General features: G+C 39.8%; 3 protein-coding genes and 1 long non-coding RNA gene across 5 annotated transcripts; 1 reads left to right on the top strand and 3 right to left on the bottom strand.

Moving 5' to 3' along the window:
• Positions 1-5,106: 5,106 nt before the first annotated feature.
• On the bottom strand, positions 5,107-25,286 carry kctd5a (potassium channel tetramerization domain containing 5a). 2 transcript variants are annotated; one of them, XM_010874904.3, is made up of 6 exons: positions 24,933-25,283; positions 23,128-23,236; positions 22,362-22,453; positions 19,853-19,948; positions 18,428-18,553; positions 5,107-7,525 (listed from the first exon to the last, which is right to left on the bottom strand). In XM_010874904.3, the coding sequence occupies exons 1-6, from the start codon at positions 25,152-25,154 to the stop codon at positions 7,496-7,498; spliced, it is 675 nt and encodes a 224-aa protein (XP_010873206.1). In that variant the 5' UTR covers positions 25,155-25,283; the 3' UTR covers positions 5,107-7,495. The 2 variants fall into 2 exon arrangements, with proteins under 2 accessions (XP_010873206.1, XP_012991511.1); XM_013136057.3 differs by lacking the exon at positions 5,107-7,525 and adding an exon at positions 18,279-18,311 and having other exon boundaries at positions 24,933-25,286.
• A 19,707-nt stretch (positions 25,287-44,993) lies between these two features.
• LOC105013397 (interleukin-21 receptor) lies at positions 44,994-76,963 on the bottom strand. The gene is made up of 9 exons (XM_010874903.3): positions 76,804-76,963; positions 74,673-74,769; positions 74,469-74,577; positions 66,902-67,086; positions 66,442-66,584; positions 66,165-66,333; positions 65,985-66,048; positions 65,406-65,484; positions 44,994-46,624 (listed from the first exon to the last, which is right to left on the bottom strand). The coding sequence occupies exons 2-9, from the start codon at positions 74,728-74,730 to the stop codon at positions 45,947-45,949; spliced, it is 1,485 nt and encodes a 494-aa protein (XP_010873205.2). The 5' UTR covers positions 74,731-74,769; positions 76,804-76,963; the 3' UTR covers positions 44,994-45,946.
• Positions 76,964-89,519: 12,556 nt separating this feature from the next.
• usp31 (ubiquitin specific peptidase 31) lies at positions 89,520-118,903 on the top strand. Its single transcript, XM_010874905.4, has 16 exons — positions 89,520-90,899; positions 96,370-96,501; positions 98,943-99,037; positions 99,145-99,237; positions 103,339-103,474; positions 104,106-104,253; positions 104,454-104,634; positions 105,549-105,660; positions 105,926-106,020; positions 107,811-107,888; positions 109,145-109,274; positions 109,714-109,833; positions 111,970-112,195; positions 112,332-112,490; positions 112,703-112,858; positions 113,373-118,903. Exons 1-16 carry the CDS (start codon positions 90,360-90,362, stop codon positions 114,872-114,874), a joined length of 3,903 nt encoding a protein of 1,300 aa, XP_010873207.2. The 5' UTR covers positions 89,520-90,359; the 3' UTR covers positions 114,875-118,903.
• LOC105013400 lies at positions 91,245-93,541 on the bottom strand. The gene is made up of 3 exons (XR_828235.3): positions 93,424-93,541; positions 92,911-92,955; positions 91,245-91,418 (listed from the first exon to the last, which is right to left on the bottom strand). It is a non-coding gene; the product is annotated as an uncharacterized LOC105013400 (long non-coding RNA).
• Positions 118,904-133,298: the final 14,395 nt, after the last annotated feature.

Here is a 133,298-nt window from a genome sequence, read left to right as displayed (position 1 = left end):
CACCAGAGGCATAATCCTTGGACAAGGAGAGATTGTGTTGAGTTATTTGAATAGCCTACCCTAGTTATCTCTCCACAGAGAACAGTTAAATATTGAAACACTTGATGCAATTATGTATACATTTTTCCTGCCTCTCTTTCTTCCTGACAGTTATGTTGTTGAAGTTGGAAAACGAGGCTCATGAAATTCTACTGGTGTCTGTGATTGGTGATTTCTAACACTGAAACGTATTTATATTTAGGATATGTAAGATTCAAATAATGTATGTCTGGAGAGTACAATTTACTGAATAGTAAATTCAGAATTTATTGTAACATGGGCTATGCTTTAAAGCTGAGCAAGTACTTAACCTTAAAGCATTTGCTAACATTAAAGTAGCACAACTTTGTCAGAATCGGCTATTTGAATGAAGCTACTTTTGTATAATTTCAAAATTGAATAAAAGTTTTTTTTATTATTTGTAAAATGTTCATGTACAACAGCAATTTTCCGGTTGGTGCCACTTAATACCTCGGGAACATGGATGAAATATGGATCACCATCGGGTGAAATGCCGTGTTTTGAGGGAGAGGCGCAGTTAAGTAGCAATATTTACACGAGCATCAAAGCGCATATTCGGGTTAAGCTTAGACGAAATATCTTCTATGAAACTGATATAAAATCTCCTATTGGAGAAATAAATGGTGTAAAATGCAAAAAATAATGATAAATAAAATCAAAAAAGAAACCGTTAAGCTGAAAATAAATTCCCGTCAAGCTGCTAGGGTTTTTGGACATCGGGATTTTTACTATTTCAGTCAACATCGACATTTGTTAGACTAACAACGCATTCAAAACCATGTATATAGACCCTTGGATAGGCGGATATAATAGAAAATTGCGGTGTGCCAGTAGACCTGGGTCAGTCTTTCCTATCTCAATTCCCATGTTTCACATGCAATTAGTTTGTGACAAGGGTTCAGGGTCAGTATGAATTATATGTTGACGTATTCTTTTGGATTTAAGGAAGGGCACTTTAAATTTCTATGTTGTCCTGTTAATTAAATAATGTAGACCACAGCCCTTGATCCATTCCTTACGACTCCCAGCTGTCCCTGCGTAAAATCCACCTTTCTGTATTGCAGATGAAATTGCCTCATGCCTCCTGCTGTCACTGCCTACAGCTCACCTGATCTTCCTTGACCTTATCCACTGGCATGTGCGGCTGATCTGCATTCTGCCTAAAAACTCTGGACACAAGCCATCTATTTATTGACCCGCTGGTAACCTGAACATCAGAATCAGAAAGGGTTTTATTGCCAAGTAAATTTCAAAACAAACAAGGAATTTGTTCTGGCTGTTGGTGCAACAATTAGTACAAAAGGAATAAGGGAAGTAAAAACAAATAAGAACAGTGGATTGAGCATGAAAGTAGTAGATTGTGCATTAATAAATTACTAAATATAGATTTTGTCTAGTGGACGGTTGTTTGTGTATGTAGGGAGGGGTAATAGATTTGTCAAGTTGAGGGTTGTGTGTGTATGTGGGAGAGAGTGATAGATTTGTCCGTTCAGTTTTGTGTATGTGGGGAGGGGTAATAGATTTGTCTAACTGAGGGTTGTATGTGTATGTGAGAGAGGGTGATAGATTTGTCCGTTCAGTGTATGTCAGGAGTGGGCTATAGTCAATTTGGTTCCAGGGGCATGTTCATGAGGCCTAATGCTGTAGGAAAGAAACTGTTGTGGAAACGGGTTTTGGTCCTGATAGACCTCAGCCTTCTGCCAGACGGGAGACCACTGAAAATAGTCCATCTCCGGGGTGAGTGGGGTCAGCCCCAATCTTTGCTGCTCGCCTCCGCATCCTGGAAATGTGTAGGTCGTGTAGAGACGGCAGATTGCAGCCAATCACCCTCTCTGCAGAATGGAAGATGCGTTGCAGCCTGCCCTTGTCTCAGAAAGGGGCTGCAGTGTACCAGACAGTGGAGGAGGTCAGGATGGACTCCATGATGGCAGTGTAGAAATGCACCATCATAGTCGTTGGCAGGTTGAACTTTTTTAGCTGTTGCAGGAAGTTCATCCTCTGCTGTGCTTTTTTGTATGAGAGGTGATGTTCAGCTCCCACTTGAGGTCCTGGGCAATGGTGGTGCCCACAAAGCTAAAGGACTCCAGAGTTGACTGGGGCACCACCCAGGATGAACAAAATGTGAAAGGACTCCACAGAGTTGACCCAGGGCGAATATGCAAAAATATTGACGTGTCCGTAAAAGGTAATGTGCTCTTATAATATTCCCCCAACATTGTCAGAAGAGGAATGCCCACCCTCAGAGTCTCTTGGTTTTGTCTTAGGTTCCGAAAATATAATTTATGGCCTGTTATGTGCTCTTTCATCAAAACCAGTTGCTTTAGAACTTGGAACTGAATGCTTAACTGAGGTATTATAGTTTTTATAGATTCACATTAAACATCCAGCCATAAACGAGAGGTTTAAAATACCAATTTCCTTTTAGTCCCAGACTGGATTTATAATAATATTTTAGAGAACTTACAAATAGGTACAGTGCATTTGGAAAGCATTCCGACCCCTTCAGTTTTTCCACATTGTGTTACATGCCTTGTTCTAACATTTCTTAAATAGAATTTCCTCATCAATCTACACACAAAAACACAATGAGCAAGAAAAACAGGTATTTAGATATTTTTTGCAAATTTATTAAAAAATATAAGATATCACATTTTCATAAGTATTCAGACCTCTTCACGCAGCATATTATTGAAGCACTTAGCCACAATTATAGCATCAAGTCTTCTAGGATATGACACTAAAAGCTAGACACAATTGTATATACTGAGTTTCTCCCATTCTTATTTGTAGATCCTCTCAAGCTCTCTCTGGTTGGATGGGGACATCGCTGCACAGCCATTTTCACGTCTCTCCAGAGATAATTGACCAGGTTCCAGGCTCTGGCTGGGCCACTCAAGCATATTCACAGACTTGATCCTAAGCCACACCTGTGTTGTTTTGACTGTGCTTAGGGTTGTTTCTTGTTGAAAGGGGAACCTTCGCCCCAGTCTGAGGTCCATCTGTACTGTAAAGTATGGTGTTGGCAGCATAATGCTGAGCGCATGTCTATCAGCGACAGGGATGTGGAGACTAGACAGGATTAAGGGAAAGATGAATGGAGCAAAGCACAGACAGATCAAGTCTAGAGAATCTTGTTTCTCATCCTTTTTGGTAACTTTCGGCAAAACTTCAGATGGGCGGTCATGTGCCTTATACTAAGAAGTGGCTTTCATCTGGATGCTCTACCATAAAGGTCTGATTGGTGAAGTTCTATAGATATGGTTTGTCCTTTTGTAAGGTTTTCCACATCTCCACACATTAACTCTGGAGCTCTGTTAGATTGACCATCAGGTTCTTTGTCACCTACCAAACCAAGGCCCCACTTCCCCCCGATTGCTCAGTTTGGCCAAGCAGCTAGATCTAGGAAGCCAGTTGGTGGTTCCAAACCTCCATTTCAGAATGATTTTTGGGGACCTTACCACAACTCTGTAGGTGTATATGGACAATTCCTCTGACCTCATAGTTAGGCGTTTGCTCTGACATGCAATGTCAAATATTGGACCTTATACAGGCAGGTGAGTGCCTTTCCAAATCATCTCCAATCAATTACACTTACCACAGCTGGACTCTAGTTGTAGAAACAGCTACAGAATGATCAGTGGAAACAGGTTGCCAATGACCTCAATTTAAGTTATAGCAAAGGGTCTGAATATGTAGATGTGATACTTTAGTTTTTGCAATAAATTAGGGTGTATTGCTTGCAAATTGATATGGAAAACACAATGTAATACATTTTAGCAGAAAACTGTAATGTAACAAAATGGGGAAAAAGTGAAGGGGTCTAAATACTTTCCAACTGCATGTCTGTGAGTTGAACAGATATTTCTATACAATGAGCAATTTACATCATCAATGAAGGCCAACTTGGCAGTTCTATTGACATAACAAGGCATCCACCATCTTTCAAAGATTTGGTGGTGCGTCAGTTCCTATTTTTCGTCACAAATTGTTTTCCATCACTCTGTTAATCTTGGTCTAATTTGTACACAATGTATTTTTCCAGAACTCCACAGGCTGTTTTTAGTACTTACTAGGCCATCCTGTTTTTGAGACAAACTTTTTTTTTTGCACCTTGTAGTCCTGACTCTGTAGTTTGGCTGGGAGTCTTCTGAGCAGGCATGGTGCCAGGATACTTCTCTCTCCCTGTACTAAGGGGGAGCTTGACAAATATGTGGAGGGCTAAATAAAAAAGTAGATTTTCATGACTTTCTCGTTCTCGTTTAAAAAAAATAAAATGCTTGAGGGGGCTGAACTGGAGCTATGCAGATTTGTGACATGGCAATAGCGCCCCCCACCCACGGTGTGGCGCTGTGCCTGCTTATGAGAATGGTAGCGTGTGACGTTTTCCTACTTCCTTTTAATTCTCATCTTGGGGAGAGTAATTTTGATTTTGTTCATTACGATGGGCAGTTTTTGGTCATCCCCTGACTAGGTCTTCCTTTGTCTGCTAGATGATGCGCTGTTGCTGAGCTCATAAGTGCTTTCCTTCAACATAATCAACCTGTTTTTTTTATTTTAGAACACTCAATGTTTTCGGTCGGTCAGCATCACAGAGACACGGCCGGTATTCTATAGTGTTGCAACAGTTCAAATACAAAAGCTGAATTGATTACCATTTATTAAATTCACCAAATCTAGTGAACCTATCCCAATAGTCAAAACTTGCTATTATTTATATATATGTATATATAGAGTAAGCATAAAAAATACATATACAAAACACTTTAGAGTATATTAATATATAGAAACAGCAGTGATCAAGTGAAGCTAATAACCATTGCCTGTCTGCCTCTGTAAGCAGGATAATTTATTCATTAAGGATAACTGAAACTATAGTAATGTCCCATTAGAAACCTACAGCAGCCTTAGAGAAAGCATGTCTTAATGAAAAGAAAGGTTAAACATGAACTCAAGTATCACAGTGGAGTGGCTTTTTCTGAGCTACAGGCATGGGGGAAGGTGTTTCAGGCCATGCACGCATTGGCTGGTGTCTCCTGTGTTTTAGAATCTGGGGTTATGGTCATCAGTGCTATGCAAACTGCAAATGTTCTTTGAAGCCTCTGGGGCAAAAGAGGCACATTACCAAAAGACATCAACTCAAAGTTAAATGGTCCCTGGAAGGTCATTTTGAAAAACCATCTGGCTGCCTAGAGAAAACAACTACCGGGGTATTTGGGATATGTAAAAAAATCTAATATACAGAGGTTTAAATCAGCTCAATTAGGCGTTATTACAATGGCAAGGTAAGAAAGTAAACCTGATATCAGGATTATAACACACTAGACATGTAAACTTCACCTTGATCAGAGAAGAAGTGTCCAATTGGCCCCTAAGAATATTATAGCTTGAATTCCACTAGTAAAAGCCCTTTGTGTTAGGAAAAATTACCATGCACTGATAATGTCTAAATATTATTAAATATTAAGATATGCATGTACACTACCAAAGTAATTAGTCACCCCTGACCACCAATTCAAATAAAAGTAAAAATTCAGACATTGATTTGGTCCAAATTTTGTTTTACCAAAATTTGTTTTTTATATTAGAACATGTTAGTGTATTCAATATGAAGTCTGTAAGTTGAACGTTTAAATGGCAATGGTATTGTCTTCATATCATGTTATGCATTTTAATTTCTTCAGTGCCTAACCCTAATTCTATAATAACTGTGGATACTTTCATAAATACATAAGCAAAGCCTTGTAACTCAGAACTTGGATGATTGAAAACCGCTACAGTCTGGGGACAGTGTTTTGTTGTTGTTTTACAGCCCTCGACTTAGTTAAACTGCAGAAGCTTAAGGTGTTTGTATACACACAAAACAGACATGGACATAATCATGCAGAAAAAAAGATGGAACAAATATCTGAATTGGCAGCTTGTCTTAATGCAGCCAAAAAGGCTTTTCTTTCTCACATAAAATGGAAATCTTGTCATAGGCAACCAGTCTATAACAGTCACTATCATATTAAAGATATAACAAGTCTAGAAAACAAACTAAAATGCAATGCATCTGCTCATGCAAATAAGGCTTGCAGTGAATTTTTAGCAAACAAAAGGCTAATGTGTAAAACAAACACTGAAATAAAAAATAATAATATCACAAAAAAATATGTATAAATATGAAAAACTTTTTATCAAATGGCTCTAGGTCAGGGTTTCTTAGACCTCTCCTTGGGCCTCCTGAGACCTTCCACATTTTTTTGTTTTAACCGTAAACTGGTACACTCCATTCAATTAATCAAAGGCTTGATGATTAGTTAACTGATTGAATAAAGTGGGTCAGGATCAAATGTGAAAAGGATCTGGTAAAGCCAAAGAACCCTGCTCTAGGCAGAGTACATACTGTACTCTAAAATATAACAATGCATTCCAGTTTCCCAGCAGCAGCTGAACAGGCAACTCAGCTAAAATACATTATAGTCCAATGAATGGAAGACAAGATAGTAATTTAACGTCTGGCATTCTCTAGTATCACCTCAATGTAGTATAATCCTGGGTACAATATCCTCCTTCCACACAATAAAAACAGCTGATGTAAAATCCTCCACTGATGATTGGAGGGATATTTAGGAAAGGACATACACTCACTACCCAATTTATTAGGTACACCAATCCAGTATCACTCAAGACACTGTAGTATGTGAAAAATCCAAGGTCAGCTATTTAAAATACTGGAACCACTATGCATGGCTCCAACAATCAAACCTTGGTCAAAATCGCTTAGATCACGTGTCTTCCCCAGTCTAATGATTGGTCGAACAACTAAACCACTAAACCATTTCTGCATGCTTTATGTATATTAAGTTGCAGCCTCATTCACTGCATGGCTATTTGCATTAACAATCGGGTGTACCTAATAAAGTGAATGTAAGTTCTCTCTGGTAAACAATATGCAACAACCTAAACATAACAGTCAACATAGTCTATACCCCTATCACTATGAATCTGTACAACTCCATATAAAGAGTCAAATCTAAACTTAAAACATGCTATGACAAACTTCTCTAAGAGGTTTGATTGTGAATGTAATGGACTGGCATAATGCAGTATGGATATTTTAAATGACGTCAAACATTGCTGATGTAATGCATCTTACAAAAGACTATTAGAGACCCTGAGTGAATAATGGACCGAATATACATTTCCAGGCCCATTTTGCTCAAGTTTTTACAAATGACATGCATATACCCTGCCTAACGGAGTGATACAGTCCTTTTACCTGTGTGAGTATTAGGCAAAAAAAGTAGCCCTATCGTTTGGGCATGTATGGAACAGAATGGTGTGTAAAATGTTTGGGCTGAAGTTAGCTAGCTTGCCATAATGTTCCCCTCAGTGTGATGTGGATGGTGTCTTTTTATCTGGACATCATAAGACTAAAGAGTACTCAGTTTCTTCACATTCGAGAGCCTTGTTCTTGAAGAATCTGCAAAAGAAATGTTAAGAGCAAAATGAGAAAGAACCATTGTAATCTCTGAATTTGGGCCACCAAATGTGACAACACATACACATTAATGCCATAAATCTTTTTGAAACAATCACATTTTCAAATGTTCACACGATAGAAAGTATTGTATTAATGTGCACGTTTCCTTGGAGCTCACCACATTCTCTGTGCAGTGTTCCCACAATTTCTCTCGGCAGCTGCAGTAGTGCAATGTAGGGTTGTCAAGAATACCAATACTTCGATATTACCATAATACCAAATTTCAAAAACAGTTCTGAGCTTAAGCACTCAGTAATACCGAAACACTAGCAAATATTTGAGCACTCTGTACCTCTATAAAGAAAATAGCGTGTTTGCCTCTTATGTAAAATAGTCGATAACAAAAGGTTCTGGCAGGGACACCATACACTCCAGTTGGAAACAACAATGAGATAGCCAGGATTCAGACGTGTGGTTACGATGGATGGCACACAAACTCAGAGGCCCGCGTTCTTAGAAAAAAGAGAACTGCAGGAGTGCTCTGTGGAAATACTTTGGCTATGAAGCAATTGAGCAGGTCAATGCATACAATTGCACCGCTTTTCTATTTTACTTGCACTTTGATCTTTTTTGAGTGTGTGACTACCTCAGGCTTTTGAACAAGCGCAGTACCTAGTACCTCAGGGATAATATTGTTTTCATTAATATAAACATTTTCTAATTATTACAATTGTTTACTAGAGTAATTCATCTGTTCTCTGCTGCTAGACTAGATAAGAAAAGTTGCACCTCGTTGTCATGTTTTAGCCAAGGGCCAAACTCCGAAGCTGACAAATGAAGCCTACCCAGAAGTGCCAAAAACGGCAATTCAACGAATGGCCACTTGAGGCTGGCTGTAAAAGAGAGCAATCTCCATAGATCTCTATGCCAAAATGCTCAAAAACCGACTGACCGTTGTTAAATGGCATAGTGGTTAGAGAAGCGGACTTGTGACCTATAGGTCCTGAGTTCATATCTCCTCACAGACGAAGTGAAGTACGCAGTGTGAATTATTCTGTATTGACCAAAACTTTGCTGGCTGAAACTGTTTACGGTTATATTGTGACTGTTTCTGGCATGGAATAGCTCATCTTCAGTCTCGCTAGCAATTTCTCAATTCTTATGATTATTCCTAGAAAGTTAGTAGATACTAGTAAGCCTATTACTGGCTAATAAGCTGTTAAAACAGCCAGTGGCAAAAGCAATACAGTTAGACGGTAATAGGCTTACTAGTATCTACTATTGCTATTCATAAGAAACCTTAGTCAGTTTAACAACACTGTTAAAGACAGTGCCTCTTATGACAAACCGTTTTAACATTTATTCGCCAGACTGGATATTCCTAAAAGATATCTGCAACATAATTTCGCCTAGTCAAAACTCCAATTCAAGGTATCTATAATGTCATTCTGACTAGTCAAAACGACAGTTGGAAATATCTTTAATTCAGTTTAGATGAGTAAGTTTTAAACGACTACTGCCACTAATCTCTATGAGGTTTCTCATTACAGATATCTTTAAATCAGTTGCAGATATCCGCAATGTCTATTCTTGATATCTTTAACTGAATTATGACGACTAGTTGTAATTACAGTTCCGGATATCTATAATTTGATTCTAACTAGTCACGATTCCAGTTCAAGATATCTTAAATCCCCCTCAATTAAAGACATCTACATTATTCTTTTGCGATATATAAAATAAGGTTTTAACTAGTCATGAATCAGTTGTAGATATTGTGAACTGGAATTCTGACTAGTCTGAATTAAATTGAAGATATTTGAAACTGGAATTACATAATGTAATTGTAGATATCTATTATCAATTTATAGATATCTTTGAATTAATTTTGATTGGAGATATCTTTAACTTTCATTCTGCCTAGTCAAAATGTAATTACAAATATCTTGAATTGGGGTTTTAGTTAGCCAACATTACGTTGCGGGTATCTGTAGTTACATGTAGGAGCCAGGAGCGGGAGTGAGTGGCTTGCTTGTATTCAAACACGTTACTACTCTTTCACCATATGGAAAGCATTAACAGCCATGTCAGACCTGCGTGAGGCCGAAGTTCTAGTTTTTGACAGAATTTTTAAGGCTGCAGGCAGTGCACGACAGGCGCTTTTAGCACGAAATACAGAAGATTTACTTCCTTTCAAAAAAACTATTGTTCGCCACAAAATCCCTGATGATAAGCTCATTCTATTTCATGACATTTTGTAACTATTCTATCCACAACTTAAACCGCCATTCCTGCTAACACCGAAATGCGTTGCTGGGCCAATATGATCTGATGCCTTGCATGAGAAACGCCATGCAAAACAATTCGAAATAGTCATAATGACGTTTGAAATATCTGAAACTATTATTTTGACTAGTCAAAACTGAATTACAGATATCTTTAACTGTAGTTTTGACTAGTCAGAATGACGTTAAATATATCTTGAATAAAAATTCTGACTAGTCGCAATGTTACTACGACTAGTCAAAATAACGGTGTTGATTACTATCATGTTAATTCCGGATAGTCAAGTATAGCGAATAAATGTTAAAACAGCTTGCCATATCCTCTAATGTGGAAGACCTAAGTTAAAATCTATTGAGAGCAATTACATTTATTAATAATTGTGGGGAGAACAAGTATTTGATACACTGCCAATTTTGCAGGTTTTCCTACTTACAAAGCATATAGAGGTCTGTCATTTTTATCATACGTACACTTCAACTGTGATAGATGGAATCTAAAACAGAAAATCCAGAAGAGCCGGGCCTCTTCTGAACCAAAAATACCAATATAAGCTACATCAATTCCCAGAGCCACTATATATCAAAAAGTAAAGCTCAATTTAATATAATGGACATATTTGCTGCCTTGCTCCTGATAAAAGGTCCTGCATTAGTAAATACATTTTTCAATCTATTGAAATGTTTGACCGGGATATCTTCAGTAGAAGGTGCTGCTTAAAACATGGTTCAATATCAAGCATAAGACCACTTCTAGGTATGTGTCCTTGTTGATGACCAGCCATTGTGTTGTGACATGTCCCTTTTTTTTCCCTTTTTTAACCCTTTCTTAAACATTTTTTGTTTTGTGTTGTGTTTTAGGAAGATATTAAGTCATGTCTGGTATAGCCTTAAGTCGTCTTGCACAAGAAAGGAAGGCCTGGCGAAAGGACCATCCTTTTGTGAGTATGAAAGGACTTGTCCACTACTTGCAAGGTCTGCGTTATGTTATTCTGGTTTGTAGAAAGTGTTTGTTTTATGGGTAGTTGGCCCACCAATACTGTATGTTCATTTGATCATCCAGTTGGAAGAACTTCCTGACAGAAGGAAATGCCGTTGTGCAGTGCATCCAAAAATTATTCAGACCCTTTACCATTTCCACATTTTATGTTAAAGCTTATTCTAAAATGAAATATTTTTTTAATCGATCTACATACAATACCCCATAATGATCTAGCAAGATTTTAGAAATCTTTTTAGAAATCTTTGCAAAATAAATATCACATTTACATATGTATTCAGACTAGGGGTGTGGATAACGTGATATCTAAAAAATGAAATATTGATATCAAGTTAATAATACACATGATAATATCGTATTCACTGGGCGAAACTGAAGTTGTATTTTTCTAAAAACCGCTCTCGGTTTTTTGGTATCTTACTCAAGTCATTATAGACAAACAATGCATGTGCTTAAACAAGGAAGACTGGACCTATGCATTGGCGTTGAAATCAACTAGAACCCCACTAGAACCTCTAGGAGAGATCTGCGAAGATGCACCGTTTTTGTAGCCTATACACATGGAAAAAGGATGTTGTATTTTTCCAAAGATTCCTCTGTTTTTCCATAGCTTATTAATGGAGAAACGATGCATGCTCTTAAACTACGAGTCTTGACTTATACACTAGTGTTTGAATTAATGCCTTTTTGTAGCCTATTCACTAGGTGAAAATGTTTTATATTTTTCCAAAACCTTGTGTTAGGCCTTGTGGATCTTTTGTTTATCAGTTCATCCGGTTGCCTTTTCACTATCCATAAAGTGTAATTGCTCTTTTTGTAAATTTTTATTTGTACAGTTTGGTTAAAGACTGTCCATCTCCATACATTCTGTATTTTGAGTGTAATTCATTGGCCCAAAAAGAAGGGAAAAAAACACATTAAACAAAGTTGGAGATTAATTGGACTTTTTTTTATAGATTAAATCTTCTATAGAAACCGTGATAATATTGTTGCCTTGAATTATTTTGGCCACGATAATTGTGTAGTGAACATCTGATATCGTGACAGCCCTAATTCAGACCCATTCACTCAGTACTTTGTTGAAGCACATTTGGCTGTGATAACAGGCTTGTGTTTTCTTGGGTATGACACTCAAGGACATTCACAGGCTTATCCCCAAACTACTCATTCAGTGTCTTCACTCTATGCTTAGGGTTGTTGTCCTGTTGGAAGGTGAAATTTCTTCCCAGTCTTAGGCCCTGAGTGCTCTGGAGTTGGTTGTCATCCAGGAACTGTCTGTACTTTGCTCTGTTCAAATGTCCCTCAATCCTGACTAGTCTCCCTGTCCTTCCTGCTGAAAAGCATCCCCACAACTTTATGCAGCTGCCACAACCATGCTTCACTGTAGAGATGTGATTAGCCAGATGAGCGCTGCCTGGTTTTCACCAGACGTGACTCTTGGCATTCAGACCAAAGAGTTCAATCTTGCTTTCATAAGAAAAAAAAACAACTTGTTTCTCGTGATCTGAGAGTCCTTTAGCTGCCTTTTGGTAAATTCCAAGTGGGCTAATATATGCCTTTACTAAGTGGAAAATTCCTCATGACATAGATTGGACAGAGAAATCATCTGGTTAATGAGAACATTTTAGAATTGTAACATAATATGTGGAGAAAATGAAGGGGCATATTGACGGGACTTGCTATGGACGGGACAGGAGTTGCTCTTACAAATATGCAGGGGAGAAGAGTGTGCCTCAGTGAAAGCATCTTGCAAATGTTTCATCTTTAATTTTTCTTCATTTTCTCCCATGTCACAAAATGTTGGAAAACTAGAGATACCGCCCATGTTCTCGAGCTATAGTACATCATACCAAAATCAAAATAAGTCCTTGAACGACAGGGTGACGTTCAGGATGTGCACAATGCAGTTCAGCCTGGTGTATCCACACAGGGCAGCAATTATGTTGGCTCTGCGGTCAGTGACAAACACAACATGGCCAACTAGTGATGTGTCTATTTCCAAACACACAGAGGTTTTCTCAGCGCCCCAAAAAACACCCTCGAAACGAGGCCGAAGTCATTTTGTAATGGATTGTGCTAGATATGAATGATGTCTTATGGTAATCCTCAGTCCATATCTATTGTGATGGCACATCCATATGTTTCAATGATGGGCTTTATCATCTTGGCCACTGACGCCTACAGTGCCTGTGCTCTCCCCCCAACACGTCTGGATACAGTGGTTGGGCGAGGCAGAGCATCTTTTACATCAAATCTGACATATTTAGCGGCTACATTAACAAAGTGTTGAACTATGTCAACAAAGCCTTTCCCAGCAACAGTCGTACGGCCTAATGTCTTTACAGCAAAGTGTGACATCTTTTGGTAGTATCTTCTTTAATATGTACAGGAAGAAGTGCTTTTTCTTTGAAGGGGAGCTTACTTTGACCCGGGAGAACGGAACAGGTACAGGTTTTCCTACTTACAAAGCATGTAGAGGTCTGTAATTCTTATCATAGGTACACTTCAACTGTGAGAGATGGAACCTAAAACAAAAATCCAGAAAATCACATTGTATGATTAAATAATTAATTTGCATTTTATTGCATGGCATGACAAGTATTTGATCACCTACCAACCAGTAACAGGAAACGTATGATCTCTGTAATTGCAAACAAAGGTTTCTGTACCAAATATTAAGTTCTGCATTTCTGATGCATCAAATAATTATGTCACACAATAAAATGCAAATTAATTACTTAAAAAAATCATACAATGTGATTTTCTGGATTTTTGTTTTAGATCACTCACAGTTGAAGAGTACCTATGATAAAAAGTATAGACTTCTACATGCTTTATAATTGGGAAAACCTTCAAAATCAGCAGTGTATCAAATACTTGTTCTCCCCACTGTATTTCTGGTAGATTCTATGATTCTCTCATATTTTCACTTGATGAAAAAGTTAGTTATTTTCGCCTTTTTTGATAGTTACTGTATAAATGCCATTCACGAATGAAAAAAAAAAGTATGTTCACGCCATGAAATGAAATAGCTTTGGCAGACTTGCTAGCAATTGCTCAATTCTTATGACTATTCCAGTAAGTTAGTAGATATCGATAAAGCTTATTACTGGCTAATCCGCTGTTAAAACGGCCAGTGGCAAACGCCCTACATTCACGCTATTTGTGGTGGAGGTAAACTTAGTAAGAAACGTTAGTCAGTTTAACCAGGTGTCAGTATAGGTTTCTTGTTTTATAAGTCATCCATTTAAATAATATTGTCTTATAATTATGGGCATGGGCTATTGAGTGGCAGGTGTGGTGCTTGCGCTGTCACGCCCAGCAGTTTGTCCTTTCTGGTATCGCGTCAGCTAAATCCAGTCACTGGACAACTCGTAACCATACTGTCTGTGCTCAAAACTTAAGTGAAAATTTTATATCTAACCTGCAAGTTTTTTACTGTCTATCGTCTCGACAATACAGAGTTGCAAAATTACCACATTTATAAATAAAAAAAAATGCTGAAGCATTTAAGTTTTGTTGTACAGTTTCAGTTTAACTTGCCTCAAGTGTAAGCTGGTAATGTTACGGTGACAGGTTACCAACTGCCGGCTAGCAACCACTAGCACCTTAGAGTAGTATACTGGTAACATTTAGCCTAGCTTCTAAGCCTTTGCTAACTTGGTAATGTCACACTAGTTGGGCATTGTTTCAGCAACCAGGCAACTCAGCTGCACCAACGCCCCACCTCTTTGTCCATTTTTGGTCATCTGGGAGTTAGACAGTGACTCGCTGCCAGGATGGCGATGGCCATCTCCGCCAAAAATGATCTTCAAAACAGGTATTCAGACGGCTATGGGTGTTACTACGTCCATATCTTATTTATTAACAGTCTATGGTTTTAGCCTGTTTAACTTAAATAGAAATATATAAGATTATGGCCATGCCCTCAATGTTGTGTCAATTTTCCTCTGTGGTATCGAAAATCGATATTTTTAAAGTTTTTTTTTCCGTGATAACACTAGTGCAATGTCTGTCTTTATTGTGGTGATTAGACATTATGCGAACCTGTTTGCAATCCATTTAGCTTTACTTGCTAGTTTCTGATTACTTTAAAATTTGAATGGGGCTTTATCGTGGTCCGTTAGTATGTATAGTCATGTGAAATATTAAGCACAACCTCTGGAAAGTTGTCTTTTTTACATTTAAACCACATTCAATGACCGGTCACATAATTTAACAGATCATCCCACAAAAATAAAGAACAAGTCAGTGTCAAAATGCATGAGTCAATAGGATGAATATGGCCTATACAGGAGGTCGGGAAGGGAGATGCCTCTGCTCTCAAAAAGAATATGAAGACAACTGACATTAGCCAGAAAACATAACATGGATGCGGAGGCATTATGTCTGCTTCATGGCCAGGCCACCTCACAATCATCAAATCCACCTTTAATTCCATATCACACCAGATAATTCTTGAGGAGAATGTATGCAAGAAAACCATTGAACATGACACAGTTGAAGTACCGTAAAAACCATTGGACAAACATTCCCCCTTGTCGATGTAAGAGACTGATACAGTTACAGGAAATGAATTTAATGTGTCTGAAATGTTAAATGGGGTTCACTTTATCAATGAATGTGGTAGGAATTTACAACCCAGTCTCTAAAGGTTTTGACATTATAATGAAAAGAAAAAATGAATGCAGTGACGTGCAAATTATTTAAACCCTATAATAATGGAAACATAGTACAAAGAGAACATTACATTTTGAAACTGAGAAATGTTGTTTCACTTCGAATTTGATGACAGCCACACGATTCAAAAAGCTGGGACAGGGGCAACAAAAGACTGGAAAAAGTTGTGTATTGCAAATAAAAACCTGGTGGAACATGTCACAATTAGGTTAACTGACAACATATCAGTAACATTACTGGATATTAAACGATCATTCCAGACAGGATGGCCCTGTAAGAAGTGAGGATGGGGAGGGGTTCACAACTCTGTGAAAGACTGCGCAGACAAATTGTGCAACAATTTATTTACATTTATCAACGTAAAATTGCAAAGGGTTTGGTGATCTCATCATCTACAGTACATTATCATTAAAAGATTCAGAGAATCCGGAGCAATCTCTGTACACAAGGGACAAAGCCGCAAACCAATACCAGATGGCCGTGACCGTCAGGCCCTCAGGCAGCACAGCATTACAAACAATTCTGTAGTGGAAATCACTTCATGAGCTCAGGAAAACTTCCAAAAACTATTGTCTGTGAACACAGTTTGTCACTGCATCTACAAATGCAAGTTAAAACTCTACCATGCAAAGAAGAAACCATATATAAAAAAGATCCAGAAATGCTGCCGCCTTCTCAGGTCTCGAGCTCATTAAAGATGGACTCAGGTGAAGTGGAAAACTGTCCTGTGGTCTGACAAATCCAAATTTGAAATTATTTTTAGGAATCATGGACGGCATGTCCTCCAGGCTAAAGTGCGCAGTTCAAAAGCCAGCATCCGTGATGATATGGGGGTGCATTAGGGCACATTGCATGGTGACTTGCACATCTGTGAAAGCACCATTAATGCCGAACAACATACAGGTTTTGGACCAACATATGCTGCCCTTCAGATGACATCTATTTCAGCAAGAAAATGCCAAACTTCATGTATCACAAAAGCATGGCTCCGTAGTGGTGCTAAACTGCCTGCAGGTCACCCATTAAAAACATTGTGCATTATGAAATTAAAAATATGACAAAGCAGACCCGGAACTGTTGAGCAGCTGAAATCCTATATCAAGCAAGAATGGAAAAAAACTTTCACTTACAAAACTACAGCAATTGGTCTCAGTTCCCAAATGCTTACAGAGTACTGCTAAAAGAAGAGGCGATGCAACACAGTGGTAAACATACCCGTCACAACTTTTTTGAAAAGTTCTGCTGGCATCAAATACAAAATTGGCAAAAGTATTTTTCCAAAAACAATAAAATGCCATAGTTTCAACATGTTATGTTGTCTTTGTACCATTTTCAATTAAATACAAGGATAAATAATTTGCACATCATTGCATTTTATTTGCATTTTATGCAGTGACCCAATTTTTTTTGGAAACAGGGTTCAAATAATACAAAATACAATACAAAAAGTCTGAATATAAAAAAATTTACTTTCCAGGTGCATCATGCAGATGGACGAGTGCCACATGCTTGTCTGCTCGAGTGACAGGGAGTCTAAGGGAAGGGCTCAAGCCCTTGATCTGTTCATGTCTGTATTCATACATCCAACCATGTTTAAATATGAATGAATACATTCATGTTTTCTTTACACTTTTTCACATGATTGTATCATAATCATGGTCTCAGACACCACTGACCACATCACTAACCCTAAACCTGGACATTTAAAATATAGCCACCAGTTGGTTTTCAATAAAGTAAATAAAGTTTTTATAAATAACTTTTTGCAAAGCACTGAGTAAACATCTGCAAAACATTGAGATAACGGATTGGGATTTCACCTGGGCCCACCGGCTGGTCACTTCACTTAAAAGTTAACTGTTGGGAAATTGGCTTGCTAGTAGCTGAATTAATAAGGAAGAGGCATCATAGTGGTAGCTTTCCTCTGTTTCCGAGAAGTCAAAAGAGCTTTGGATAAGTTCTTTGTAAAGTGCACATCTCCTATTTCTCCCCTCTGCGTGAATGCAATCTTCTCACTCAGGCACACCCCCAGAAACCTACAGCAGGTAAAAACTGCTTCTAATATTAATTCACATAATAATTCTTGTAACATTTGTCAAATCTCTAAGTAGCTAGCAACAGTTGGTAAAGAGCTATTAGATACAGCTCCGGAAAATATTATGACACCACTGCACCTTTTCCTTTCATTTCCAAAAAAGTAAAACGCTTCTATTCCTCACTCAAAACTTTCCTTTTTAAATTTTTGGGAAGGAAAGAAAAAGGTGCAGTGGTTTTCCGGACCTGTATACTTCTATAACGATGAGCTGGACTGCCTGTCTTTGCAACAAAAAAAGTGTCTGAGAAATTGATAGTTTATGCTAATATTGTTAGCATTCTGATAATGGACACCCACATATACAATATATATTGCCCACTTTCCTTTTTTTTGTATGTGTTAGGGCTTGTAATAAAGTCAGGGATGGCAACCTGAAAACATCCAGCATGCTCCCCAGCTGTGGTAGAAGTTTGATCACTCATTTGCTAATTATGATAACCACATATCATCTGTAAAGCACAGACTCTGAACATTGGTTTTATGAATAACCTACATTTGAAATAGGAAAATATCCCAAACTAAGATAGAAAGAAATGAGTCAAGCAGATTTTATAGGATGAATATTTTACCAGGTATGGTGATAAAAAATAAAAGAAAATGCCATATTTCCTCCCATACAGTAAAGACCTAGGGAAAAGATACAGTGGAGAGAGGAGAATGTGCCAAAAAAAAAAAGTGTGTGTGTGTGGGGGGGGGGGGGGGGGGGGGGGCTCTTCCATATGCTCATCTCTGATGCAAAAAAAAAAAAAAGAGTAAAAAGATAAAATGCATGCAATTATTCAAGACCATGCCACTGACCGACATTAACAAAGTTAGCAGTTTCCATGCAGTCCTAGGACACTTACCTTGGCCTTTTCACTTGGTTCACTGCTTGTGCCATATGATTGGTTGTGTAACTCCTTAGAAACAACACACAGGAATTCTGCTTGGTCCTCATTTCCATAGTTATATGAGGAGCCAATACTGACCAACTGAGAAGAGAATGTAAAAAGGAAGAAACATTAAGCAAAATGTTTGAGAGACTGTAACTTTCAGTGGGATCGTAGACAGTAGAAGTATCCAGCTTTAAGGGGAAATAAGAAAGGAAGGCTAGGCCAAAAATGCTAACAGTTTGTCCACTCAGGCATAAAATAAATGCCTATGTTAGGGAAAGAGAGCAGAGGAAAAATGCGCAAATGTGAAATATTTCCAATAGCTTGTCAGGCATTTAAAAAACAAAAGTTGGACGGACACGGACACACCACTCTGTCAAAACCACAATTAGCAGTTAAAGTAACAGAAATTGGATTAATGCAAACGAACAGTTCAATGGCTTCACAGTTGACTTTAGAAAGCTGCTGTGATTTGTCTTATGATTCATCTTATGATGAACTTCGGGAAACAACTTACATTTTCAAATAAACCAATAATGAGACACTTAAAAGGGGACTGTATAAAATCCTGCATCAAAACAACAACATGACTGGTCTATTCGCATTCCCTAACCGAACGAGACCGGTATAGCACTAGCTAGCCCAGGGTGGTTTAGGGTTGGAAGGATAGTACTGACCGGTATAGCTAAAGCGAGTATAAGGGGATTAGTCATTGTAAACTGATAGATGGACAGGTGAGAAAGTTAAAATGAGGAATTTCAGTCACTGAATTTATTTTAGAAAAATGTTATTTGAAACATTACCGTAAAACATTAACTGCAGATGTCTACTGGTCATTTTTGCTTAGTTTTATGTAAAAATCTTACATATTACCCCTTTAATAACAGAGACCAAAGAAGAAAAAAACAGTACTGAAATGCCTAAGATTCTGTCACCTTGCTGGATCACAAAATCAAAGATTAGTCGCAGCCTTCTCTCACTTGAGATCCCTCTTGAGAAGATCCTTGACACCCTGCCAGGTCTTTGGCTGTTCTGGTTCTTTTTACTCTGCCCTTCAAGTCTAGACCGTAATCTTAACACGTTGGAAGGAAGACACTATGGTTTTCAACCTTCACTGAACTCTTGAGGCACCCCAGCTACCATTAGAAGTTGCTAGAATACAATGAGGCAAGGCAGACATTTGATTACTAACCCCCAAAACCTAGACAGTGCTGGCCAATTGCACCATTCGCCAATTAACTCATGGTTCAAAAGATGGTCAAACAGTAATGTAACTAACTGCAAGACAGCCTTTCTATATACATCTAAACTAGTGACTATGAAAATTAGTTTTTAATTCTACTGTATGTATGTATGTATGTATGAACTCCCCTGTATGTTCCCTTTTAGGATAAATACCTGCTCAAACTTCCACCCATCTGACATGGTGGAAACCATTTGTGTTAGCTCCTCTTCTTGGCACTGCAAAACTCTATAGACATGTTTTACAGGGAGCTGTGGAAAAAAATATAATTTGAATTCATAGATGGACAAGACAACCAAGCAAGGGCTCTTAATAGGTTTCATACAACAGAACCATTGACTCGAAGTATAACATACAATTGAAGTCAAATTAATGTTTTTTGACACATGTAAACAGATGTAATGGCTGGATATAACAAAATCCATTTTGTTCAATTTCCTAACAATGTAGTGTCATTAAATGAATAACAGAAAAAGCAAGGAAAGAATGTAAATAAAAAGTTAAGACAAAATCAACAGAATGGAAAGATGATATACACAGCAGTTAGTGATATAGTTATACTATATCCTAAAACAGCTAACAGCACAGAGCCTTTCCTTAATAAGATGGGAGAATACATGGGAAGGGTCCTAAGACCAATCTTCCATATAAAATCTTTGAAAAGTCTTGAAATTCCTTGGTATGTACTTGTGGACTACAACCAGGTTTTTGGCCAAAATGTTTTGGTATTTAAATGAGTTAATGATGCAGCTATCCCTCTGAAATGTATATAAGTTTAAAGGGTAGTCTGATATTAAAGGCTAAGCTGTAATATCTTAACAGCATCCTCACGTCTCCCCCTTGTCCATGAAGGAAAGTTTGTTGTGTATTGTTGTGTATTGCAGTGGCCATTGCATCAGTGTTTCCCTCTCAATTAAAATCAGAAAGGTGCCGCACAGCCTATAAATTGTGGCGCAGCCACAGAAAAACAGAATGTTGTGATATATGTTTTTTTACCTAGCTGCACGCAGTTTACCATCACACAAACATCAGAGACAAAAAACCACATACTGCACCAGACAAGCTAGCGAGTGCCGCCGGAGAAACTTTACTGGCTGTGTCTGTGCACGCGCACATACAGCTCCGGAAAAAATGTATAGACCACTCCTAATTGTTCTTAAATCAGCATCTATAGAGCCTCTATATATGTGTGGCAGCAATTCCATTCCAGTGTCTGTTAAATTCCAACACAGGCACACCTCTTTTTACTTAATACTGATTAGGTGATTACCTGAACCAAATCTAATTTAACGAGGGAAAGTATAAAAACCACTGCGGTGATCATCACAATCCTCTTGCCATAGGACCAGCTGGATGGCAAAAACAGTTCAAATAGTACCTCAAAGGTAAGTTGAATACAAAAATGACAAAATATTTGAAAAGAAAAGCTTTGAATGAGGAAGAGGGTTCAATTCTGGCTTTACTGGCAGAAGGATACAGTGAGCGTCAGGTTGCTTCTATCCTGAACATTTCAATTACGGCGGTTAATAAGAACAAGGTCAAGCAACAGACATTGGGGACCACAAAGCTACAGATTGGCAGAGAGCGAAAACCAATGTCCACTGACCGAGATGACCACATTTTAGAGTGGCCTTTTATTGTGGCCAGCCTAGGCACACCTGTGCAATAATCATGCTTTCTAATCAGCATCTTGATATGCCACACCTGTGAGGTGGATGGATTATCTCGGCAAAGGAGAAGTGCACACTAACACAGATTTAGACAGATTTGTGAACAATATTTCAGAGAAATAGGCCTTTTGTGTACATAGAGAAAGTATTAGATAACGGAGTTCAGCTCATGATAAATGGGAGCAAAAACACAAGTGTTGCATTCATAATTTTGTTCAGTGTAAATGACTATTTGGAAAGCCAGAGAAACTGACAGTAAGTTGCTGTCATAGATAAAATGAAGGTAGCTATCGTTAGAGAGACAAGGTAAGAAGCTAGCCGTCACAACTCAATAGCTGCAATTAGCGTCTTGCAGGCAACATTTACTTCCAGTATTACTTTACTTTTTTAGAGAATGGTTAATTGAGGGGCAGGACTTATGTTGGTATTAGGGAAGGATGTTAATGTATTAAAATGTTAATAAAAGAAATGTGACAAGCAACAGACTCTGGTGTACAGGAAGGATGTTTTTGCAATACAGTAAAATAAATTTCCCACTAGGGGGGAAAAATTATAATACAGGAAACACTGCTGTGGATCTGTTAGGGCCATGCACAAACTGTGGCTGGTCCAGAGTAAAATGGAGGTAAAGTGCTTGAATAGAATCTCAAAACACTTAAAGATGACAGAGCTGAGAGGTCAAAGTGCAATAGTCATTTACCTGAATTAAGTTAACTTTCAGAATCAGAATTATTGGTTAATGGATTGATGGTTAACTACATAAACCTTTAATTGGAGGTAGTGCCTAGCAAATGTAAGATTAGGTTATATAAACATAAGCAATCCTTGGAGGAGAGCTTGCTGAGGACATGCCACTGATACCCAGTTCTATGATGGCTCCATCCTCTACTTACAGGCCCTGAGATGTTAAGGCTGACATGACATGCCACTGTCCAACTTAATTTTAAGCTGTCTTTATGAATGATTACAACTGGACAGAAATAATTCCACTCACTTGGGCTGTTCTGCAGTCCCTCTCTCTTATTTTGTCTTTAATCAGTTTGATCAAGCAAGTGATATTGTAGAATTCAGCTTCTTCCAGTACACCTTGAGAAACAGAGAAGGTTTTTGAACATAATCTAGGTTGTTATTAAAACACCCATCATTGAAAAATAAACCTGTATGATATTGATTAAAAACAGGGAACACAGTTCTTGGCTGATATTGATTACCTATATTCATAAACACAATCGTACAATGCCAATACTGATGATTTTTACATGTACCCTGGAATAAAATATAATTTACAAACAAATGTAGCTTCTGATGATGCATCTATTGCAACAAATGCAAGGTCATTAACACAAAAGTTATCTTCATATTTTAATAAGGAATACTTAAGCGTTCTATTCATTAAGCAAAAATAAGCATAATGAATAGAAAAAAGTATTATTATAAATAATACAAATACACATTCTGTATTAGTAACTGCATTATTCTCTGGCTGGATATAAATGGCAGAGAATAAATAATAAAATAGGGGCACATGAATATAAAAATGTATACATTTCACAAATTACAATTTTTGCCTACAATCAGCAGATACTAATTGCTGCCGATATATTGGTGCATCCTAATCAAAACCGCTGAGAGGAAGCAAAAACAAACATGCATGATTTACTGTTTGAGAAAATCAACAGCAACAAAGATAACTTAATGGCTCAACTCTTTAGACTTGTGTTAACATATCCCAGAATGTCCCCAAGACGTTCTCTTCATACCTTCCTCTGCAAGGCCTCTATTGAGCACCAGCTTCCCATGCCTCAGGTAGTTGAGCACTGGACCAAAGTATGTTGGGTCTCTGTCTATCAAATAGGCACCGGTTTCATCCTAAAGAAAAATACAGTATAGATTTCAAAAGAAGTGAGTCATTGACAAAGTTTAAATTCAAGTCACAATCAATAGCAATCTATCAAAATATAACTATACAATTATAAATAAGCCTACACCTGATTCATGACAACAGCTCAGTATCCAGACCTTGGAGCAACAAGATAACTGGTTAGTGCCACCAATTCCCCAAGCGCCAAAATTGAGGAACTGACATTTAGCATTCTTATTAACTCTGTAGAATCCCCTTGGTCTCGCCTTCACTATAAACAAGAATCAATAAAGAAGGCAAACACCACCCCACCAGCCCATGAACATCAACAAACATTGACGTAAACCCAAACTTCAAAAGAGAAATGTTATTCTGCACACATGCATACATACATAAAAAAAATATATCCTAGATAACCATGTGTTGGCCTAAATAAACTGTTCTGCTGGCATTGTGTGGATCATTCAGAGTCCATTGCTCATAGCAACCGCATCTGTATGACTGGGCCAACATGTTTTGTAAGATATTTTGCTGGCTTTTAAATGTCATTCTGCTGTTAAATGATGCATGGTGACCTTTGAGGATTGGAAATCAGGAAACAGCTATACACGTTTTTAGAAACATGTGGATTAACATATTCTCTTACACAAGTTGAAATACCCCTTTCCTTTGAGGAAAATTAATAGTGGTAGTCCAAGCACTCTTTCTGACAACAATTACATGATGGGTTATAGTATAATGGGGGCCATTTTGACAGTTCAAAAACAATTTGTATGAGGAATTTCTCTCTCAGTAAGCTCAACAAAGTATTGTTCTCTCCTCATTCAGGCACACAGACTGATATGTAGAAACAAACCTATCTTCCTAATTTGAAGACCACAATGTACACAACCTAATAATCACCCTTAGAAAACTAAAACTAGCTTTTTGGAATTTAAGCTGAGAAGACACAGTAATTGTGTTGCTAAATATGTACACATTTTAAGTAAAAGACGTATTCATAAACTACCTCTGAAGTGTCTTCCCTACTGTTATGTATTACATTTTAATTAGGAACACGGGTGCTTAAAAAAAGTTTGAGATCACTGCGCTATAGGTGAATATTCATTTATATAATCTTGTCTTCAACAGAAGCAAACAGAACGAAATAGCGACGGATACGGCACTAACAAAAGGGTCACGTAATTTAGCAAATTCGAAGGAAACTGTCTTTCGTTCTATTTGTTTTATGTTGAACAAACGTTTAGCTACTTGGTGGCCAAATGAATGCACCCATAGTAACATAAACTAGGCGAACAATAGCTAGCAAACGTGATCTGATGTTCTTTTATTTTTTTACAAATGAATGTTAGTTAACTAAAGTTAGATCTGTACAGTAGTCGGTTCTCCTTGACAATGGGCAAATGACAAACTAACGGCAGCTAACAACAGAAGCAAACTGATAGATTCCTGTATGTAGTTAGCTATTTAGCTAGTAAACGTTAGCTAGTTAACTACCTAGTAAGTTAACGTCATTTGGCAGCTACCGTTTTCCAGATCAGTAAAACGTGTTAGCTAGTTAACTTGCAAAATGATCTGTCTGGTTTACTCGCAACCCCAAATAGGTCTGACATTGAGAAAATAACCAAAAAACAAGTTGTGCTAAGTTTGCTAACTTCTAATCCAACGTTAGTTAGCAACTGGCTACTTTAGCTATCTCCGTACCTTATCAGAATCGAGGTCGGGGTCGGCCTGGCACAGTCGGTACAGAAACGATTTTGGGTCTCGGCATAGCGTTTGCCTAGTTGTGAGAAAGTATGTCCCACCAACATTCAGACGAACCCACTTGGATGCTCCGATCCCAGGTGACAGCATTCTCCCTTCCGGAGACAGGGCGGGACACCTCTGGCAAACTGAGCCGCTTAGGTCAGGGCTCTTTTCCGCCATCCCAGCTCCAATACTCCAGGAAGGTTTCGTCCGTTAGAATCTAACGTGGTAGGAACTGAGGCACAAACCTGAGCAGAGGTGCACCGGATTATGGCCGGTGACGTGACCCGGGAAGAACGGTGAGGGAGGAGTAACCATAGAATGCCTATGTTTTATGCACGAGGGGTGTGGTATGTGGCCAATATACCAGACAACTGTTTATATATAGGCCTACAGCTCTTAGCCTGAGTATACTGACTGTACCTGAAACATCCGAGATGCCTTCTTGCGATTATACACTGGATACTAACCGAGATTAGAACAATAAAACTTTTTTTTTTATGTAGGTGCGTTTTTTTTGTTAGAGAATGCAATACCTGCGGCACATTTAGAATGTTTTTTTTCATTTATTTCTAGAAACAAATAATACATGGGGAACAATCCAAGAAGATTCATGTAATATCATGAATTGTTGTAAATGTATCTACAGTAATAGTGGAAAGACAGTGTTTAACAATACCAAAAATACAATTGTTGGGTTGACACATAACATTCGTTCTGATGCTTCTTTTGTTGAGTTGTTCAACCTTAGACAATTTCACAAAATTAGTTGTTTGTTGAAGCCTGCTTAAATTCTTACTGCAACACATTTCCACCAAAATGTTCAAAATCGTAACATAACTAACATTTCAATCATTAATTAACAGGACATATTCAATAATAGGTATATTTCGCACATCCGGAGTTAGAGCAAATTAGGCTTTTGAAATGCACACGGTGGTGTTAAAACTGACAATTGTGTAGATTCTATCTGCTACTGCTTATGTTGCTGCTCTCTTTCCTCTTCCCTTGACTTTGTGTAACACAGCACGGATACATGAGGAACCCTGTGACAATTGGCATTAAGTATAGTGATATACTTTATCAGTAGTACTGTATCACAGATTGATTTAACACAGTTTATTTATTATTTGTTCATCATAAAACATTAAACTCTTAATTTAACTCTTAATTAACTCACATGGCCACCCTTGAAATTACTGTAGCGGCCGGTGAAAATAATAGTTTGTATAAATATCACAATCTAGCTGATAAAAAACTTCCTACTAATAACTAACCATAAAAAGGGTATGCGGTCAATTTACTTTTTTTTTTTGTTTCATTACTTTCTTTAGTCAAAATTCTAATTACATATTATTAGCGGCCACAACTTTTTACGTTAGAAGAGAGGCTGTTTCTGCGTTTAGTGGTAAAGCACCCTTTTAAAACAATATTGATGTCAAAGTGAGTAAAACATAAACTGTGGATATGTGTTTGGTGTTGTCCATATTTGAGCTGTAATCTGTTGATTGTATCCATTACATGACAATAGCAACCCTGTCATGGTAACTTGATTGGTGAGCACATCAGCTGTGGAGCTGGAATGGTTGCTCGCTCAGTCTTGTAACATGAAAAGCTTGAAGTATTTAGCGGTGTAGTCGGCAAACTAGTTCTTGATTTTCTTCCGCTTTCATTTATACATGGAAACTGCCATAGCCTATGTTACTAAATGCCATAGCCTATGAGATACTGATTAGGTGATTGCCGGAACCAAATCTTATTTAACGAGGAAAAGTATAAAAACCACTGCTGTGGTCATCACTATCCTCTTGCAATTGGACCAGCTGGATGGCAAAAACAGTGTAAGTAGTACCACCAAGGTAATTTTAATAAAAAAAACAACTATTCAGCATTACCACAAAGTTGAAAAGAAAAGCTTTGAGTGAGGTAAAGAAGGGTTCAATTCTGGCTTTACTGGTAGAAGGATACAATGAGCGTCAGGTTGCTTCCATCCTGAAAATTTCAAAGATGGCAGTTCATAAGAACAAGGTCAAGCAACAGACATTGGGGACCACAAAGCTACAGACTGGCAGAGAGCAAAAACCAATGTCCACTGACCGAGATGACCACATTTTAGAGTGGCCTTTTATTGTGGCCAGCCTAGGCACACCTGTGCAATAATCATGCTTTCTAATCAGCATCTTGATATGCCACACCTGTGAGGTGGATGGATTATCTCGGCAAAGGAGAAGTGCACACTAACACAGATTTAGACAGATTTGTGAACAATATTTCAGAGAAATAGGCCTTCTGTGTACATAGAGAAAGTATTAGATAACGGAGTTCAGCTCATGATAAATGGGAGCAAAAACACAAGTGTTGCATTCATAATTTTGTTCAGTGTAAATGACTTGTAAATGACTGTAAAAAGAATGTCAAACAGCAGCTGGGGGAAGTGGTGCAAAGGGCTGAAGTCTTGCAAAGCTAGAAAAAAGCCCTTTATCAATCAGAAGCAATGAAGAGCCAGGCTGAAGTTTGGCTGAAGTATGCAAAAGACCATAAGGATTGGACCGTAGAGGAATGGAATAAGAACATCTCTGATGATTCATATTTTTAGCTTTGCCCAACACCTGGTTGTCTAATGGTTAGACGGAGACCTGGGGAGGCCTACAGGATGCTTCAGCAAGGCTGGAATCAGGCAGATTTGTCTTTGTGAATGACGCATGAATCAAGCCAAGTACAAGATTATCCTGGAAGACCACCTGCTTCCCAACTCTGAGAATTGTTTTTTTTCCAGCAGGACAATGCCTCACAGCCAGGTCAATCAAGGTGTGGATAAAGGACCACCAGATCAAGACCCTGTCATGGCCAGCCCAATTTCCAGACCTGAACCCCATTGAAAACCTCTGGAATTTGATCAAGAGGAAGATGGATGGTCACAAGCCATCAAACAAAGTCAAGCTACTTTAATTTTTGTGCAATGAGTGGCATAAAGTCACCCAACAGCAATGGGACCGACTGATGGAGAGCATGCCAAGACGCATTAAAGCTGTGATAAAAAATCAGGGTTATTACACCAAACATTGATTTCTGAACTCTTCCTAAGTTAAAACATTAGTATTTTGTTGTTGAAAAATTAATATGAATTTGTATTCTTTGCATTATTTGAGGTCTGAAAACAATGCATTGGTTCTATTTTCTACAAATAAATGCTCTAAATTACAATATTTTTATTTGGAAATTGGGTGTAATGTTTTCAGTAGTTTATAGTGAAAAACAAAACTGTTAATTTTACTCAAACACATACCTATGATTAGTTGAACCAGAGAAACTGATAATGTTGCAGTGGTCTTTTCCAGAGCAAAGAGAGCAAGGTACACCCTTTGTTTTTTTTGGTTTTGTTCCATTTTCAAAAAAACAATTTTACCTTACTTTCAATGGAGGAATATTAGGTGGATGAGGCTAAGGGACTGTCTTAAAAGTGCATTCCGCATAAATCATTGTTTAGACCTTTTCTTTCTTCGTGCCAACTTCCATCTTCTCCACATTTTCATTTAATTTATTTATTTTTTTAATCATTTTACAGATGATGATATTATCCAAGAGACACACTAACTCTATACTTTGGTCACTGACCTTCCTAGTTCCAATTCCCAGCTTATAATTGCTGTTTTTCCTTCTACTTTAATTTCTCATTCTAAACTGCATTTTCTAACAGATCAAAACCCTTATCAGCTAGTGATGTACAGAAAGGTTTGCTATGTTCCTTTATCTGTCCTTACAAAGGTACATCTCTCATTTTCCTCATTATTTATCTTTATTTTTGTAAAAATGTTTACCCTATTACAACTCTAACATATAAAAGTTTCTATCCAGGTGATATGTACCTCTAAAAACAATTATAACATATATCCATCTATGCAATTCCTTTTTAATAGCTCATTATCCATGTGAGATGGAGATTTACAAACAAGTCTGGTTTGTTGCTCCTATACAAGGGACACCTATATTTTACAAGTAAATTATTTGTATTTTATATTAAAATCATATGTATCAATATAACTTTTTTACCAAATACAGATTCACTTTAATTTCTTATCAAGAATTAATGTACCTTTGAAACCGCATTTGTTTTGGTCACTGAGCTTCCATCTCCAGAGTACAGTCTGTGGATTTAACATTTTCAATTTTGTTAATTTTAGCAGCTTTTGTCCTTCTCTACCACTATTTTTAATAGCTCACTTTTCATATGATCTACTTTTCAACAAACACATGCTGTGTTCCCTTACCTTTCCTCTAAAAAGTACACCTCTTATTTTTTCCAAATTCATTATCTTTATTTTATTTTAGAAATATTTGTATTATTTTAACTCTATTACCTAATTAACATTTAAAAAAATTAATGGCTTCCTAAGCGGATGACATGTTCCTCTAAAACCAGTTACATTTTGTTCAGTGGTTTTCCTTGTCAAGAGTACGCCCTTTAGATTTTCCATTTTCAAGTTTGGTGAATTTACAAGAAAGAATGTTCCGTTATGTCTCTTCTGAAAGGTACACCTCAGATTTTTTCAGAATAGATTATTGTTCTTTTTTTAATTTAATGTATTATTACTCTAATATCTTATTAACACACTTTTTCAATATATTTTCTTTTCACTGACCTTTATCAAGAGTTCAACCCTTTTATTTTCCATTTTCAATCTCAGTGAATTTACAGAAATGTATCTTTCTAAACAACTATGTTTTAATAGCTCACTATCCATATGAGCTACAGATCTACAACCAAGTGTGGTGGGTTATTTTCTCTGTTCTCTCAAAGATACACCTTTTAATTTGTATATCAATATTTGTGCTGTAATGGGCGCAGGAGACCAGAGTGGATCCAAACGCAGAGCATTATTTTAATGAACGAGCCCAACAGGCTAAACAGGGGCAACATCCAGGCAGAGTTCACAACCAGAGCATCCAAAATACACAGGGCAAAAGTAACCAAGGGTAAGGCCAAAGGGTAGTCAAAATATCCATAAGCACACAATCAATAGCAAGGAAGAGTACCAAAAACACGGAACAGAGTGCTCAGTACGTAGGCTACAGCTTAACAATACCTCACAAGAGACAACTGACAAGAACACAAACTATATACACCCACAAACACTACACAGGTGCAAACAATAAGTGAATAGCTAATGTGAAACCAGCCTAGGGAGCGTTCCAGAGGCGAACAAGGAGCAGGTGAGTAGCAGGATGCAGTAATGTACGAACACAGGAGGGTCACGAACAGCACAGTTACACGTTTAACATTTTCAACTGTGGCCCTTTTTACTGTAACAATAAGTGATTTACTTAACTGTAATGTTGTTCTTTATGTCCTTTTTTGGTCTTGTTCTATTTCACTTCAAAAGATGATGATTTTGATGATGAGCAGGGCATGTGACAGGTCCTGGCTGGCATCTCTATGTGCCAGGGGACCGCAGTCAGGGCCGCACCGCAGAGGTGCCTCTAGGCACCCGGGTTGACTGTAATTGAGGACCCTATATAAGTTGGCCTTTTTGCTCTTCGTGTTGTAGATCATTGTTTGTGCCAGTTGTGTTGTGCATTAGTTAGCAGGTTTGCCTCTTCTTTTGTTGTTTTGCTGTTACAATTAAAAGGATGTCCTGCCTTCCTTCAACTGTGACAGCATACTCCCATTCCCATTTTAAAACATTTTAAAATGTTAATATGTAAGCAACATGACAATAGAATCCACCAAAGGTAGCTGTTAGGTCAACATTTATTGAATAGAAAAGGTATGTATACCTTCTGCAGCCAACATAACTTGGAATTAAACACAGACAAAATAGTGGAGGTGGATATTGACATCACCAACTCCTCCTCTTCAGATTGATGGGTCAGTGTTTACAGCTAAATTAGACTAAGTTCCTAGGGTCCATCATCTCCCATAATCTCAAGTGCAAGAGATGTGGCATCTGAAAACAAAGTTGGATAGTGAGCTATTAAAAATCTCACAGTCAATTCCCACTTGACTCAATACATCAATCACAGACTCCATTCTAATTTTCCTCCATAACCACCTGGATTGGGTCTGTGTCCACCCACTGCAGAGGTAAACTGAAACACATTGTAGTGTCCACAGTAAGGGTCCTCAGCTTCCACCTTCAGTCCATCAAGGCCTCTGCATAAATCTTTGGCTAGAAATCGGACAATAAACATAATTACTGAACATTCCCACTCTTGTCACCCACTTTCTGTAAAACCCACTTTCGGTAAAAGGCAGTACAGTTTGTAACTGGACAAATATCAGAATAAACAAATAGTAAACAATATGCTAATAAGAATGATGTTCTGAGTTTCACTTATTATTATTATTATTATTATACATTTCGCCCCCTTTTTCTCCCAACCCCACTGCACAACCATGAGCCACCACCACAACAGTCCCTGCGGAGGTTTCTTCCCAAACCTGTCCGATCAGCCGGTCTGCTTCTTTACACCCCCTCCCATAAGCAAGTCAATATGAGCCAACACATTGGAGGAAACGCTCGCTCACATTTCCTCATAGGCATGGCCAGGTCAGAGGCACCCACCCCACCAGAGACATTGCTGGAACGCGGTGGCACAAGGAAATCCCTTATGCTGATTACCTCCCCCGAGGCGACGCCAGCCATATTTTCACCACCCTACTGGACACCACGGCCACTATCGGCTGTGGCATGACCGGGCCTCGAACCCATGGCCATTGTGGACCCACGGCCATCAATATATTGCATTATCTGCTGGAGCAAAATAATAATTGCAAATAGGTTCACAGGGTAAGAGGCACTGTGATCAATGGCTTCAAATAGGCAAATAAATGGATGAAATTAAATAAATGTCTGGTTTCAGTGCAAGCATATTCTGAATACACTAAAAAATAAAAACAATTTAACAAGAAACCAGGCAAGCCTAGTTCAGCCAGCCCGCAATAGAAAGTGTTGCCATCTAAAGATTTGACCATGGGCCACCAACATGAAAGGCTGTGTCGTTAACCACTACACCATGGAGCTGTACATTTGCTGGGTGTCAGTATAGCCTCTTGTCTCTATCCTGAACAAATCCTCTTTTGCCACTGGCCGTTTTAATAGTAAATTGGCCATTCGTGAATGATATTGATACAGTTAAACTGACTAACGTTTCTTACTAAGTTTACCTCCACCACAAATAGCTGTTATGTATTGCGTTTGCCACTGGCCGTTTTAACAGCGTATTAGCCAGTAATAAGCTTTATCAATATCTACTAACTTACTGGAATAGTCATAAGAATTGAGCAATTGCTAGCGAGTCTGCCAAAGCTATTTCATTTCATGGCATAAAAACATATTTTTCTCTTTCATGGCAAAACAACATACTTTTTTCTTTCATTCGTCAATGACATTTATACAGTAAAGATCAGTAAAGGTGACGATAACTAACTTTTTCATCAAGTGAAAAGACGAGAGAATCATGGAATCAACCAGAAAAATTAATGAATGTCGTTGCTCTCAATAGATTCAATCTTAGGTCTTCCACATGAGAGGCACTGTCTTTAACCACTACGCCACAGCATTACACGTTTCAACAGTTGCTAGGCTCCATTGAGGACTGTGTTAACAGCACTATCGAGTTCTGTTATATCAAGGTCAGATTCACATGTTGTGTTCCCATTTATTCCTTTAATTTTAGATATTTGTATCATTTGTGGTATTCAGCATTAACTCCTTGAAATAAGTACAATACTCTGCATAATTCAATAGGTCTACATTGAACCTGCTATAGATTGTATACAACTGTACATATGGTTCTTTCTAAGAGTTGTTATTAAAAATATTTTCTAAGTAATGAGTAATAATTAAAATCATCTAAGAAATACACTTCACTGCATTTGTTGAGTTCTAGCCCCCTCTGGTGTTCACATGTTTTGCCATCAGTGGCAAATACATTCACTTGTGCAATTTCTGTGCTATCCCACAAATACACTAAGCACAAAAATGTCACAATGTCCAAACGGTTTTCTAGTGAACGTCACTGACCTCAGGCAAGGATGTGCACACACCTTGGAAGCAAACATAGTACTGTATGCAACCAGCCTGTAAATTATGACCAGATATTCAGATATTTTCAATATTTTTACAATTAATCATGTAGGCACTTGTTGTTCTATTAACAGTTAGCCAATTACAATCAACCAACCTTCTAAGTAAAACATAACATAGCAGCTAATCTTGTACACTTAAAACACAACCATCGTCAATAAAAAGTCTCAAAAAAACTATGAGTATTGTTGAGATGATGACACCTTGCTAGTTATCCAACTGATTATGTGGTTTTGATCCATTTGATCCATTTTACTGCACATGTTCCAGAGCTTGAGAATGTGAGGGTCTGCTGCATAGCATACAGTGAATCACATTAACATCCATTTCAAGTTATAGTGTAACCAAAAAAGGGTATGTGCATGTTAACTAATTGACATAAAGTGATATTGAAGTGCTGAGGTCAAAAAGCTCAACTTTGTGGCAATGAGACATTTAAAGATTTTGTGACGGGTGCGATACCAGCATGGATACACATTACCTCACTAGATATAGGACTATTAGGCCAGCTGGTTTCAGGGCTAAGTGTTAAGTCCTCACATCCAGAGTCACCATTGTAGCTGACCATAGCATCTTTTCGGAGAGAGGTGACTTTCCCTGAAAACTGTAGCTCTAGGGGAGACCAGGGTAGCTGGGTGTAAGGGATGTCCCCTGGACCATTTCCATTTGGACTGTGACTGCAGACCCAGTCCATCACTGAGGGACCAACATAGGCAGTGTCATCATTTGCCAGGGGATATGTTTTTTCCCCTGAAAGTTCCTGGTCCCCTGTTATAGGTTTGGCCTCAATACTCAGAGTATTGATGGTCACAAATTCCTCTGTCTTGTACATTGGTGTCAGATTGCACTCTGACACCAGCCAATCCTATAGAGAAAATATTATTTAGATATAAACTGTATCTCACTTTTTTAAATAGATAAAAGTAACAGGAAATGTTTTTGTCAACTTTACCTGAAAACGTCCATTATATTTTTTGTAGAGTGGTTGGAAGAAAGGGGCTGGGGTTGGTACGTCATAAATAGCTTTTATCTTCATTCTATGGCACAAAGAATCATTTATGATTTGTGTTTGTTTGCTTCCAAATCAGACTCCCTCTCAGGGAAAAAAAATAGTTGTTTCTGAAGGAGACAAGTTACCTTGTGGTGGGGTTGTAAAATACAAAAAACAGAACTCCAGCAACCACACACACTGGAAATGCAAACTGGCTTAGAACGAGGAGTACATTTGGTTGTGCTGAAGAAAAAGCATATATCAATATTATCCATAGCACAATTTGGAAAATCAGCAACAAGGAGTAGGTTACAGTGGTATATAATAAATATGCATTATTTGCAAAAATCCATAATATATTATCAATGAAAGTGTCTCTAAAGGATTTATTTCTCACCTTCTTTTGCATCAGTCCTAAATTGCACTAATGCGCTGCATTGACTCCAGTTTCCATCATATTGTCCAGATTTGATCTTAGATCTTATTTCCAGAGCATATGTGGTATCTGACTCCAATTTATATCCAGGAATAAAAGTTGAAGGGATTTCAGCCTTTATAGAAAATTCCTAAGAAAGAAAAATTCAGGAAATTGTTTTGTAATCATTCATTGAATATCACAAGACATTGAAGCAAAAAGATACAATAGATTTTACCTGTTTTTTGTTTTTGTATATATAGAGTGTGTAATCAATCTTCAAAGCTATATACCGATGCTTTTCATATCCACTTTTCCAAGTGACATTGTAACCCTCTTTTGTCCACTGGACAGTGAGATTGTAGGGAGCTGTTAGTTGAACTGATGAGAGAGAGTTATTCATTACATACACACTGGACAGTTAAAGATTTCTTTCTCTGGAATCATGCTTTTGAAATCCACTTTCATCTTCAAGGGGAACTTACTATGTTTGGATGGTTTAAAGTCTGGCAAGGCTGTATAGTTTGATTGGCAGCCAATGTCATAACAAAGACGTACAGTGAATGATTGGTAGTTTGTCAAAGATTGTAATTCCGTCGAATTTGCCCAAAATGTGCAACTATAACTGATCCCCTTCTTCACTAGTAGACATTTGTATGTGGTCCCCCTGTGGAATAGTTCTTTTTATTCAAAAGTTTACAGTACACTTTTTATTTAATGTTTCATGTTCATATCTCCACTTCATACAATGGACAGAAAAGGACAGCTATAATTATTATCACATCAGAAGGCTCACCAATCCAAGTCATTAAATTCCAACCAGTAGTGGATGTTTTTGACACCTTCAGGTTTGTCTGTTATGTTCATTGTACAGGTAATTTTCAACCAATAATCAGTTACACAGGTGAGTTGATCTGTTATTACAGGTAAGAAAACACAATGTTATCACAACCTATGTACACTATGTTATGTTTCAATCCTTGACCTAAATCAAAATGTAAACAAAATGGACAAGACAATGGAATAATACACAGTACCTCCAGCAGAATGGCCACCTGATAGTTGTATGATTTTACAAAATGCTATAAGTGCTAGCACAGGATTCATCTTACAGTCTGTTCTAGAACTGGACCAGGAAAAACATGTCATATACAATTCACAAGATTTGAATTTAAATGTCATGTAGAAAGTAAGCAACCCATACATGGACAAATGTTTAAATAGAGTTCCATACTACCTTATGCCTGGGTGTTGTGGAGCATCTCTCAGAAAGAATGAATTGTAGTCATAGAACGTGACACCATAATAACCGGTTAATAGAGGAAGTCAGATCCTCTTATCTGATTTAACTTTCACACGCCTTGTTCATATCTCTCAGACTGAGTGAATACCGTCCCAATTACAGAAATTGACCTTTCATGTTTTATGACCAGGCTGGGTATTTTGTAAAAGCACTTTGTGACAACTGCTGATGTAAAAGGCTTTATAAATAAATTGGTTGATCGATTGACCGAACATTTTTTTAAATACAAAGTCTTAGGCACCTGAAAGTTGTACTAAGGCCATTTAGCTGAGTGACAAGTGTTTTAATTAAAAAATAGAATATAAAAATAAACACTTACTACCCAGATAAATGACTTTAGTTTGACATTTGGACAGTACTGTATACTCTCATACACTTCAGTCAAATCATTTGCAGTTTCACCCATCTCAGAGTTTCCATTGCTAATGGAAATTACACAGTGGTTTGATAAGAGTTTGATAAGAGTGCAAGTGCAATGATTTTGAATAGATTATAGAATATGCTTGGATGGCATGTCAAATTATCAGATGTAGCTTACCACTGTCAGACTTTTTTACCTTACAGCCACTCATTGCTGTATTCTTATCAGTCAAGTAGGAATGACATACAGAAATAAAAAAATGTTGAAAAGCTTGATAAAGATGGGCAGAAAAGTCTGTATAAGGTAAAGAACACAGTTAATTAGCTTTTATTTTCATTTTCAATATGTGGCATATATCCACATCATATTTCACAATAGGTAGTGTTGTTTTCTTCTAACAAATTCATATTTTTATGATAAATGACTACTGGTGTCCATGGGCTTGATCTCTATTTATATGATATCCAACAAACATGTAGAATTTGCTAAACCAAATTTGCACTTGGATTGGAACCGGTTATATGGACAGATTACATGATAGCTCTCTTTGGCTGATCCCATCTGTAGTCGGTTTACATTGTGTGCACAATTATTAGGCAAGTGAGTATGCTGATCATATCATTATTTCTATGCACATTTTCCAACTCCAAACCATATAAACTTGAATGCTCTTCAGATTGAATCATTTTCAGGTGATATGTATTTGTGTAATGAGGGAGGGTGTGGCAACAGTGAATAACACCTTATATCAAGGTGTGCATAATTATTAGGCAACTTAATGACCTCATGTAAAATTGATTTAACTGACACTGAAAAGTCATAAATTGTAAAATGCATTTCATGACTGATTGAAATAGCTAAACCACTGAGGCGTGACCACCGGACAATCAATGTTTTTGTTGCGAATAGTTAACTTGGGTGCAAAAAACACATGGAGAAGAAAATACACAAATTAACTACAAAAGACTTGAGAAGAATTAAAGTTGAAGCTACCAGGAACCCATTATCCTCCAGTGATATTCCAGAACTGCAACCTACCTGGAGTGTCCAGAAGTACAAGGTGTCAAGTGTTCAGAGACATGGCCAAGGTCAAGAAGGCTGAAAAAAGACCACCACTGAATAAGATTTGAAATGTACTGTATAGATTGGGCAAAGAAACACCTGAAGACAGATTTTTTTTATGGACAGAGGAAATGAGAATTACTCTTGATGGATCAGATGAATGGGCCCGTGGCTGGATCACTAATGGACACAAGGCATCACTTGAGTCAGATGCTAGCCAGGTGGAGGAGGGGTACTGGTATGGGCTGCTATCATTAAGGATGAGGTAGTTGGACCTTTTCAGGTTGAAGATGGGCTGAAACTCAACTCCCAAACTTACTGCCAGTCTTTGGAAGATAGTTTCTTCAAGCAATGGTACAGGAAGAGGTCCTCAGCATTCAAGAAGGCCATGATCTTCATGCAGGACAATGCTCCATCACATGCATCTAAATACTCCACTGCTTGGCTAGCCAGCAAGGTCCACAAAAATGCTAGAATAACGACCTGCCCCCCCTTCCTCTCCTGACTTAAAACGATTGAGAATTTGTGGGCCCTTCTCAAACATGAGATTTACAGTCAGGAAGGAAAATACACCTCTTAGAACACCATTTGGTAGGCTGTGGTTGCTGCTTCAGCAAAAGTTGATCGTGAACAGATCAAGAAACAGACAGACTCCATGGCAGTTATTGAAAATAAGTCTTGTTATTTTTTAAAGGACAATTAATTGTCATTTTGTGTTACTTTTTTGGTTACACTTACTTTTTGAGAATAAACATGTGAGTTGGGAGATTATTATTTTTTAATTAGTTGTCTAATAATCTGCACATCAATTGTTGCCTAATAATTCTGCAGACTTATGTATTCCCCTGAGAAAGATCAAAACTCACTTTTCTTTTATTAAACATTCAGGTTTGAGGTTCAATTACATTTTGGACTGACTGAAAGCATTGTGCTTGTTCAACAATAAAATTATTATTCTGTGCCACCTTTTGAAGTCAGTCTAACTACAACCAGTATTTGAAACATGAGCAAACCAAACAGTCTTCTTTTGAAATGTTTATTGCAGAATTGGCTTGTGGGATCCAATACCTGCATCTCAGTTTTGCCAATACATAACTGCGTCCACAGTGTCCTGTTCTTTGGTGTATGTCGCTCAAAATCAGTGTAGCAACTCTGCTTTGCTTTGAAAGAATTGCTGGATGTTTAGCATTTTCTGGCATGGCAGACTTGTTGAGTCTTCCGCCGACCCTTAACGAGCCATCTTGAAGAATTGGATCCAATTTTAACAGCTGACTGCTGCGACTGAGCTGTTTACCTTTCTCCAGTAGTTTGATTTCTTCTCCAATCTGTTGTCTTTGACTGCATTGGATTATTTCTGATTCTGCTGCAACCAGGTTGTCCAAAGTAAGTGATTTATTTTCTGTTGTCTTGAATTTCTTCATTTGTTGTTCTAACTTTGATCTTTCCCTTTCAGGGTCCTTTTCAGTTTGCCTGATCGCTCTTGATATTTTCTTTCTTTCCTCTTTCAGTTTCCTCAGATTTTCCTTCACCTTTAAAATCTAGGCCACTGATCTTTTTAGTTTATGCCAGTCCGAGTAATGGTTGATCAGTTTGTCAATTGGTTCCATGTTTTCTTCAACCTTAATCATGTTGACTGTAGCTCCATTCTTGACTTCTGGATCATTTTGAAGGCTTTCTTTCCTTCGCACAGGCTGTTCTGACCAGTCACATTCATTGTTCAGCAAGAAGTCCGGCCCATTGATCCATGTTCCTCCTTGCACCAAACTCTTAGCTTTAAGGCCCCTGCTGGCTTGATCTGAAGGATTTTCCGTTGTTCTGACGTACTTCCATTGCGATGGCTTGGTTGCTTCTCGGATCAACGAGATTCTGTTTGCAACGAAAGTTTTGAAACGAGCAGTTTCACTGTCAATGTATCGGAGCACTGTAGTGCTGTCTGTCCAGAAAATAGATTGTTGCAGGGGAACTTGAAGCTCTTAATGTAACATATTGTCTATTTTAACAGCGACAACTGCTGCAGTCAACTCAAGTCTGGGGATGGTGACTCTTGACTTCCCCATGAGGAATGCACAACGCTTCTCACCTTGACTATTCTCTAGCAGCAGATAAGAGACAGTGCCGTATGCGGACTCTGAAGCGTCTGAAAAATGATGTAAATGTGCTGCTGCAGTACATCCAAAATCTGTAGGCTTCAAACACCTGCTCATGTGGAAGGTAGAGAGATGACTGACATCTTCAATCCATCCTTTCCAATCTTCAGCGTGTTTTCAGCCCATGTTCTCGTCCCATCTATATTGTTCTTTACAAAGATCTTTCAGCAGGAGTTTTGTGGGCAAGATGACGGGAGCCAAAAAGCCAAGGGGGTCGTAGATGGAATTCACGACTGATAAAATGCCTCTTCTGGTCATCGGCTTATCTTGCAGCTTCATACTGTAGATGAAAGTATCAGTTTCTGTGTCCCACTGTACAGCGAGTGTCCTCTCGACCAACAAAGCGTCATGTCTTAGATCCAGGTCTTTCACTTTGCTGGCTCTATGTACTTCAGGGATTGACATTAACAACTTCCTGCTATTGCTCATCCACTTTGTTAGAGCGAAGCCTCCGCGGGCCCACAGGGTACGAAGACCTCTAGCCAAGGTCACCGCATCTTCTTCTTTAGCTACACTCTTCAAACAGTCATCTAGGTGGAAGTTGCGCAGGACTGTCTGGACAGCTTCTGGAAATGCATCAGCCTTGTGATCTTCAGCAGTTCTTTTCAGTGCATATGAGGAAACACTTGGTGAGGAAGTGGCTCCGAAAAGGTGCACAGTCATTCGGAATTCCTCCATAGGCTCATTCAACTTGCCGTTGTGCCACCAAAGAAAACGGAGTAGGTCTGCGTCACGTTCCGGCACCTTAACCTGATAAAACATCGACTCAATGTCTGCCATCATACAAACCCGATTCCAAAAAAGTTGGGACACTGTACAATTGTGAATAAAAACAGAATGCAATGATGTGGAAGTTTCAAATTTCTATATTTTATTCAGAATACAACATAGATGACATATCAAATGTTTAAACTGAGAAAATGTATCACTTTAAGGGAAAAATATGTTAATTTTAAATTTCATGGCATCAACACATCTCAAAAAAGTTGGGACAATGCCATGTTCACCACTGTGTGGCATCCCCTCTTCTTTTTATAACAGACTGCAAACGTCTGGGGACTGAGGAGACAAGTTGCTCAAGTTTATGAATAGGAATGTTGTCCCATTCTTGTCTAATACAGGCTTATAGTTGCTCAACTGTCTTAGGTCTTCTTTGTCGCACCTTCCTCTTTATGATGTGCCAAATGTTTTCTATGGGTGAATGATCTGGACTGCAGGCTGGCCATTTCAATACCCTGATCCTTCTTCTATGCAGCCATAACATTGTAATTGATGCAGTATGTGGTCTGGCATTGTCATGTTGGAAAATGCAAGGTCTTCCCTGAAATAGACGACGTCTGGATGGGAGCATATGTTGTTCTAGAACTTGGATAAAACTGTCAGCATTAATGGTGCCTTTCCAGATGTGTAGGCTGCCCATGCCACACGCACTCATGCAAGCCCATACCATCAGAGATGCAGGCTTCTGAACTGAGCGCTGATAACAACTTGTCTTTGTCCTCTTTAGTCCGGATGACATGGCGTCCCAGTTTTCCAAAATGAACTTCAAATTTTGATTTGTCTGACCACAGAACACTTTTCCACTTTGCCACAGTCCATTTTAAATTATCCTTGGCCCAGAGAAAACGCCTGCGCTTCTGGATCCTGTTTAGATTCGGCTTCTTTTTTGACCTATAGAGTTTTAGCCGGCAACGGCAAATGTCACGGTAGATTGTGTTCACCGACAATGTTTTCTGGAAGTATTCCTGGGCCCATGTTGTGATTTCCATTACAGTATCCAGTAGTCCATTCCTGTATGTGATGCAGTGCCTTTCTGGATCACGGGCATCCAGTATGGTTTTCCAGCCTTGACCCTTATGCACAGAGATTGTTCCAGATTCTCTGAATATTTGGATGATATTATGCACTGTAGATGATGATAACTTCAAACTCTTTGCATTTTTTCTCTGAGAAACTCCTTTCTGATATTGCTCCACTGTTTTTCACCACAGCATTGGGGGAATTGGTGATCCTTTTTGCAAACTTTGAGCATCACTCATCATTGTCTCTCTCTTATTTTGCTTGCCAGAGTTCCTAATGTTCGTCTCCTCAATGCAATGCACTTCTGCAATCTCTCTTCTCCTGCCTTCTCTGTTAGCTTAAGTGACCTTCCCTGTTCCATTGTATCCTTGATACATCAATGTTCATCTTCCTCAGCCATCTTAAAAATTGCAGAGTTAATGCTCTACTTTCGTTTTCTTTCAAACTCACTCATTATCTTTGTGCGTCCGTGTCACATCTTTCTTTGACAATCCACATAGATAAAAAGTAGTTTTTGCCACCGTATCTTGGAGAATGCCTTGGAGGATCACCTGTTTCAATGCTAGCTTCTTTGGTAAGTTCCTGACCTTTTCTCCTCCTCTCAGTCTTCTGAAGAACGCAGTTCCCACTTCAGCGCGCAGCGTCACTTCTCCGTTAGCAGACAGGCTAACTAGCCGTTAACACGACAACTAACCGTTAGCTAGCGGAGCGAAGGAATGCCTGACTTACAGCGGTAAAACTGCGGCCTGGTGACAGTCCGTAACGGGCCTCTGGGGCAGACAGGTCCGGCTCCGTGGCTCGTTTGCGGCGCTAAAGTCTGATACACTGCTTCCTCATCCAGCAACAAGCTAGCCATGTCCTTCTCGTTATCCAGGTAATCCAGCATAGTTTCTTTTAGCCAGTTTTTTGACTAAATCTAGTAGCACCTAGATGCTTCTAATTCTTCTGTGCCACCTTTTGAAGTCAGTCAAACTACAACCAGTATTTGAAACACGAGCAAACCAAACAGTCTTCTTTTTAAATGTTTACTTTAAAACACAAAATTATTGATGTTTTAATTTATTTCAGTAATTCCATTAAAAAAGTGAAACTTGTATAATTTATACATTCATTCCACACAGACTGATATTTCAAGTGTTTATTTCTTTTAATTTTGATGAGTATAACTGACAACTAATGAAAACCCCAAATTCAGTATCTCAGAAAATTTGAATATTGTGAAAAGGTTCAATATTGAAGACATCTGGTGCCACACTCTAATCAGCTAATTAACCCAAAACACCTGCTAACGCCTTTAAATGGTTTCTCAGTCTAGTTCTGTAGGCAACACAATCATGGGGAAGACTGTTGACTTGACAGCTGTCCAAAAGACGACCATTGACCCCTTGCACAAGGAGGGCAAGACACAAAAGGTCAAAGCTAAAGAGGCTGGCTGTTCACAGAGCGCTGTGTACAAACACATTAATAGAGAGGCGAAGGGAAGGAAAATATATGGTAGAAAAAAGTGTACAAGCAATAGGGAAAACGGCACCCTGGAGAGGATTGTGAAACAAAACCTATTCAAAAATGTGGGGGAGATTCACAAAGAGTGGACTGCAGCTGGAGTCAGTGATTCAAGAACCACCACGCACAGATGTATGCAAGACATGGGTTTCGGCTGTCGCATTCCTTGTGTCAAGCCACTCTTGAACAAGACAAAGCGTCAGAAGCGTCTCACCTGGGCTAAAGACAAAAAGGACTGGACTGCTGCTGAGTTATGTTCTCTGATGAAAGTACATTTTGCATTTCCTTTGGAAATCAAGGTCCCAGAGTCTGGAGGAAGAGAGGAGAAGCACAGAATCCACGTTGCTTGAAGTCCAGTATAAAGTTTCCACAGTCAGTGATGGTTTGGGGTGCCATGTCATCTGCTGGTGTTTGTCCACTGTGTTTTCTAAGGTCCAAGGTCAGCACAGCCGTCTACCAGGAAGTTTTAGAGCACTTCTTGCTTCCTGCTGCGGACCAACTTTATGGAGATGCAGATTTCATTTTCCAACAGGATTTGGCACGTGCACACAGTGCCAAAGCTACCAGTACCTGGTTTAAGGACCATGGTATGGCCTTAATGCTAAACTCGCCTGACCTTAATGCTATAGAAAATCTATGGGGTATTGTGAAGAGGAAGATGCGATACGCCAGACCCAACAATACAGAAGAGCTGAAGGCCACAATCAGAGCAACCTGGGCTCTCATAACACCTGAGCAGTGCCACAGACTGATCGACTCCATGCCATACCGCATTGCTGCAGTAATTCAGGCAAAAGGAGCCCCAACTAAGTATTGAGTGCTGTACATGCTCATACTCTCACCTAAAGGATTATTAGGAACACCTGTTCAATTTCTCATTAATGCAATTATCTAATCAACCAATCACATGGCAGTTGCATCAATACATTTAGGGGTGTGGTCCTGGTCAAGACAATCTCCTGAACTCCAAACTGAATGTCAGAATGGGAAAGAAAGGTGATTTAAGCAATTTTGAGCGTGGCATGGTTGTTGGTGCCAGAGGGGCCGGTCTGAGTATTTCAAAATCTGCTCAGTTACTCAGATTTTCACGCACAACCATTTCTAGGGTTTACAAAGAATGGTGTGAAAAGGGAAAAACATCCAGTATGCGGCAGTCCTGTGGGCAAAAATGCCTTGTTGATGCGAGAGGTCAGAGGAGAATGGGCCGACTGATTCAAGCTGATAGAAGAGCAACTTTGACTGAAATAACCACTCGTTACAACCGAGGTATGCAGCAAAGCATTTGTGAAGCCACAACACGCACAACCTTGAGGCGGATGGGCTACAACAGCAGAAGACCCCACTGGGTACCATTCATCTCCACTACAAATAGGAAAAAGAGGCTACAATTTGCACGAGCTCACCAAAAATCCTCTGATGGCTACTTCCAGCAGGATAATGCACCATGTCACAAAGCTCGAATCATTTCAAATTGGTTTCTTGAACATGACAATGAGTTCACTGTACTGAAATGGCCCCCAGTCACCAGATCTCAACACAATAGACCATCTTTGGGATGTGGTGGAACGGGAGCTTCGTGCCCTGGATGTGCATCCCACAACTCTCCATCAACTGCAAGATGTTCTGAAGGCGAAAGAGGGTCAAACACAGTATTATTATGGTGTTCCTAATAATCCTTTAGGTGAGTGTACTTTTCATGTTCATACTTTTCAGTTGGCCAACATTTCTAAAAATCCTTTTTTTGTATTGGTCTTAAGTAATATTTTAATTTTCAGAGATACTGAATTTGGGATTTTCATTAGTTGTCAGTTATAATCATCACAATTAAATGAAATAAACATTTGAAATATATCAGGCTGTGTGTAATGAATGAATATAATACACAAGTTTCACTTTTTGAATGGAATTACTGAAATAAATCAACTTTTTGATGATATTCTAATTTTATGACCAGCACCTGTACATCCAATCAATTACACTATGACGTAGTGCTATCTGACTGGAAGCTAAAAATACTGAAATAGTATCAGACCTAAACATTACTAAATCATGCATTTTAAACCAATACATTTCTTATGAGTTTTCATGAAATAGTTTTTTTTTAATACATTTTTTACCATTTTAACTGTTTTTAAACTAAATTATTATTTCAGATGAACTAGTCCCTATTTGGCTCTTACAGAATAAAATTTGCCTCATAATTGTGCCTGCAGTGTAGCTTTGAAATGAGAATCTGTGAGCAGAGAACCCATGATTTTCAAGGTAGTGAAAACGCACACCTGTTTAAAAAAGGTGCTGGCTGGTGGAGTAAAACAAATGTAATGTATAAGAAAGACGTACACTGGTATGCTCAGATGCAATAATTTAATATTTTTCGACAGATCAATCTATCTTCTTCAGGGTAAAAAAAAAAGACCTATGACTACTGTAATATATGGTGGTGGATCTTTGCTGTCATATGTGGCTATTTGGCTTCCACTGGACCTGGGGCCCTAATTATATACTTTATCCAATAGCAGGATATATTGGGGCGAAAACCTGGTTGCCTCTCTCAGAAGGCTAAATCTTGTCCAGCATTGTGGTTGTCTTTGCAAATAGAGTGCACAAAGCCCACAGCTGCATTAACGTGCAGTGTGTAGAGTCCTACCTCTAACATTTACAAGAATGAATTTAAAACAATGACATGATTTGTCTTCTCCTCATCCCTTATCAGAAAAGACCAGAATAGCATTAGCGAGTCCAGGGGGTTTAGGTTGGGGAGATAGAACTGCAAGCTTCTAAAGCATTTATCAGGAGACTAGAAGTCAATGCAAACTGATAGACAGACTGGCAACAAAAGTGTGAATGGAGAATATTTTAGACAGACCAATTTTGTAGAAAACATTAACTTAAAAAATTATAAACATGGTTTATAAACATAGTAATGAAACAAGCCATAGTAAATGTAAAATCAACTCAACAGCTTTAAAAGAGCAATACATGCCCATTGACCCCATACATTTTTTAAAAATAATTACTAGATTCTACATGTTATTGGACATGTTCACTTCTTAACTGGATTAACAGATCAATAGGAAATGCACAACAAATTGTACCTGGAAATTGTATGAGAAAATAAGCTGTAGGAAACATGAATTTCATGAAGGCTGAGATCTGGAACTGTAGTCTAGAAAAACATGTTAATTGACATAATTATGATTATCTTATAGGAAGAAATCATTCATACTCAATTTATTTCTGTACCATGTAGTAAGGAAAGGTACAGATTTGCAAAATGATTTGTCAGTAAAACGCCCTGCACTGTCATGAGCTGGTTGCTTCCCCTTGCACAGTGTCATCAGTTACCCATTGTTTGACATAGTTAGAGCGGAAGATGTCTACCCCATTCAGTAAAGAGTTTTTCTGTTCCTCAGAATCATAGTTAGAGTTCACTGGACTGCTACAGTCAGATTCCACAAACACACCACTGTCAATGGTGTCTACACTGTCCAGATCAAGCCCCATGGGAGGATAGCCGTCCTCAGAGTCCAATGAAATCTGCTCTGGTCCATAGTTACAGGCTTGTACCTGTAGCTGCCACTCAGGCAGTTCTATTGATTCCCGACTTTCCCTCTGCCCAGATAAGCGGACTTCCTCATCTTCCCCAGAACCAGCAGAGCCCTTGGCCCCACTGTCCATTCCTCCTCTGCTGCTTCCAGTATATGAGGAGAAGCTTCCCCCAGCGTGCCTGTTCCTGTATGTCTCCCAAGAGCTCCCTGAAACCGGTCCCTCCTCCCCAGACACCATCACTGTATCGATAGAGATGTGTCCGGCTGAGTGACATGTGTCCTGGTCCGTACTGGTATTGTGGCCACTGTCTTCCACCACACTCAGCCTGGACAGCCCGAGGACATTTAGCTGCTTCTCAGTCATCATTTGTGCAGGTGGGTTTTTCCCCAATGGTTCCAGCTCACTGAAGATATAGATAGGTCCAACCCATTTCTGTCAAAACAAATGTGAAAATGTATGGTTAAGGAGGAATGTGTATACAGGAGGTAAAAAGTAGCTAAGGTCAAAACTAGGCTTGCTCCTAGACCCTTGCCCGGCCACTTGAGATCTGGGCCAATCCAGGACATTTTACTTTTTTAAGGCATTCTAGTGTTGCTTTGGCTGTATGTTTGGGGTCATGATTTTTTGTTGTTGTTACTTAATAAAATGTGGTAAAAATCCATGAGTAGTGAATACTTGTGAGAACCACCATAAGAATGGTAGTGGCAGCATCATGCTATAGGACTGCTTCTTTTTAGCAGGGACAAGGGCTGGTTAGGATAGAGGAAACAATAAATAGCTTCAACTAACTTTTTAAAATATTATATGAACCCTGCTGCCCTCTACCAGAAAGCTGAAATTAACGAAGAAGCTATAGGAAAATCTCAAGGAGCTCCAGGTAATTTATGTGGTGCAATGTTTTTGACACAGATTAATTTTCCTTCCTGTGGTCCCCAATGCCCTTTGTGTTGATGACCCTGCAAGATTTAAATCACAACACTACACAGCAAGTGCCCAGAGGCATGATGAGGAAACCTGGAGCTTCAGATTAATGTGGCGAGATGGGTTCATTGGCATGGCCAACACCAAGCCCTAAACCAGACACCTACACAGTTGCTTTTGGGAATTAGAGCTATCATCATGCCATTATTACAAGCAGACAATTGTGAAAGTGTTCTATACCTAAAACCAAAACTGGGCTAGGGTAAGACAAAAATAATTCCTTCTGGGTACAACATGGCCCAAAACCTGCTGAGATGGAGTCAAGACAACTTTTCTCGAAGTTCACTCTGAACCTCACATCACAAATATGGGAGGGACAGACACAGGTGGGTGCAATATTCTGCTGGCATTTCCCTGCTAATACAATACAATTGTGCAGGTAAACTATTACAATAAGATGCCAGCCGTGACCTCTGGCATCTTATTGGAACAAGAGCTTTATTTAGCACAAAAAGAGAGGGAAAGCAAAACAGGGGGACCTGTAATTTTATTCCAAATGAAACCTGAGGAACAACTGAGGGTGGTGGTGTCCCAGAAGGTAACTTATCCAATGATTTAGTTTAAGTGAAACGGAAAACTTTGGTCTCATCTGACCAGAGAGTCATGGATTTGCCATTTTATGACACTTTATAAAGGATTTAACTGTGCTCTGGGGATATCTTTTTAGTTTAGGATATTTTTCATGGGCCAACCCTGACTTGACGTTTTCCCAGAACTCTCAAAGACTTGCTTTGGAAGTTCCTTGGTCGCCATGCATGGTTTTGTGGATAATAGTGCCATAATCTGGATACTTATCTGGTTCCATAATCTGCATCTACAAACCCGATTCCAAAAAAGTTGGGATACTGTACAATTGTGAATAAAAACAGAATGCAATGATGTGGAAGTTTAAAATTTCAATGTTTTATTCCGAATAAAACATAGATGACATATCAAATGTTTAAACCAGAGCATGTGAGCGGAGTTGAGCGGGAGCAAGCGGGGAGCGGGAGGATTTTGAACAGAGCGCCATTTTTAAAAGGACAGAGCGAGCGGCCTATTTCCCGCTCCAATTTCGCTCCGCTCAAACGCAAGTCTAAGCATGCTCAGTCGAGCCTGACCCAGAATCCATCTGTGTCATCAACACATAGTACAACAGACAGTAGACATAATGGAGTTCAAAAAGTACTTTAAAAAAGAAAATGACAAGTCATACAGGTGTAGTATTAAAATAAAACGAACTAACAATGATAATGTGGTACAAGAAAACGAATGTGGAGACATCGTTTTTGTAAGTAAAGATTCATTTTGGAATCTGAAAAATCTCTCGAAAACACGAAAGTGTGCTACGTGAACACGCTGGGAAGACAGCAAAAGGTTAGCAAATTGAATACTTAACTTGTAACAAAGTTTAAATTAAATATAGTGTAATATTCAAACAAATTCATTTTGTCATTCAAGTAGGCCTAATGGTTCGTTTTATTTAATTTGTGTCGTCCGTGAGTTTGTATTTAATAGAGCGAGTTGAGGAATTCAAAGGTTTCTTCACTGTACGCAAAGGCCCAACAATAACATAGGAGAGAAAAAGAGAGCTGGATGTAGCATTTTTTAAAAGGGTTGTGGTCTGAGCTAAAAGTGAAATCTACATGTAGATTCTTTTCCTTTTTTGGAGCGAGCGGGGGGCGATTTGAGTGGAGCTCGAAGCAAATGCGTTGAGTGCAGAGCGATAATGAGCGGAGTGGCCTGATGTGGCTTTGAGCGGGGGAGCGGAGGGGTGAACAGTTCCGTGAGCGATGAGCTGAGATTCTCACCGCTCCACTCCGCTCATGTGCTCTGGTTTAAACTGAGAAAATGTATCACTTTAAGGGAAAAATATGTTAATTTTAAATTTCATGGCATCAACACATCTCCAAAAAGTTGGGACAAGGCCATGTTTACCATTGTGTGGCATCCCCTCTTCTTTTTATAACAGACTGCAAACGTCTGGGGACTGAGGAGATAAATTGCTCAAGTTTATGAATAGGAATGTGGTCCCATTCTTGTCTAATACAGGCTTCTAGTTGCTGAACTGTCTTAGGTCTTCTTTGTCGCACCTTCCTCTTTATGATGCGCCAAATGTTTTTTATGGGTGAAAGATCTGGACTGCAGGCTGGCCATTTCAATACCCTGATCCTTCTTCTATGCAGCCATGACATTGTAATTGATGCAGTATGTGGTCTGGCATTGTCATGTTGGAAAATGCAAGGTCTTCCCTGAAAGAGACAACGTCTGGATGGGCGCATATGTTGTTTTAGAACTTGGATATAACTGTCAGCGTTGATGGTGCCTTTCCAGATGTGTAGGCTGCACACATACTCATGCAAGCCCATACCACACTGATGGGCATGCGTCTTCTGTATTTTTTAAACTCCAGTGTGTGGTTTGCTGCACTTCAGTTCATGGTTGTATTCTCCCTTTGTTGTTTTTCTGTTTAAAAAGGATGTCCCCTAGCTCTGTGCCTTGTGTCCTGCCTCTCAGCCGTGACACTAGCTCCAACAGTTACGGTTTGCCTCTGGCGTAAATACCTACGCACAACTTTTAAATGGCTTTTTATGACTTTTAAATTATTATTTGTAGTTAATAAAAAAATATATATATATTATTTTGACCAGAAAATCCAAATTAAAATCAGTTTTTTGTTCTGGATTACATCACTACAAAATGTACCAAAGTAATTTGTGGTTGAATACTTATGCAATATTCTGTAGCTACCCCCAAGCATAATTATAGCGGCCTATACATTTAACAGCCACTGTGAAATGCACAGCCACTTTCATAGAAGAGTGTGATCTTGCCTTTAGGATAAACAAATGTTTTAAGGGTCCAAATTCTTTGATTAAAAGCAGACCAATAACAGAAGATAATTGATGGCCGAGACGTTGGTAGATTTGATACGAACATGTTTGTCTCCCCATAAGCATCTGTAAACCTTTACAAAATAAAACATGTCTGCTTCAACAACACATTCAGCGTTTCCACACCAGATTTGTTTGTCACCAAAATGCAGGTTTAAGCATTTTCATAAGTGTACCACATCTTATCTGGGTATAGATAAGATAAGCAGAATCCAAATCAGTTTTTCATCTGCAAAGATGCATGTTTTATACAGTGCTTTCAGGAAAGCTGTTGACAGTGCTTATGCTGTTGTATTCTAGATTTGATTTAATCATTGCTTAAATACATATTTGCCATCTGTCTACATACAACACCTCAATGACTAAACAAAAACACGTTTTTGTACATTTATTGAAAATGAATAGATTAAATATCTCATACACAATTATTTAGACTATTTGCCATGAGACTCCAAATTGAGCTCAGATTAATCCTGTGTGCTTTGATCATCCATTCTAGAACATGAGGTCTTAAAAAAAGCAGAAACCAACCCATGAAGTCCAGGGAAATAGAAGCGTATTGAGGCATAGGTCTGGGGAAGGTTAGAAAAATGCTTAGTAACCAGGCCAGAAGAAATTAAGTAACCACACCTTTGTCAAGGAGATGATCAAGAACCCAATGGCCATTCTAACAGAACCTGCAGAGTTTCTCTAAAGATTGGAGAACGTGCCAGGACAACAATCTCTGAGGAGACAAGTTGCTCAAGTTTATGAATAAGAATGTTGTCCCATTCTTGTCTAATACGGGCTTCTTGTTGCTCAACTGTCTTAGGTCTTCTTTGTCGCACCTTCCTCTTCATGATGCGCCAAATGTTTTCTATGGGTGAAAGATCTGGACTGCAGGCTGGCCATTTCAGTACCCGGATCCTTCTTCTATGCAGCCATGACATTGAAATTGATGCAGTATGTGGTCTGGCATTGTCATGTTGGAAAATGCAAGTTCTTCCCTGAAAGAGACGACGTCTGGATGGGAGCATATGTTGTTCTAGAACTTGGATATAACTGTCAGCATTGATGGTGCCTTTCCAGATGTGTAGGCTGCCCATGCCACATGCACTCATGCAAGCCCATACCATCAGAGATGCAGGCTTATGAACTAAGCACTGATAACAACTTGGGTTGTCCTTGTCCTCTTTAGTCCGGATGACATGGCGTCCCAATTTTCCAAAATGAACTTCAAATTTTGATTTGTCTGACCACAGAACACTTTTCCACTTTGCCACAGTCCATTTTAAATGATCCTTGGCCCAGAGAAAACGCCTGCGCTCCTGGATCCAGTTTAGATACGGCTTCTTTTTTGACCTACTGAGTTTTAGCCGGCAACGGCAAATGGCACGGTGGATTGTGTTCACCGACAATGTTTTCTGGAAGTATTCCTGAGCCCATGTTATGATTTCCATTACAGTATCATTCCTGTATGTGATGCAGTGCCGTCTGAGTGCCCGAAGATCACAGGCATCCAGTATGGTTTTTCAGCCTTGACCCTTACGCACAGAGATTGTTCCAGATTTTCTGAATCTTTGGATGATATTATGCACTGTAGATGATGAAAACTTCAAACTCTTTGCAAATTCTCTCTGAGAAACTCCTTTCTGATATTGCTCCACTATTTATCGCCGCAGCATTGGGCGAATTGGTGATCCTCTGCCCATCTTGACTTCTGAGAGACACTGCCACTCTGAGAGGCTCTTTTTATACCCAATCATGTTGCCAATTGACATAATAAGTTGCAAATTGGTCCTCCAGCTGTTCCTTATCTGTACATTTAACATTTCCGGCCTCTTATTGCTACCTGTCCCAACTTTATTGGAATGTGTAGCTCTCATGCAATCCAAAATAAGCCAATATTTCGCATGACATTACAAAATGTCTCACTTTCAACATTCGATATGTTATCTATATTCTATTGTGAATTAAATATAAGTTTGAGATTTGTAAATTATTCCATTCCTTTTTTACTCACAATTTGTACAGTGTCCCAACTTTTTTGGATTCGGGTTTGTAAAATGCAAATAGTTTGGGGGTCTCTTCACCCTACGGTACATACAGTTGAGCCCAAAAGTAATCATACCCATTCCAGATTTTGAGCGATAATGAATTTGTATTTGACCAATAGGTTTCTTCTGGCTGGAAATGACATAAACATGTGACAAAACACAGTAAGACATTGTACTGGAGATACAAATGAATAACAAAACTATCCAACATTATACTTACCCCTTACCCCTTGAAATTGTTGCAAATGTTTTATACCATTTACAATGGTCTTGTAATTTCCATCATGAGAGACAAATTGAGCTGAACAGCTGAACATCAGTAGTTCTCTAGTCAGTAAATAGTCAACTGCAAGTCATTGTTAAAAACAGAAATTAATTTGTGTCTCCAGCACAATGTCTTACCATGTTTTGTCACTTGCTTATGTCATTTTCAGCCAGAAGAAAACTATTGGTCCAATAAAGAATGTATATAGCTAAACATGTCATGGGCATGAATACTTTTGGGCTTAACTGTAATATCACTAAAAGATTAATAGAATCCGGAGAATTATCTCTCTGTATGCAAGGGACAAGGCTGAAGAGATCATATTTAAAAAAGATCCAGAACTGCTGCCACCTTCTCTGGGCCAAATCTAATTTAATATGTGCAAAACTGTCCTTTGGTCTGAAGAATCATTATTTGAAACTATATTTGTTAGTCTTGGATGCTGCGTCTTCCGGACTAAAGAGGAGAGGGACCATCCAGTTTTTTACTTATCAGCGTGATGGTATGGGGGTGCATTAGTGCACATGGCCTGGGTGACTTCTGTGTACATCTGTAAAGGCACCATCAATGCTGATCATTATATACAGGTTTTGGAGCAACATATGCTGCCATCCGGACAATGTATTTTTCTGGGAAGGCCTTGCTTATTTCAACCATTCCACATTCTGAATGTATTACAACAGCATGGCTTAGTAGTAAAAGAGTGATACAGTAAACTGACCTGCCTGCAGTCCAGACCTGTCACCCATTGAAAATATTTGGCGCATTATGAAACAAAAAAATTTGACAAAGGAGGACCCGAACTGTTGAGCAGCTGAAATCCTATATGAAGGTAGAATGGGAAAACTACACCAATTGAAGGAAGAATGGGAAAACTACACCAATTGGTCTCCTCAGTTCACAAAAGCTTGCAGAGTATTGCTTAAAGAAGAGGTGATGCAACACAGTGGTAAACATGCCGCTTTTTTGAAACATGTTGCTGGCATCAAACTCAAAATGGGGATGTATTTTTCCAAAAGCAATGACATATCTCAGTTTCAACATTTGATACGTTGTCTTTGTACTATTTTCAGTGGTGCACCAGAAGAAGTTGGTGAGAGTTTTTACAGAGATGCCACATTTCTTGAGTCTCCACAGGAAGTATAGTCGTTTTTGGACAGTTTTCACTGCTGAGTTCGCTTGTCTGGACCAAGTGAGGTCATCTTTGATGAACACACAGAGAAAATCGGTGACTCTCTCAACTTCAGCTCCATTGATGTGTATGGGGGCGTGATCCTGCCTCTGTTGCTTCCTGAAGTCCACGATCATCTCTTTAGTCTTACAGACGTTGAGAGAGAGGTTGTTGTCTGGCACGATGTAGCCAGGTTTCTTACCTCCTCTCTGTAAGCAGTGTCATCGTTGTTGGAGATGAGACCCAGGATGGTGATGTCATCAGTGAATTTGAGGATGATGTTGGAGGTGTGTGTGGCCATGCAGTCGTGTGTGAACAGGGAGTACAGGAGGGGACTGAGTATACAGCCCTGTGGGGCTCCTGTGCTCAGAGTCAGTGCAGAGGAGGTGAGGTTGCCCATTCTCACCACCTGGGGTCTGCCCGTCAGGATGTCCAGGATCCAACTGCAGAGGGAGGTGTTAAATCCCTGGGTCCTGAGCTTAGGAATAAGCTTAGTGGGCACAATGGTGTTGAATGCTATAGTCCACAAACAGCATCTTCACGTATGTGTTTCCTTTTTCATGATGATGGAGGTCAGTGCTACAGGGCGGTAGTCGTTAAAGCTGGTGATGGAAGGTTTCTTCGGTACAGGGACGATGGTGGTCTGTTTGAAGCAGGAGGGGACTACAGACAGAGTCAGGGAGAGGTTGAATATGGAGATGAAAACCTCTGCTAGTTGGTCAGCACACCCCCTGAGGACACAGCCTGGAATGCCATCTGGCCTTGGTGAATTCCGAGGGTTCACTTTTTTAAAAACTCTCCTCACGTCAGCTGTGGTTAGGGACAGAGTGTAGTCGTCCTGGTCCTCAGCAAGCCTCACAGAAGGAATTGTGTTGGTCGCCTCAAACCGCACATACAAGGTGTTGAGCTTGTCAGGGAGTGAGGCGGCGGGACAAGCATAATTTCTATTTCTCCCCTTGTATTCTGTGATGTGTTGCAGTCCTCCCCACATGCGTCTGGGGTCAGAGCTGTGGTAGTTAGACTCCAAATTATCCCTGTATTGTCTTTTCCCATCCCTGATAGCCTTCAGTAAATCATATCGGGATCTCCTCCAAGCCTCCAGGTCCCCAGAACTATAGGCGGAGGACCATGCTCTGAGCTTAGCACGGATATTACCATTTACCCAGGGCTTTTGGTTGGGGAAATTCCTTATTGACCCTTGGGATGACATTATTGATGCATTTGGAGATATATCCCGAGACAGAGTGTGCATTCATCAATGTTCCCATTGACTGCATCACAGAACATCTGCCAATCCTCTTTGTTCCAAAGCAGTCATGTAGGGCAGTAATTGATAACTCACTCCAAAGTTGAACTGTCTGAGAAACAGTCTTTTCCTGTTTTAGGTGTTGTCTAAATGATGGGAGGAGCAACATTGAAGAGTAGTCTGCTTTCCTTATGCAGGACAGGGGAGGGGTTTGTATCTGTTCCGTATTGGTGAATTTCAGTGTGGTCTGGAGTCTGATCACCCCAGGTAGGAATGTTAATGTGCTGGTGGTATTTTGGTAAAATTTTCCTCATATCTGCTCTATTAAAATCACCAACAGCAGTAGAAGCGGCCTTAGAGTTTGTATTCTCTGATTTTGTACGTTTCACCAATGACAAAGAAATGATCAGTCTATAATTTCTATCAATAATGGTAGGTTTATTTGAACAGTGAGAGACAGAATAAAAACAAAAAGATCCAGAAAAACGAATGTCAAAAATGTTATAAATTGATTTGCATTTTAATGAGTGAAATACGTATTTGATCCTCTCTTAATCCGAAAGATTTCTGGCTCCCAGGTGTCTTTTATACAGGTAACGAGCTGAAATTAAGAGCACCCTCTTAAAGGGTCCACAGAAGCAATCAATCAGATTCCAAACTCTCCACCTTGGCCTAGACCAAAGAGCTGTCCAAAGATGTCAGGGACAAGATTTGTAGACCTAGACAAGGCTGGAATGGGCTACAAGACCATCGCCAAGCAGCTTGGTGAACAGTTGATGTGATTATTTGCAAATGGAAGAAACACAAATAAACTGTCAATCTCCCTCAGTCTGTAGTGAGGAATCAGCCCAGAACTACACAGAAGGATCTTGTCAATAATCTCAAGGCAGCTGGGACCATAGTCACCAAGAAAACAATTGGTAACACAATACGCCATGAAGGACTGAAATCCTGCAGCGCTCGCAAGGTCCCCCTGCTCAAGAAAGCACACGTGCAAGTTTGCCAATGAACATCTGAATGATTCATAGGAGAACTGGGTGAAAGTGTTGTGGTCAGATGAGACCAAAATGTTGCTCTTTGGCATCAACTCAACTCGCCGTGTTTGGAGGAGGAAGAATGCTGCCTATGACCCCAAGAACACCATCCTCACAGTCAAACATGGAGGTGGAAACATAATTATTTGGGGGGGTGTTTCTGCTAAGGGGACAGGACAACTTCACCACGTCAAGGGACGATGGATGGGGCCATGTACCGTCAAATCTTGGGTGAGAACCTCCTTCCCTCAGCCAGGGCATTGAAAATGGGTCGTGGATGGATATTCCAGCATGACAATGACCCAAAACACATGGCCAAGGCAACAAAGGGGTGGCTCAAGCAGAAGCACATTAAGGTCCTGGAGTGGCCTAGCCAGTCTCCAGACCTTAATCCCATAAAAAATCTGGAGGGAGCTGAAGGTTCGAGTTGCCAAACGTCAGCTTCAAAACCTTAATGACTTGGAGAAGATCTGCAAAGAGGAGTGGGATAAAACCTGGTGGCCAACTACAAGAAACGTCTGACCTCTGTGATTGCCAACAAGGGTTTTGCCACCAAGTACTAAGTCATGTTTTGCAGAGGGGCCAAATACTTATTTCACTCATTAAAATGAAATTCAATTATTAACATGTTTGACATGCGTTTATTCCCCTCCTTGAACTGCCACCTTAACGTGGTGGAGGGGTTTGAGTACCCGAGTGACCCTAGGAGCTATGTTGTCTGGGGCTATATGCCCCTGGTAGGGTCTCCCAAGGCAAACAGGTCCTACGCGACGGGTCAGACTAAGAGCGGTTCAAAAACCCCTTAATGATGAAAAAGATTTTGTGTCCTGTGACGTCGCCCGGCATGGCGAAGCCGGGGCCCCACCCTGGAGCCAGGCCCGGGGTTGGGGCTCGTTTGCGAGCGCCTGGTGGCCGGGCCTTTCCCCATGGGGCCCGACCGGGCCCAGCCCGAACGAGCGACATGGGGCCGCCCTCCCGTGGGCTCACCACCCAAAGGAGGGACCATAAGGGGCCGGTGCAGAGAGGATCGGGTGGCAGTCGAAGGCGGGGGCCTAGACAACCCGATCCCTGGACACGGAAACTAGCTCTAGGGACGTGGAACGTCACCTCGCTGGCGGGGAAGGAGCCTGAGATCGTGCGTGAGGTTGAGAGGTTCCGACTAGAGGTAGTCGGGATCACCTCTACGCACGGCTTGGGCTCCGGAACCACACTCCTTGAGAGAGGATGGACTCTTCACCACTCTGGAGTTGCCCATGGTGAGAGGCGGCGGGCTGGTGTGGGTTTGCTTATAGCTCCCCAGCTCTGCCGCCATGTGTTGGAGTTTACCCCGGTGAACGAGAGGGTCGTTTCCCTGCGCCTACGGGTTGGGGATAGGTCTCTCACTGTTGTTTGTGCCTACGGGCCGAACGGCAGTGCAGAGTATCCGACCTTCTTGGAGTCTCTGGGAGGGGTGCTGGAAAGTGCTCCGACTGGGGACTCTATCGTTCTACTGGGGGACTTCAACGCCCACGTGGGCAACGACAGTGACACCTGGAGGGGCGTGATTGGGAGGAACGGCCCCCCTGATCTGAACCCGAGCGGTGTTCAGTGCTTGGACTTCTGTGCTAGTCACAGTTTGTCCATAACGAACACCATGTTCAAGCATAAGGGTGTCCATCAGTGCACGTGGCACCAGGACACCCTAGGCCGCAGGTCGATGATCGACTTTGTTGTCGTTTCATCTGACCTGCGGCCGTATGTCTTGGACACTCGGGTGAAGAGAGGGGCGGAGCTGTCAACTAATCACCACCTGGTTGTGAGTTGGATCCGATGGCGGGGGAGGAAGCTGGACCGACTCGGCAGGCCCAAGCGTACTGTAAGGGTCTGCTGGGAACGTCTGGCAGAGTCTCCTGTCAGAGAGATCTTTAACTCCCACCTCCGGCAGAGCTTCGACCGCTCGGAGCTGTGGCCTTCGAAGCGGCCGCTCGGAGCTGTGGCCGTAAGGTCTCCGGTGCCTGTCGAGGCGGCAATCCCCGAACCCGGTGGTGGACACCGGAAGTAAGGGATGCCGTCAAGCTGAAGAAGGAGTCCTATCAGGCCTGGTTGGCTTGTGGGACTCCTGAGGCAGCTGACGGGTACCGACAGGCCAAGCGGACTGCAGCCCGGGTGGTTGTGGAGGCAAAAACTCGGGCCTGGGAGGAGTTCGATGAGGCCATGGAGAAGGACTATCGGCTGGCCTCGAAGAGATTCTGGCAAACCATCCGGCGCCTCAGGAGAGGGAAACAGTGCCCTACCAATGCTGTTTACAGTAGAGGTGGGCAGCTGTTGACCTCAACTGGGGATGTCGTCGGGCGATGGAAGGAGTACTTCGAGGATCTCCTCAATCCCGCCGTCACGTCTTCCATTGAGGAAGCAGAGGAGGAGGGCTCAGAGGTGGACTCGTCCATCACCCGGGCTGAAGTCACAGAGGTGGTTAAGAAACTCCTCGGTGGCAAGGCACCGGGGGTGGATGAGATCCGCCCTGAGTACCTCAAGTCTCTGGATGTTGTGGGGCTGTCTTGGCTGACACGCCTGTGCAACATCGCGTGGCAGTCGGGGACAGTGCCTCTGGGATGGCAGACCGGGGTGGTGGTCCCTCTTTTTAAGAAGGGGGACCGGAGGGTGTGTTCCAACTATAGGGGGATCACACTTCTCAGCCTCCCCGGGAAAGTCTATGCCAGGGTTCTGGAGAGGAGAATACGGCCGATAGTAGAACCTCGGATTCAGGAGGAACAGTGTGGTTTTCGTCCAGGCCATGGAACACTGGACCAGCTCTATGGACCAGCTCTGGGAGATTGACAGACGGATCGGTGCAGCTTCTGCAGTAATGCGGTTGATGTATCGGTCTGTCGTGGTGAAGAAAGAGCTGAGCCGCAAGGCGAAGCTCTCGATTTACCGGTCAATCTACGTTCCTACTCTCACCTATGGTCATGAGCTTTGGGTCATGACCGAAAGGACAAGATCCCAGATACAGGCGGCCGAAATGAGCTTTCTCTGCAGGGTGGCTGGGCGATCCCTTAGAGATAGGGTGAGAAGCTCGGTCACCCGGGAGGAGCTCAGAGTAGAGCCGCTGCTCCTCCACATCGAGAGGGGTCAGCTGAGGTGGCTTGGGCATCTGTTTCGGATGCCTCCGGAACGCCTTCCTGGGAAGGTGTTCCGGTCCCGTCCCACCGGGAGGAGACCCCGGGGAAGACCTAGGACACGCTGGAGGGACTATGTCTCCCGGCTGGCCTGGGAACGCCTCGGTGTCCCCCCATAAGAGCTGGAGGAAGTGTCTGGGGAGAGGGAAGTCTGGGCATCCCTGCTTAGACTGCTGCCCCCGCGACCCGGCCCCGGATAAGCGGAAGATGGTATGGTATGGACATGCGTTTTTTGTTGTTATTCTGTCTCTCACGGTTCAAATAAACCTACCATTAAAATTATAGACTGATCATTTCTTTGTCAGTGGGCAAACATACAAAATATGCAGGGGATCATATCTTTTTTTCCCTCACTGTACATCAATTAACAAAATTGTTGAAGCAACTGAAATTTGCACAGAGGCTTAGTACAAGAACAAGTAAATATATAACCCCTGGCTTGCTGGGCTGTGAAAAATGCAAAAAGGAAAGGAGCTTGGGTCCGGAGAAGACCGGAGGGATGAAACTGGCAAAATAATGGGTGGAATGTACAGTAACGTCCACTGCCTCAGATATCACAAGAAAACAAAAAAAGGTACATTTGTCGGCAGCAAGCATTGTTGAAAAAGCTGAAGAGGACATCTTAAGTTATCGTTAATGCTCAAAATGAAAACATAAGCACCAGAGGCAGAGTCTTCTGAACAGCATACAAGGAGGCAAACGCCACAGGCCCCTCTTGGCTTTGAGCAAGAAATTGACTGTCAGGAGTTAAATGGGGTTGACATGTGGATAATTATCCATTCCAATGTTGCTTGCTCAAACATATAGCAACATATTGTTTTCGAAATGAAGTGAAAACTATTTGAAAAAAAATCAGCCTAATGTTGGATGAGGCTACTAGCTTAAATAAGAAAAGTGCCTTGATTGTATACATCAGATTTTAGCTTGAAGATATGAACATACCTGCAAACGTGGATCTTGTAGAACTCAATGTTTTATCTTCTCTGGGAATTGTCTGTAATTTGTAATCTGCACTGGTAGTTGTAAGACATTGTCTCCAGAAACCTTATTGGAGTAACATGCGATAGTGTGTCTGTCATCCAGGGACGCACAAGTGGTGTAGCAACAAGACTCAAGAACGTCTTTCCTAACATAACTGTTTGGCATTGCTCAGTACTCAGACTTGAACTTGCAATGTAATGTAATGAATGAGATGGGGGCTATAAACCATTTTAAAATACTAATTGACTTTGAATTTGCAGATACGTTAGACCTTATCTATGCAGAATTGGCAGAATATTAGACACGAGATGGGTGACCTGAGTCTTAGAACTGCAGAGGCTTTGTGGAGAAATGACCCTGCCCTTCACAAGCACTTCACAGCAGCATCTGCAGATGCCTCGCATGACAGAATTACTCGTCAGAGATATAATGGCCTTGCCATTTTCATATCCTCGCATGCTTTTGTTAACAATCTAGGTCTAATGTGTGATGCACTTCAAGCACTATCTGAATTGTCCCTTCAATTTCAGACTGTACAATCATTACTTTTGCAGGAAAGTGAGGGTTTTCTATGCAGTGGCAGAGCAGCCAGGCCAACACACTGAACTGAGCCAGAGAGGGATTCAGGAAAACTGCTTCCAAGGTGTCAAACTCAAAGGGCGACCTGGCGACAAAGTCCTTAATCAAAAGTAATTCTTTAGCAAGAGCTTAGCAAGGAGCATGGAGGCCAGAATGTCCTCGGAAGGAGGACTTGAGGTAGACATGACAGGATACAGCCAGTTCATAAAGGAGCTGAAGGTACTTTACATGCAATACTGGCCCAAGGACACAGGAATACTGTATGGGGAAACAGATATTCAATCACTCTGACAGTGGTTTGGCCTTGACAGTCCATGCACATTCATATGCGCCTACAGGATGTAAAGAGAAACCAATGGTGTAGACATTTCCGAGGGACTAAAAGAACTGTTAGTGGCGGTCAACACCATCCCCATCTCCAGTGCGGAATGCAAACATGGATTTTCTCAGATTAATCTGATGTGCACTTCAACTCGCGGCTCTCTACATACCTCCACTATATCAGGACTGCTCTTTCTAAACGGTTTGGCCACCCCTGACCAAATTCAATCCAATCCCATATGTAAGGTCAAGGATTGCTAAAGGACACAAATGTTTTACATATGACGTAAACTGGTTTGGTGCGGAGTCCATTTACAGCACCATAGACAAACAGCTTCTTCTGACACTCTGCCAGCATGCTGGGATTGCGATTAGACCTTTTCTTTATTTTTCTCATGCATTCCAGTACCTCAGAGCCACCTGGAACCCCAACCCTTCCCATGCACAAAAGTGTTCCGGCACCTTCCAATTTACAAATTATGCACTGCTTATAGAACAGATCATCTATTTAATACCCTGTGACATTATAATTTCACAAACTAGTATCTCAAACGATAGAAACCTGACTTGAAAAAACCTTTGTGGTGATGCTGTGGATTCACTTGACACTTGCTAGTTTCTGGCAGTTTTCTCTAAAACTAGCGCAAGCAAGTAATTAGTAGAAGTGTGACTGAAGATGCTATAACGAGCAGCCCCCTCTGTTGGCCAAAACAAACTCAACAGGATTGAGACACCAACCGGTAGGCTCTGCTGCCTGGTCTTTTTTGCCACGTAAAATATTTTTTCACTTTGCGGTCTGTTTTCAACTCACAGCTGAAAATGGGGACATTTCTGGGGACAGCTCCAGCCAGGGACAGGCCATTAAAACGGGGACTGTCCCTAGAAAACGGGGACGTCTGGTCACCATACCACTGCTCTTCAAGCCCCCTACCTGGTTCACCATAGTCTGTTTTTCTTTTTTGTTTAAATATATTGTATGTATTGTATATATTAATGCATATGGTATGGCCAAGGATGTATGTGCTTTCATCATTGACATTGAGCTTACATTATAAGACAGCACATCTGTCATGCTCTTCAATAAAAAAATAACTATACACCTGTGCTATCAGATTTATTGCACATAAGAGTGTACAATTTTGGGGGTTTATATTAGGTTGACAATATATCCAAACAGTCAAAATGTTATTTTCAGTTTGTGTGGCGCTTGTGTGATCACTCATCAGTGGGCGGTTGCGAGTGGATGTTTTCAGTTTCCAGTAACTCGAGCTTATCTTTCAATTTCTTTTGACCTTCCACCTACATTAACTCTTCAGAAACTGACAACCAACATTTTTGGAGTATCTGTCACCATATCTTCATTGAATTTTAATTGGTTTTGATCATAAATATGATATCAATAATCCATACTCAGTAATGGGTAGCCACTGAAAATGAGTACTTAAGTAAAATGAATGTTGCCTAAATGTAAATTGTTATTTACTCAACTATTAAGAAACTACTCAAACTAGCCTAAACCTGGGTAAGGGCGCCTCCTACAGTAGCAATTTCTACTGTGTCAACTGCTGATGTAAAAAGGCTTTTTAAAATATATGTTATTGTATTGATTCATGGGTAAGATTAAATAAGTATCCAGTCAGAAAACAACATAAGTATACAAACGTATAAAACACTGTAAAGGTTTGGACACCCCTACTTATTCAAGGGTATATCTTTATTTTTAATATTTTTGAACATTCTAGAATAATAGTAAAGACATCCAAACTATGAAATAACACTTATGGAATTATGTAGTAAAAATGAAGTGCTAAACAAATCAAAATTATATTTTGGTTTCTTCAAAGTAGCTACCCTTGATGACAGCTTTGAAGTCTTTATTATTCTACAATGTGAAAAATAGTAAAAATATAAGCACTTGAATGAGTAGGTGTCCAAACCTTTGACTTGTACTGTATATATTTTGTTGGCATCATATGGTTAACTGTGAAAGAAAACAAATAACCATAACCTAGATTGTTGCAGACTACTTCATATTCATATGTATGTAATTACTACACCGGCAAAAGTATAAAGAATTTGAGCAATAACATTTTCATATAGTGAAATTACAGGGAATAAAACCAGTTTGCTGACAAGCACACTTATTCCCATATAGTCTCTAGCTAAGAATGAGGATTGTACTGGTAAAAAACATTCAATGAATTATAAAATGTAAAGATTACATTCCTGAGGGGTACGGTTTCATCTTTACTAAACTATCATTCTATTTTATTGTCCCCCATATGGAATGAAACGAATCAGGTCTCCCTGTCAAACTTTCCAGTAGAGTCTGCTGTCTTTCATTGTCACAGCCCCCTTAATGCTTGTTTACATTAGACTTTGCATAATAATTTCCATTACATCTGAATTTGCACGAGCATGTTGGAGACATACAAAGCAGGATTAAGAATCGTGGGAAGATTGACATAATCTAGTCATATCTAGCAAAACATGGACGTCTGTCCAAACATGTTTGTTGGTAATTATATATACCAACAAATATATGTGTGTATATATATATATATATATATATATATATATATATATATATATATATATACACATACACACATATATTTACACACACATATACTTATATTTATTTAAGTAATTTTCACATGGACATTAACTCCCTCTACTGGAATTTAACATAACTGCAATTGAGACACAACTAGAGAGATGGTTATAGAGCTCAGCTGGGAGAAAAGGCATTGTCACATTGACCTCGCCATCACATTTTAATTAAGCAGGTATTTCTTGTTTTAGAAATACAAAATCAGACCATCTAAGTAATTACGCGCACCTATCCTAACTCATAAATTATGAGGTGCATTGTGGGATTTCACTTTATTGTTGCAGACTCACTGGAAGAGGCCACTGTAAGTTTTAATGAGCCGCTACACCCTGAATTATTTACACTCACTCAGTTGCTGAACACTTGTAAATTGTAGCGTCAACGTGACCTTTAACACATGCAAATTGGGAGCAGAGGGCCAATGGGAAGGAGAATGTTGGGAATTTAACCATTGTTTCTTTGATCAGGATATAATGATGGTTGCAGATAACTAACCCTTCATGGGTGTTGTTTTTTTGTAATAAATAAATTCAGTGCAGTCAATATATTTTGAAAATGTTATTTTGTCTCTGTCTTCCAGCACTTCCAGCACTGAATTCTAAACTATCTAATGATGATGGGGTTAAAGTAAAACCTATCCACTTTAATTTGAGAGTATTTTAAATGAAATTGGATAAACCATTTAGAATTATTTAAGGGTATCGATTTAAACCACTGGCTTCACAGCTCTCTCTTAGGCAGCTGTTTTTATTTGCATCATTAGTCTATACACAAGACAGCGTTAAAATGTCTAGTCCTGATTCTAGGATTTGCATTTACGTCTGACGTTTGTTGGTGGTGTCTGACAAAATGAGGACCAAACAATATGAATAGAAAATCAAGGAGGCCATCATGATGAAGATACAATAAAAAAATTTCAAATAGGGCCATTGCCAAGTCATTAGGCATGCCAAAACCAAATGTTTTGTGCATTAAGAATAAAGCACAGGTCATCTCAGTAAAAGCAAGGAAGTCCTCTACAATGAATGACCAAAAATGCACAAAGTAATAAAGAAAAAACAACAAAGAACTATCCAACAGATGAGGAACACTCTCCGAGAGGTAGGCATGCATGTGTCAGCCACAACCTTTTGCTGAAGACTTCCCCCAGCTGAGCTAAACAGGCTGGACTGTAAGGTGCAAAAACAGTAGTTAGCCGAATGGCCTAAAAGAAAATAACAAAAAGACCCTGCAAAAGCGTGCTGGAAAAGAGAATTGTGGACAGAAAGATCTTACCATGTGCCAGAATGATGTCAAAAGGAAAGTTTGGAGAAAAAAAGAACTAGCATACCAACCTTTCTGTAAAATAAGGTTGAGGGGGTGTTATGTTTCGGACTTTGGTATAAATAGGTCTGAAATTCTTAAACAGTTCACTGTTTATGGATGTAAATACCCTCAAATTAAAGCTGTCAGTCTGCACTTAAATGTCTTACTTGTTGTTTCATTTGAAATCCAATGTGATGGTATACAGAGTCAAAATTACAAATTGTGTCTGTCAGAATACTCATGGACTGCACTGAAAAAAGAACAGATCACATGATGAATATTTACTGAAATCTGTCTGCCACTGTTTTAAAAATAGTCCTCTAAGTGGAAAATATTTAAATATAACCCTGAAAAACATCTGAGTTTTGATTTCAACTCTGACATTTTCCGTTCGGGGAAGAACTGCTTCTACAATGTAGTACATAGACTCAACGTCTCTTATGCATCTGCCCACATACACATGGATCAATGGGCCCTTGAAGCCTTGAATGCCCCCCTCATGTGTGTACTCATACAATTTGATGTATGGAAAGTCCCACTGTTTGCCATGCAGAAGTTCCCCCTTTAGGCAACACCTGCTGGATGGGTTATAGAACAAGTACCACAGACAAATTGAGTAACTGTTGTTTTGCAGTTATTTTTACAGTACCTTGAAGTCCCCTTCATATGTGTGGTAGAGAGGCTTGAAAAAGACCTCTGGGTTTGGGGTGTAACTCTTAGGCCACATTCTGTAAGGGAAAAAAACAGAAGTGGCAGTCAAAGTTTTCACAAAGGAAATAATACATGAAAGTGACATAAGCGGACCGATTTAGGTCTTTACATGTACTCTTTCACTTTTCATTTCTGCCGGGAATTGTTCTAACACAAGTGTTAAATGGTAAGATGTGAGGTTGAGAAAGTTTGACATGCCGAATGTGCAATCATCATTTAGTTTTGGTGCACTAATAATCTAAGCAGATCTGACATCCTGTCTTCTCACCCATTTATGTACAATTTGCAAGCAAAGAGCAGCAGCTGTGGTTTCTTTGTATGTGGGAGGTTATGCCAGTAAAGTATATCTAGTGTCATACTTTCAGCAAACATCAAGAGAATTAACATTTTACAGCCTGCTCGCAGATCTATTTTTGCTTTTCAAAAAATGACAAATTGAGGAGACGAGTTTATCAAAACACTGTTCAATAGTAAACCCTCACTATTGCCTAAATGATTATAAATAGGGGATACTCACATTTTTAAAAGGCAGAACAGGATTAAACAAGGGACAATGGTCAGCCACCATAAATCATTCCCTCCTGCACAGTGCAGAGAACGAGATAAACATTTGACCATTTCTTACATTAATATTGACTGAATATACTCAGAAACAGCATGTGAGATCAGTAAGGTATAAGCTATGTAGTTTATCTACCTGTAGTTCTCCATTCTATAGTCCTCCATTCTACACTGGCGCTCCATTCGCTCCAGTGACCACTGTAAACTAATGCAGTTTTTGGGGAGGCACAGACCTTTGCCACATACTCTGTTTCTGGCTGCAGGCTCCTTAGCTCTAGGTACATCTGGTCTTTTAACAAGTAATTCTGTAGGTCAAAGCAAGTTATATTAATTAGCCTACGGGAGGTCTGTAACACTGGTCTTTCAAATATCTTTTTACAGGAAAAATGTCATGGAAAATATATTTAGTTTACCTTTAGAGGTATGTTCTTTTCTGTAATATGTACCATGTACATTAAGGAATTTTTAAGATACATGTTTTCATGCATCTCCCAAGTGACATTGTATTTTCCAAAGCTCCGTGTCACTGAAACATTGAATGGCGTTCGAGGCTTCACTTTGGTAGGAAATTCACAGAATCTTGGGTTAGAACCAGGCTAAAATTTAAGACTTTAAGATTTAAGTTTAAGATTAGTTTTATAAGAAAACAAAATAATTTGGATATATTGGACAAAACTAGATTTACAAAACTGAAGTTTCTTGAAAATGTATCATTGCATATTTTACCACGCTAATTTTTACACGACTAAGAAATAAATGGCTGATCCATTTGTGTTACTACAAATTATAAAATGTACCATACTCATGTCATATCTTGTCATCTACTAAATCATAGGGGAATATACAAACCATCCAAAAATACATGTCACCTACCTGATTCATGCAACTTCCAGTTAGTTGACTCATCCTGTTCAGTTTTGTCTTTTCCTGTGTGCTTCACTCTTGCCGTGCAGTAGGTTTCACATGACAAATACAGCCACAAGTCATCTGGTTGTATTATACACCAATTTTGTAAAGGTGTAATTTCACAGCTACCATTCACATGCCCTTCAAAATCGCTGAAAAGACAGATATTTAGATATAATATTCAAATAAAGCTTTGAATGGTTTGGTGAGGGATTGAAAAATAAAATATTAAAGGTTTAGCCACCAATTGTGCAAGTTCTCCCACTTAAAAAGATGAGAAAGGCCTGTAATTTTCATCATAGGTACACTTCAACTATTTTTCTAGAAAATCACATTGTAGGATTTTTAATGCATTTATTGGTAAATTATGGTGGAAAATAAGTATTTGGTCAATAACAAAAGTTAATCTCAATACTTTGTTATATACCCTTTGTTGGCAATGACAGAGGTCAAATGTTTTCTGTAAGTCTTCACAAGGTTTTCACACACTGTTGCTGGTATTTTGGCCCATTCCTCCATGCAGATCTCCTCTAGAGCAGTGATGTTTTGGGGCTGTCGCTGGGCAACACAGACTTTCAACTCCCTTCAAAGATTTTCTATGGGGTTGTGATTTGGTGACAGGCTAGGCCACTCCAAGACCTTGAAATGCTTCTTACGAAGCCACTCCTTCGTTTCCCAGGCGGTGTGTTTGGGATCATTGTCATGCTGAAAGACCCCGCCATGTTTCATCTTCAATGCCCTTGCTGATGGAAGGAGGTTTTCACTCAAAATCTCACGATGCATGGCCCCATTCATTCTTTCCTTTACACGGATCAGTCGTCCTGGTCCCTTTGCAGAGAAACAGCCCCAAAGCATGATGTTTCCACCTCCATGCTTCACAGTAGGTATGGTGTTCTTTGGATGCAACTCAGCATTCTTTCTCCTCCAAACACGGCGAGTAGAGAATAAGCTCTATTTTTGTCTCATCAGACCACATGGCCTTCTCCCATTTCTCCTCTGGATCATCCAGATGGTCATTGGCAAACTTCAGACGGGCCTGGACATGTGCTGGCTTGAGCAGGGGGACCTTGTGTCCACTGCAGGATTTTAATCCATGATGGCGTAGTGTGTTACTAATGGTTTTCTTTGAGATTGTGGTCCCAGCTCTCTTCAGGTCATTGACCAGGTCCTGCCGTGTAGTTCTGGGCTGATCCCTCACCTTCCTCATGATCATTGATGCCCCACGAGGTGAGATCTTGCATGGAGCCCCAGACCGAGGGAGATTGACCGTCATCTTGAACTTCTTCCATTTTCTAATAATTGCGGCAACAGTTGTTGCCTTCTCACCAAGCTGCTTGCCTATTGTCCTGTAGCCCATCCCAGCCTTGTGCAGGTCTACAATTTTATCCCTGATGTCCTTACACAGCTCTCTGGTCTTGGCCATTGTGGAGAGGTTGGAGTCAGTCTGATTGAGTGTGTGGACAGGCGTCTTTTATACAGGTAACGAGTTCAAACAGGTGCAGTTAATACAGGTAATGAGTGGAGAACAGGAGGGCTTCTTAAAGAAAAACTAACAGGTCTGGGAGAGCCGGAATTCTTACTGGTTGGTAGGTGATCAAATACTTATGTCATGCAATAAAATGCTAATTAATTATTTAAAAATCATACAATGTGATTTTCTGGATTTTTGTTTAAGATTCCGTCTCTCACAGTTGAAGTGTACCTATGATAAAAATTACAGACGTCTACATGCTTTGTAAGTAGGAAAACCTGCAAAATCAGCAGTTCATCAAATACTTGTACTCCCCACTGTAATTTCATCAATATGTCACTGATGATGAACATTTCTAAAGTGTTGTTTGTATTTACTGTGTGAAGACATGTTTGCTGCATTTGTTTAGAAAAGCCAGATTTCAGGAAAAAAAAAACTTGGGTTAAACCTAAGGGACCTCACAGTCCTTGACAGGACCAATATCCACTAAAACCTGAGGCCTGTAAGGGAATAACACCTGTGTTAAGCTGAAAAATAGATACTGGTCTCAGTTTGTGTTGAACTGATGGTAAAATCATTTTCAGGTGAACTGTGAGGTGAAAAATATAAGTCTTACATGAATGTCATTTTGGACTGTGAACATTAATTGTTTTGAAATATATTTTGACAAAATATAAATATATTTATGCATTTTGACATACATTTCAGAAATAAAAGATGAAATACATTTTGATACCTGAAATGTTATTTGAATAAAGTTAAGTGTATGTATAAATTTTTAAATACATTTCATAATAAAAGGTGAAATACATTTTCATAACTTAGACATATATTCACTACACATTCTACAAAAATATATTTATTTTCTGTATGGGAGATGTCACATAACCATCTAATAGGGTTTTTAAAGACATGGCGCTTTTCAACCATGCTTTTAATCATATGAAACTAAATTAATCTACATCCTAATTTTCAAGAACTAATGAAATTCACAAGCTGGTGAATGTCAAAACATTTCTGCTACACACACATTTTTCATTATCTGTAACAAACGGGTATCCACAATACCGTAGACTTTTGTTGGAATTTTAATAGAAACGTCAGCTGGGCGATAGCTCAACGTGTAGAGCTGTGAATGGATATGTAGTTTTTTTTAAAAGCCCCGTTTGAGTCCCAATTATTACTTTTTCATTTATCCTTTTGCTGATCACACTGGCAACACTGCATTAGTAATTTCTACATCAGGAATTTTTGCTCATCAGTTTCTTATATCAAATCTTAAATCAAGCATTGGATCCACCATATTTTATGAATGTTTAACTCCAGGTAGAGATGTGCCATTCAGATGTATGATCACCAGGTGATTCATTCCTTTTTCGAAGTGGACTGCAGATGTCAATCTCTACTAACAGGCACCGTGGCTGTCCTCCATGCCAAGTTATTTACCATATATTGCATATAAACGATAATCATCTGACATTACTGTCACTGTGTTTAATCCAGTTTAAGTTTAGGTTTCATGTGACAGCGCACTTATTGAAATAATTATATTTATTTTCGTATAAATTATGTTAATCTTTTGTCTTCCGGAGCCTTAATAATACCAATGATGCAAACGGTTTTAAATGATTGTTCATCAGGAGATTGAACTAAATTCTACGAGGTTTGCTTTGAAACGTCGACCCATTCTAATCTACGCAAAAGGGCCGAGGCTTGCATTGGTCGGTGTAATACCACGTGATTGATGATGTCCGAAGCCTCGTTTGATCACGTGCTTTTTTCAAAGCCTCGGTGCTTTTTCACTGCATGGTACAAGTTCGACTGTACTCGTTTCGCCTCTCCTGCTTTTCCATTGAGCAAAATTTAGGATAGTACCTGCTCCATCGAGGTTCCAAGCGAGCTGAGGCGATACCAAAAGGAGACTTGAAAAAACGGAAGACGTCTGATTGGAGAAGAGTGACTCAAAGCAGGCGTCCAGTGTCAGAGCATGATTTTATTAGACGAGAACGGCGCGTCTTTGCGGGTCAGTCCCATGAGTCCTTGCATTGAAATTGGTTAATTTCAGTGCACAGGATCAGACTCGTAATTCCCATGAGAGACCCGCAATAGTACTCGTTATCTCCGTGAGAGACCCGCCGTTTTTGTAGCCTCCAAAATGACCTATTTTTTCCTGGGTTTTTCTATGGGCAAACTCGCATACATTGCACTGGTTGTAATGTCAAGCCAAACAGACATGGCCTACCAAGCTTTCTAACCATTTTTGCAGTCTGCAATGTATTAAGACAAAAGTTAATGCTCACGCTTCCTCGCTACTACAGGTATAAATGCCGCCTTGTGTCAGTAGTCTATTCTTGAGGTGCATGTCCACTGGCAAATGAATCCGGCTAACGCGGGGCGTATATCCAATGGAAGTAGAGTCTTTCATAAACAAGAGACAGTCTTCCTTGTTGGTCCATCGTTGTACTGCAACGGCACATGTGAAATATTATTGCTCCATGTAAAACGTTCTTCTACCAACGGGAGGAAAAGCAAATAATAGCGGTGGATAAGCGCAATAAGGATTGGAGGATGGTGGAAATTGTTGGTGACTCAGTTCAGTTTTATAAGTTAGCTCTGTATTGTTAAATCTGCCGTCTATATTTAGCATTGAGTTGTTTGTTTTATATGGCAACACCACCGAAATACTTTGCCTGCTAGCATAGTTCTCATTAAAACATTTGTTTTTATTTTACCCATGAGTGAGAAAGGTAATTTTGGTCGGTTTCATGTTAAATAAAAGAAAAGCCAGTTGAGGTGGTCTCCCTAGGGAGATGTTCCAGGCACGTCCAGCTGGGAGGAGACCTCGGGGTAGGCCCAGAACTAGGTGGAGAGATTATATTTCGACACTGGCCTGGGAACGCCTCGGGATCCCCCAGTCAGAGCTGGCAAATGTGCCTCGGGAAGGGGAAGTTTGGGGTCCCCTGCTGGAGCTGCTGCCCCCGCGACCCGATACCGGATAAGCGGATGAAGATGAGAGATAAAAGAAATGTGATGAATGGATGTCAACACAGCCCTCCCCCGCGGAAAAACAAACACTCCTAGCGGACACGCCCATAAGCGGCCATCAGGGGCAAGGCAGAGCGTTTGCAGGCGAATTTTCGCGCCAGAACAGTGGAAAACGAGGTGAAGTAGTGTCGTCGACTTTCAGTCTCACTTGTCATGGTGCAAGATTGAATCCAGATCATGTTTAACTTTTTGAGTGCAAACGTTAGTGTTCATAGTTTTTTTAAATAATGATTTATTTTGTGTATGACAGTCTTGCCTTAATAATATAACACATTTGAACAGATGCACAATTGGAAAGGCAAAAAGAACATGGGATAAGAACCGGGCATTTTAATTTCCCTTTGGAAAACGCACGCCTAACCACTGCCTTGATATTCCAAACATTTTTATGAAAGCCTCAAATGCTTCAGAAAGCCTAAGTTGCCCATCACTACCCTACAAGTTCAGGAGCCTGCTGGTTTTCGGTTCTACTTCATCCTTAATTGTGTCCCATGTCTATATAAGGCCCGGATTAAAGGGGTTGCAATAAAAATGTCGAGTTTGAGGGGTATATCCTAGTATATCCTAGCTAGTCAGGGCTGTGAATGAGTCACACCTTAAGGTGTAATAAGTTGCCTGATTAGAAACAAGAACTTTGACTGGGTAATTAATAATTGAATTGACCGACCGACTGAATTAGGATAGAAGTCAAGGGCTGTATTCACAAAACATTTTGTCTGACCACTAGGACTCCTAAGCAGCACTAAAAGTCCCTAGCTATAGGTTTCCTTTTAAAACCTTTTCACACAGCTGCTAAGATACATTTTTAATAAGGAGTGGGGAGAAATCTTAAGCTAGGAGAAAGGGCGGTGTTGACACCGTTGCTATGGATGTTCCACGAACAAGCCTGCTTGCCATCATAGATATAAAGCATAGATGGGACGCAGTTTTATCGGAAGTTTCAAAACCTCTGCCATCTTACCTGGGACTAGTTTCGAAAAGTCAAGCAACTTACACTAGTCATGGTGGTATTTAGTGCAGTAGTAATTTGGTCCAGGAAAGTGATGAACGACACAAAGGAGGTGAGAAACATTCTTCACGCATCAGTAATAGTGTAGAAATGTATGATAACTTTACAAAATGGTTTTAATCAATGAATAAGAAAGCAAATCCAGCCTATCCCTAGTTGTTGAGCTACGTAACCTTTTATAGTATCAGAATTCTGCTTTTCTTAAATTAACGGCTCCACTGAAGTATGAATTAATGTTCATACATTAATTCATACTTTTACACAATGTATGTGAAATAACGCGTTTCTGTCAAAATGTGTTATTAATGTATATAATCAGATGTTGAGATGCCTTTATCCGCAAAAGTATCCTTGTTACTGCTATTTCTGTCCTCCGATTACTATGCTACTGTTAGCATATCAAATTCAGTTTTTCTACAAAGAGATTAAATTATAATATTCATATGTATGTGCATGTATGTATTATAATTTTACTTAACAGTTAATTGTTATTTTTGGGAATAAAGAAATAAACACTTACACTCTTTAAAGTACTGTCCTGTGTCTTCCTACATTAGACCATAGCCATTTGTATTCTAAAATAAGTAAATTCTTGAAAACGAATTCAAATGGATTTGTTTGTTAACACTGTGGAAAGTACAGTCATTTTATGCATTATGCTAAGCATGACAGTGGTTATTTAAACATTATTAGGAAATGTAACTTATAAGATCTGAAATGCCTCTTCTACCATGTGTTTGTACTGTAGATTGTTATTCTGATTTATAGGGGTTCTATGACATCAGCCCATCTACTGTTCTATTACTTACTATGCCCACAGTGATTGGCTGATAGCGGAGGGGTCTGTCCGTGTATTCATCATGGCAACGGTGTGTCGTTGCCATATTGAACTAGATATTAAAATAAAAATGTGTTACTGATTAAACATGAAACCAAGAATGACATACTGACTAGTCAAGATATGTTCAGTTAAATGTCAGCCCCCTACACGTCTGGCACCTTGTAAAGTTATGCATGTTCATCTTTTGATGATTCAATAATTCATGCAATTATGTGTCCCATATATAACATTTACAAAGGGTGGTCCAGATAAGCCCAAGTTGGCTTTGTTTTTTTGTAGTTGGCGAATGAGGAAATGTAATAATCTTTAGGATGATATGGGGTTTAGAAAGCACATTTATTGTTTAGTGTAATGTTCTACTGACAGGTGACTGAGATAAGTAGTTTGTCTGCACTGCGTTGCTGCATTTTCCCTGTGGCCAAGTAGCATAGAGTTGTCACAGCCTTGATCTCCAGTGTTATTGGGTTGTTTCTGTTTGTTGGTGAAGTGACTGCATCAATGACTAGCTCTACTATGGTCATAATACCCTCGCAATGAACTTTTTAAAAGCTCAGTATCATTAAATGTTTCAAAAATGTCAACCAGATTACGAGGCGGATTGCTGGCAATAGCCCTTTTAAGAATGTTTGTGATTTGGGCTTAGTGACTTAGGAGTCCTCTTGACTAATCCTTACTTCACAGATTTAGGAGCTGGTTTTAGCGCTAAAATACTTTATGAAATACTCTAACACGCACAAGCGTTACTCCTAAATCAGCAAGTACTGTACCTTCTGGGGTGAACTTCCTTCTGTCTTTTAGTTTCTGTTATTAGTTTTGGAATTTGTATTTGGAATTTTATATTGCATGTTTTGATGGTGTTGGCCAGGCATTATAATGTATAAACCAATCATTTATTTATTAAAATGTTCTTCTTTGTTGGGTCTTTGCAGCTCTTCCCGGATCTTAAAGACCTGTGAGTTTCCCACCATGTGACACATACACCAATATTTTGTATGGAATATTTCCTAAGAGCACATGATCACACTGAGTAAAATATATAAGCTAGATAAGTAAGTTAAGTATATTAATGATGTAGAAATAAAATTAAAGACACTGCGCTGGGCCATTAACATATGTGGTTTCCCATGGGGGGAGGACAGAAACACAACAGTAACAGAAAAGTTTATACCTGCAATTGGCTTCCACAAAAATGGGATCCGATGCCACTATGCCTGAGCAGGAACAGTTAAGAGATGTCTCATAATCTGTCGTGCAAGTGATGTTGCAGGAACATGCAACTGAATGCAGGGGGGAAAAATACAGTAGTCAGTTTAATGCTAGTGCCGTGGTAGCTTGTTGTAGCAAAACCTGTATAATGACGAGACAAACTTACTGTATTGAATCACGTAACCTAACACCAGTGAGGCAGTGAGCATTCGGTTCCCAGCCATGAGGGCAACAATGCACCGATCTGGTATCACCAATCGCACCTGAAAACCAGAAAATCAAGAAACCACATAATTGTTTGAGTTCATTACTTGATGTCTGGTCCTGTTTTTTAAACCTTATCACAGATTGGAGAAGTATTCAGTTAACTGATTAATCTGTTGTTTGAATATATTATTAAGATACTTAATTCATTTACAGACTTTTTCTGAATAATGACTCAAATGGTTGAGTTAGCATACAATGGTTCAAATAGGTGAAACTAGCCTCCTCTTGACTGTTTATTGGTGTATCGAGCCCAAGAATATATAAAAACTAGCATTTAACATGCCATGTTTTCTGTGTATAATTCTAATTTTATTTTACATTTGAAAAAAATGGTAAATACTTTTTTTTAATACACAGTGCATTTCGCATTTTTCAATGTTTATTGCCAATTCATAAGAAATCATGATACTTTTTTACTGTTTGGGTCAAAAGGAGAAAATGGCATGCATTGCAAAAATATGAAGTTGTTATTGAAGAACAAAATAATTTCCAAATCCCCAACAAATGTTCACAAATTCTAGTGTTATTCTTTTACGATTGACACCAAGAAACAACATTTTCATCAGACAACGATGATATGCACATTTTAAAAAACACTTTGCTTCATGACAACCTATTCAAGTGGATTTAAAAGCCAAAATTCAATTATCCCAAATCCACCAAGTTGTGAGGATAGGGGACAACCAATTCAACATGCTAACCCTCAACACAGGGGCTCTCCAAAGCGGTGCACTCATTCCTTTGCGAACAACTCCATCATGTTTGCGGATGACATGATGATGCTAGGCCTAATCACTGATGACGACAATATAGCCTACAGTATGGTAGAGGGATATCAGTCTATCTAGAGCAGTGTTAGGTGGTGCAAAATGAATAATTCATAACTGGGGGAAATCTCCCTGTCATCCAAGAGTAGAACACGCATTATCTCAGTAAAATACCCTAAAATAGTACACGACCCCAACCACCTAAGCCATAAGTTATTCTCTATACTACCGCACCGCTGAAATGGCTTGAGGTGCTAGTGATTCAATCCCGTAACCATCGGGACCATTCATAGCTTATTTTATGATTATCAAATGGTAATGATTATCAAATGTCTTATGATTATCAAATGTCTTATGATTATCAAATGTCTTCAGTACTGATTATGTATACACACACTAGACTCTTCCCACGCATGAACACACACATTTCTTTCATCTATCCTAGTGGGGACCAGAATATATTTCCCCAATTTTCTATCCCTTTACCCTAAACCATTGTTTCTTAATCCTGGTCCTCAGGACTCAAAAGGGTGCACTTTTTTTTTTTGCCCTGGCACTCATGCACCTGATTCAAATTAGACTTGATGATAGGTTAATTACCTCCATCAAGTGTGTAAGTGGTAGGGCAAAAACAAAACCCCTTTGGATCCCGAGGACCAGGATTAAGAAACACTGCCCTAAACCAACCCTTGTCCTAATGTTAACCATACCTTAATCTTAAACTCAATAACACCACATTTATTCCTATACCTAACCTAAAAACTAACTCCAAACATAATGCCATATGTCTAAACAGAAAACTAACTCATTCTAAGTTTTAACTTAAACATTACCCTATTTAATGGTCAGTGACTATTATGGTTATAAGCTTGTGGGGTTTACTAGTTGACGTATAAAATCATGAACTATTTGCAGACGTATAGCTCTCATTGAGAAAGTATTGAAAACCACAAATATGGATAAAATCAACATGCTAGGCTAGTAGTGCCCTGAACCTTGGTGTTTTTTTATACAGCATGTCCCCTCAGAGTCTCAATCATCGAGGAAAAAATAACAATTTCAATTCAATAATTTATTTTCACTTTCATATCATGCAAGGTTAAGTCTAAGAACAAACAAAACAAATAAGGGTATAGCGTAATAGTAACACAATTCAAATACATTTAAAGATGGTACAGAAATGCTTTTTGAATAAATTGAATAAATATATTGTAAAGTTAAAGTTACAAACAGAAGTAAAGTTACAAACAGAAGTTTTCTTACCTTATTGTTTCTGACAGATTCTGCTAACCATGACAAATGGTGTAATTTTTTGTTTCTAAAGCCATATGAATTTATCCATTTCTGTCATAGTTTGTTTGATTTCCAAGCGCGATTACATTTCTGACATGTTGATGGTTGACTACCGCTGTGTCACTAAGGATGTGGTTGTTCTGTGGCTACCTTGTGAGGGTTAAATGAGGTCCCTCCCATCACCATTTATGTTCTGCAACACAATGATAAGACAAGGACATTTCATAAAGGTCAAAGACAACCGCATGGTTGACACTGCTATAGTGAAGTAGGGCCACATTCTTTCATCATCATCCTCTAATGTTTCTAGCCTAAAACATTGCAGTTTTCAGTGCATTCAGAAAGTATTCAGATCTCTTCTTTTCAACATACAGCCTTATTCTAAAATGTACAACCTGTTTCCAAAGAAGTTGTGATGCTGTGTAAAACACAAATAAAAACAATGCAATGATGTGCAATTTTATTGTACTGTATTATTGAAAATAGTACAAAGACAACTAATCAAATGTTGAAACTAAGACATATTATTGTTTTTGGAAATTATTGACATTTTTGTATTTGATGCTAGCAACATGCACATCTGTGAAGGCACCGTTTATGCTGAACAATATACAAGTTTTGGAGCAACATATGCTTCCATCCAGATTGTCTTTTTCATGGAAGGCCTTGCTCCTTTCAGCAAGGCACTGCCAAACCACATTCTGCATGTATTACAGCAGCATGGGTCCATGGTAAAATAAACTGGTTGCTAAACTGGCCTGCTTGCAGTCCAGGCCTGTCACCCATTGAAAATATTTGGCGCATTATGAAATGAAAAATACATAAAAGTAGACCCTGAATTGTTGAGCTGCTGAAATTCTACATCATGCAAGAATGGGAAAACATTTAACTTCCAAAACTACAGCAATTTGTCTCCTCAGTTCACAAAAGCTTACAGAGTGTTGTTAAAAGAGGTGATGCAACACAGTTGAAAACATGCCCCTGTCCCAACCTTTGTGACGTCACCAATGCCTGTTCCCTAATGTACCCCCATACCAGCACGGATGTTGGCTTTTAAACTCTGGGCTGATAACAAGACGAATGGTCCCTCTCCTCTTTAGCCCGGAGGAAGCTGCGTCCATGATTCCCAAAAATATTTTCAAAATTAGATTTGTCAGGCCACAGGACAATATTGCACTTTGTCTCAGTCCATCGTAAATGAGCTCTGGCCCAGAGATGGCCGGAGCTGGATGTTGTTTATATTTCTGTTTTCTTTTTTGCATGGTAGTGATTTAACTTGCATTTGTCAATGCAGCGACGTACTGTGTTTCTCAGACTGGTTTTTGGAAGTGTTTTTGAGCCCATGCAGTGATTTCGGCTACAGAATCGTGTCTGTTTTTTATGCCGTGCCGTCTGAGGGCCCGAAGGTCACGGCCATCCAATATTGGCTTTCGGGCTTGTCTTGTGACAGAGAATTCTCTGGATTCTCTAAATCATTTAATGATATTATGGACCGAAGGTGATGCGATACCCAAACTCTTTGCAATTTTACATTGCGCTATTCGCCTGCAGTCTTTCACAGCGTGTTGAATCCCTCCCCAACCTCACTTCTGAAAGACTCATCCTCTCTGGGATGCTCTTTCCATACCCGATCATGTTACTGACCTGTTGCCAATTAACCTAATTAGTTGTGTTTCACCAGGTTTTCTTTGCATTACACAACTTTTCCAGTCTTTTGTTGCCCCTGTCCCAGATTTTTGCAACATGTTGCTAGCATCAAATTCCAAGTGGGCATTTATTTTTCAAGAAACAGTAACATTTCCCAGTTTCAACATTTAATATGTTGTCTTTGTACTGATTTATATTAAATATAGGGTTTAAATGATTTGCACATCATTGCATTCTCTTTGTATTTACATTTTACACAGCTTTTTTGGAACAGGCTTGTATTAAATACATATTTTCCTCTTCAATCACACAATACACCATAATGTGCCAGAAATGTTTGCAAATGTATACAAAAAACTGTAATATCATATTAGCATAATTATTCAGACCCTTTGCCATGCTCCAAATTGAGCTGAGGTGCATTCTGTTTCCATTGATCATCCTTGAGATTGGAGTTCACATGTGGAAAGTTGATTTTATTGGACTTGATTTGAAAAGACATACTTATAAGGTCCCATAGTTGGCAATGTATTTCAGAGCAAAAACCAAGCCATGAGTTTGAAGGAATGAAGGAGCTGGCCACCGTGTTAAACTGAGCAATCGGGGAATTAGGGCCTTGGTCAGGGAGGTGACCATAAACCTGATGGTCACAGACATAACTCCAGAATTTGTGTGGAAATGGGAGAACATTCCAGAAGGACAACCATCTCTACAGCACTCCACCAACCAGGCCTCGATGGTACAGTGGCAAGACAGAAACCGCTCTTCAGTAAGAGGCATATGATGGCTCACTGAATGGGCTTTAGGTGCCTTTTGGCAAATTCAAAGCAGGGTGTCATATCTTTTTTCTCCAGCCTGTTCCTTGTTTTTGCCTTAGCCCCGGGCTGCTGCTTGCGAGCTGACGAGGTCCCCATAGGAGGCAGGGGTGCATGGCCAGGGCTCGATAGGCATTGATTGGGCACTGGTTGGCTTGTCGGGCTCTGGAAAGATCATCAGACACTGCTGGGGCTCATCAGGCGCTGCGGGGCTCTGGACATATCGTCTTCACCGCCAGTACTGTTAGAGGCTCTTGAAGGCTCCTCTGGCGTGGCCAAAGCTCAGGGACTCTCATCAGGTGGAGGCGTTCTTATCGGGAGCGGCCATGGCACAGGGCCTTTCGGTGGTTATGGTTTGTGTGCCGGGCATCTCGTCGTGACAAACGCGTCATGGTTTATAGCCATTTCTAAAGCCGAATTAATGATTTCTGTCACAGATTGTATAATAGATTTGCAATTGCATGTCTGACGTTGAAGGTTGTCTCCCACTGTGTCTCTAAGGATGTGGTTGTTTTGTGGCTACATTTTTGAGAGTTCATTGAGATCCCTCCCATCCTGACTTCTGTTTTGCCACATAATCATAAGACGTTTGTACATTTCATAAAGATCAAAGTACTTGACAACTCTCTAGTAAAGGAATTCCCAACTCCCCCCGTATCCATTCTTTCATCGTGCTCTGCCGATGAAAAGAATGGATGAAAAAGCAATTGAAATGTTTGTTTATTTACATTTTATTTATTTAGCAGACATTCTTATCTAGAGCAACAGTAAGTGAATACATGTTAAGAGAGCTAGGTAAAACATTCTCACATCTTATTAGTAAGTGCATTCTCATGAAAAAGTTAAGTTACTGGAATGAAGACCATCCAAATAAACATAACATAATAAACAATGTGTACAGAAAGACCACCCGGGTTTCCTTTGGATACCCCTGTATCAGCCCCTAGTTTTGCACTGCTTTATTATTGTGCCAGAGGTGTAGAGTCAGTTCTCCTTTCTCCTTTGTAAATTCTTCGAAAACATAAGGTATTCGCTCTCAAAGTTCTCCTTGTGTCCTGCTCTGTATATACTTAAGTAGACATGACCCCTGAGCCCCTTCCTCAGGACTACCAGGTCCGAATGACTCGTAGTTGTCCCTCTCCTTGTCCATCTGGATATGCTTCAGACTTGTATTTTGTTCATCACTGCATCAACACTGTTGTTGCTTGCCCCTTGGGGTTTCAGGATGGGTCTTTTACAGAGATGGAGTCTCGATCTTGCGGTCTTGGTTTTGAGACCACTCGAGACCACATAGACGTGAATGGGCTGCCACCGTTCATGATGGAACAGAAGAGCCAGGCCGACGAGTAACCAATACAGCGCAGGTGATGAAGGAGGCATGTGACAGTCATCTCCCAGGTGGAGTAGAGGTTTTCACAAAGTGACCACCTGATCGCTGCCAAGCTGGTTGACAGCTCGCTCTTCCCACAATGTGTCCTCTCATTCCCTACATCGGAGCTCGACTGTGCAGTGAAACTATGGCCTCTAGGAAACGAGGGTTTTTGCTGAGACCGTCACTCTGCTGAAAATTACAATAACAACACCTATGACAACATCCGTGTCAGTGTCTCCATGCTTATCTATTGAGGTTGTCGTAGAATGGATCTGTATACCGAAAAAGTTGTTTTGCCGCTTCGTTGTGGACTCTTCCGTGGTGTTGAGCTCATTGCAGTTAGCGTGTGGCCCTGTGGGCACATTGGTTCTGAGTTTGGTTGCATTCCTAATTTAGGTTTGTAAATGTGACAGTGGTAATTTTACATGTGTGTGGGAGAGAAGTAGAGCAATTACACAAGAAGGTCTCTCTCTCTCTCCAGTATGTGTACTACAACACCTGGCAGAAGCAAGCCGCTCTGTCAATAAAAGTGGTTTTGTGGTGCAACGCCGTTTGTTGATTTGTTAAATAAACCCATCAGTAGCAAGAGGGAGTTTTGTAGCTTTACTGGTATGTATCCTATATTTTGAAATGGTTTGTGCCCCACCAATGTTTTACATAGAAAAACACCACTGCTTCCTACATGTGAGGTGTTGTGAGGGTTGTGAGTGGAAAAAAAAGGAGACGTAAATGAAACTAAACAAAATGACGAGTAAACATATCGTTTTTTATTTATCACAGGACCACAATGGTCACAGGATGAAACACAGACACAACAATCCATACGAATATCGGCACAAACTGGAACTTAGATGCTATACTTAAGGAGTGGTGGGAATCAAGTGTGTGGAGCAGGGCGTTGCAACCATTGTACACTGGCCGGCAGTTCGTTTACCGGCGAGTCGGAGCGCCGGGGCTATGGAACCAAATTGAGCTCAAATGTATTGATCTGAAATATTTTTCGAAAATACAAATAAAAGGTTAAAAATATATGTAATTGTATGAAAAAACTAAATTCAATCGTATGAAGAAAACTTTATTCAAACGTGGTAAGTGTATGATGACCATGGCAACAGTACATCGATGCAACTCGTGAATAACAGTTTGTTATTCTGTTTCAATGTACACATTTAGCTTATACAGTTCTTTAACTTCTCTCCACATATTGCATCGGGAAAGCAGTACATGGAAAGCAGTGTTGCCAGGTTGAGCAAAAAAATTCCAGACAAATTACTGCTCAAAACTGTCAAAGTGTATGCTTGTTATGTTTACATAGCAAAAGACCATCTGTTTATTTGTACACAGGAAGTCACGTTCATTTAAATCGTAAATAGCCAATGGACTAATGTGTATTCAGTTTGTGATGTTTATAAAGCTGAGGTACAACCGGAGGTTTCTTTGAGTGAGATGGGTTCGAGTTTGTAAGGACGAGTATCGAGCTGGTAACATTAGGAACAATCGACTATCAAATGTTGCAATAAATAATTGAATTTCTCTCTCCCTGGACAACCGGGTATGCGATCATTATTATTATTTCAAACACTATATGAAAAATTCTCAAAATGCCTGAAAACCAGCCCAACTTTTGTTGTTGCAAAACATTGACTATTTTACAAGATGAGGAGGGAATAAATAGTAATCGCAAGAAGGAGCAAATGAAAAAACAAGAAACCAGGCAAGCCTAGTTCAGCTGGGCCGCATTAGAATGTGTTTATCATCGCTAGACGCCATAAAGCATTCTGTTCAACTGAGTAAAGTTTCTTATTAAGTTCACCTCCACCATAAATAGCATCTATGAACTGTATGGCTTTTGCCACTGGCCGTTTTAACAGCTTATTAACCCATTTGTTAATGACGATACAATAACTACTGTATCAATATAGGTGATGATAACTGACTTTTTCATCAAGTGAAAAGACGAGAGAATCATTTAGCCTGCAAAGTGTTTGTCAGTCCTGAAGAAATCCTAAGACATCATTCGAAAATCCACCAGAAATAGTCGCAATATAACAGTAAACATTTTCATTTTAGGCATCCCCTTACGTAGCTACTGAAGGTTGTAGCCAGCAAGGTTTTTGTCTATCCTGAACAAATCCTCTTTTGCCACTGGCCATTTTAACAGCTAATTAGCCATTCGTGAATGACGTAAATACAGTATCTATCAATATAGGAGACGATAACTGACTTTTCTGTCAAGTGAAAAGACGAGAGAATTGCTGTTTGCAGTGTTTGTCTATCCTGAACAAATCCTAATATCCACCAGAACTGTTTTATTTTAGGCTTCCTATTGATTTCCTGCCTGTTGGGCCCTGTCCGGTTTTTTGTATGATTTTTAAGTAATTAATTTTCATTTTATTGCATGACATAAGTATTTGATACACCAGAAAAGCAGAACTTAATATTTGGTACAGAAACCTTTGTTTTGCAATTACAGAGATCATACGTTTCCTGTAGTTCTTGACCAGGTGTGCACACACTGCAGCAGGGATTTTGGCCCACTCCTCCATGCAGACCTTCTCCAGATCCTTCAGGTTTCGGGGCTGTCGCTGGGCAATACGGACTTTCAGCTCCCTCTTAAGATTTTCTATTGGGTCAGGTCTGTAGACTGGCTAGACCACTCCAGGACCTTGAGATGCTTCTCTCCTTAGTTGCCCTGGCTGTGTGTTTCGGGTTGTTGTCATTCCATTTTCTAATAATTGCGCCAACAGTTGTTGCCTTCTCACCAAGCTGCTTGCCTATTGTCCTGTAGCCCATCCCAGCCAAGTGCAGGTCTACAATTTTATCCCTGATGTCCTTACACAGCTCTCTGGTCTTGGCCATTGTGGAGAGGTTGGAGTCTGTTTGATTGAGTGTGTGGACAGGTGTCTTTTATACAGGTAATGAGTTCAAACAGGTGCAGTTAATACAAGTAATGAGTGGAGAACAGGAGGGCTTCATAAAGAAAAACTAACAGGTCTGTGAGAGCCGGAATTCTTATTGGTTGGTAGGTGATCAAATACTTATGTCATGCAATAAAATGCTAATTAATTATTTAAAAATCATACAATGTGATTTTCTGGATTTTCCGTCTCTCACAATTGAAGTGTACCTATGATAAGATTTACAGACCTCTACATGCTCTGTAAGTAGGATAATTGGCAGTGTATCAAATACTTGTTCTCCCCACTGTATTTAACAAGGGTCAGTGCTTCCATATGACTGATCCACTTGTCACTACATGCAAGCAGGCAAAATCTATGTATTTTGTAGCTTCATATACATAATGTTGTCATTATCTATGGATGTAAACAAATTAATTTTGTCATGGCCATCTTCTATGCAGAGGTGTAAAAAGTAAACAGTAGAAGTACTCGGCAGTGTTCCCCAGTTTTGGGAAGTTTCTAAGGATGAGCTAAATTACCTAAACATAGTTCATAACTAATCAGTGACATTAATTGACAATTTACAATTAACTCATCCTTTTTATTTAATTGATCACTGGTTAGTTTTGAACTCCCTTTACCTGGTTAATTTGATCTTAATTAGATACTTCCCTAAAGTGGTGAACACAGACGAACCCAGTTGAGTACATATACTTTGTACACCTCTGCTTCTATGTGATTGTTGTGATCTTTCATTTCAGTTGCCAAGGTGCGTTGTTGACCTGGGCGATGCTGTGGCCTGGGTAAATCCCAACATGGGCCTCTTCTGAGACCGGTACAAGTCCTCACCCCTGAATGATGAGGAATTAGAGGGTGTTGTGCAGGTGCACAGAGAGGCCTCGACTCTAGAGGAAGAACAACAAGCTCTCTCCCCATTTATGTTTTGGTTTAATAACTTTGAAGACACTGAAACATTCATGGACAAAATGGACAAAAAAGGACTTATTGTTAATTTTGAGCTTCTTTTTTAATTTTTTTTGTTGATGATGTTACCTATTAGCTGTCTTTAAACCATGCTAGTTTCCACACAACAAAAATGACAAGATCCAGAAAAACACAATATAGTTTGTCGAGACAAAGAGACAAGACATATCAGTTGTTTAGCAAGAGTAAACAGGAAAGTATTTTGGAGGTATTCACCTGGCCATACAACATGATAGGATGAAACTAAAGCCTACAGAATCTGGGCAAAGCTGAATACACAGTACATAAAGAAACAGTTTAGTTTTGTCAGTGTTGGAATTAGGGATGGGATGATAGACGATTTTAGTACTAATCACAATGGAAAATACTCACAATTAAGAAATCGTGGAGAAATTCCATAAATCGTAAATCGGAATAATCCTCACGAGTAACTCGAAAATAATTCTGCCAGTCGCTGAAGTTTCCCTGACTGCTTGTTTTATTTTACAAGTAGAGCACACATCTCATTTCACGTTGTACTATGCCACCAAACATCCTCTGCAATGTATAGTCAATGAAGCCGAATGTCTCTGCAAGCGTAAATAGAAGAATATTGTCAATTACAATAAAAATGGAAATTAAATTCTTAAATGTAGTCATGAGTTTGGTTTGTATTGTAATGATATAAAGAATAAACTCGTTTTCCAATTCCTTTACAACAGTATTAGTCTAACCACTACACTTAGTAGTCTACAAAAAAAGGTTCTGATCACGTCTCCACTTCCCGCTATATGCAAATAACTGTCCATTCCATTACCACGAAAATAAACAGTTGTCAGCAATGTTGAGCTCATACAAACCAATTATATTTATCCTAAAAGACATGCAGCTACAGATACAAGCAGAAAAAAAACTGTTAACAAACCTCAAATTGTAGAAAATATAAGATATACAATTATTATACATCAGGGATGTCATTAGGCCTATTTTAGCCCCCCTAAAATATTACTTATATAAACCAATATATCAGTCAATATATTTTCTCTGTGATTTCTTTTTTTCGTCAACCGTTCCATTGCATCACAAACTTCTTACAAATTGTATAGAATTGTGTTCATTTGGCAGCTTTGTTCAGTTAAGTTTGCTTTGAATGTAAGTCGCTCATCTGCAGCGAGCTCTCTTCTGTAAATAGTAGCTAGTGTCTCTCTACTATCCGCCACCCCATTATTGGCTGTTTCTAGTGGTCGGAGAAGTAAATACCCTCAAGTTAACAAGAAACCAGGCAAGCCTAGTTCAGGTGGCATGTAATAGAATTGTCACCCTCTCAAGACCCACATGAAAGGCTACATTGTTAACCACTACACCTTAGAGCTTTACATTTGCTGGGTGTCAGTATAGCCTCTTGTGTCTATCCTGAACAAATCCACTTTTGCCACTGGCCGTTTTAACAGTTACTTGACCATTCATGAATGACATTGATACAGTTAAACTGACTAACGTTTCTTACTAAGTTTACCTCCACCACAAATAGCATCTATGTATGGCGTTTGCCACTGGCCGTTTTAACAGCGTATTAGCCAGTAATAAGTTTTACCAGCATCTACTAACTTAATGGAATAGTCATAAGAATTGATCAATTGCTAGTGAGTCTGCCAAAGCTATTTCATTTCATGGCATAAGAACGTAATTTTTTCTTTCATGGCAAAACAACATACTTTTTTATTTAATTTGTGAATGACATTGATACAATAACTATCAATAAAGGTGACGATAACTAACTTTTTCATCAAGTGAAAAGACAAAAGAATTGTGGAATTGGTCGGTCGTTCTGTCGGCGTGGCTGGCTCCGCTTACGCAGTCCAGCATAAATGTAAATGCACTGGAAAGCACCGGTACATTTTGTAAATCAATATACCCTTTCAGCTATACATTTGATAGATTTTACACCTGTTGTTACTCTAAAAATACATATACATGTTTTGGGGGTATGCCCAGAACCCCCAAAAATGAGGCTTAGCCCCACTATCCATGAATTTCTAGTGATTTCCCTGTTATACATTTCTAATTATAATTCAGTTTTTATTGTTTTAATTTAATTGTTAACGCTTTCTTATTGTAAGTGACAGAAGAAGACAAATAGAATATAATTTGCTCAGCCCAAAATAGCATTTACTATCTGCATGATCTGCACAATACATGATGCGCACAACATAACGGGGAGCAAATAATTATAAAGAATCAACACATCAAATAGGCCTATCCTTAGCTAATAAGGCACATAAAATGCGCACAGAAGTGAATGCACCCACAGGTAAGTACTGGTAAGAAATGAAATCTATTTTCACCCCTGATCCTCAGACAGGTGACTTGAAACATCTCTTGCCAGTCACCGAAGTGTTCCTGACTACTTGTTTTATTTAACTGGTGGAGCGCATATCACAATATTTTTTTTAGATTAGATCTTTGTCACTGAACAAGTACTAGTCTAGTACAACGAAATGCAGTTAGAATCTAACAAGAAGTGCAAATAGAGGAGGGCAGAACATTTACTTGTATTAAGTATAATGTACAGTACACGCCTCACATTTATGCAAATATAAGATTATAACTTCATGTGACAAAACTGAAGAAATGAAACTATGCTACAATGTAAAGTAGTGAGTGTGCAGCTTGAATAACAGTATAAATTTGCTCTCCCCTCAAAATAACTCAACACACAGCCATTCATATCTAAACCGCTGGCAACAAAAGTGAGTACACCCCTAAGTGAAAATGTCCTAATTGGGCCCAAAGTGTCAATCTTTTGTGTGGCCACCATTATTTTCCAGCACTGCCTTAACCATATTGGGCATGGAGTTCACCAGAGCTTCACAGGTTGCCACTGGAGTCCTCTTCCACTCCTCCATGACGACATCACGGAGCTGGTGGGTGTTAGAGACCTTGCGCTCCTCCACCTTCCGTTTGAGGATGCCCCACAGATGCTCAATGGGGTTTAGGTCTGGGGTATACCCTCAGCTTCTTTAGCAAGGCAGTGGTCGTCTTGGGAGAGTGTTTAGGGTCGTTATCATGTTGGAATACTGCCCTGCGGTCCAGTCTCCGAAGGGAGGGGATCATGCTCTGCTTCATTATGTCACAGTACATGTTGGCATTCAAGGTTCCCTCAATGAACTGTAGCTCCCCAGTGCTGGCAGCAATCCTGCAGCCCCAGACCATGACACTCCCATCACCATGCTTGACTGTAGTCAAGACACACTTGTCTTTGTACTCCTCTCCTGGTTGCCGCCAAACACGCTTGACACCAGAATTCTTGTCTAACCTTGTAGTCATGGCAGATAGTATAAAATTTTTTGGCAATTTCAATATTCATATGGAAAAGTCCAATGATCCTCTTCAAAAAGCCTTTGAAGCCATAATTGACAGTGGGTTTTATCCAACATGTCTCAGGTCCAACACACTGCCACAATCACACCTTAGATTTAGTCCTGTCACGGGAAATAAATATTGTAGATCTAATAATTTCCCCCAAAAATCCTGGATTATCGGATCACTGTCTTATTACATTAACCGTTAAAACAAGAAATCCACTTGCTCCGCAAACAAAGATTTTTCAAAAGAGGATCTACACTCAACACTGTAAAATACTTTAGATTCGGTTGCACCACTAAAAACAAAAGAAATACGCAACAAGTAACTTGCACCCTGGTACACAGACAATACTACAACACTCAAGCAAGCCTCCAGAAAATTGGAGCGAAAGTGGCGCTCCACCAAGTTGGAATTATTAAGACTAGCCTGGATAGACAGTACACTACAATACCGAAAATCACTCACATTTGCTCAATCAGCTTATTTCTCCAACCTGACTGAGGTGAATAAAAACTATCCAAAATGTATCTTTGATGCAGTTGCAAAGTTAACAAAAAAGCAACACTCAACAAGTGAAGCGGGTCTTCACTTTAGCTGTAATTAATACATGAACTACTTAAGAACTACTTAATAATCACCATTAGAAAACAAATAACTGACACCTCCTTAAATAGTTATAGTCCCCAAAATCTCAGTTGTCCTGAGAATGTCCTGAACCTCCCTGACCAGGTGTCAATGGGAACACTTGAATTTTTTGATACCCTATTGCTAGACACATTCACTAAATTTGTAATGAGTTCTAAACCCACAAATTGTCAGCTAGACCCGATTCCAACAAAATTACTTAAGGACCTACTTCCTGTGCTAGGTCTGCCAATGTTGAACATAATGAATTGCTCCCTTTCTTCCGGATGTGTACCAAACTCACTAAAAATAGCGGTAATCAAGCTTCTTCTAAAAAAAATGTAATCTGAATCCCAACATCCCAACAATTATAGACCAATATCGAACCTCCCGTTCCTCTCAAAAATCATATAAAAATGTGTAACAAATTACCTTCTAATGGCCTCAGACAAAGGTTCCGCATCCGGTCAAAATGTGACTCAAAAATATGCAACTTTACTCACAAAATATGTAGCAGCCCTCACAAATATGTGGAGCAACTCACAAATATGTAACGCCATGGACAAATTTTAATGCAAGTAACAAATCTGGAGATATGCAGATGAGAAATGCTGTAACATTCACAAAAACAAGTTTGAAAAATAAATACTGTCTTACATTTATTTGCTAATCTTCTTTTGTTTTTGTTAAATATTCATCATTTGTTTTGGGATTTTGACAAGTGTTTGTGAAACTATATGTAACATTTTTATTTGACAGCGATTTTTATTTGACAGTTGCATTATGTGTTTGTGACTCGTATATATGTGACAGGCTACTTAACAAGTTTACAACATTTTGATAGAAATGTATCTCCATAAGCAAATCCTTAAAGAGAAGGGGTGTTCATTGTCAGAGAACGCCCTTGTGGGAGAACGCCCCCTTGACACTTGCCGCAGTCAGATCCAATTGCTGTCCTGCAGTGTCCATGTTTTTTTTTTTTTTTTGCTGATTATAGTTCAAAACTGCTTCCCCGTTGCAATGGGACCTCGGATTTAGGAGAACACTGCACTCCTCTGAAATAATTCAAATCGTAAAATACAACTCAACTACACGTATTAACTGTAGTCAAGGACACGGTATGAAATGTCTGTTGCCGGGTTGGTATATTTTTAGAACATTTTAAACTAAGGACTCTTCAGCGCAGGGCATTATGCAGAGGCTAACGTTAGCATATTTTGCTAGCAAAGCTAAATAGATAGCTAGCTGACTAATTCGCAAACGCAAGTGAAATTTCTAAACAATCAGATATGCTAGGTAGGTACAAATAACGACTTACATAAACATAAGTGGCTAATATGGATGTACACAGGGAACGCATTTACATGTAGTTAGGTAACTGCTAATATGCGGTCACTTAGCCAGTTAACACTTTATCTACTGTACTGACAGTACCTGTATAAGGTTAATTCCTAGCAAATGTGTAGGATTTGGTAACTAAGTGAGCTAGCAAGCTTAATTAAGTAGTATGGACTTCTGTTGTGTGGACGTCAACGCAAGCTGACACGCTGTTGTAAGCTATCCAATTCCCTAGCTAGAAAAACAACATTGTCTTTCAACATGTATGCAGACACGTATTTAGTGTTGGCTACTGCTATACATCTAACATGGGCAACGAATCCCAGCTAGCTAAGATTAGCTTATGGTTTTTGAAGTAACTTAGTTTACCAATCCTCATTGAGATGTAGTACGAGACAGTTGAAAGTAATTCTGGGTAGCTAGCTAGCTCACGCCGCACAGGGAAGCTTGAATTTTGATATTGATTGCATTGATGTGGGGTTCCCAACAAGCCAGTCTATCATGTCAAGTAAAGCCACGACTAAAGAGAAGAAATCTGGAAGCTTCGGCAAAAAGCTCTTTAGACGAGGCTCTGTGCGTTCTGTGGGTAGTTTTATGGGTAGAGTCCTCCGTACCCTGACAACCTTGTCCCATTTTGGATCAGATGGGCATGCTATTGAAGGTGACAAAGACGATGGGGGTTTTACATTATTCAGAACTGGAGGCAAGGATTCACTAGTTTTAGATGATGGGGACTGTAGGGGTTTCCTTGGAGAGAAGGTCCCTGGAGTTTCTGGTCTCAAAAACCATGGTAACACTTGCTTCATGAATGCCATTCTCCAATGCCTGAGCAACACAGAACTCTTTGCTGAGTATTTGGCACTGGAACAATATCGGGGAGGTGAAGAAACATATGAGGAGAAGGTGAAACCAAAGACAAACAGTGTGCATTTGGGAAGAAAGGGCCTTCAGGACAGAGGCGAGGTGACAGAGCAGCTTTCTGGACTGGTCCGTGCCCTGTGGACATTTGAATACACCCCACAGCACAGCAGAGAGTTCAAAGTAAGTATAGGTATAATGTATTTTCCATCTAATTTATTTGAGCCTATTACACCTTTACCCTCAGCTTCTATAGCAAGACAGTGGTCGTCTTGGAGGTGTGTTTTCACTTAGGGGTGTACTCACATTTGTTGCCAGCGGTTTAGACATGAATGGCTGTGTGTTGAGTTCTTTGGAGGGGACAGCAAATGTACACTGTTATACAAGCTGTACACTCACTACTTTACATTGTAGCAAAGTGTCATTTCTTCAGTGTTTTCACATGAAAAGATATAATCAAATATTTGCAAACTTGAGGGGTGTACTTTTGTGAGATACTGTTAGTACTGAATTACCTCTGTTCTCCTTGTCACTTTTTGGTCTTTGTCTGGTCTGTCTCCTTTGTCTCATGTTCTTCTCCATTCTGATCAAGTTTCTCTCCTTAGTCTTTTCTCTGGTCTTTTTGTGTCTCCTTTCTTAAAAATCACCTCCTGTCCTCCCTATCTTGTCCACTTCCTCTCCTCTCTCACCTGTCCTGTTCTCCTGTAATGACGTGACATGTGAAGCTGTGTGGTTTGACATACAAAACGTTGTTATATTAACCAACAGACATCTTGAAAAATGCATAATGTATCCCATTTAGATAACTGTAGATGCAGAAGTAATTAATGAATGGCAGCGTTAAAAGTTCTATTAAACAGTTTTTATATGTCAGTGAACGCGTGTGCTCACTCTGGAGATAGAATGGACAGGAGCGAATGAAAGAGACACAATTGTCAACATCATGTCATGGTGCATGAAATTAGAATCCAAGTGAATTTGTCTTGTGTACATCTGCAACTCTGGTCAAATGAGGTGATACGGTGACAAAAAAAGTTGGTTGTGCTGTTACCTTTAAAATGGTGAAATATATTTATGCAGGCTAAACAACTGTAACTGAAATTGCCACTGTTTAGGTGCATGGTTAATGAGCGTTTTTATAATCACATACGGTCTAGGGAGTTTAGTGGGTGTTCATAGAGAAATAGAGGAATTTGCCATGCAACAAGACGTGATTCAATATAATCTAATATATATATATATTTTTTTTTTTTTAAGGTTTACTTGGCATAGGGAAGACTATGCCAAGTAAACCTTAAAAAAAAAAGTGCTGTTGTTTTGGTCTGAATATTGAAATTCACACATTCCCTTACCTGAGCCTATGCAGGCTGGAAATTGATTTTTGAGCCTATGCAGGCTGGAAAACATTAGGGATTCCCAGAGGTGTCACCACAGGTCCAAAAGTGGTGGGGCAACATTTGGGACATTGGGGCATTTCTCGGGGACGAGACCATTTTTCCTCAACTTGTGAGGTAAACGTGTGTCCTACTTATATGCTTAGTTGACGAAAGATAATTGTAATCATTCACACACATTTGAGTAACTCAGTAGACACTTATCCAGGTGGACTAGGCATGTAACAATTATAGATGAGTACAAAATGTTGTATATCCAATTATAAAATTGATCAACAGCTGATTTAAAAGGTGTTTATAAAATGATATTCCAATTACATATTAGATTATATTGAATCACGTCGCTATATGTTGCACTGTTCTTACTAACTCTATCGCTATAGGTGGCTGTCTGCGAAATACAGTTTTGTTGGCACTAGAATTCATTAGATCATTAGACGTGATCCATCTGTAATAGTTGGGCAAAATTATTTACATTTTCCATGTAGACAACTGGAATCTTTAGCTAGATCGGTTTTGAAAGGTTTTACAAATGTCAACGCGACAACCCCACGTCACCAATCTCAATTTAACAATTTTAACAATCCCTCGCCTTTGCCTTATAGGTAGCAATAGCATATCGTTTCATCTGTAATCGTCTTTTTCCCGTGGCAAACATGTCCAGTAATCAGTGATCTTAAAATAATACTACTTAGCTAGCTAGTTAATAATGTAATGTAAGGCTATATGTAACAATAGCAGTTTTGTCAGTTAAGGATATGATCATTCTGATGGGGATACGTTAAGGGAGTTTGACATACCTTGTCTTTTTACTAATAAAATGTCACCAGACTTTGCGTTTTCACCTGGGGGTGAGCAAAAAAAAGTAGCTAGTAACCATCTGCAATGACTCGATTGTATATTCCGTTGCGTTGAAAATGGTGTGGCGGCGACCCACCACTTTGAAAAGTAGTGGGGCAAATGCCAGCTCGCCACACATTTCCCCGCGGAAGCTAGCATTGCAGGTTGTAATAATTACATCAATGAGGCATATTAATTGAGTAGAGATATATATACTGTAAGTGTATTACAATACGTGTCTATTCCAATTGTGTATTAAGTTTGAGAATAGCACATTTGTATGAAGGAACGTCGGATTATTACAATGGTTAAAATTGTAATAGAAACGTATTTTAATACATTTTTAAATTTTATGTCTACTTAATTCATATGCCTCATTGATGTAATTCTTACAACCTCCAATGCTAGCTAGCAAATCATCTTGCTACAATTAGGTAGCCACCAGTCAGCTAACGTATCTAACATTGACTCACCAACTATCTCGGCCACATGTCTCCATGCTGCATTTTTTGGGGGTTGTCTCTGTAGGAAAATAGCGTGCAATCGTATCATCACTACTACTAAAACTTGTTACATTTTTTCACCCGTCTATTAAAATGGACCGCAAAATCAGTTCTATTTATTCTTTTAATTGCACTGAGAGCATTTCACAACCATCTACTCAAAATCCCGTGATTGGTCAGTCCCCAGCGATAGGCGCGGGTGATTTGCATGAAGTTGGAAAATCTTAACTTTTTCTTCGCCTCACGGATCCCACGCTTCCCTTCATTAAAATGAATTGAGCCATCGCGAATAGTGTTTATGTACCGTAAGGGTGGAGATACAGCTGCGAAAGCCACCGGCCAGCTCCTATTCGTTTCAAATAGAAATGCAGCGTCAGCAAGCGATTTTTGCAGCGGACAGCAAATCAGCGCTATTCAGGCTTGGGAAGCTGTTAACTAGTTAGACAACGTCATTATTATCCTCACCTAGGCCTATAACCAATGACCGGGTTTGCTGTTGTGTTTCGCTGGGAATCTTTTCCCCGTTGGACAGACAAAGTTCGATCCCAAGTCCTCTGTTGGACAACCAAAGTTGATCCAAATTCACCCTTCATTTGCAGGCAATCGAATACTTAATCTGAATTAATAGCTGCCCCTTCAGAAATATACTGTATTCACAAACAAATGACTACAGAGGGCACTCGAATAAAGTGCATTGGACAGGAATTTCATTGTTTGCGATTCACATGAGTACACTTTATTTCCATTAATACATGTTCTGTTTCCCACATTATTACAGGAAAAATGTAAAGGGTGTAGTATAAGTTGTATTTGAAGACTACGTGGAGCTGGTCTGAGTATCAACAGTCCCTGTGGTTTTGTGTGAACGTTTCCGACATTGATGCATATAATTGTGACAGAATTCCTGAACTGGGGTGAATGTCGCATTTCACTACTTTCCAGGAGAGTCGTTTTTAAGAAGAAAAATATGTTCTGGGACATTTTGTCTGTTTTTCAGAATGCCTTCTTGAAGTTGTGAACTTTCATGGGCCTTAATAACAAACTAGTATGTGTAAATACGAATACAATTTAAAACTAAAATCCTTGTTTAACTAGCGGAAAATACTGGACTGAATCTCATAATATGTTTAAAATAATAATTTTATGACGTCACCCTTTTATATACATGGACGTGCACTACGCAAAGAAATTCTTAACATGACATGAGCTGTGAACCTGCCACAATTATTTCTGAATACAAATGCTTTAACCACTACACTGAGAGGTGATAATAGCGGTGGTACAGTGGTAGTTCCAATATGTAAGCAGGAGAACATAGTTCTTTTTTCAAGAATAGTTTATAGTAAATGAACATCAACATAAATGTTCTGTTTCTAAACTCGATTTTGCTGAATCATTTCTAAACAGATTTGGTCATAAAAAATAAAGTTTAGTAACTAGATCTCCCTTCCTCTGAACAGGATACGTTGAAATACATATTCAAAACCAAACAAATGTTTTTCTGTGCATGCATGGTTTTGCAAATGTATTTGGCTGAAACCTAATAATTTAACATAACCAATCTACTATTTACAGACAGGAGCTCGCTTCAAATGCCGGAGTTATTTTCAAAGCGTCAGACTTAACAGAACATGCTGGCAAGTGAACACGGTTCTATATCATTTCTACACAATTTGTGGTGGTGACTTGAGCATAGAAGTGACATTTTGGGCCAACACACACTCAAGTGTCCCTTTCGGTGCAGCAGAGGCGTTTTGCGGCTCGTTGATATATCTGCAACCTGACAGTGGGTGTCCACTGGGCAGTTTCCAATAGGCAATTTTAGCCTCTAATTCCTTTTCAGCTGAGTCACATGACCATGTCTGTCGGGCAGTGTGGTATACAGTAGTGGGAACAGGCACGTGGGACCCATACACACCACCGAGTCACACTATGAGATGCCATGATTAAATTCACTGAAGTTGGAACAGCCTGTGATTTCAGTTGTTTAATTTTGATTTTCAGTGTGAGTTTGAATGCAGCCCTCAGTACACAATGTACAGTCAAGATTTTGTACACAATGTACAGTCAAGATTTTGATCTGTAATGTATTTAGTTCATCGAGACCTGACATGTGATTTAGGTGTTCCTTTTATTTGGTTTGAGCAGTGTATATATGGTATATACCACAATCAAATAGGGTTCCCCAAGTTTGTATTTTGTAATTTGTTGTGACAGAACATTCGTTTTTTTCACATAGAGAAACATTATTTCGCATAGTTTTATCAAAACCCATTAGTGGGGTGAGCTCAGTGACCAGATGACACTGCACTTGCACAAGGTGTTCAAACATCTCGCCCTAATAATTCCTTTTATTGAACTGAGTTTACCAACTGTTCCACACCTGAAGATTGTGTGTTGGATTACCAAGTACACCAAACAAATGATACGAGCCCCAAACTTGGGTGTCACTTTTTTCTCTCTGATCCTCTATATATTACTACAGTCCAGAACAGGATATGGCCAAATGTACTACATTGCAGAGAATCAGACCAGAGAAATTTTTTTTCATGCTATGTATAATGGTATGGTCCAGTGCTGAATATTTTGTGAACTTTTGAGCACTTCAGTCTTTTGAGTGTCATTCTGGTCTAAAAAGTAGGTTTCTGGAGCACGTCCACCATGAGAAAAAATTTTTTAATCTAAAGGGATGCTGTTTTAAAGTGTCTATATAGTCTAGATCAGAATAACATCCATAACCTATGGTGAGAGCTGGAATTTAATTGTATCATGCCATTTGTCTTTTATTGTCTCATTAAAATGATAACTTAGAACTTTGTGAAAAAAATATTGTTCTCTAAAGTCCCATTAGTTATGTAAAAAACAAACAGACTATAACCTGCATGTTCAAGCAGTGTTTTCTGCTGTCTGTTACAGAATGCTGTTTCAAAGAGTGCTTTGCAGTATAGAGGCAATTCTCAGCATGATGCCCAGGAGTTTCTTCTCTGGCTTCTGGACCGTGTACACGAGGACCTCAACAATCATCCTAACAACAGGCCCTCCGTTAAGGTACATTTTTGTTTGTACATTCTAAAATTGCTAATGCAGCTGGGGGTATTGCCAGTAGTTATGTACAGACAGTATAGACATTCAAACCAAAATTGCAGTGGTCCTAATATTTTATGCAGAAGACATAATGCCATAAAATTAGTAGTAGTAACTCTTCAGGGTTTTACTTTTTTATTTACAGTTGGGTCCGGAATTAATTTGACACTGACACAAGTTTTGTTTTTTTGGCTGTTTACCAAAATATATTCAAGTTACAGTAAAATAATGAATATGGGCTTAAAGTGCAGTGTCTCAGCTTTAATTTGAGGGTATTCAAGGGTTTAGGAATAATTGGGAAATTATATTCAAAAGCTGTTTCATGGACAGGTGTGGGCTATTCCTTCATTATTTCTTAGTCATTTAAACAGGTAACAGGTCTGGAGTTCATTCGAGGTGTGAAAGCTGTTACTGTGAACCCACGACATGCGGTCAAAGAGCTTTCAATGCAATTGAAACAGGCCATCCTTAGGCTGCAAAAAAAAAAAAAAAATATATCAGAGAGATTGCAGGATTAGAATTGGCCAAATCAACAGTTTGGTATATTCTGAAAAGAAAAAGAATGCACAGATGTGTTCTGCAACACAAAAAGGCATTGACATCTACAGAAGACAAAAGTGGTAGATCCTTTCCATGGTTAAGAAACCGCTTCAAAAACATCCACCCAAGTGAAGAATACTTCACTAGCGCAAATACAGAGGGTTCACCACAAGGTGCAAACTGTTCATAAGCCTAAAGAAAGGCCAGATCAGACTTTGCCAAAAAAACATCTAAAAAAGCCAGCCCAGTTCTGGAACAGCATTCTTAGGACAGATGAAACTGAGATCAACCTGTACCAGAATGATGGGAAGAAAAAAGGTATGGAGAAGGCTTGGAATGGCTCATGCTCCGAAGCACATCACATCATCTGTAAAACACGGTGGGGCCAGTGTGATGGCATGGCTTCCAATGGCACTACATCACTAGTATTTATTGATCAATCAGCCAAATTAATTTTGAAGTGTACAGGGATATATTGTCTGCTTAGATTCAGCTATATTCAGCAAAGTTTATTGGACGGTGCTTCACTTTACAGATGGACAATGACCCAAAACATACTGCAAAAGTAACACAGGTGTTTTTAAGGCAAATAAGTGGAATATTCTGCAATGGCCAAGTCAGTCACCTGCTCTCAACCATATCAAACATGCATTTCACTTGCTGGAGACAACTTAAGGCAGACAGACCCACGAACGAACAACAACAACTGAAGACTGCTGCAGTAAAGGCTTGGCAAGGCATCACAAAGGAGGAAACCCAGTGTGTGGTGACGTCCATGCGTTCCAGACTTCAAGCAGTCATTCCCTACCAAGGATTCTCCACAAATGTGCAATTAAGGAAAATATAGGGGGGCAAGAAATGTACAAGTATAAAGTATAGTGTATGTTACAAGTGGGATAATGGTTGCAATTCTATTGAAGAATGTGCAACTGGGATGCAGAGATGGCAGTAATGTGGTCCCTGAGGTTAACATGCATATGGTGTAAAAATTCAAGTGCGATGGCTGTTATAAATGTGCAAAGAGGCAAATTGAATGTGCAAGGTGCATGTGCAACTGAAGTGCAGGTATAGCAGCAGTGAGGTTCCTTAGGTGGGCACATACCTGTAACAACTGAAAACTTCCATATCAGACTTTGCTAGGAAGTGTCAGAGTAGTAGGCATGGGTGGGGGTGTGGTTAGTGATGCGGGCTTAGTATGGTTAGTGATGGGTCACAGATGGAGGGTTACAGTAGATGGAAAGAAACCGTTCCCACACCAGCAGGCTCAGGTACGAAGAGGCCTGTACCTCCTGCCTGATGGTAGGTGGGCAAACAGTTTGTGGCATGGATGTGAAGGGTCACTGATGATCTTGCGCACCCTGCTTAGACACCGCTTGCGCTGGAGGTCTACGATGGCTGGAAGCTGGGCACCAGTGATGTGCTGTTTTATTTTTCACCACCTGCTGCAGGGACTTCTGTTCGGCTATGGAGTAACCGCTAAACCACACTGTGGCGCAGTTAGTCAGAATGCTCGCGATTGTGCAGCGGTAAAAGTTCACAAGGATCTTGGAGGACAGATTGGATTTCTACGGTCTCCTCAAAAAGTACAGGCGCTGCTGCGCCTCTTTGACCAGGGCTTAGGTGTTGATAGTCCAGGAGAGGTCCTTGGAGATGTAAGTTAGGAAAAAGTGATGGTTTTCGACACCCATTTGTCAGAATAAGCATATCAGAGCGAGAGAAAGCGCCTTACACACACAAACAAAAGAACAAACCAACGGAACCTGTTCCATTGTCCCCCTTCTGATTTCTTCAGAGGGGCGGCAACAATACTTAGTAAGATATATAGTATGGCAGAACCAAGCTAATGCCCACTTTTTTCCTTTTAGCCACCAATCGAAGAGGATGAAGGGGGTTTGGAGGGGCCTTCTCTTCCTTTGTCTGCTGGTTCATTTGTGCAAGAACTTTTTCAGGCTCAGTACAGGTAGGTCCGACTGGATACTTAACCCTGAGGGGTTTGCAGTATATTTTCTGTTCCTGATTGCTTATGATACTCTTTGGTTACAAATGTAGTCCCTTTCTTACTAACAGGTCCTCACTCACCTGCCCACATTGCCAGAAACAGAGCAACACCTTTGATCCTTTCCTCTGCATATCCCTGCCCATCCCTTTACCTCATACAAGGTGAGTGTACACCTCCCCTGTGTTTCAGCATGGGACTCTGTGGAAGGAACAAGATGTAGGCAAATTTCAATTTGTAATGGGCCAACATTTGAAGTTGATATGCGCATATCAAATATAGAGTTTTAGGGGCAATATGTATTATATTTACTGTACTACTAGCATAACAACAAGCAAAAATGACTTTTTCCCACACTAAATCACCCTGGTCTAGCCAGTACTATATCGGTCTCATTTGATAAGAGAAGACAAACAGGAGACATTATTGTCTCATAATTCTACATAATGCCCTTTTAAATAAAAGTTACAGTACTTGCTGATATATTGCCTTCCACATCGGTCACCTTCAACTCTTACATGCTGCGTCCATCTACCACACTGTTCTGCTGTTTCAACCTTTCACTCCTTTACGCCACAGTAGAGTGTCCACATTATTACTGACATTGCTGCACATGTTTAAAAGCGTACAGTTATTAAACTAAACGTCAGAAGTACCTTTAAAACATTGATGGCATTTTTTTGTGTGCTGTAAATCGCAACTTCCATATATTCTGTTGACTTAGGAGTATATTTAGGTTACAAAAAAGCAAGTGAAATACTTGCTCTGTATAGACACTTGAGTCCAACGTGGCTGGCAAAGTAAACATTTTACACACCAAATGTAATACAAATGTTAATACCAGATTGATTCTTGGTGTCAGTTTCAATACAGTGTCATGGGGAAAGAAACCGTGACACTATAGTCAGTAAATCAGTTTCTCCCATGGAATGGCCCTCATGTCACCAAACAAGAATAGGCTGATGAGTTTCAGAAGAAAGTTCTTTTTTTCTGGGCATTTTAAGCAAGTAATTGAACCCACAGTTGCTGATGCTCCAGAGACTCAACTAGTCAAAAGATGGCCCATTTTATTGCTTCTTTAATCAACACACCATTTTTCAGCTGTACTAACATAATTGCAAACAATTTTAAATGATCAATTGGCCTTTTAAAATTGTGTACTTGGATTAGCAAACACAACGCGCCATTGGAACGCAGGACTGATGGTTGTTAATAATGGGCCTATATACACCTATGTAGATATTCCATTGAAAGTCAGCTGTTTCCAGCTACAATAGTTATTTACAACATTAACAATGTCTACACTGTATTTCTGATCAATTTGATGTTATTTTAATGGACGAAAAGAAAGCCTTCTTTCTTTTGAAAACAATGACATTTCTAAGTGTCCCCAAAGTTTTGATTGGTAGTGTATTTGTTCGAATAGTGGGGGATGTGACAAGATGTGGACTTTTGTGTAAAATGCTTACTTTGTGGGTCTGCTGTAATATTGCACTTGGAGTCTACTCTTATTGGATCCATGAACAATAACAACAACAAAAAAACATGATTCCTTTTTTTAAATACTTTTTAGATTCTTAAAAGGGCATTTCACTATAGCACAATTAAGGTACTAATGACTTTGTTAGCTATGATACAGGTATCTTAAAAACACAAGATCATGCAACATGCATGTGTTGTTCCACTTGCCTATGGCTCAGTGGTTTTGTGGTAGTGTCACATGGTTCTCTGTGGGGAACTTGATGTCACTCACTGAATAACATCACTGTTGTAAAAAAGTTGATGCGACCTTCCATTGAATCTATTTTAATGGCAGAATTGATGTTTGGGTTCATGATTTCCTTGTGTGCAAAGGCTCATGGTCCACAAAGAAAATGCTCATACACTGCAGGGAGAAATGACCGGGTCTACCTGCCCAGTAGTGTTGCTCTGGGTGACATCCCCCAGTCCATGTGGTTGTATCCATGGTGCAGACGGGTTTAGAGTCATAAAATATGGTATGGATAAATGGCAGGTGGGTTGCAGATGGGTTGAATGACATTTGCTAGGCCTTCCACATTTTCTGTAATAGTCTATGAGAACTAGAAAACTAGGTCATAGTATGCCTCTGAAAGTAAGCTACTGTTCAGCTGCCAGCTTGATCTAAACAACGCTGTGCAAATTGCATGCTACAGTAGCATTTTCTATATTTCAGGGGTTTGGTGCACGCTTAAGAATTTCACTTCATTTATATAGTGTCGGTGGTTGTGGATGGAATTATGGGCCTGTGTGGGTGGGGGAGAAACAGTTGTCCCACACACCAATAGGGCCTACTGCCTAGGGTGTTTTGTATGGAGAAGGGATATTAAAAACAGAATCACAAATTCAGATCTTGAAGAAAGAAAGTTGGATGAAAAATGTAATGTATTTTATAGGGCCCTACTAAGAACCATGCAGGGTCCCTACAAGGACCCCCTTTTAAACATTTACTCAGCTCCAAACTGGCAATCCAAAATACACAGGCTGTTTGTCCAACGTAGTGTCAGGTGTCAGGTGATTTGACATTAGCATTCATAGAAGAATTATGCCTGTTCTGTCAACAGAATCTGTGCCTACTCATAAAAGTGTATTGACAATTTGTTTGGCTTGCAAAGTGCATACAGCTATCCAGCTCCGTTATTTAAAGAACTGTTTGTAGGATTTCCTCTATTAAAATGCAGATAAATTCTAATGATATTATATAGGGTATTGGTATATTATGTTTTATAGTCAGCTTGTTTTGCTCTGTAGATTTAGTCTCGTTAGTCTTGTTTATTATGGTCGTAGTTGTGTAGCATTGCCAGTCCCAAAGACATTCGGGAAAAACCTCTGGAGAAAACTCCAAATACAGTGCATCGCAAGCATTCAGACCCCTGACCAATGTTCCCTATGTTCCAATGTTACTTAATTACAGATGGTACAGTGACAATTTGTTCTGGTCAGTTCATTTTACAACACTAAAAATGAAAAGTGTGTGTAAGATGACATTGGTTTGATGGGAAGTGTTTGTAAAGAATAAACAAAAAAACCCAGCAAGAAACCTCATGAATTGTGGTCCAGGCGCATCATATACTGACTTACAGTTAATGTAAGGAAAGGTGAAATGCTCTGTAACAGGCATGTTGTTATGTTTAATACTTTTGCTAGTGTCAACCGGCTATCGAGGCAATTAGAACTGTATGGTTCTAAAGTCTCATAGGATAACTTTCAGCCAATTGGCATTCAGTACTAAAAAAAAAGATTAGTTATATGTTTAGAGCCCCCTTGGATGTATCTTTTAGGATGTGTGATGGGGTCATTTGGTTAACAACATCACAACAACCCTCTTCCAACAACATTTAATGATGTGTTGCTATTTTTTCTGGTGATATGCTGTCTCACTAAAGAGAGAACATCATGTTTTATGTGGATTTTATTTTAAGCCACCACAGCCATTACTGTCAATGCATAATTAAAGATGAAAAAGATGGGCAGAAATTAGGAGATAGGCAGTGGGAATTTATGTCCCATTAGTCCTCCAGTGAGCCTCATTGTGCCCTTATCGCACTTGCTTTGAGGCATCACTTGTTATTGCTCCTCATACCAGAAAGACATTCCTGTTATTTAAGTTTCAGTTCAGTTATCATTCTAATCTCAACTACTTCTCAGAATAAGAATGTTATTTGAAGTCAATCATATCCGTGTTTAGGTGTAGAGCAGAGGCGTTGAGTGTGACACTTGTGAAGAGGGTCAGTCTTTGACCAGACTTATGATCTCTCAGTGACTGTCATAGGAAGGGTTTCATAGGAACTCAGTGTGAAAACTCCACAGAACTGAACTGGTTAAAATTACTGAGAAACTCAGAGAAATCGCAACTATTTCCAAAACGTGGGTTCTCTGATTGTGGGATTTCTGGAACTTAACTGCTTAAAAAATCTGCACTGCTAGGCGGGCTGGCTGAGTGTTTACTGTCAGCTTAGATTAGCACTGATATACACAGTCAGCAGAGAAATGCTTTTCAGAGCTCTGACTGTGTAATAACATATTGACCACTCCAGACAGTGATGTAACAGCATAATTTGTGGTGGCGGAAACTGGTTCTAGAAGGTTTTCATTTAGTGATTAGTGGAGATTGTTGACTGCCACAGTTTTTTTTCTGTTACTTCTTGGCCTTTTTGTCATATGGTTTTTAATTCTGTGTCCGGTCATTATTCCACACGTGTTCTCAATATTCCCTGCCCTTTCATGTGTTAACCTTCTCCGCCCAGGCCTCTGTATGTGACGGTAGTCCACCAGGGGAAGTACTCTCACTGTATGAGGATCGGAGTGGCCGTGCCGTTGAACAGCACCGTTTCCAGGCTCCGAGATGCTGTGTCACGAGAGACCAAGATCCCCCTGGACCAGGTAATGCTTTCTTCCTGTCCTGGTCACCATCTGCCTGTCTTACGAGGCTGCGTACACACACAGGTTACCTAGCCACTACGGACTTTAAACAGCGGTTACATGAAATATATGAAAACATGACTGTTATAAGTTATAAGAAACCAGATTGTGGCTTGCGTCTTAAGTGTACCACACTGTTCTTTTAGTGAGGTGAACCAAATGCTGCTGTACCTACTGTTTAATTCATTCTTGGGTGTAAGTCCAATAGGTGTGTCAAACCGAGCACAATGTGTTAAAGAACAACTGAACCGAGGCTTCGGTTTGATGTGGCTTCAACCTAAATAGTGTACTGGCATTTAGTAACACTTAATGGTCTATTTGAAACTATGAAACTATGGAGTAAAGACAGTGGAGGGGAAAAGGAAGCAATGGATTTAGGATTCAAGGAGAAAGTGAAGGGGAGTTTCAATGGGAACGTGTAAATGTGAACTTTGGTAAATTACTGGTGACAGCTGAGAATATGAATATAGCTTGTAATGGGCGTCATCAAACTCAAATCGGTTTTACCATCTTATCTGATTTAAGGCTCAGGATTGATTCATTGGTGGTGGCTTATTGATTTGTTCTGGCCTTTCTTTTATCTCTGTTTAAGTTTGTTTTGACTGAGATGTACTGTGACGGTTTCCATCGGTCCTTTTGTGATGATGACGACGATCTCGATATCATTCAGGAGAGCGATTCCATCTTTGCCTTTGAGACGCCAGAGACCTTCAGACTAGAAAGCATTCGAACCAAGAGAGGTACCTCTTCACTTTGTGTTAACTTTTGAAATCAAGTTTGCAATTTCTCAAGGAAACAGGAAACTTAATACATGTTTTTAAGTGTTCTACTGTTTGGTAGATTTGGTAGTGTAGTTTATGGCATGCTACTTGTCATGCCTTGTTGTGTAAAATATGTTAAAGGATTGAGTATCAGTGGCCAATTGGTATTTAAAATCCAGGAAGTCTTCTTGCCAACCTGAACCAGAACAACTTGAAGTATGGAAGTGAAATGAGCAGGACTCCATCATTCATGCAAGGAGCTGTAAATCCTGCCACTGCTTCGCCAAATAAGAACATGGGGGCAGACAAAATGATCCTGCTGATCTGCAACAGAGCCTGTACTGGTCACCAAGGGAGGAGGTACTACTATGAAAATATAATTCATTATACTTCCAATAATAGTAATAACAATTCTAATTCTAATTTATTATAATCTGAACTTTTCACTGTACTCTAAAAAAGATACACCTGAGGTTCTCAACCTATCCTTTGAAACTGTTAAACCAGCGGTTCTCAAACTCTGTTCTCAGTCAGAAACTTTAATGAAAACAAATTAATCAAAACCCCTCAATATCAGGAAACGACTTGCATGAGATAAAACATTTGAAAAAGGAAGTTTACTATGACCTTGAAGTGGATGGTTTGATTAAACAACTCTTGTTAGAAAGATTTCAAAGACTTATAGCATAGGTTTTTGTCACAGGGCAGATTTGGTTCTTGTTGCAGCTTCAGTTCAAAACTAATCCTGCAAGTCTAGAATACCCAGTTCCTGCATATGTTTTTCTGTTTGGAAGTGGGATTGAAAGGGGCAGTTACTGCGGTCTGTATCACTTCCTTGAAATAGAGCTAATGCTAACTCAATAAATCTGTAATAAAAGTGAAGTTGTTGCAGGGGTGTTTTCTGCCACATGATTCAAAGTCAAACTAAGGTGTTTTTTTCGTTGCAACTCCCAGCCTATTTTTTTGAGAGTTGGATATTGTGGCAAGTTAATCCCCAATCTTATACATATTGTTCATTAGTTACTTATATTACAGCAAAATATTTGTTTTTCATTTTGCACAAGTATTTAAGCAGACATTATATATTGAGAACATTGTAACACTTTGACAGCTGTCAAAACAGTTTGGCAGCATAAATGTTATTTAATTTATTTGGTCAATTATTTGTTTTACAGACCTGAGTTTGAGAACCTCTGTTACACCATTCAGATATGTTAATGACTAAAGTATACTTGGAGTCTGTTAACAGCAGAGTAACATTTCCTCTGTTCCAGGTTTGGTCTTCCTTTTGTACTGTATGTGGATCGCACTGTGACCTGGGATATCTTGCAGAAGGAGATCCTGGAAAAGATGCGTCACTTGCTTAGGCCTGGAGTTTACATTCAGGTGGGGGCCGGAGTGTGAATTGAAAAGCATGTCAACTCTTTTATATCATGGTATAGCAAAAATAGTTTTAATTACAGCCTATGAAAGTTTCATATGCAAACACACATTGTGTTTAATCAGTTAATTTACATGTAATGTTAAATAGTATGTTAGACGTTTAAGTTTCTTCATTGGGTTGAATGCAGTAGGTGGGGTTTGAAAAACATGGCACACAGATGGCGTGAATCTGTATTTCTGGTGGCTGAAGCCTTGCTGTCATCTGCAGGTGGGGCCCTTTAGCCTACGGGTGGTCGGTGTGGTTGGTATCACGTACCTCCTGCCTCAGGAGGAGAAGCCTCTCTGTCACCCAACAGTGGAAAGGTCCGTTTGTTTTTTTTCCCCTTGTTATTCAAATGTAGCTCCGCAGATTTGTGTTCAGTAGGACACTAAAAGGTTTTGCAACAGAAACGGAACTGGAATACCCTTTGTTCCATTCTAACGAACACCACTTCCTCATTCCCAATGATCTCTTAGCCACACTAACCACCCTGTTTACAAAACAGTTGGGATGCTGTGTGAAATGTATAGAAAAACAGAATGCAATGATGTGCAAATCATTTAAACCAGGTATTCAATCTAAAAATAGTACAAAAAAAGACAACATATCAAATGTTTTAAACTGAGCTGTGGTATTATTTCTTGAAAAATATATGCCCACTTTTAATTTAATGCCAGCAACACGTTTCAAGAAAACTGGGACATTGGCAAAAAAAAAACTGAATAGTTGTGTAATGCTAAAAACAAATAACCTGGTAGAATATCACAAAACTAATTGGGTTAATTGGCAACAGGTCAGTAACATGATTGGGTATAAAAAGACCATACCAGAGATGATGGGTCTGTCAGAAGTGAGTATGGGGAGGGGTTCAACACTCTGTGAAACACTATATAGACAAATAGTGCAACAGTTTAAGAATAATGTTTCTCAATTTAATATGTAAAATTGGAAAGGGTTTGGTGATCTCATCATTGATGGTACATAATATCATTACAAGTTTGAGAAAATCTGGAGAAATCTCTGTAAACAAGGGATAAGACCGAAAACCAATATTGGATGGCTGGGATCCTTGGGCCTTTGGGTGGCACTGCAATTAAAAACTCACACGATTCTGCAGTGGACACCACTGCATGGGCTTACGAACATTTAACCTCTGGACCCAAGGTCATTTAAGATTGACTGAGGTGATGTGCAAAACTGTCCTGTGGTCTGACAAATCAACATTTGAAATTCATTTTGGGAATCATTGACGCTGCGTACTCCAGACTAAAGAGGAGATTAACATCTGACTTGTTATCATAAGTGAACATGGCATGGGTGACTTGCGCCATTAATGCTGAACAACATATACAGGTTTTAGAGCAACATATTCTGCCATCCAGATGACGTCTTTTTCAGGGAGGGTATTGCTAATTTCAGGCAATGCAAGCCAATGCAATCCCACATTCTGCGTGTCTTACAACAGCATGGCTCCGTAGTAAAAGAGTCCAGGTGCTGAAATGGCCTGCCTGCAGTCCAGACCTGTCACCCATTCAAAACATTCGGAGCATTATGAAATGAAAAATATGACAAAGGATACCCTGAACCCTTGAGCAGATCCAATACTATAATCAAGCAAGAATGGGAAAACATTTCACTTTCAAATTTGCAGCAATTGGTCAGTTACACAACATTTATTATTTTGTCTTGTCTGTACTATTTTCAATTATAGGGTAATGAAATGATTTGCACATCGTTGCAAATCTGTTTTTATTAGCATTTTACGCAGCGCCCCAAGTTTTTTGGGAAACAGGGTTGTTTAATGGCGGCTGAAAAGGGTACTGTGAACTTGTGAACATTAAGTCTTGGTCTCTGTTTTTTCAGATACATTGTTAGCGCCACGTGTTTGGTTTATGTCCTGTTTCCGATTTAGTTCAATGGAATGAGTGTCAATGACAGTTCATACACATAAAGGCTGAATCATTTTGTACAGTAGACTGAAGAACAGTCACACCACTAAGTACCAGTGTAGTGTTTTTAAGATGGAAGGAATGGTACGTATTGGTTGAGTTGTCAGGCAGGGATGTGAACTGGCATGTTTGTCTGTTTTCTCATAACAATCGTTCCTCTGCAGAGCATACAAGTCCTGTGGCCAGGGGGGACCGCCGCATGTCAAGATAGTGGTGGAGTGGGACAAGGAGACCAAGGATTAGTGAGTGAACGCTGCATCCCATTGAAAATCGCACCATGTTTCTGGGCTTTTGTGGTTGGAGAGATCCTGCAGGGAAATACATGACCGTAAATTATCCCCATAAAGCTGCCAACTGTTCGGTTAGTGAAAGAGGTGCTTGTTTGTTTGTGTAGAGGGATGAGAGAGTAGCACTTTGATGTCGGTTTTTGCTCTAATCTTAGTTAGAATTACTCCACTAACATAAACAAAGGGGAAAACATTGAGTAATACCCAGAAAAGTAGTCATCTGCCTTAGTAATCGCCACTCATGCAGTGTCAGATTTACCATAATTACAAAAATATCTCTATCACTGAATACATTTGTGCTTTGATTTTGCTTTGTTGGTTTGATTTGAATGTGTATAAATATCAATGAATGTATGAATGAAATGTATAAACTAAAAACAATTATTGTTTTTGCACTTTATCATGCCTGCTGTATAAGATTGAATATTTAATATTTAACAAATGTTTTCTTAGTTTGGATTAGATTCAACTTTACTGTCATTGAGTAGTACAAGTACAGTACAATGAAATGCAGTTTGCGTCTAACCAGAAGTGCAAATAGAGTAGTGCAGAAAATCAAGTATATGTATGTACAAGTGGAATGTATAGGTGTGCAATTTATGCAAATGCATTACATATGGCAATTTTAAATGTGCAGTGGAAAATTCACAGGTTTACAGAACAAATCCAGGTATTAACTCTAATGTATGTACAAGTGAGATTAATAGTTGTGGTAATTCTTAATTGCATTCTGTAATTGCAATCGAGGCAAATTGAAGGAGGAGGGTAGCATGTGCAACTCAAATTTAGGGATAGCAGCAATGAGGTTCCCGAGGTAGACGTGTATGTAGCAATTGAAAATGGACAGATTGTTATGTATTTGTTGAAAATAATTGTGTAATATACTAAAGCACTTCCAGTATACTTCCCTGCAATTCATTACCCTTTCAAGTGAACTCCACCAGTGATTGTAATTGTTAATGACTGACAATTATTGAACTAATTATTTTTCAATCCTTTGAATTTCATGTTAGTTCCTCAACTAATGTTATGAATTTTAAACTCTTTAATACATGACATATTCCATGCGGCCATATAAGTCTTTCTTTGCTTAGGACAGTGGCCTGAATGTTATGGTTGTACAATTCCCTGGGGGGGGGTAATTCCAACTGGAAGTTGCCATATGTTGTTGAGTGACCGATTGGCTGACTTTGCCTACCCTTTCCATGCAGTCTGTTTGGGCTTACTGAGGAAGAGTATGTCCCTGATGCTGAGAGTGTGTACCTACACAGAGAGCAACACCATCAGCCCCAGGCCTGCACCCTAGCTCAGTGCCTTCAGCTCTACACCAAGGAGGAACAGGTAACCAAGACAATGCGCACTGATTTGGTACACAAGACCGTCTATGCATTTGTGTGCTGTCAATGATTTTTGAACGTGGAAAGAGCGAGGTTTGCTTACTCTTCCACAGCTGAATATCCAATACCCTTTAATTTCTGTTAAAATGCTGACTCTGCTGGACATTCTGCCCCTAATACTATGTTTGAAACACAGCATTTTTATAATGGCTTTTCTTCACTTGGAAAGGCCACCGGATAACCTCTGAATATACGCTGTGGTTAGCTGAAGCTGGAGGTGGTCAGTTCAAGTATTAGCTTTGGAAACAGGCTTTAGCCACAGAAATGTGAAAGTGTGGAATGGAACAGTCAGACACACCGTTTCTTGACTGGGACTGATTTGAATGCATTGCGGTGGTGGAGAGAGAGCTTGTCCTTAGTGTGTGTTGTATTTTTGTTCCCAGCTGGCTCCGGATGATGCCTGGCGCTGCCCCCACTGCAAGCAGCTGCAGCAGGGACGCATCAAGCTCAGTCTGTGGACCCTGCCCGACGTGCTCATACTGCACCTAAAGAGGTTCAGACAGGTACTCCAGCAATATAACACACAGCAGTCAGCACACCACCGCCCATTCCCACACATTCTTTTTAACAGGGGTCACAAAGCAGCAGTCATGGCCGTGGAAAATCTGTTGAATAGTTTAGGAAATAGCATTGAAAATGTACTATGATGCATTTATATTGAAAAGAGACTTTCGACTGTGAGTACGTTCAAGAAAACTATTTGAAAATGACATGGACAATGTGTGTAATATGCATGTTAACTTGGTAACTCGTATGGCATTTAATTATTAAAAACCTATGAAAGCAGAGATGTAAACTATAAATGCAATGATAATGCTACTTCGCTTTCGTCACTCAATCACTCAATCAAATGTATGTATAAAGCCCTTTTTACATCAGCAGTTGTCACCAAGTGCTTTTACCAAACACCTGGCCTTAAACCCCAAGGAGCAAACAACAGTAGGGTTGAATTTCAGTGGCTAAGAAAAACTCCCTAAGAAGGCCAAAATTTAGTAAGAAACCTAGAGAGGACCCAGGCTCAGAGGGGTGACCAGTCCTCTTCAGGCTGTTCCGGGTGAACATATTAAGAGTACAAATTGTAATAATTAATAAATGCATGTGGGCGGAGTCCAGAGTCTATTTAAACTAAGTCCAGGTCAGAAACATGACCAGATGGACAAGGACAGGGACAAAACGGGGAGGGGGGAGGTGTCAGCACAGTGGCAGCTGAAATCGTCAGGTATCGTCTCGATCTGCAACACAACCAGGAGGACTCTGGACAGGGACAGCAACGGGTCTTTCAAGCATGGTACTCCTCAGGTGTGGGCCAGAGACATTACCAAGAACTGGACGTCCACCCAAAATTGATGAAAAGAAAACTGGCTAGGGAGGCTTCTGAGAGGCCTACAGCAACATTAAAGGAACTGCAGGATTTTCTGGCAAGTACTTGTACCGGTGCTACATGTGACAACAATCTCCCATCTTCATATGAATGGGCCATGGGGTAGGGTGGCATGTGGAAGCCAAGCCCGGCTGAAGTTTGCAAAAACATACATCAAGTCCCCCAAAAGTACGTGGGAAAATGTGTTATGGCCTGATGAAACCAAGGTTGAACTTTTTGGCCATAATTCCAAAATGTATGTTTGGTGCAAAACAACTCTGCACATCACCCAAAGAACACCATACCCACAGTTAAGCATGATGGTGGCAGCATCATGCTTCGGGGCGGTTTTTCTTCAACTGGGACCGGGGCCTTAGTCAGGGTGGAGGGAATTATGAACAGTTCCAAATACAAGGCAATTTTGGCACAAAACCTTCAGGCGTCCGTTAGAAAGATGAAGAGGAAGTTCACCTTTCAGCACAACAATGACCCAAAGCACACATCCAGATCCACAAAATCATGGCTTCACCAAAAGAAGATTAACGTTTTGGAATGGCCCAGCCAGAGCCCAGTGCTGAATCCAATTTAACATCTGCTGGGTGATGTGAAGAGGGCTGTGCACAGGAGATGTCCTTACAATTGGACAGATTTGGAGCGCATTTGCAAAGAAGAGTGGGCAAATATTGCCACGTCAAGATGTGCCATGCTGATAGACTCCTACCCAAAAAGACTGAGTCCTGTAATAAAATCAAAAGGTGCTTCAGTATTAGTTTAAGGGTGTGGACACTTATGCAACCAGGTTATTGTGAATTTTTATTTGTCCCTCTTGAAGATTTTTGTTTGTTTTTCAATTAAATTGTTCCCGTTATAGGTCAGATTAAAGTTGGAAAAGGTTCTGACATGATTTATCTTTGTCTCATTATTACATCACAAGGGGTATTTAGACTTTTTATATCCACTGTATATTACCATGTCTTCCTCTTTAATTTGAGCCAGACTGCCTGGGCTCTGACTCATTGAAAATGGTCGGACACCAAGGGTGGTGGTGCCCAAACCACCTCTTACCACTCCTGCATACTAAGATTGGTATCTAAATATTCCTGTTATGTTTTTGTAACAGTAAATCCTTTTTGCTGGTCTGGGCAGAACAGCTTCTTTATGTATTCTTGGCTCAATGCTGCTTGTCCTCTCTTGTCTCATGTTCAGTCCCCTGGTAATTATCTGGTAACTTTCCATCTTCTTCCAGGCTACTGATACTGGGTACTGATGTGTCTTTCAGGAGACGGACAAGAGGGTGAAGATGCAGAACATGGTGCGTTTTCCTCTGCTCGGGATGGACATGGCACCCCACATGGTAAAAAGGTCCCAGAGCAGCTGGAGCCTGCCTTCTCACTGGTCACCATGGAGACGACCCTATGGCCTGGGGCGTAATCCTGACGACTATCTTTATGACCTTTATGCTGTCTGCAACCACCATGGGAACATGCACGCAGGCCACTACACTGGTAAGGCGGTTTAGCAGTGGGGTGGTGACGTCAGTGATGGTGGGTGTAAATGGATCGGAAATTAGAGACACGGTTTCAGTTTCTTCGTCACACTTATTTTCTCTTCCTCTAAATCTGTTGATTGTCTAACCCTCAGCTTACTGTAAGAATTCTGTTGACGGCCAGTGGTACTGCTTTGATGACAGTGACGTTCAGCCGATTGCTGATGATGATGTGTGTCAGCAGACAGCCTACATCCTGTTCTACCAGAGGAGGACCACCATTCCCTCCTGGTCTGCCAACAGTTCTTTAGCAGGTCAGTGGCAGGTCTGTGGGATGTCATACACTGCTGCTGAATTATGTTGTCTCATGTGTTTTTGAAATGACCTGTTCAGTCTTTGTTTGAATCCATCCAGCATCAACAAGTTGATCTCCCTGGAGTTGGTTTGCACAGATTGAACGGAAGGGCTCCTCTAGATGGTGTTTGTTTATCTGTGAGGGACTGAGGTTGCTGGCTTTTTCTCCCAGGCTCCACCAGCTCATCTCTCTGTGACCACTGGGTGAACCGTCTCCACGGCAGCAGGCCGGCCAGCCTGGCTTCTGGAGCTTCCTCCAGACGCACTTCTATGGCCTCTCTGGCTGAGTCTGTGGAATTCACCATAGTGGACCGCAGCGAAGACGATGGTGAGAAATGCATATAGGATTCTCTGCCTCTATTTCCCCTCCTGTCACCATCGTTTAGCAGTTTTTTTGTAAACCCTGTTGGATCGGTTGTTATGCTGCGTTGAAGAATATGCGTTCAATTATGTTTTCATTAAACCTAGACCAATCAGTGTCTTTTTCCCTGCTGCCCAAGTTAACATACCTGACCCTAATAATCAAAATAAAGCTCCGGAAAAAGTCAATAAGGAAGGTTTTGAGTGAGGAAGAGAAGGGTTAAAATTAAGAGACCACTGCAAATGTAACGCTTCTGTTCCTCACTCAAAACTTTCCTTTTCAACTTTTTAACAAAGGAAAGAAAAAGGTACATTGGTCTCTTAATTGATTCCGGAGCTGTATTTGTATACTCACTTTAGATTGCAATTTGTTTAATTAGCTGTTCTTACTTGGGATGGGGAAAAGTGACTGCCAAGAGGACAATATTTTCACATTTGTGGTCTAGAACAACAAAAATCAAAAAGTATTTTGTTCAATTTAGGTGGGTTTTCAACCCGTCCCTTTGTTCGAAGCATCCAGCGTCAGAGCGTGTCTTCCAGGTCATCTATCACCAGTCCTCTGGTCTACAGTGAGAATGGCATGAAGCCTTCGTGGTCCCTCTCTGCAAAGCTCCAGATGAGGTCCAACTCCCCCTCACGCTTTTCCCTGGACTCACGCTCCTCTCCACCCTTGGAGAGAATAGGAGAGAGAGGAGAGACCTGTGATGACAAGGTATCTACTTCGTGCTTCGGGAGCTATAGCCGGCACGAGCGCTACCCTGGCTGCAGGGCCCCCCTGGCCATGATGGAGGGCAACAGCAGTGACCAAGACCACAGCAGGCAAATCTTAGATGAGGTCTACTGCCGAGCCCCCACACCTGTCGACAAGATCCGTAAGAGTGATCAGATTGACAACAACAACCAGATAACTGCATTGGACCTAAACAAACAAGCCAACCCGCTAAAGGAGCAGAAACATAAGAGCAGCACCAGTGGATCTGCCTTGAAGTTGGAGACCACCAGGTCCAAAAAGAGCTCCATCAAGACTGAGACTGAGAAATGCGTTAAGAAGCGCCAGTGTTCTTCCTCCACCCCCAAATCTTCTACTCTGTCTTCCAGCCCTTTGGTGAATGGCCCCAAGGTGACCAACTCTAAAGAGAAAAGTGCTAATGCCAAGACCAATGCCACCAGCAGCAGCAGTACTACGTCCACCGCGACCCCATCTAAAAAAAAAGAGTCTTTGTCGTCCCAGGGTCTCGACTCGGTAGCTGTAACCCCCCAGCGCAAGCAGCGCATCTCCTCCCCTGTGCCATCCTCTGCTTCCCCCTCCCCCACCATAAAGAAGAGTTCCTCTGGCCTTGACAAGTCATCCTCTTCGGGTCGGAAAAAGCTGCTTGAGAGGAGCTGCAGTCGGGACTCGGGGGTGGGAAGCCCGCTGGTTGATAAACCCCGCTGGGGCAGCAATGCAAAAGCGCCAGCCAAGACAGCCGCAGATGGGCTCCGGCCGGAGAGGAGGTTCCTTCGGAGCTCCAGCAGCAGCTCCTCTGTCACCAGCCTACGCTCCCCCAACACATCATCCAGGGACACTAGACCGAACTGCAAGTCAGAGGACAAGGGTCTGTCCTTTTTCAAGAGTGCCCTGCGTCAGAGAGAGTCCCGTCGGTCGGCCGATTTGGGAAAGACCAGCATCTTGGCTAAGAAGGCATCTGAGAGGACAGCCAGGCCGGGTGCTTCGGAGGGGAATGGGTCAGCCGATGCCTCCCTGCAGGCCTCCCCAGAGCTCAATGCTAATGAGGTTGTTACTGGAGAAAAGGAGTCCTCCAAGCCCTCTACCCCAGTTATACGCTCCCTGATACCCGTTACTGGCACATCCAAGTCTTCCACCTCAGAATCCAGTCTCAATTCTTCCCCGAAAGGGAAAAAGCCTCATGAGAAGCAGGCGTCCTCTAGAAGGCTTTCTTCCAGCATGCAATGTTCTGCACGTCCAACACAGAAGCCTCAATGACAAATTGAAAGCAGTCATATTATTTTACGTATGCAGCAATTTTATTTCCATGTGCCTAAGATGTACGTAGAAATGTACTATATATAGATTGATAGACTAAGTGTTTATAGAATATATACATACCTGGATTTTCTTTTCTTAAGCAAGATGTAAATGGTCAAAAGCGCCTTTCTATCCAGTCATGGAACCAAATCATTGCCATTGGCAAAGTAGGTTATTTGTCTACTACTATAGGCAAAACTGAATAGGAATGTTGTAAGATAGCACTTTGTATATATAAAATATTTTTCCCCAGAACAAAGTTACAGTATCTTAATTAACTAAAAAAGTCATACCGTCATTTTTTATGTATTTCTTTTTCACAGCTTAAGAAAGTTAGTAAATTGTGAAGCTTGATTCATGGGTATGTGATGTGAAATTTAAGCTGTAAGGGTACACTAGTCTTAAGGTAGTTGGTGGATATTCTAAGACGTTTCTCCATTTCCAACCTGGTGCTGTTCTAAGGGCAAATATTTTACTGATGTTATTTGATACATTTAAAATGCTGAGGTTATGAAATATAAACACAAACAAAGGTTTCATACACTAACAGCCTAATTCTGAAATGTTTTACCAATCACATCAGATATGTAAACTTCAGATCAGTATGTGATATGATTTGTTAAATTCTCTGAATTATGGCTACTTGTTTGTGCAGCCTTTGTATTCTCAGTTACCAAACCTGGTAGGACCATTGAAAACCTGTGGTACCCTATAAGAGATGAAAAATCATGCCAGGTATGGATTAGCACCTCTTGATGCTGCTGTACATATAGTAAATATAGTACCCGTAACCACTCCTATTTATTTTTTGCTCTATGCATTTGATTGAACGTTAGCCATTGACAGGACAATCTTATTAACGCACAATGCTCTGAATACTTTGCTATTCTTTGCTGTGTGCTACCTACAATGGAGAGAAAAAGTATTTGATACACTGATGATTTTGCAGGTTTTCCCCACTTACCAAGCATGTAGAAAATGCTTATGTCACGCAATAAAATGCCAATTAATTATTAAAAAATCATTGATTCCGTCTCTCACAGTTGAAGTGTACCTATGATAAACAATTACAGACCTCTACATGCTTTGTAAGTAGGAAAACCTGCAAAATCGGCAGTGTATCAAATACTTGTTCTCCCCACCGTACCTTCATAACTGTAAACATATCAGGCTTTAAGGGGCACTCCCTGGTTGACTGAAAGTTTGACGACTCCACAATATTGTTCTTTTGACCTAATGTTAAGCTTCTGTCACAGGATCACCCCTCTTAAATCTCTTTTCAGCTAAAAAGTACCACCTCACAAACTAATCATTAGCTGAGAAAACAAGTGACAACTGCTTCTAGCTGGGAGGAGTGGATCCCCCTCCCCCAAACAATCATTGGTCGTGATTTGTCTGAGTCAAATGGAGGTCACTTTTAGACCAGGTGAGAACACCTTTTTAGAACAGAAGATTGGTACTACAGGGTGATTATGTGACAGCAGTGCGCCTTTAATGAATTGATTTCTGTGTCTCACTATAATATATTTACTAAACTCCCATGCCCAGGCCTGCCATTGCAAAAGGCTAGTTCTTAACTCTTTGTGCAATAGTTCTTAAAACGGATCATCAATTTTACCTTTTGTGCTACATCACTTTTTACTCTACATAAGATTGAAAATACTAGGGTAACATGTTTTTCTGTTTGTTTAAATTGATGCTCTGGATGTAGTATACATATGAAACACATTTTGAATGTTGCTGCTGTTCTGTTTGCTGGCCATGTTAGAGCAGACTTTTTCTCCATGGTCTTTGACATTTGATATCTGTAACCAACTGCCCCAAATTTAATTTCGCTTTGCCAGTGGCTTAAACCTCACTTCTGACATTTTACTGCCTGTAGATTGTCTGAATGTGAATACCGCCGACCCCCCACTGTTACTGTTATTAACTATAGTCATGTATGGCTGTTAGGTTGAAGCAGGACCAATTCTGGAATCCAAGTTCAGCAACAATCTGAAGGCCTGTCTAATTGTCGCCTTTGGCTACGCTGTCATTAAACAGGCAGCTGCTGAAAATACTGTTCAAATGGTCGCCTTTTGAACGAATAGCAGAGCTAGTTCACCAATTTACTTAGCCTTGCCCTGAAAATTTCATTTTCTTGCAGATTGAATGTGTTTCCCTTTGCTCTGTAGTTTTATCATGATCTTGAGTCTCACTGATGCCCTGTTGCCATTTCAACAAAAACATTTAACTACAGCTTTCACAGAATGGACATGGAAAAATTATTGGCAACATTAATGCAAAACGTTCTAAATGCAATAATGACCCATCCTCATCTTTGAATGTAAATGTTGTGATGCACGTTGCACACAGAAATCTTCGGACTGCAACAATATTATGCCTATTGTCTTTCAGCTTTTAACTTTAGCCAAGTTGTGTGACTGTGTTGTCAGTCCATGGAACATACCATTCCAACACCGTGGAAAGCAGTATTGCATGATCGAGCAAACGCAAGCATGTCCTAAATTAACTATGCAAACATTTGTTGCTAAGTGAATCACAGTGTAAATATACAAGATCCTATTTTCCAAATGACAGCAAGGGAGAGCCTGGGAAGTGACTTTCATTGCCTGTACCTGCACATGTTACACAAAACTCAAATGTGCACGTTAGAATGTTATCGCTTCACAAAACGGACGTAACTGAAAATCAGATGCAGCATATTTAGACTTTTTGTTTCTTTAAACTTGTTTTTCACTACATTGTTTCATAATCAAACTTTTTTTTACATTCATGTTCATTATGTCAGTATGTTTGCTATGTTTATTTTCACTATGCTGGTGTGTGTTCACAGGGTGCACTCATCTTAAAGAGGAGGTTATCCGTCTAAGGCATCTTATTTACCTGTGAGGACCTCATTATTAACACTACAAAAATGACAAACTGACTCAATCTGTAGTTCTCAGTCATCTCATCTCAATGTGTTGTTACCTGTGTCATTTCAACCACTCTTCTGTCATTCCACTATTCTCTTAACTGGTTGACTATTAGAATTTGATATGAAAGACTCAATGTTAAACTTGTTATTAAAAGGATGGATTACATTATCAAGCAATATATTCAATATTGTTATTATAAACTGGGTTGTTTGAACCATGAATGCAGATAGTTCGACTTTCTGTAAAACCACCTCCGTTTGTGAATGTGAATTCTGATACCAAGCCAATTCTCATTGTGGTGTGACATCTGTCTGGACACTTGGATTTGATATTATTTATTACTTTGCCAACTGCCCCTACCATGTCAACCAGGGTAACATTTAAAGGGACAGTGACAGAAAAGGAGCATCTGTACACTACATATAAGTGTGGATAGTCAAATACAACATCTTTGGAAATCTAATCAGATTTGGGTTTTTAGGGTGGCAGTGTAAAAATACTTTTCTGTATAAACAGATCTGACATCTTACATATTTAGAAGTTTTAGCTAATTATATAACCATAACAACCCGTGGGCTGCTTTTTATACTATGTTACTATTAATCAGTCATGTGAATGGAACATTGGTATATCCTTGGTTTTTCTCTCTCTGATTGACACACTGGATTTGAGATGCTGAATACCTATTAGTACTTGCCAGCATGACCATGAACTATTCTTCACTAAAATAACTGGTACTATACCTATGTGATAGTGTCCAATGTTGCACTCAATCTTAGTGGTTATCTATGTTAGTAGTCTTCTCAAAGTCCAGGAACATGTTTGACAATAAACACATTTGGGCAAGTGCATGAGACAGTCAGAACATGAGAGAAGTCTAAACCTTTTGTGTTAATTTATTTGTATGTTTTATCAAGAACATTAATGCACTTTTAATAGGCATCTTTTCATCTTTTACATTTTTTAAGAATGTGTTTCTTTGAAAAAGAAACATTTGTATACATTATGTTGGTTTACCAATGCAAGATGAAAGTGTAAAATGTTATTAAAAAAATATTTAAAGGAATCTTATTTGTCTGCTGATACATTTTCTTTGTTAACCTTTAATGTATTACACTTGAAATAAAAAGAATCTCCAGTATCTTGAAAGTCCAACATTTCCCACTAGAAGGCGCTTTATTCCTTTTAATGTTTTTGTTTGGAACATAGTAAAACCGTTTTTACTTCATCTGGCTTTAAAGACCGAGCTATTATGTAATTTCTTGGTGTATGAATTCCATAGACTGAAAGGGCTTGAGGGATTTGTAAATGTGTCAATTAACTTTTTTTCATCTCATCAAACATTAACACATCACCAGCGCAATTACATTTTTCATTAAACTCAGGGTATATGTAAAACTTCCCTCAGCTATCCTTGGCGTTGAGAATGTTTGGCGTGTTATCTAAACAGTTTTTGTACTGAATATATTTCAGAAATCTTATTTTATTGTTTTGCATTTTCAGACACTCCAAAATTGTCATGCAAGGTATGTAGATGCATGTATTTCAGTCTGTTGCAGCCCTAACCTCAATGCTGTGCAACACAATAAACAATACAATCAGCTTCAAATTCACTCACAATTTTGTTGTAGTCTTCAATGTGCTGTATATCTCACACGTAAGTACGCTTCATTGCAAATTGACTCCTAGCCATTCCTATACATTAAGATACAACACCAACAACAAATATCAGAAGTTGTCTAGTACAAAATAGGCGGAATTGAAATGACAACTGCAGGGCTTCTCCCTGAGCCTAATGGTAGGGAATGTCTTGAGGATGTCAGTGGTTTCTCTGCATGTGTCATCTGTCCCCATCCCAGAGATGGGCGTCACTATAGCTGATGGGCAATCGCCATGACTACCCCATCCCCAATCAGTCATCATCATCACCTCCTGATCAGAACTTCTTCCTGTGGCTTTCAGCCACTCTTTTTGGTGGTCAACCACACCCGGGTAGAACTAAACTAAACCCACACCCGTGGGTTAATCTAATAAGACAAGCAATTATATCCAGCAAATAATGTAGGAATATATTCTAGGCACTTATGCATTAAACTATCTAATTCCTTTTTGATCTGTGGCAACTGGCTAATGGTCATTTGCAATTAAAAGGAATTTGGGTTAATTGGCCCGTGGACCTTTTCCTTCTCTCTGCAGTTCAGCTCACTAAAACCTTACTGATAATTCAGGTAAAGTCCTCTTAGCGAGTGTGATGCTTTTAAAGTAACTTTAGTTTATTGAACAGGGAGAGACAAAGGGAATGAACACATTGCAAGTGTTCATGGTGACAGTTTGGGGAGGATGGGGGCATTCGATCTGAACTTATACAGCCTCTATAACCTCCATCTCCTGGCTGTCTTTCTCCTCCTTCAGTTCCTGCATTGCACTGCAGCAGTGCAATATCAAGGACTGTGGGGTTTGGCGATGCAAACTAGCTTTTCCTTCTGCCTTGCCCAGAACTACTTATTGCTTCTTCTGCCTTCGTTCAGTGCCAATTAGTCAATCAAATTGATCTAAAGCCCTTTTTACAACAGGGTTGTCACAAAGTGTTTTTACAGATGCCCAGCCAATAACCCCAAAGAGCAAGTAACAAGAGTTAATGCACAGTGGCTAGGAAAAACGTCGTAGGGTCCAAAATTGGGAAGAAACCAAGAGAGAAACCGGACTCTGGGGAGTGGCCAGTCTTCTTCTGGCTGTGCTGGATGAAGTACATAACCTTACGGGCCAAGTCAATGTTTTTGCATAATCAGAAGACTAGCAGGTGTGCTGTGATCCGAGTCCTTAAACAGAATCCAAGTCCACAGCATAACCAGGTGGACAGGACTGGGACCAGACTGGGACAGTCATATGGGGTGTGGTCAGTGGCCACCGGAGACATCCGGCAGCAACCTGTTCAGCAACACAACCAGGATAACTTCAGGCAAGGACAGCTTCTAGTCATTTGAGCCAGGTAGATCTGAACATGATCCAAGTGCTCATGTCCTCATAAGGTCAAACAGGACACCGGGAAAGTTAGAAAGAGCGTTCCTAGAATTCTGACACTCCCTGGCCAGATCACACTTAATCATAGAACTTGCTGAAGAGGCGAGTCTTTAGTAGACACTTAAATGTTGAGACTGAGTCTGTCTTTCAAATTAAACGGCAGATCATTCCACGTTAGTGGTGCTCTGTGGGAAAAAACCCTGCCTCCAACAGTTTGTTTAGAAATTCTAGGTATAATTAGAAGGCCTGCATCTTGTGATCTTAGGTTACATTTAGGAATGTATGGCTTGACCAAATCAGAGAGGTAAGTAGGAGCAAGTCCATGTAGCACTTTGTAGGTGAACAATAGGACTTTAGGCAGTGTAAAGGTAGGCAGATCAAATTTTTACTTTCTAGTTAAGATTTTAGCAGTAGTGTTTAGCACTAATTTGAGTTTATTTACTGTCTTATTAGGGTAACTGGAGAGAGGAGCAGTACAGTAACAAATGCATTGGATTACAGTAGCATTTTCTGCATAATTCTTTGATAAAAAGTCCCTGATTTTTTAAATGTTCCAAAGATGGAAAAAAGCTGCTCTTGAAATAAATTGTATATGTTCATCGAGAGAAATCAGAGTCAAGGGTCATGCCAAGGTTTCTCACACGTGAAGATTCACTCTGAGATCAAACAATTGATCTCGTTGTTTCTTTGGTCCTAAAACAAGCATTTCATTTGTTTCTGAGTATATGAGTAGAACATTTTCAGTCATCCATTTCCTTATATCTAATACACATGCTTCCAAGGTAGGTAATTTTTGGGTTTCTCCATGTTTCATTGAAATGTACAGCTGTGTGTCATCCGCATAGCACCGAAAATAGGCACCAAAACATACATTTGAATTGTCAGAGGACAGGCCATCCACACATATGAGATTATATCTTTCTGATAAACAGGATCTAAACCAGGCAAGAATGTGTCCACGTAGCTCTACATGGGTTTTCAATCTCTCCAAAGAAGGGAGTGATCATTGGTTTCGAAAGCAGCATTAAGGTCTAGAAGAAATAGGATGAATGCAAGACCTTTGTCTGATGCTATTAAAAGGTCATTAACCACTTTCACAAGTGCAGTCTCAGTGCTTTGATTTGGTCTGAAACCAGACTGGAGCATTTCATTAAACATTGTCTTCAAGATGGCATTGAGTTCCAGGGAACCAGCAAAAAAGTTTTGAGAGGAACATGAAATTCAATATTGGCCGGTAATTGTTGAATCTTTTAGAAGAAGCTTTATTTCTGCAATTTTTAGTGTGTTCGGGACAAATCTGGAGGATAGGGAGCAATTTAATATGTTCCGCGTAGGTGGACCAAGCACATGATGTAGCCTGAGCAACTGTCTTTTTGAGGACTATGCTTATTCTTGGAATAGTTTGTTATTTGTTCTAAAGGTGGTGATATTTTTGTCAAAGAAGTTAATGTATTCATCACTGCTGAATTGAAGACCCACTTTTTTAGTATGGCTTCTTTGTTAACTTTGCCATAGTATCAAAAATATTGGTTAGAAAATTAGGTTGATCGAGCAGATGTATGCGCTTGTGGTATTGGACTATACTGCCTTTCCAAGCTAGCCTAAATACTTCCAACTTGGAGGAGCGCCATTTCCATCAAGGCTTTCTTCAGTGCTCTAGTATTGTCTGTGCACCAGGGAGCAAGCTTTTTGGTGTGTATTTCTTTCGTTTTCAGTGGTGCAACCGTATCTAAGGTATTACGCAAAGTTAAGGTCCTTGATTAGAGGGTTAACAGATTTATTTACTCTGTCGTCCTTGGTTTGGAGGAGCATCAGAAAAACCTGGAATATATACTAGGGCTTTTTAATGCTGTTAGACCTACAATATCTATTCCACGGGATAAGACAAAATCTAAGGTATGATTGTGGCAATGTGTAGGACCTGAGACATGTTGAAGAAAAACACTGAATCAATTATGGCTTTCAAATGCCTTTGGCGAGGGTCATTGGACTTATCCATATGAATATTGAAGTTGCCAAAAATGACAGTATTATCTGCCATAACTACAAAGTTTGATAAGAATTCTGGGAACTGATTGAGGAACACCGAGTATGGCCCTGGGGGCCTGTAGCTAGTAGCCATGAAAAATTATTGAATGGCTTGCATAACTTTCATGACTACAACCTCAAAAGAAAGAAACTCAGTGATGAGTGAGAATTGATATTTGGTGTCATAAATATTAGCAACAACCCCCTTTTGCGGGTGCACAGGGGATATGATCACTGATGTAGCCAGGAGGAGAAGCCTCATTTACGGCAGTAAATTCATCAGGCTTTAGGCAGGATTCACACAGGCCAATTATATCCAGTTTATTATCAGTGATTATTTCATTAACTATAATTGCCTTTGGAGCAAGGGATCTAACATTAGGTAGCCCCATTTTGAGATGCGGGTTGCTACACTCTTTTTTTTTTATACCTGACCGGAATGGATTTTTTTTTTATTCCTGTGAGATAGATCACTATGGTGAACACCACCTTGTTTATCTTTGGGCGACAGTAGTTGAGTCACAGTCTCAATTGAGAAAAATGTGCAAGCTACTCAAGCTATGCTATTGACAGACTCCATTATGATAGCAGGCTGACTAATAGTCTGTCGCCAGACCTGTACTCTATCTCATGGCAAGGCTACAGGAGTGAGACTCCTACAGGAGTGAGACACCTGTCTATGTTCTTTGATAACAGAAAAGCACTCCGACTTGGATGGTGTCCATCGCACTTCAGCAAGTCAGGCTTCGCCCTTTTCATGGTCAAGTCCCAAAAAGAGGCCCAGGTATCTATAAACTCTACTTCCTAGCTAATAAGTTGTGAGAGTCTGCTGTAGATCTCATCACTATCCCTAACTGAGAGTGGGACAGAGATAATTAGATGATGTCGACACTTCTTTCTATCTAATTTACACACTGATTCTATGTTTTGTTTCATACCACCCCCCACCCCCCCATAGACAATGTATTATGTCCGGTTTATTTTCTGTCAAGATTTGCCAATGACTAGGGTTTTCAGTTGGATAAGGCAACTGGTAGAAACTGCCTGCCGCAGGAGATGGGATCAAACCCCTCAGGAGATGGGATGGGCCTTAATTTCCGACTCCAATGGGGAAATTCGGTTGAACATCTCTGCCCGCTATAAAAATTACCCAAGTTTAGCAGGTCTGTAGTGTTTACCCATAGTTCAACGTGTGAAAGTTGTCTGAATGCAGGGACAGTGCCTGGGAGCTAACACCACTATTAGCATTTCTGCCTAGTGGCACCATAGACTGTAAAAAAAATGGACGACGCCCTTTCGCTCTTTTCCATTGGTGAAAACTGAAGCCGCCAGTGTCCCGATACGGCGCTGACATCTTGGACTTGCGTCTGCGCAGATAGCGATCTTGGGACCAGTTCTGCGCAGTAGTTATGCGCAGTAGCGAGCAGGAAGTAAAGCCATAAAGCCGCTAAATCAACGGCCCCACCCCTGTGCCCCGCCCTCACTCTCCCTCGCAGAATGCGCATACCATAATCAATAGCCTAACTTACATCATGTTTAACCTTAATTTAGAATAGGCCTAATACAAAAATAATTGGTAACTTCTAGCTAACGATCACCTGCTAGCTATTAACATGGCTATTAACGAGGCTTGTTGTCTTTTAGCTAACGTTAGCTAGCCCATTACATTTATTTACTAATTAAATAGCTTATAAATGTAACTTACCGAAACAAATTCAAAGATCGATTGGAAATGCCAGATCGGTTAGCACAATGTACTGCAGAACAACCCATTATGTCCGTGTGAAATTATATAAATTATAGAAATTTAGAGATTAAATGTAAAGTTCCAATCTCCTCAGTCCTCTGAAGATTCAGTGGCTCCTCGGCTCAGATAGCTGTCACACAGCTGTGAATCACGACGTCACACCACCGTTTTTAGAGCATTAAATAACTAACTAAAAACAAACTTATTTTAAAAACAAACTCTTGAATTTACATTAGCGTGATACAAACTACAGTAAATGACAGAAACCAGCTTCGGAAAAAAGATATTTGAAGGGTAATTAAATTGTTTAGTTGGTCTCGCGTCCCATTGAATAAAAGAATCGTTGCTGTCCAAAGTCCTCCTGGTTGTGTTGCAGATCAAGACAATACCTGACGATTCTAGCTGCCACTCTGCTGACCATTCCCCTGTGGGTTGTCCCTGTCCATCTGGTCATGCTTCTGACCTCGATAAAGTTGTATAGACTCTTGACAAAGCCCACATGCATTTATTAATTATTAGAACTTGTACTCACAGGAGTCCTGTTATGGAAAGAGTTGAATGACGAAAGTTGGATGAAGATAAAAATAACATGGTGGTAAATATGTAATTTAGCTAATTAGTTCATAATTTCATAATTTGGCCAGGTATGGAACAGTGAGCAGGGCATTGTACGTCAACAGCTAACAGGAAGCTGACTCCAAGACAAACCAATCAGTATGACTCAATGCTTTGATGATTCACCAGTCTACACCTCATATCTCCCCGTGGGCCTACAGATCGTCAGCCACTCCTCTGGGGCCTTTGTATATGTGCCCTGACGAGGTTCTAATGAGGAGGCAAATGTGCAGGTGATTAGCTAACTCTGCAAACTGCCTCCGGAATGTTCTGGCACCTGCTGGCATTTTCTCCTTGGGGCGTTGGTGCGATGCTAAGGTAGGTGAGGACACATTCACACCACAGTTAATAATGACATGCCCCGAGTAGCATTGTGGTGTAGCATGTCCTTGCCTCCCTGTACAAAGGCTAGGTGTTTGAATCCAGGTATGGCGAGATATGCCTTGAGGAAACAAGTCTTGATGTTCAACTATCCCACACCTGTCATTAAATTCTTGAGATGATCATAATCAGAAATGCATAGCTGTAGACATGAAAGTTTATTTTAACCGTTACATGAACAAAGTGCCTGTGATGTCCCCCTCCCACCAGTGACAAACTAATCACATCTGTGACCAAAGCATCAGTAACCATTTTTGATTTGATTCTAGAGGCACAAAAAATAAAAACGTGTTGCACTCTAACTAAGATTGCTGGAAGAGAGATGGTACAGGTGATTACCATTTTGCAATAAACAACACGTTGTCAAAACCATGCCAGAGTAAAGCCCAATTAACCCCTCCTGATTGTCCCCATAAATATCTGTAAATCTTGTCATTCTCTGCTATACAAAGTGATTTGTGGTTTGGCATAGCTACAGGACGAGGAGACAAGACATTTAAAATGTCCCTACACTTACCAAAGGAAGCCATTTACTCTCATTTTCCACGCTTCGAAATGGAGTTGAACCGGCGTCATCCTCTTTGCACTCAATAATATCAGTCTCCCACAGTATAGGGCGAGTGAGTTACTTTAGTAATTCACCTGCGGTTTTATCTCCTTTGTCCCCTCTTTTCACTCTGCCCTAGAGAGTGCATGGAACTTTGTAAGAAAATCAATAGTAATTGATTCTAGAGGGCTGGAGTAGGAAGTTGGAATTCACGGTAAGAGCTCTGGGAAGACGGAGACAGAGAGGCAGTCATGTAGGAGTGCAGGACCATGGGCTCAATATGCATGAGGCATCTCAGCTAAAGGTCAGCAACATGAACCTGTCTGTAGCTACAGATTATTAAAGAGGGTCATAGCAGTAGGCTCACAGTTACCAAGGGCCCACAGAGAAGCCAAGTAAAAAAAAAAAAAAAAAAAAAAAAAGACTGATGGATAATTCTTTGTGATTTTGGGGGGTGTAGCATACAACTCTGTGAAATCGGTATTCATGTTGATCAGCAGTATCTTCAAACATTGTAGATTTCTATTCAAATTATTACCTGTAGGTAATGAATGAATTTAACACAATTTGGAAGAGGATGGTAATTCTCTCTGAAGGCAACTTTTCTGTTTTCTCCCTCATCTCTACTTTCTGCTACGACACTTGTTTTGTCATACTTTCTTACACCCAGCACAGCCAGGAGAGGACTGACAACCTGGCTCATCTGCAGTTTTCTTCCTGGCTTCCAACCATACTAGAGAATTTTTCCTAGCCACTGTGCATCAATTTCTTGTTAAAGCCTCTCTTTCCTAATACTAGTCAGTCAGCCTATCACAATGTGACATTCAAAGCAAGACACCAGACATTTAAAAACGTCACCATGAAGAGTGAGGGACTTATCTGCTGTAATAGGGTCCAGCAGGTCAGAACGACTAACAGATACCATATTGATAGCTAAGACACTACTGTATCTGTTTGCTGCAGAAACATACCAGGCAGAAAGCATTGAACAACATGAGTGGTATACTCTACTTTTAAGTAGCAAAATCTTATTATGGTCCTATCTCAGGTTTGCTATTCTTATTAAGAATAGCAAACCTAAGATATACTTTGCATACAAATATACTTTCACTTTTAGAATGGACATTTTAGGAATATGGATTGGCGTTATGGATTAGTTTTATGATTAAGTGTTAGATTTAACATTACTTCATGTCATCTGGTCACTAAGTTAGGGTCAGGTGTTAATGTTGATGTTTAGGGGTTAAGGTACATTTTAGGTTTTGGGGTTAGGGATCAGTTTGAGTTGAAAGTTATGTTCTAGATGTAAATGTGTGGCTGTATTACTAGAGCTGTTACACAGAGGGCGCTACTAACATAGAGATTGTTGTGTACTACCACTACTGTAGGTACCGCTTTGAAAGAGGCTAGGTCAGGGTATACAGAGTCGGCAGCCGCTGCTTAGTGAGTTTTATGGTCGATCACAATTACTTGTATGACTGGTGGGATAATGTGTTGTATACTGAATTAAGATATTTCTACTATGCAGTCATCAGAATTCTTATATGTCCCAGCCAAGTTATTAACACATTTAAAACTCTGCTACTGGTAGTCCCCAGCATTGCCAATACTATGATATATATTTATATATGTACTATGATTCAAAAGTTTGGGGTCATTTAGAAATGTCCTTTTTTAAAGAAAAGCCAATTTATTGTGTATAACACAAAAACCAGTAACATCAAATGGATCAAAATACAGTGTAGACATTGTTCATGTTGTAAATGACTATTGTAGATGGAAATGGATTTTCAGAGGACATACTGTACATACTGCCCATTACCAGCAACCATCACGCTTGTGTTCCTATGGCATGTTGTGTTTGCTAATCCAAGTTTATAATTTTAAGGCTATGTGATCATTAAAAAAAATGTGCGGTTATATTTAAAGAACTGGCCTTCTTTATACTAGTTCAGTATCTGGAGAATCAGCATTTGTGGGTTTGATTACAGGCTAAAAGTGGACAGAAACAAATAACTTTCTTCTGAAACTTGTCAGTCTATTCTTGTTCTGAGAAATAAAGGCTATTCCATGCAAGAAATTGCCAAGAAATCAAACCTTATCATTGACAAGGTTAGAAATTATGATTTTTCATTGAAATATGAATTATGTCCTTCAAACTTTACTTTCATCAAATAATCCTCCGTTTGCAGCCATTACAGCCTTGCAGACCTTTGGCATTCTAGTTGTCATTTTGTTGAGGTAATCTGAAGAGATTTCACCCCATGCTTCCTGAAGCACGTCCCACAAGTTGGATTGGCTTAGTTTGAGCATTTCTTGCATATCATACAGTCAAGCTGCACCCACAACAGCTCAATAGGGTCGAGATCTACAGGTGAAATTATTTTCAGTAGTAAAGACAAACTAGGAGGGTACAATAGGTTTTATTAATATACCAAATAGAAACAATTGCATTCCAATAACTGCAGTGGTAAACTTTTAAATAAATGTATATGGCAAGGTCTGTCTTTTGTATTTATTGAACAAATTAATAAGTAGTGAGGATTTTAACATTGAGTCTTGGACAAATATAATACCATGTAGTATGAGTGCAAAAGTTAGTTTTACTACCTTAACTACCTAACTCTATAGATAAACAACATATCCCAGTTATCAACATTTGACACTGCATTTTCCTCTCAAAAGGGGAATAACAATACGATTGGAAGTACAGAGCGATATCTGGTTATATTTCTACCCTTCCCACTATTGAGATTTTGATATATTATTGTTATTTCAAAGTCTTATGTGAAGACGAAATGTTCTGTCATAGCAAAAATACAAAATATGCAAACCCCAATCTATTGTGGTATGCCATTTCACTTTCGTGCTACGTGTCCGCGGAGTCGGCCAAGAGCGAATGTGGCTGGATGGCTCTTACAAACAATAGATCCAGCGTTCAAGTCAGTCGAAACAATTATGCATTAGGATTTGTTCCAGATAGACAAACATACTGAAATGGCAGTCAACTGTGTTCAAAAAGAACTTTACATCATTCAAGACATTGATTCAAGATCCAAACACACATCCACCATGAATTGAAATGGACATCAAATGGTGTCTACGCATTTTTGACCAAGATAAATGTCAGCCAAAAACTGTTGACACGCCTCTATAAGAGAAAATAGAAACGTAACATTGGTGTATCTAAGAAACATGAAGCGGCACTACATTTAAACTAAGGGAGTAATGGTACCAAAAGTCACGGTTCGGTAGGTACGTATCTTAGATTTTAAGTCACGGTTCGGCACGATTTCAGTACAGTGGAAAAAATGACATGCAAAACTTAACATTTATTTTAATTTATTATGAATTTTTCCCCAACGGGAGACCTGAAGGATAAGGGATCGGGTCCTCAAAATCTGGCTTGTCGTTAGCGTTCTCCATATTCATATAGGCCTATGAGGCTGAACATGTGCTAAGCTGAATCTCAAATCGCATACATGCATACTATATAGTATGCCAGATAAGCATGCAAGAAGATTAGTATGTCCCAAATCGTAGTATGCAAAAAATACTATGCCAAAAGTTCCCGGATGGTCAACTATTTCTGGTGGACTTGCGAAGTATATATGCATCCGTGCATGCTTTTTGGGTAGACCACAACCCCCAGTAAAAGAGGGGTTTCCACGATTCTCTTGTCTTTTCACTTGACGAAAAATTCAGGTAACTTCACCTGTATTGATATTTATGTAATTCACTGAAAGAAAAACAAACCTTGCTGTGTCATGAAATGAAATAGCTTTCGCAGTGAAAAGTTGTCTTCAGTCTTGCTAGCAATTGGTCAATTCTTATGACTATTGCAAGTAGTAAGATACTAGTATCAATAGCTTGATACTAGCTATTAAAATGGCCAGTGGCAAAAGCCATACAGTTCATAGATGCTATTTGTAGAAAACAAATAAGAAATAAGAAACATTAGTCAGTTTAACACAATGCTTAATGGTGTCTAGTTAGATATTCAAACTTGGCGTGAAGTTAATGCGCAACAAAATGATATAATGTTGAGACACCATTTTATAACAAGGTAGTCCCTGTAGGTCCCAATACTGGCATACTAGCTTACAAAACAGTACATACTTCACCATCATCCGCGAAGTACAGTTGTGCTCAAATGTTTGCATACCCTTGGAGAATTGGTAATATACACTCACCTAAAGGATTATTAGGAACACCTGTTCAATTTCTCATTAATGCAATGATCTAATCAACCAATCACATGGCAGTTGCTTCAATGCATTTAGGGGTGTGGTCCTGGCCAAGACAATCTCCTGAAATCCAAACTGAATGTCAGAATGGGAAAGAAAGGTGATTTAAGCAATTTTGAGCGTGGCTTGGTTGTTGGTGCCAGACGGGCCGGTCTGAGTATTTCACAATCTGCTCAGTTACTGGGATTTTCACGCACAACCATTTCTAGGGTTTACAAAGAATGGTGTGAAAAGGGAAAAACATCCAGTATGCAGCCGTCCTGTGGGCGAAAATGCCTTGTTGATGCTAGAGGTCAGAGGAGAATGGGCCGACTGATTCAAGCTGATAGAAGAGCAACTTTGACTGAAATAACCACTCGTTACAACCGAGGTTTGCAGCAGAGCATTTGTGAAGCCACAACACACACCCACTTGTTGTGGGTTCATAAGTTGTTGCAATAAATCAATAAGGCCAAAAATGCAAATTGTATGAAAATCATGAAAATGGGAGAGGATCAAATTTGGTTAAAAAAAATTGGCAAGCTATTACAAGCTACAATCAGGCCAACACTAGCGTGCTGTGATAAAACTCTGTTTCCAAAAAAGTTGGGATGCTGTGTAAAATGTAAAGAAAAACTGAATTTAATGATTTGCAAATCATTTAAACCCTATAATTTATAGAAAATAGTACAAAGAGAACATATCACATGAGAAATGTTATTGTGTCTTGAAAAATATATAGTGAGGGAAAATATGACTTGATACCCTGCAGACTTTGTACGTTTGCCCACTGACAAATAAATTATTTTAATGGTAGGTTTATTTGAACAGTACATTTTTATAAATTGATTTGCATTTTAATGAGTGAAATAAGTATTCGACCCCTCTGCAAAACATGACTTAGTACTTGGTGGCAAAACCCTTTTTGGCGATCACAGAGTTCAGACGTTTTCTTGTAGTTGGCCCAGACTGTATGCCCACTTTAAAATACTCGGATAACATATCCCGGAAGGCCTCCTTCTTCAGTCGGACGGCTTCCCTGACCACTGGTGTCCACCAGGGTGTTCGAGGGTTACCGCCCCTTGATGCACCTAATACCTTTAGACCACAGCTCCCCGCCGCAGCTTCGGCAATGGAGGTTTTGAACATCGACCACTCAGGTTCAATGCCCCCAACCTCCACAGGGATGCCAGAAAAGGTGTGAGTGAAAGATCTTTCGGACAGGGGCCTCCTCCAGTAGTTCCCAGTTCACCTGCTCTACCTATTTGGGTTTTTCCGGTCTGTCCAGAGTCTTCCCCCACCCCTTGATCCAACTCACCACCAGATGGTGATCGGTTGACAGGGTCTCCAAGAAGGCCAAATACTCTGAACTGCTGTTCGGGGCATATGCACAAACAACAGTCAGAGATTACCCCCCCCCCCAACCCGTAGGCGTAGGGAGGCGACCCTCTCATCCACTGGGGTAAACTTCAACATAGCGGCACTCAGCCTGGGGCTTGTGAGTATCCCAACCCCCGCCCGGCGCCTCACACCCTGGGCAACTCCAGAGAAGAATAAGGTCCATCCCCTATCCAGGAGTACGGTTCCAGAACCGAGACTGTGAGTGGAGGTAAGCCCCACCAGATCTAACTGATAGCGCTCCACCTCCCTCACAAGTTCCGGCTCCTTCCCCCACAGAGAGGTGACGTTCCACGTCCCCAGAGCCAGCCCCTGTTGCCCGGGTCTGGTCCATCGAGGCCCCTGGCCTTCACTGCCACCCATATGGCAGCGCACCTGACCCCAGCGGTTCCTCCCATGAGTGGTGGGCCCATAGGATGGAGAGGGGGGTGCCACGTTGCTTTTTCGGGCTATGCCCAACCGGGCTCCGTGGCAAACCCAGCCACCAGGCGCTCGCTGGCAAGCCCTCCCTCCGGGCCTGGCTCCAGATGGGGGCCCCGGGCTTCCTCCGGGCAGGGTAACTCCTCCTCTTCCTCATTTATACATGGAGTATTTTTTTATGATTTTAACGATTTTCTAATGCCACCATGAAACCTTCTCTGAAGGTAGTTTCAAACTGCCACTGTACCAGCATTTCTTAGTCTGTTAAGATATGCCCTGTTTGAAGCAGAACTAACATCCATCACTAGGCAACCAGAACTGTTAATCAAATAATCTCAAACTTGCATTAGCACAGCCTACCTGTCTGTTGCCTGGGTGCAGACCACTCTCTCCTAAAACAGTTTATTGCCATTTATTTATAATATGACTTATATAACATGACAAAATATTTAGTAGAAATAAAATGCATCTTACTACCATTTTAATCAAAAGGAATAAAAACAACACAGCACATCTGCAACATTTATAGTTATCAAGGAAAAAAATACAGAAAGAAAATGGGTGCTGGAGCAGAATTCTCTTGTCTGAAAGAATACAGCTGCTTCTGATGCACCACTTTTTTTAATTGTCTGAAAGGTTTCAGTTGGTGCAATCGATGCATTGCTGTAGTGGCATTGTATGTCTGAAAAAGGTATTGATATATTTGGACAGAAGTGCTTTAGAAACCTCAGTATCCTTTCTTTCTGTTAAAAGGTAGACATCCACATGTATTATTACCTGGATCTAACACTGTAAAAGGATTTGGGAAAGTCATGTAAAAAAATAATAATAATAATAATAAAAAGTCACTTCTGGTCTTAATGTTTTACATTAACACAAGCAATGCTGCCCTCAAAAGCACAGAGGTCCAGGTTGCTGATTTGCTAGCCATCTGAATCCGATTGGAGGGGTGAATGTGGGAGTTTAATATAAACTCTGACGATCTGATTGAAAACAATTAACAATCAGAATTTACAATGAAATTTAAATTTAAAATGTCTCATAGGCATGAAAATGATTAGCTTAAGGTTAAAAGAAC

Source organism: Esox lucius, chromosome 11, assembly GCF_011004845.1.
Source record: "Esox lucius isolate fEsoLuc1 chromosome 11, fEsoLuc1.pri, whole genome shotgun sequence".
NCBI lineage: Eukaryota > Metazoa > Chordata > Actinopteri > Esociformes > Esocidae > Esox > Esox lucius.
Note: the sequence above shows the minus strand (reverse complement) of the source record. Positions and strands in the feature narration are given on the sequence as shown.

Bases quoted from the DNA above. Each gene is read 5' to 3' on its own strand.
- usp31 (XM_010874905.4), top strand. From the start codon at position 90,360: ATGTCAAGTAAAGCCACGACTAAAGAGAAGAAATCTGGAAGCTTCGGC. The intron at 96,502-98,942 runs GTACATTTTTGT...TTTTCCTTTTAG, and splicing joins ACAACAGGCCCTCCGTTAAG to CCACCAATCGAAGAGGATGA. The intron at 104,635-105,548 runs GTACTACTATGA...CCTCTGTTCCAG, and splicing joins ACTGGTCACCAAGGGAGGAG to GTTTGGTCTTCCTTTTGTAC.
- kctd5a (XM_010874904.3), bottom strand. From the start codon at position 25,154: ATGGCGGAAAAGAGCCCTGACCTAAGCGGCTCAGTTTGCCAGAGGTGT. The intron at 22,454-23,127 runs GTATGAAGAGAA...CTGTTTCTCAAG, and splicing joins TAGAGGCCTTGCAGAGGAAG to GTGTACTGGAAGAAGCTGAA. The intron at 19,949-22,361 runs GTGAGTGGAATT...TTTTTTCCACAG, and splicing joins GGGACTGCAGAACAGCCCAA to CTCCCTGTAAAACATGTCTA.
- LOC105013397 (XM_010874903.3), bottom strand. From the start codon at position 74,730: ATGGCTGGGAACCGAATGCTCACTGCCTCACTGGTGTTAGGTTACGTG. The intron at 65,485-65,984 runs GTGAGTATCCCC...TTTCCCTTACAG, and splicing joins CTGTTCTGCCTTTTAAAAAT to AATGTGGCCTAAGAGTTACA. The intron at 46,625-65,405 runs GTACTGTAAAAA...TTGTTTTGACAG, and splicing joins CATATGAAGGGGACTTCAAG to AAATGGGTTGGACCTATCTA.